Consider the following 144179-nt stretch of genomic DNA (forward strand, 5'->3'; position numbering starts at 1 on the left):
TCACACTCTGACACTCTCTGACACACTCAGAGACTCAATATCACTCTCTGTCACTCTCTGTCACTCTCTGACACTCTCTGACACTCTCTGACACTCTCTATCAATCTCTATTACTCTCTGACACTCTCTATCACTCTCTATCACTCTGACACTCTCTATCTCACTCTATCACTCTCTGTCAATCTCTATCACTCTCTATCACTCTCTATCTCTCTCTGACACTCTCTGACACTCTCTTTCACTCTGTATCACTCTCTGATACTCTCAGACACTCACTATCACTCTCTGACACTCTCTAACACTCTCTGACACTCTCTATCTCTCTCTGACACTCTCTATCTCTCTCTGACACTCACTATCAAACTCTGATACTCTCTGACACTCTCTATCACTCTCTGACACACTCTATCACTCTCTAACACGCTCTGACACTCTCAGACACTCACTATCACTCTCTGACACTCTCTGACACTCACTATCACTCTCTGACACTGTCATACAATCTCTGACACTCTCTGACACTCTCTATCGCTCTCTGACACTCTCTATCACTCTCTATCACTCTCCGACACTCTCGGAGACTCTCTGAAACTCTCAGAGACTCACTATCACTCTCTGACACTCACTATCACTCTCTGACACTCTCCATCACTCTCTGTCACTCCCTATCTCTCTCTGACACTCTCTGACAATCTCGATCACTCTGTATCACTCTCTGACACTCTCAGACACTCACTATCACTCTCTGATACTCTCTAACATTCTCTGACACTCTCTATCTCTCTCTGACACTCTCTGACACTCTCTGACCCTCTCTTTCACTCTGTATCACTCTCTGACACTCTCAGACACTCACTATCACTCTCTGACACTCTCCATCACTCTCTGACACTCTCTGACCCACTCTTTCGCTCTGTATCACTCTCTGACACTCTCAGACACTCACTATCACTCTCTGACACTCTCCATCACTCTCTGACACTCTCTGACACTCTCTATCACTCTCTGACACTCTCTATCACTCTCTATCACTCTCTGACACTCACTGACACTCTCAGACACTCACTATCACTCTCTGACACTCACTATCACTCTCTGACGCTCTCTATCACTCTCTGACACTCTCTATCACTCTCTATCACTCTCTGACACTCTCTATCACTCTCTATCACTCTCTGACACTTACTGACACTCTCAGACACTCACTATCACTCTCTGACACTCACAATCACACTCTGACACTCACTATCACTCTCTGACGCTCTCTATCACACTCTGAAACTCTCTGACACTCTCTATCACTCTCAGACACTCTCAGAGACTCACTTTCACTCTCTGACACTCTCTATCACTCTCTGACACAGTCTGACACACTCTATCACTCTCTGACACTCTCAGACACTCACTATCACTCTCTGACACTCTCTGACACTCTCGGACACTCTCTGAAACTCTCAGAGACTCACTATCACTCTCTGACACTCTCGATCACACGCTGACTCTCTCTGACACTCTCTGACACTCTCTAGCACACTCTGACACTCTCTGACACACTCAGAGACTCAATATCACTCTCTGACACTCTCTGTCACTCTCTGACACTCTCTGACACTCTCTGACACTCTCTATCACTCTCTATTACTCTATGACACTCTCTGACACTCTCTGACACTCTCAGACACTCTCAGATACTCACTATCACTCTCTGACACACTCTATCACTCTCTGACACTGTCTGACACACTCTGACACTCTCAGGCACTCACTATCAATCTCTGACACTCACTATCACTCTCTGACAATGTCTGACACTCTCTGGCACTCACTATCACTCTGACACTCTCTGACTTTCTCAGACTCTCACTATCACTCTCTGACATTCTCTGTCACTCACTATCACTCTCTGACACTTTCTGAAACTCTCTGACACTCTCTGACATTCTCTATCACTCTCTGACACTATCGGACACTCTCTGACACTCTCTGACACTCTCTGACCCTCTCTTTCACTCTGTATCAGTCTCTGACACTCTCAGACACTCACTATCACTCTCTGACACTCTCCATCACTCTCTGATATTCTGTGACACTCTCTATCACTCTCTGACACTCACTTTCACTCTCTGACACTGTCTTACACTCTCTGACACTCTCTGACTCTCTCTATCACTCTCTGACACTCTCTATCACTCTCTATCACTCTCTGACACTCACTGACACTCTCAGACACTCACTATCACTCTCTGACACTCACGATCACTCTCTGACGCTCTCTATCACTCTCTGACACTCTCTATCACTCTCTATCACTCTCTGACACGCTCTATCACTCTCTATCACTCTCTGACACTCACAATCACTCTCTGACACTCACTATCACTCTCTGACACACTCTATCACTCTCTGACACTGTCTGACACACTCTGACACTCTCAGGCACTCACTATCAATCTCTGACACTCACTATCACTCTCTGACAATGTCTGACACTCTCTGGCACTCACTATCACTCTGACACTCTCTGACTTTCTCAGACTCTCACTATCACTCTCTGACATTCTCTGTCACTCACTATCACTCTCTGACACTTTCTGAAACTCTCTGACACTCTCTGACATTCTCTATCACTCTCTGACACTATCGGACACTCTCTGACACTCTCTGACACTCTCTGACCCTCTCTTTCACTCTGTATCAGTCTCTGACACTCTCAGACACTCACTATCACTCTCTGACACTCTCCATCACTCTCTGATATTCTGTGACACTCTCTATCACTCTCTGACACTCACTTTCACTCTCTGACACTGTCTTACACTCTCTGACACTCTCTGACTCTCTCTATCACTCTCTGACACTCTCTATCACTCTCTATCACTCTCTGACACTCACTGACACTCTCAGACACTCACTATCACTCTCTGACACTCACGATCACTCTCTGACGCTCTCTATCACTCTCTGACACTCTCTATCACTCTCTATCACTCTCTGACACGCTCTATCACTCTCTATCACTCTCTGACACTCACAATCACTCTCTGACACTCACTATCACTCTCTGACGCTCTCTATCACACTCTGAAACTCTCTGACACTCTCTATCACTCTCAGACACTCTCAGAGACACACTTTCACTCTCTGACACTCTCTATCACTCTCTGACACAGTCTGACACACTCTATCACTCTCTGACACTCTCAGACACTCACTATCACTCTCTGACACTCTCTGACACTCTCGGACACTCTCTGAAACTCTCAGAGACTCACTATCACTATCTGACACTCTCTATCACACTCTGACACTCTCTGACACTCTCTGACACTCTCAGGCACTCACTATCACTCTCTGACACTCACTATCACTCTCTGACAATGTCTGACACTCTCTGGCACTCACTATCACTCTGACACTCTCTGACACTCTCAGACTCTCACTATCACTCTCTGACATTCTCTGTCACTCACTATCACTCTCTGACACTTTCTGAAACTCTCTGACACTCTCTGACATTCTCTATCACTCTCTGACACTATCGGACACTCTCTGACACTCTCTGACACTGTCTGACACTCTCTGGCACTCACTATCACTCTGACACTCTCTGACACTCTCAGACTCTCACTATCACTCTCTGACATTCTCTGACACTCACTATCACTCTCTGACACTGTCTGAAACTCTCTGACACTCTCTGACATTCTCTGTCACTCTCTGACACTCACTGACACTCTATCACTCTCTGACACTCTCTGACTCTCTCTGACACTCTCAGACACTCACTATCACTCTCTGACACTCTCTGACACTCTATATCACTCTCTGACACTCTCTGACACTCTCTGAAACTCAGTATCACTCTCTGACACTCTTTGACAGTCTCTGACAATCCCAGACACTCACTATCACTCTCTGACACTCACTATCACTCTCTGACATTCTGTATCACTCTCTGACACTCTCTGACACCCTCTATCACTCTCTGACAATCTCTGGCAATCTCAGACACTCACTATCACTCTCTGACAATCACTATCACTCTCTGACACTCGCTATCACTCTCTGACACTCTCTCCCACTCTCTATCACTCTCAGACACACTCAGAGACTCACTATCACTCTCTGAGACTCTCTATCACTCTCTGTCACTCTCTGACACTCTCTGACACTCTCTGACAATCTCAGACACACACTATCACTCTCTGACACTCACTATCACTCTCTGACATTCTGTATCACTCTCTGACACTCTCTGACACCCTCTATCACTCTCTGACAATCTCTGGCAATCTCAGACACTCACTATCACTCTCTGACAATCACTATCACTCTCTGATACTCACTATCACTCTCTGACACTCTCTCCCACTCCCTATCACTCTCAGACACACTCAGAGACTCACTATCACTCTCTGAGACTCTCTATCACTCTCTGTCACTCTCTGACACTCTCTGACAATCTCAGAATCACACTATCACTCTCTGATACTCTCTGACACTCTCTATCACTCATGACACTCTCTGGCAATCTCAGACACTCACTATCACTCTCTGACAATCACTATCACTCTCTGACAATCACTATCACTCTCTGACACTCGCTATCACTCTCTGACACTCTCTCCCACTCTCTATCACTCTCAGACATACTCAGAGACTCACTATCACTCTCTGAAAGACTCTATCACTCTCTATCACTCTCTGACACTCTCTGACACTCTCTGACACTCTCTGACACCCTCTATCACTCATGACACTCTCTGACAATCTCAGACACACATTATCACTCTCTGATACTCTCTGACACTCTCAGACACTCACTATCACTCTCTGACACTGTCATACACTCTCTGACACTCTCTGACACTCTCTATCACTCTCTGACACACACTATCACTCTTTGATACTCTCTGACACTCTCAGACACTCACTATCACTCTCTGACACTGTCATACACTCTCCGACACTCTCCGACACTCTCAGACACTCACTAAATCTCTCTGACACTCACTATCACTCTCTGACACTCAATAGCACTCTCTGACACTCTCTATCACTCTCTGACACAGTCTGACACACTCCATCACTCTCTGACACTCTCAGACACTCACTATCACTCTCTGACACTCTCTGACACTCTCTGACACACTCAGACACTCACGATCATTCTCTGACACTCACTCTCACTCTCTGACACTCTCTATCACTCTCGATCAATCTCTGACACTCTCGGACACTCTCTGAAACTCTCAGACACTCACTATCACTCTCTGACACTCTCTATCACTCTCTATCACTCTCCGACACTCTCGTACACTCTCTGAAACTCTCAGACATTCACTATCACTCTCTGACACTCTCTATCACTCTCTATCTCTCTCTGACACACACTGACACTCTCTGACACCCTCTGACACTCTCTAACACTCTGTATCGCTCTCTGTCACTCTCAGAGACTCACTATCACTCTCTGACACTCTCTATCACTCTCTGAAACTGTCTGACACACTCTGACACTCTCAGACACTCACTATCACTCTCTGACACTCTGTGACACTCACTGTCACTCTCTGACACTGTCTGACACTCTCTAACACTCTCTATCACTCTCTGACACTGTCTGACACTCTCTGACACTCTAGACACTGACTATCACTCTCTGACACTCTCTGACACTCACTATCACTCTCTGACACTCTCTATCACTCTCTATCTCTCTCTGACACTCTCTGACACTCTCTGACACTCTCTATCACTCTGTATCACTCTCTGACACTCTCAGAGACTCACTATCACTCTCTGTCACTCTCTATCTCTCTCTATCTCTCTCTGACACTCTCTGACACTCTCTGACACTCTCAGAGACTCACTATCACTCTCTGACACTCTCTATCACTCTCTGACACTGTCAGACATTCTCTGACACTCTCAGACACTCACTAACACTCTCTGACAATCTGTGACACTCACTGTCACGCTCTGACACTGTCTGACACTGTCTGACACTCTCTATCACTCTATGACACTGTCTGACACTCTCTGACACTCTCAGACACTCACTATCAATCTCTGACACTCTGTGACACTCACTGTCACTCTCTGACACTGTCTGACAGTCTCTGACCCTCTCTATCACTCTCTGACACTCTCTGACACTCTCAGACACTGACTATCACTCTCTGACACTCTCTGACACTCACTATCACTCTCTGTCACTGTCTGAAACTCTCTGACAGTCTCTGACATTCTCTATCACTCTCTGACACTCTCGGACACTCTCTGACACTCTCAGACACTCACTTACACTCTCTGACACTCAATATCACTCTCTGACAACCTCTATCACTCTCTGATACTCTCTGACAATCTAAGATACTCACTATCACTCTCTGTCACTCACTATCACTCTCTGTCACTCACTATCACTCTCTGACACTCTCTATCACTCTCTGACACTCTCTGACACTCTCTGACACCCTCTATCACTCTCTGAAACACTCTGACACACTCTGACACTCTCAGACACACCCTGAGACTCACTATCACTCTCTGACACTCTCTATCACTCTCCATCACTCTCTGACACTCTATATCACTCTCTATCACTCTCTGACACTCTCTATCACTCTCTATCACTCTCTATCTCTCTCTGACACTCTCTGACACTCTCTATCACTCTGTATCACTCTCTGACACTATCAGACACTCTCTATCAGTCTCTGACACTCTCTAACACTCTCTGACACTCTCTATCACTCTCTGACACTCTCTGACAATCTCAGACCCTCACTATCACTCTCTGATACTCTCTGACACTCTCTATCACTCTCTGACACTCTCTATCACTCTCTGACACGCTCTGACACTCTCAGACACTCACTATCACTCTCTGACACTCTCCGACACTCACTATCACTCTCTGACACTGTCATACAATCTCTGACACTCTCTGACACTCTCTATCACTCTCTGACACTCTCTATCACTCTCTATCTCTCTCCGACACTCTCGGACACTCTCTGAAACTCTCAGACACTCACTATCACTCTCTGACACTCACTATCACTCTCTGACACTCACTATCACTCTCTATCTCTCTCTGACACTCTCTGAAACTCTCTGACACTCTCTATCACTCTGTATCACTCTCTGATATTCTCTGACACTCTCTATCACTCTCTGACAATCTCTGACACTCACTATCACTCTCTGACACTGTCCTACACTCTCTGACACTCTCTGACACTCTCTATCACTCTCTGACACTCTCCATCACTCTCTATCACACTCTGACACTCACTGACACTCTCAGACACTCACTATCACTCTCTGACACTCACTATCACTCTCTGACGCTCTCTATCACTCTCTGACACTCTCTATCACTCTCTCCCACGCTCTGCCTCTCTCTGTCACTCTCCATCACTCTCTGACACTCACTGACACTCTCAGACACTCACTATCACACTCTTGATACTCAATATCACTCTCTGACACTAACTATCACTCTCTGACGCTCTCTATCACTCTCTGACACTCTCTGACACACTCTATCACTCTCAGACACTCTCAGAGACTCACTATCCCTCTCTGACACTCTCTATCACTCTCTGACACTCTCAGACACTCACTATCACTCTCTGACACTCTCTATCAAACGCTGACTCTCTCTGACACTCTCTGACACTCTCTATCACTCTCTGACACTCTCTGACACTCTCAGACACTCTCAGAGACTCACTATCACTCTCTGACACTCACTGTCACTCTCTGACACTCTCTGACACTCTCTATCACTCTCTATCACTCTCTGTCACTCTCTGACACTCTCTGACACTCTCTGACACTCTCAGACACTCTCAGAGACTCACGATCTCTCTCTGACACTCTCTATCACTCTCTGACACTGTCTGACACTCTCTGACACTCTCAGACACTCACTATCACTCTCTGACACTCTCTGACACTCACTATCACTCTCTGACACTCTCTGACACTCTCTGGCACTCACTATCACTCTCTAACACTCTCAGACTCTCACTATCACTCTCTGACACTCTCTGACACTCACTATCACTCTCTGACACTGTCTGAAACTCTCCGACACTCTCTGACATTCTCTATCACTCTCTGACACTCTCGCACTCTCTCTGACACTCTCAGACACTCTATCACTCTCTGACACACTCTGACTCTCTCTGACACTCTCAGACACTCCCTATCACTCTCTGACACTCTCTGACACTCTATCACTCTCTGACACACTCTGACTCTCTCTGACACTCTCAGACACTCACTATCACTCTCTGACACTCTATGTCACTCTCTGACACTCACTGACACTCTCTGACACTCTCTGACTCTCTCTGACACTCTCAGACACTCTCTGACACTCACTATAACTCTCTGACACTCTCTGACGCTCTCAGACATTCATTATCACCCTCTGACACTCTCTATCGCTCTCTGACACTCTCTGACACTCTCTGACACTCTGTATCACTCTCTGTCACTCTCTGTCACACTCTGACACTCACTATCACTCCCTGACACTCTCAGACACTCACTATCACTCCCTGACACTCTCTGAATCTTACTATCACTCTCTGACACACTCTTTCACTCTCTGACACTCTCTGACACTCTCTGATAATATCTAGCACTCTCTATCACTCTCTATCACTCTCTGACACAATCTGACAATCTCAGTCACTCTCTGACACTCACTATCACTCTCTGACACTCTCTGACACTCTCTATCACTCTCTATCACTCTCTGACACACTCTGACACTCTCAGACACACTCAGAGACTCACTATCACTCTCTGACACTCTCTATCTCTCTCTATCCCTCTCTGAAACTCTCTGACACTCTCTGACACTCTCTATCACTCTCTATCACCCTCTGACACTCATTATCGCTCTCTGACACTCTCTATCACTCTCTGACACGCTCTGACACTCTCAGACACTCACTATCACTCTCTGACACTCTCTGACACTCACTATCACTCTCTGACACTGTCATACAATCTCTGACACTCTCTGACACTCTCTATCACTCTCTGACACTCTCTATCACTCTCTCTCACCATCCAACACTCTCGGACACTCTCTGAAACACTCATTCACTCTCTGACACTCACAGACACTCACTATCACTCTCTGACACTCACTATCACTCTCTATCTCTCTCTGACACTCTCTGACACTCTCTATCACTCTGTATCACTCTCTGACACTCTCAGACACTCACTATCACTCTCTGACACTCTCTATCAATCTCTGATATTCTCTGACACTCTCTATCACTCTCTGACAATCTCTGACACTCACTATCACTCTCTGACACTCTCTATCAATCTCTGATATTCTCTGACACTCTCTATCACTCTCTGACACTCTCTATCACTCTCTATCACTCTCTGACACTCACTGACACTCTCAGACACTCACTATCACTCTCTGTCCCTCTTTATCACTCTCTGACGCTCTCTACCACTCTCTGACGCTCTCTGACACTCTCTATCACTCTCTATCACGCTCTGACACTCTCTATCACTCTCCATCACTCTCTGACACTCACTGACACTCTCAGACACTCACTATCACTCTCTGACACTCACTATCACTCTCTGACACTCACTATCACTCTCTGACGCTCTCTATCGCTCTCTGACACTCTCTGACACTCTCTATCACTCTCAGACACTCTCAGAGACTCGCTATCACTCTCTGACACTCTCTATCACTCTCTGACACAGTCTGAAGCACTCATTCACTCTCTGACACTCTCAGACACTCACTATCACTCTCTGACACTCTCGATCACACGCTGACTCTCTCTGACTCTCTCTGACACTCTCTGACACTCTCTATCACTCTCTCACACACTCTGACACTCTCAGACACTCTCTGACACTCCCAGACACTCTCAGAGACTTACTATCACTCTCGGACACTCACTATCACTCTCTGACACTCTCTGACACTCAATATCACTCTCTGACAAAATGTCTGACACGCTCTGGCCCTCACTATCACTCTCTGACACTCTCTATCTCTCTCTGACACTCTCTGACACTCTCTGACAATTTCAGACACTCACTATCAAACTCTGATACTCTCTGACACTCTCTATCACTCTCTGACACGCTCTATCACTCTCTAACACGCTCTGACACTCTCTGACACTCTCTATCACTCTCTATCTCTCTCTGACACTCTGACACTCTCTGACACTCTCTGACACTCTCTTTCACTCTGTATCACTCTCTGACACTCTCAGACACTCACTATCACTCTCTGACACTCTCTATCACTCTCTGACACAGTCTGACACACTCTATCACTCTCTGACACTCTCAGACACTCACTATCACTCTCTGACACTCTGTGACACTCTCGGACACTCTCTGAAACTCTCAGAGACTCACTATCACTCTCTGACACTCTCTATCACACGCTGACTCTCTCTGACACACTCAGAGACTCAATATCACTCTCTGACACTCTCTGTCACTCTCTGACACTCTCTGACACTCTCTGACACTCTCTATCACTCTCTATCACTCTCTGACACTCTCTGACACTCTCTGACACTCTCAGACATTCATTATCACCCTCTGACACTCTCTATCGCTCTCTGACACTCTCTGACACTCTCTGACACTCTGTATCACTCTCTGTCACTCTCTGTCACACTCTGACACTCACTATCACTCCCTGACACTCTCAGACACTCACTATCACTCCCTGACACTCTCTGAATCTCACTATCACTCTCTGACACACTCTTTCACTCTCTGACACTCTCTGACACTCTCTGATAATATCTAGCACTCTCTATCACTCTCTATCACTCTCTGACACAATCTGACAATCTCAGTCACTCTCTGACACTCACTATCACTCTCTGACACTCTCTGACACTCTCTATCACTCTCTATCACTCTCTGACACACTCTGACACTCTCAGACACACTCAGAGACTCACTATCACTCTCTGACACTCTCTATCTCTCTCTATCCCTCTCTGAAACTCTCTGACACTCTCTGACACTCTCTATCACTCTCTATCACCCTCTGACACTCATTATCGCTCTCTGACACTCTCTATCACTCTCTGACACGCTCTGACACTCTCAGACACTCACTATCACTCTCTGACACTCTCTGACACTCACTATCACTCTCTGACACTGTCATACAATCTCTGACACTCTCTGACACTCTCTATCACTCTCTGACACTCTCTATCACTCTCTCTCACCATCCAACACTCTCGGACACTCTCTGAAACACTCATTCACTCTCTGACACTCTCAGACACTCACTATCACTCTCTGACACTCACTATCACTCTCTATCTCTCTCTGACACTCTCTGACACTCTCTGACACTCTCTATCACTCTGTATCACTCTCTGACACTCTCAGACACTCACTATCACTCTCTGACACTCTCTATCAATCTCTGATATTCTCTGACACTCTCTATCACTCTCTGACAATCTCTGACACTCACTATCACTCTCTGACACTCTCTATCAATCTCTGATATTCTCTGACACTCTCTATCACTCTCTGACACTCTCTATCACTCTCTATCACTCTCTGACACTCACTGACACTCTCAGACACTCACTATCACTCTCTGTCCCTCTTTATCACTCTCTGACGCTCTCTACCACTCTCTGACGCTCTCTGACACTCTCTATCACTCTCTATCACACTCTGACACTCTCTATCACTCTCCATCACTCTCTGACACTCACTGACACTCTCAGACACTCACTATCACTCTCTGACACTCACTATCACTCTCTGACACTCACTATCACTCTCTGACGCTCTCTATCACTCTCTGACACTCTCTGACACTCTCTATCACTCTCAGACACTCTCAGAGACTCGCTATCACTCTCTGACACTCTCTATCACTCTCTGACACAGTCTGAAGCACTCATTCACTCTCTGACACTCTCAGACACTCGCTATCACTCTCTGACACTCTCGATCACACGCTGACTCTCTCTGACTCTCTCTGACACTCTCTGACACTCTCTATCACTCTCTCACACACTCTGACACTCTCAGACACTCTCTGACACTCCCAGACACTCTCAGAGACTTACTATCACTCTCGGACACTCACTATCACTCTCTGACACTCTCTGACACTCAATATCACTCTCTGACAAAATGTCTGACACGCTCTGGCCCTCACTATCACTCTCTGACACTCTCTATCTCTCTCTGACACTCTCTGACACTCTCTGACAATTTCAGACACTCACTATCAAACTCTGATACTCTCTGACACTCTCTATCACTCTCTGACACTCTCTATCACTCTCTAACACGCTCTGACACTCTCTGACACTCTCTATCACTCTCTATCTCTCTCTGACACTCTGACACTCTCTGACACTCTCTGACACTCTCTTTCACTCTGTATCACTCTCTGACACTCTCAGACACTCACTATCACTCTCTGACACTCTCTATCACTCTCTGACACAGTCTGACACACTCTATCACTCTCTGACACTCTCAGACACTCACTATCACTCTCTGACACTCTGTGACACTCTCGGACACTCTCTGAAACTCTCAGAGACTCACTATCACTCTCTGACACTCTCTATCACACGCTGACTCTCTCTGACACACTCAGAGACTCAATATCACTCTCTGACACTCTCTGTCACTCTCTGACACTCTCTGACACTCTCTGACACTCTCTATCACTCTCTATCACTCTCTGACACTCTCTGACACTCTCTGACACTCTCAGACACTCTCAGATACTCACTATCACTCTCTGACACACTCTATCACTCTCTGACACTGTCTGACACACTCTGACACTCTCAGGCACTCACTATCTCTCTCTGACACTCACTATCACTCTCTGACACTGTCTGACACTCTCTGGCACTCACTATCACTCTGACACTCTCTGACACTCTCAGACTCTCACTATCACTCTCTGACATTCTCTGTCACTCACTATCACTCTCTGACACTTTCTGAAACTCTCTGACACTCTCTGACATTCTCTATCACTCTCTGACACTATCGGACACTCTCTGACACTGTCTGACACTCTCTGGCACTCACTATCACTCTGACACTCTCTGACACTCTCAGACTCTCACTATCACTTTCTGACATTCTCTGTCACTCACTATCACTCTCTGACACTTTCTGAAACTCTCTGACACTCTCTGACATTCTCTATCACTCTCTGACACTATCGGACACTCTCTGACACTCTCAGACACTATCTGTCACTCTCTGACACTCACTGACACTCTATCACTCTCTGACACTCTCTGACTCTCTCTGACACTCTCAGACACTCACTATCACTCTCTGACACTCTCTGACACTCTATATCACTCTCTGACACTCTCTGACACTCTCTGACACTCTCTGACACTCTCTGAAACTCAGTATCACTCACTGACACTCTCTGACAGTCTCTGACAATCTCAGACACTCACTATCACTCTCTGACACTCACTATCACTCTCTGACATTCTGTATCACTCTCTGACAGTCTCTGACACCCTCTATCACTCTCTGACAATCTCTGGCAATCTCAGACACTCACTATCACTCTCTGACAATCACTATCACTCTCTGACACTCGCTATCACTCTCTGACACTCTCTACCACTCTCTATCACTCTCAGACACACTCAGAGACTCACTATCACTCTCTGAGACTCTCTATCACTCTCTGTCACTCTCTGACACTCTCTGACACTCTCTATCACTCTCTGACACGCTCTATCACTCTCAGACACTCACGATCACTCTCTGTCACTGTCATACACTCTCTGACACTCTCTGACACTCTCCATCACTCTCTGACACTCTCTATCACTCTCTATCACTCTCTGACACTCTCGGACACTCTCTGACTCTCTCAGACACTCACTATCTCTCTCTGACACACACTATCACTCTCTGACACTCACTGTCACTCTCTGACACTCTCTATCACTCTTGATCACTCTCTATCCATCTGAGACACTCTCAGAGACTCACTATCACTCTCTGACACTCTCTATCACTCTCTGACACAGTCTGACACACTCCATCACTCTCTGACACTCTCAGACACTCACTATCAGTCTCTGACACTCTCTATCACACTCTGACTCTCTCTGACACTCTCTACCACTCTCTGACACTCTCTGACACACGCTGACACTCTCAGAGTCTCACTATCACTCTCTGACACCCTCTGTCACTCTCTGACACTCTCTGACACACTCTATCACTCTCTGACACTCTCTGACACTCTCTGACACTCACTATCACTCTCTGACACTGTCATACAATCTCTGACACTCTCTGACACGTCTATCACTCTCTATCACTCTCCGACACTCTCTGACACTCTCTGAAACTCTCAGACACTCACTATCATTCTCTGACACTCACTATCACTCTCTGACACTCTCTATCACTCTCTATCACTCTACGACACTCTCGGACACTCTCTGAAACTCTCAGACACTCGCTATCACTCTCGGACATTCTCTATCACTCTCTGACACTGTCTGACAGTCTCTGACACTCTCAGACACTCACTATCACTCTCTGACACTCTGTGACACTCACTGTCACTCTCTGACATTGTCTGACACTCTCTGACACTCTCTAACACTCTCTGACACTGTCTGACACTCTCTCTCACTCTCTGACACGCTCTGACACTCTTAGACACTCACGATCACTCTCTGTCACTGTCATACACTCTCTGACACTCTCTGACACTCTCCATCACTCTCTGACACTCTCTATCACTCTCTATCACTCTCTGACACTCTCGGACACTCTCTGACTCTCTCAGACACTCACTATCTCTCTCTGACACACACTATCACTCTCTGACACACACTATCACTCTCTGACACTCACTGTCACTCTCTGACACTCTCTATCACTCTCGATCACTCTCTATCCATCTGAGTCACTCACAGAGACTCACTATCACTCTCGGACATTCTCTATCACTCTCTGACACTGTCTGACAGTCTCTGACACTCTCAGACACTCACTATCACTCTCTGACACTCTGTGACACTCACTGTCACTCTCTGACACTGTCTGACACTCTCTGACACTCTCTAACACTCTCTGACACTGTCTGACACTCTCTGACACTCTCAGACACTGACTATCACTCTCTGACACTCTCTGACACACACTATCACTCTCTGACACTCTCTCTCACTCTCTGACACGCTCTGACACTCTCAGACACTCACGATCACTCTCTGTCACTGTCATACACTCTCTGACACTCTCTGACACTCTCCATCACTCTCTGACACTCTCTATCACTCTCTATCACTCTCTGACACTCTCGGACACTCTCTGACTCTCTCAGACACTCACTATCTCTCTCTGACACACACTATCACTCTCTGACACTCACTGTCACTCTCTGACACTCTCTATCACTCTCGATCACTCTCTATCCATCTGAGACACTCACAGAGACTCACTATCACTCTCTGACACTCTCTATCACTCTCTGACACAGTCTGACACACTCCATCACTCTCTGACACTCTCAGACACTCACTATCAGTCTCTGACACTCTCTATCACACTCTGACTCTCTCTGACACTCTCTCTCACTCTCTACCACTCTCTGACACTCTCTGACACACGCTGACACTCTCAGAGACTCACTATCACTCTCTGACACCCTCTGTCACTCTCTGACACTCTCTGACACACTCTATCACTCTCTGACACTCTCTGACACTCACTATCACTCTCTGACACTGTCATACAATCTCTGACACTCTCTGACACGTCTATCACTCTCTATCACTCTCCGACACTCTCTGACACTCTCTGAAACTCTCAGACACTCACTATCATTCTCAGACACTCACTATCACTCTCTGACACTCTCTATCACTCTCTATCACTCTCCGACACTCTCGGACACTCTCTGAAACTCTCAGACACTCACTATCACTCTCGGACATTCTCTATCACTCTCTGACACTGTCTGACAGTCTCTGACACTCTCAGACACTCACTATCACTCTCTGACACTCTGTGACACTCACTGTCACTCTCTGACACTGTCTGACACTCTCTGACACTCTCTAACACTCTCTGACACTGTCTGACACTCTCTGACACTCTCAGACACTGACTATCACTCTCTGACACTCTCTGACACACACTATCACTCTCTGACACTCTCTATCACTCTCTATCTCTCTCTGACACTCTCTGACACTCTCTGACACTCTCTATCACTCTGTATCACTCTGTATCACTCTCTGACACTCTCAGAGACTCACTATCACTCTCTGATACTCTCTATCACTCTCTATCTCTCTCTGACACTCTCTGACACTCTCTGACAATCTCTGACACTCTCTATCACTCTGTATCACTCTCTGACACTCTCAGAGACTCACTATCACTCTCTGACACTCTCTATCACTCTCTGACACTGTCTGACATTCTCTGACACTCTCAGACACTCACTATCACTCTCTGACACTCTGTGACACTCACTGTCACTCTCTGAAACTGTCTGACACTCTCTGACACTCTCTATCACTCTCTGACACTGTCTGACACTCTCTGACACTCTCAGACACTGACTATCAATCTCTGACACTCTGTGACACTCACTGTCACTCTCTGACACTGTCTGACACTCTCTGACACTGTCTGACACTCTCGGACACTCTCTATCACTCTCTGACACTGTCTGACACTCTCTGACACTGTCTGACACTCTCTGACCCTCTCTATCACTCTCTGACACTGTCTGACACTCTCTGACACTCACTATCACTCTCTGACACTCACTATCACTCTCTGACGCTCTCTATCACTCTCTGACATTCTCTATCACTCTCTATCACTCTCTGACACTCTCTATCACTCTCTATCACTCTCTGACACTTACTGACACTCTCAGACACTCACTATCACTCTCTATCACTCTCTGACACTCTATATCAATCTCTATCATTCTCTGACACTCTCCATCACTCTCTGTCACTCCCTATCTCTCTCTGACACTCTCTGACACTCTCGATCACTCTGTATCTCTCTCTGACACTCTCAGACACTCACTATCACTCTCTGATACTCTCTAACATTCTCTGACACTCTCTATCTCTCTCTGACACTCTCTGACACTCTCTGACCCTCTCTTTCACTCTGTATCACTCTCTGACACTCTCAGACACTCACTATCACTCTCTGACACTCTCCATCACTCTCTGATATTCTGTGACACTCTCTATCACTCTCTGACACTCTCTGACACTCACTTTCAATCTCTGACACTGTCTTACACTCTCTGACACTCTCTGACACTCTCTATCACTCTCTGACACTCTCTATCACTATCTATCACTCTCTGACACTCACTGACACTCTCAGACACTCACTATCACTCTCTGACACTCACTATCACTCTCTGACGCTCTCTATCACTCTCTGACACTCTCTATCACTCTCTATCACTCTCTGACACACTCTATCACTCTCTATCACTCTCTGACACTTACTGACACTCTCAGACACTAACTATCACTATCTGACACTCACAATCACTCTCTGACACTCACTATCACTCTCTGACGCTCTCTATCACACTCTGAAACTCTCTGACACTCTCTATCACTCTCAGACACTCTCAGAGACTCACTATCACTCTCTGACACTCTCTATCACTCTCTCACACAGTCTGACACACTCTATCACTCTCTGACACTCTCAGACACTCACTATCACTCTCTGACACTCTGTGACACTCTCGGACACTCTCGGACACTCTCTGAAACTCTCAGAGACTCACTATCACTCTCTGACACTCTCTATCACACGCTGACACTCTCTGACACTCTCTGACACTCTCTATCACACTCTGACACTCTCTGACACACTCAGAGACTCAATATCACTCTCTGACACTCTCTGTCACTCTCTGACACTCTCTGACACGCTCTGACACTCTCTATCACTCTCGATCACTCTCTGACACTCTCTGAAACTCTCTGACACTCTCAGACACTCTCAGATACTCACTATCACTCTCTGACACACTCTATCACTCTCTGACACTGTCTGACACACTCTGACACTCTCAGGCACTCACTATCAATCTCTGACACTCACTATCACTCTCTGACACTGTCTGACACTCTCTGGCACTCACTATCACTCTGACACTCTCTGACACTCTCAGACTCTCACTATCACTCTCTGACATTCTCTGTCACTCACTATCACTCTCTGACACTTTCTGAAACTCTCTGACACTCTCTGACATTCTCTATCACTCTCTGACACTATCGGACACTCTCTGACACTCTCTGACACTGTCTGACACTCTCTGGCACTCACTATCACTCTGAAACTCTCTGACACTCTCAGACTCTCACTATCACTCTCTGACATTCTCTGACACTCACTATCACTCTCTGACACTGTCTGAAACTCTCTGACACTCTCTCACATTCTCTATCACTCTCTGACACTATCGGACTCTCTCTGACACTCTCAGACACTCTCTGTCACTCTCTGACACTCACTGACACTCTATCACTCTCTGACACTCTCTGACTCTCTCTGACACTCTCAGACACTCACTATCACTCTCTGACACTCTCTGACACTCTATATCACTCTCTGACACTCTCTGACACTCTCTGACACTCTCTGAAACTCAGTATCACTCGCTGACACTCTCTGACAGTCTCTGACAATCTCAGACACTCACTATCACTCTCTGACACTCACTATCACTCTCTGACATTCTGTATCACTCTCTGACAGTCTCTGACACCCTCTATCAGTCTCTGACAATTTCTGGCAATCTCAGACACTCACTATCACTCTCTGACAATCACTATCACTCTCTGACACTCGCTATCACTCTCTGACACTCTCTACCACTCTCTATCACTCTCAGACACACTCAGAGACTCACTATCATTCTCTGAGACTCTCTATCACTCTCTGTCACTCTCTGACACTCTCTGACACTCTCTGACACTCTCGATCACTCTCTGACACTCTCTATCACTCTCTGACACTCTCTGACAATCTCAGACACACACTATCACTCTCTGATACTTTCTGATACTCTCTATCACTCTCTGACACTCTCTCTCACTCTCTGACACGCTCTGACACTCTCAGACACTCACGATCACTCTCTGTCACTGTCATACACTCTCTGACACTCTCTGACACTCTCTATCACTCTCTGACACTCTCTATCACTCTCTATCACTCTCTGACACTCTCGGACACTCTCTGACTCTCTCAGACACTCACTATCTCTCTCTGACACACACTATCACTCTCTGACACTCACTGTCACTCTCTGACACTCTCTATCCATCTGAGACACTCTCAGAGACTCACTATCACTCTCTGACACTCTCTATCACTCTCTGACACAGTCTGACACACTCCATCACTCTCTGACACTCTCAGAGACTCACTATCACTCTCTGATACTCTCTATCACTCTCTATCTCTCTCTGACACTCTCTGACAATCTCTGACACTCTCTATCACTCTGTATCACTCTCTGACACTCTCAGAGACTCACTATCACTCTCTGACACTCTCTATCACTCTCTGACACTGTCTGACATTCTCTGACACTCTCAGACACTCACTATCACTCTCTGACACTCTGTGACACTCACTGTCACTCTCTGAAACTGTCTGACACTCTCTGACACTCTCTATCACTCTCTGACACTGTCTGACACTCTCTGACACTCTCAGACACTGACTATCAATCTCTGACACTCTGTGACACTCACTGTCACTCTCTGACACTGTCTGACACTCTCTGACACTGTCTGACACTCTCGGACACTCTCTATCTCTCTCTGACACTGTCTGACACTCTCTGACACTGTCTGACACTCTCTGACCCTCTCTATCACTCTCTGACACTGTCTGACACTCTCTGACACTCACTATCACTCTCTGACACTCACTATCACTCTCTGACGCTCTCTATCACTCTCTGACACTCTCTATCACTCTCTATCACTCTCTGACACTCTCTATCACTCTCTATCACTCTCTGACACTTACTGACACTCTCAGACACTCACTATCACTCTCTATCACTCTCTGACACTCTCTATCAATCTCTATCATTCTCTGACACTCTCCATCACTCTCTGTCACTCCCTATCTCTCTCTGACACTCTCTGACACTCTCGATCACTCTGTATCTCTCTCTGACACTCTCAGACACTCACTATCACTCTCTGATACTCTCTAACATTCTCTGACACTCTCTATCTCTCTCTGACACTCTCTGACACTCTCTGACCCTCTCTTTCACTCTGTATCACTCTCTGACACTCTCAGACACTCACTATCACTCTCTGACACTCTCCATCACTCTCTGATATTCTGTGACACTCTCTATCACTCTCTGACACTCTCTGACACTCACTTTCAATCTCTGACACTGTCTTACACTCTCTGACACTCTCTGACACTCTCTATCACTCTCTGACACTCTCTATCACTATCTATCACTCTCTGACACTCACTGACACTCTCAGACACTCACTATCACTCTCTGACACTCACTATCACTCTCTGACGCTCTCTATCACTCTCTGACACTCATTATCACTCTCTATCACTCTCTGTCACACTCTATCACTCTCTGACACTTACTGACACTCTCAGACACTAACTATCACTATCTGACACTCACAATCACTCTCTGACACTCACTATCACTCTCTGACGCTCTCTATCACACTCTGAAACTCTCTGACACTCTCTATCACTCTCAGACACTCTCAGAGACTCACTATCACTCTCTGACACTCTCTATCACTCTCTCACACAGTCTGACACACTCTATCACTCTCTGACACTCTCAGACACTCACTATCACTCTCTGACACTCTGTGACACTCTCGGACACTCTCGGACACTCTCTGAAACTCTCAGAGACTCACTATCACTCTCTGACACTCTCTATCACACGCTGACACTCTCTGACACTCTCTGACACTCTCTATCACACTCTGACACTCTCTGACACACTCAGAGACTCAATATCACTCTCTGACACTCTCTGTCACTCTCTGACACTCTCTGACACTCTCTGACACTCTCTATCACTCTCGATCACTCTCTGACACTCTCTGAAACTCTCTGACACTCTCAGACACTCTCAGATACTCACTATCACTCTCTGACACACTCTATCACTCTCTGACACTGTCTGACACACTCTGACACTCTCAGGCACTCACTATCAATCTCTGACACTCACTATCACTCTCTGACACTGTCTGACACTCTCTGGCACTCACTATCACTCTGACACTCTCTGACACTCTCAGACTCTCACTATCACTCTCTGACATTCTCTGTCACTCACTATCACTCTCTGACACTTTCTGAAACTCTCTGACACTCTCTGACATTCTCTATCACTCTCTGACACTATCGGACACTCTCTGACACTCTCTGACACTGTCTGACACTCTCTGGCACTCACTATCACTCTGAAACTCTCTGACACTCTCAGACTCTCACTATCACTCTCTGACATTCTCTGACACTCACTATCACTCTCTGACACTGTCTGAAACTCTCTGACACTCTCTCACATTCTCTATCACTCTCTGACACTATCGGACTCTCTCTGACACTCTCAGACACTCTCTGTCACCCTCTGACACTCACTGACACTCTATCACTCTCTGACACTCTCTGACTCTCTCTGACACTCTCAGACACTCACTATCACTCTCTGACACTCTCTGACACTCTATATCACTCTCTGACACTCTCTGACACTCTCTGACACTCTCTGAAACTCAGTATCACTCGCTGACACTCTCTGACAGTCTCTGACAATCTCAGACACTCACTATCACTCTCTGACACTCACTATCACTCTCTGACATTCTGTATCACTCTCTGACAGTCTCTGACACCCTCTATCAGTCTCTGACAATCTCTGGCAATCTCAGACACTCACTATCACTCTCTGACAATCACTATCACTCTCTGACACTCGCTATCACTCTCTGACACTCTCTACCACTCTCTATCACTCTCAGACACACTCAGAGACTCACTATCATTCTCTGAGACTCTCTATCACTCTCTGTCACTCTCTGACACTCTCTGACACTCTCTGACACTCTCGATCACTCTCTGACACTCTCTATCACTCTCTGACACTCTCTGACAATCTCAGACACACACTATCACTCTCTGATACTTTCTGATACTCTCTATCACTCTCTGACACTCTCTCTCACTCTCTGACACGCTCTGACACTCTCAGACACTCACGATCACTCTCTGTCACTGTCATACACTCTCTGACACTCTCTGACACTCTCTATCACTCTCTGACACTCTCTATCACTCTCTATCACTCTCTGACACTCTCGGACACTCTCTGACTCTCTCAGACACTCACTATCTCTCTCTGACACACACTATCACTCTCTGACACTCACTGTCACTCTCTGACACTCTCTATCCATCTGAGACACTCTCAGAGACTCACTATCACTCTCTGACACTCTCTATCACTCTCTGACACAGTCTGACACACTCCATCACTCTCTGACACTCTCAGACACTCACTATCAGTCTCTGACACTCTCTATCACACTCTGACTCTCTCTGACACTCTCTACCACTCTCTGACACTCTCTGACACACTCTGACACTCTCAGAGACTCACTATCACTCTCTGACACTCTGTGACACTCTCGGACACTCTCGGACACTCTCTGAAACTCTCAGAGACTCACTATCACTCTCTGACACTCTCTATCACACGCTGACACTCTCTGACACTCTCTGACACTCTCTATCACACTCTGACACTCTCTGACACACTCAGAGACTCAATATCACTCTCTGACACTCTCTGTCACTCTCTGACACTCTCTGACACTCTCTGACACTCTCTATCACTCTCGATCACTCTCTGACACTCTCTGAAACTCTCTGACACTCTCAGACACTCTCAGATACTCACTATCACTCTCTGACACACTCTATCACTCTCTGACACTGTCTGACACACTCTGACACTCTCAGGCACTCACTATCAATCTCTGACACTCACTATCACTCTCTGACACTGTCTGACACTCTCTGGCACTCACTATCACTCTGACACTCTCTGACACTCTCAGACTCTCACTATCACTCTCTGACATTCTCTGTCACTCACTATCACTCTCTGACACTTTCTGAAACTCTCTGACACTCTCTGACATTCTCTATCACTCTCTGACACTATCGGACACTCTCTGACACTCTCTGACACTGTCTGACACTCTCTGGCACTCACTATCACTCTGAAACTCTCTGACACTCTCAGACTCTCACTATCACTCTCTGACATTCTCTGACACTCACTATCACTCTCTGACACTGTCTGAAACTCTCTGACACTCTCTCACATTCTCTATCACTCTCTGACACTATCGGACTCTCTCTGACACTCTCAGACACTCTCTGTCACCCTCTGACACTCACTGACACTCTATCACTCTCTGACACTCTCTGACTCTCTCTGACACTCTCAGACACTCACTATCACTCTCTGACACTCTCTGACACTCTATATCACTCTCTGACACTCTCTGACACTCTCTGACACTCTCTGAAACTCAGTATCACTCGCTGACACTCTCTGACAGTCTCTGACAATCTCAGACACTCACTATCACTCTCTGACACTCACTATCACTCTCTGACATTCTGTATCACTCTCTGACAGTCTCTGACACCCTCTATCAGTCTCTGACAATCTCTGGCAATCTCAGACACTCACTATCACTCTCTGACAATCACTATCACTCTCTGACACTCGCTATCACTCTCTGACACTCTCTACCACTCTCTATCACTCTCAGACACACTCAGAGACTCACTATCATTCTCTGAGACTCTCTATCACTCTCTGTCACTCTCTGACACTCTCTGACACTCTCTGACACTCTCGATCACTCTCTGACACTCTCTATCACTCTCTGACACTCTCTGACAATCTCAGACACACACTATCACTCTCTGATACTTTCTGATACTCTCTATCACTCTCTGACACTCTCTCTCACTCTCTGACACGCTCTGACACTCTCAGACACTCACGATCACTCTCTGTCACTGTCATACACTCTCTGACACTCTCTGACACTCTCTATCACTCTCTGACACTCTCTATCACTCTCTATCACTCTCTGACACTCTCGGACACTCTCTGACTCTCTCAGACACTCACTATCTCTCTCTGACACACACTATCACTCTCTGACACTCACTGTCACTCTCTGACACTCTCTATCCATCTGAGACACTCTCAGAGACTCACTATCACTCTCTGACACTCTCTATCACTCTCTGACACAGTCTGACACACTCCATCACTCTCTGACACTCTCAGACACTCACTATCAGTCTCTGACACTCTCTATCACACTCTGACTCTCTCTGACACTCTCTACCACTCTCTGACACTCTCTGACACACTCTGACACTCTCAGAGACTCACTATCACTCTCTGACACTCTCTGTCACACTCTGACACTCTCTGACACACTCTATCACTCTCTGACACTCTCTGACACTCTCTGACACTCACTATCACTCTCTGACACTGTCATACAATCTCTGACACTCTCTGACACGTCTATCACTCTCTATCACTCTCCGACACTCTCTGACACTCTCTGAAACTCTCAGACACTCACTATCATTCTCTGACACTCACTATCACTCTCTGACACTCTCTATCACTCTCTATCAGTCTCCGACACTCTCGGACACTCTCTGAAACTCTCAGACACTCACTATCACTCTCTGACATTCTCTATCACTCTCTGACACTGTCTGACAGTCTCTGACACTCTCAGACACTCACTATCACTCTCTGACACTCTGTGACACTCACTGTCACTCTCTGACACTGTCTGACACTCTCTGACACTCTCTATCACTCTCTGACACTGTCTGACACTCTCTGACACTCTCAGACACTGACTATCACTCTCTGACACTCTCTGACACACACTATCACTCTCTGACACTCTCTATCACTCTCTATCTCTCTCTGACACTCTCTGACATTCTCTGACACTCTCTATCACTCTGTATCACTCTCTGACACTCTCAGAGACTCACTATCACTCTCTGATACTCTCTATCACTCTCTATCTCTCTCTGACACTCTCTGACTCTCTCTGACACTCTCTGACACTCTCTATCACTCTGTATCACTCTCTGACACTCTCAGAGACTCACTATCACTCTCTGACACTCTCTATCACTCACTGACACTGTCTGACATTCTCTGACACTCTCAGACACTCACTATCACTCTCTGACACTCTGTGACACTCACTGTCACTCTCTGAAACTGTCTGACACTCTCTGACACTCTCTATCACTCTCTGACACTGTCTGACACTCTCTGACACTCTCAGACACTGACTATCAATCTCTGACACTCTGTGACACTCACTGTCACTCTCTGACACTGTCTGACACTCTCTGACCCTCTCTATCACTTTCTGACACTGTCTGACACTCTCTGACACTCTCTATCACTCTCTGACACTGTCTGACACTCTCTGACACTGTTTGACACTCTCTGACCATCTCTATCACTCTCTGACACTGTCTGACACTCTCTGACACTCACTATCACTCTCTGACACTCACTATCACTCTCTGACGCTCTCTATCACTCTCTGACACTCTCTATCACTCTCTATCACTCTCTGACACTCTCTATCACTCTCTATCACTCTCTGACACTTACTGACACTCTCAGACACTCACTATCACTCTCTATCACTCTCTGACACTCTCGGACACTCTCTGACTCTCTCAGACACTAACTATCTCTCTCTGACACACACTATCACTCTCTGACACTCACTGTCACTCTCTGACACTCTCTATCACTCTCGATCACTCTCTATCCATCTGAGACACTCACAGAGACTCACTATCACTCTCTGACACTCTCTATCACTCTCTGACACAGTCTGACACACTCCATCACTCTCTGACACTCTCAGACACTCACTATCAGTCTCTGACACTCTCTATCACACTCTGACTCTCTCTGACACTCTCTACCACTCTCTGACACTCTCTGACACACGCTGACACTCTCAGAGACTCACTATCACTCTCTGACACCCTCTGTCACTCTCTGACACTCTCTGACACACTCTATCACTCTCTGACACTCTCTGACACTCACTATCACTCTCTGACACTGTCATACAATCTCTGACACTCTCTGACACGTCTATCACTCTCTATCACTCTCCGACACTCTCTGACACTCTCTGAAACTCTCAGACACTCACTATCATTCTCAGACACTCACTATCACTCTCTGACACTCTCTATCACTCTCTATCACTCTCCGACACTCTCGGACACTCTCTGAAACTCTCAGACACTCACTATCACTCTCGGACATTCTCTATCACTCTCTGACACTGTCTGACAGTCTCTGACACTCTCAGACACTCACTATCACTCTCTGACACTCTGTGACACTCACTGTCACTCTCTGACACTGTCTGACACTCTCTGACACTCTCTAACACTCTCTGACACTGTCTGACACTCTCTGACACTCTCAGACACTGACTATCACTCTCTGACACTCTCTGACACACACTATCACTCTCTGACACTCTCTATCACTCTCTATCTCTCTCTGACACTCTCTGACACTCTCTGACACTCTCTATCACTCTGTATCACTCTGTATCACTCTCTGACACTCTCAGAGACTCACTATCACTCTCTGATACTCTCTATCACTCTCTATCTCTCTCTGACACTCTCTGACACTCTCTGACACTCTCTGACACTCTCTATCACTCTGTATCACTCTCTGACACTCTCAGAGACTCACTATCACTCTCTGACACTCTCTATCACTCTCTGACACTGTCTGACATTCTCTGACACTCTCAGACACTCACTATCACTCTCTGACACTCTGTGACACTCACTGTCACTCTCTGAAACTGTCTGACACTCTCTGACACTCTCTATCACTCTCTGACACTGTCTGACACTCTCTGACACTCTCAGACACTGACTATCAATCTCTGACACTCTGTGACACTCACTGTCACTCTCTGACACTGTCTGACACTCTCTGACACTGTCTGACACTCTCGGACACTCTCTATCACTCTCTGACACTGTCTGACACTCTCTGACACTGTCTGACACTCTCTGACCCTCTCTATCACTCTCTGACACTGTCTGACACTCTCTGACACTCACTATCACTCTCTGACACTCACTATCACTCTCTGACGCTCTCTATCACTCTCTGACACTCTCTATCACTCTCTATCACTCTCTGACACTCTCTATCACTCTCTATCACTCTCTGACACTTACTGACACTCTCAGACACTCACTATCACTCTCTATCACTCTCTGACACTCTCTATCAATCTCTATCATTCTCTGACACTCTCCATCACTCTCTGTCACTCCCTATCTCTCTCTGACACTCTCTGACACTCTCGATCACTCTGTATCTCTCTCTGACACTCTCAGACACTCACTATCACTCTCTGATACTCTCTAACATTCTCTGACACTCTCTATCTCTCTCTGACACTCTCTGACACTCTCTGACCCTCTCTTTCACTCTGTATCACTCTCTGACACTCTCAGACACTCACTATCACTCTCTGACACTATCCATCACTCTCTGATATTCTGTGACACTCTCTATCACTCTCTGACACTCTCTGACACTCACTTTCAATCTCTGACACTGTCTTACACTCTCTGACACTCTCTGACACTCTCTATCACTCTCTGACACTCTCTATCACTATCTATCACTCTCTGACACTCACTGACACTCTCAGACACTCACTATCACTCTCTGACACTCACTATCACTCTCTGACGCTCTCTATCACTCTCTGACACTCTCTATCACTCTCTATCACTCTCTGACACACTCTATCACTCTCTATCACTCTCTGACACTTACTGACACTCTCAGACACTAACTATCACTATCTGACACTCACAATCACTCTCTGACACTCACTATCACTCTCTGACGCTCTCTATCACACTCTGAAACTCTCTGACACTCTCTATCACTCTCAGACACTCTCAGAGACTCACTATCACTCTCTGACACTCTCTATCACTCTCTCACACAGTCTGACACACTCTATCACTCTCTGACACTCTCAGACACTCACTATCACTCTCTGACACTCTGTGACACTCTCGGACACTCTCGGACACTCTCTGAAACTCTCAGAGACTCACTATCACTCTCTGACACTCTCTATCACACGCTGACACTCTCTGACACTCTCTGACACTCTCTATCACACTCTGACACTCTCTGACACACTCAGAGACTCAATATCACTCTCTGACACTCTCTGTCACTCTCTGACACTCTCTGACACTCTCTGACACTCTCTATCACTCTCGATCACTCTCTGACACACTCTGAAACTCTCTGACACTCTCAGACACTCTCAGATACTCACTATCACTCTCTGACACACTCTATCACTCTCTGACACTGTCTGACACACTCTGACACTCTCAGGCACTCACTATCAATCTCTGACACTCACTATCACTCTCTGACACTGTCTGACACTCTCTGGCACTCACTATCACTCTGACACTCTCTGACACTCTCAGACTCTCACTATCACTCTCTGACATTCTCTGTCACTCACTATCACTCTCTGACACTTTCTGAAACTCTCTGACACTCTCTGACATTCTCTATCACTCTCTGACACTATCGGACACTCTCTGACACTCTCTGACACTGTCTGACACTCTCTGGCACTCACTATCACTCTGAAACTCTCTGACACTCTCAGACTCTCACTATCACTCTCTGACATTCTCTGACACTCACTATCACTCTCTGACACTGTCTGAAACTCTCTGACACTCTCTCACATTCTCTATCACTCTCTGACACTATCGGACTCTCTCTGACACTCTCAGACACTCTCTGTCACTCTCTGACACTCACTGACACTCTATCACTCTCTGACACTCTCTGACTCTCTCTGACACTCTCAGACACTCACTATCACTCTCTGACACTCTCTGACACTCTATATCACTCTCTGACACTCTCTGACACTCTCTGACACTCTCTGAAACTCAGTATCACTCGCTGACACTCTCTGACAGTCTCTGACAATCTCAGACACTCACTATCACTCTCTGACACTCACTATCACTCTCTGACATTCTGTATCACTCTCTGACAGTCTCTGACACCCTCTATCAGTCTCTGACAATCTCTGGCAATCTCAGACACTCACTATCACTCTCTGACAATCACTATCACTCTCTGACACTCGCTATCACTCTCTGACACTCTCTACCACTCTCTATCACTCTCAGACACACTCAGAGACTCACTATCATTCTCTGAGACTCTCTATCACTCTCTGTCACTCTCTGACACTCTCTGACACTCTCTGACACTCTCGATCACTCTCTGACACTCTCTATCACTCTCTGACACTCTCTGACAATCTCAGACACACACTATCACTCTCTGATACTTTCTGATACTCTCTATCACTCTCTGACACTCTCTCTCACTCTCTGACACGCTCTGACACTCTCAGACACTCACGATCACTCTCTGTCACTGTCATACACTCTCTGACACTCTCTGACACTCTCTATCACTCTCTGACACTCTCTATCACTCTCTATCACTCTCTGACACTCTCGGACACTCTCTGACTCTCTCAGACACTCACTATCTCTCTCTGACACACACTATCACTCTCTGACACTCACTGTCACTCTCTGACACTCTCTATCCATCTGAGACACTCTCAGAGACTCACTATCACTCTCTGACACTCTCTATCACTCTCTGACACAGTCTGACACACTCCATCACTCTCTGACACTCTCAGACACTCACTATCAGTCTCTGACACTCTCTATCACACTCTGACTCTCTCTGACACTCTCTACCACTCTCTGACACTCTCTGACACACTCTGACACTCTCAGAGACTCACTATCACTCTCTGACACTCTCTGTCACACTCTGACACTCTCTGACACACTCTATCACTCTCTGACACTCTCTGACACTCTCTGACACTCACTATCACTCTCTGACACTGTCATACAATCTCTGACACTCTCTGACACGTCTATCACTCTCTATCACTCTCCGACACTCTCTGACACTCTCTGAAACTCTCAGACACTCACTATCATTCTCTGACACTCACTATCACTCTCTGACACTCTCTATCACTCTCTATCAGTCTCCGACACTCTCGGACACTCTCTGAAACTCTCAGACACTCACTATCACTCTCTGACATTCTCTATCACTCTCTGACACTGTCTGACAGTCTCTGACACTCTCAGACACTCACTATCACTCTCTGACACTCTGTGACACTCACTGTCACTCTCTGACACTGTCTGACACTCTCTGACACTCTCTATCACTCTCTGACACTGTCTGACACTCTCTGACACTCTCAGACACTGACTATCACTCTCTGACACTCTCTGACACACACTATCACTCTCTGACACTCTCTATCACTCTCTATCTCTCTCTGACACTCTCTGACATTCTCTGACACTCTCTATCACTCTGTATCACTCTCTGACACTCTCAGAGACTCACTATCACTCTCTGATACTCTCTATCACTCTCTATCTCTCTCTGACACTCTCTGACTCTCTCTGACACTCTCTGACACTCTCTATCACTCTGTAACACTCTCTGACACTCTCAGAGACTCACTATCACTCTCTGACACTCTCTATCACTCACTGACACTGTCTGACATTCTCTGACACTCTCAGACACTCACTATCACTCTCTGACACTCTGTGACACTCACTGTCACTCTCTGAAACTGTCTGACACTCTCTGACACTCTCTATCACTCTCTGACACTGTCTGACACTCTCTGACACTCTCAGACACTGACTATCAATCTCTGACACTCTGTGACACTCACTGTCACTCTCTGACACTGTCTGACACTCTCTGACCCTCTCTATCACTCTCTGACACTGTCTGACACTCTCTGACACTCTCTATCACTCTCTGACACTGTCTGACACTCTCTGACACTGTTTGACACTCTCTGACCATCTCTATCACTCTCTGACACTGTCTGACACTCTCTGACACTCACTATCACTCTCTGACACTCACTATCACTCTCTGACGCTCTCTATCACTCTCTGACACTCTCTATCACTCTCTATCACTCTCTGACACTCTCTATCACTCTCTATCACTCTCTGACACTTACTGACACTCTCAGACACTCACTATCACTCTCTATCACTCTCTGACACTCTCGGACACTCTCTGACTCTCTCAGACACTCACTATCTCTCTCTGACACACACTATCACTCTCTGACACTCACTGTCACTCTCTGACACTCTCTATCCATCTGAGACACTCTCAGAGACTCACTATCAGTCTCTGACACTCTCTATCACACTCTGACTCTCTCTGACACTCTCTACCACTCTCTGACACTCTCTGACACACTCTGACACTCTCAGAGACTCACTATCACTCTCTGACACTCTCTGACACTCTCTGACACTCTCTGACACACTCTATCACTCTCTGACACTCTCTGACACTCTCTGACACTCACTATCACTCTCTGACACTTTCATACAATCTCTGACACTCTGTGACACGTCTATCACTCTCTATCACTCTCCGACACTCTCTGACACTCTCTGAAACTCTCAGACACTCACTATCATTCTCTGACACTCACTATCACTCTCTGACACTCTCTATCACTCTCTATCACTCTCCGACACTCTCTGACACTCTCAGAGACTCATTATCAGTCTCTGACACTCTCTATCACTCTCTGACACAGTCTGACACACTCTATCACTCTCTGACTCTTTCAGACACTCACTATCACTCTCTGACACTCTCTATCACACGCTGACACTCTCTGACACTCTCTGACACTCTCTATCACTCTCTGACACTCTCTGACACACTCAGAGACTCACTATCACACTCTGACACTCTCTGTCACTCTCTGACACTCACTGACACTCTCTGACACTCTCTATCACTCTCTATCAGTCTCTGACACTCTCTGACACTCTCTGACACTCTCAGACACTCTCAGAGACTCACTATCACTCTCTGACACTCTCTATCACTCTCTTACACTGTCTGACACACTCTGACAATCTGAGACACTCACTATTACTCTCTGACACTCTCTGACACTCACTATCACTCTCAGACTCTGTCTGACACTCTCTGGCACTCACAATCACTCTGACACTCTCTGACACTCTCAGACTCTCACTATCACTCTCTGACATTCTCTGACACTCACTATCACTCTCTGACACTGTCTGAAACTCTCTGACACTCTCTGACATTCTCTATCACTCTCTGACACTATCGGACACTCTCTGACACTCTCAGACACTCTCTGTCACTCTCTGACACTCTCTGACACTCTATCACTCTCTGACACTCTCTGACTCTCTCTGACACACTCAGACATTCACTATCACTCTCTGACACTCTCTGACACTCTCTGACAGTCTCTGACAATCTCAGACACTCACTATCACTCTCTGACATTCTCTACCACTCTCTGACACTCTCTGACACTCTCTGACACCCTCTATCACTCTCTGACAATCTCTGACAATCTCAGACACTCACTATCACTCTCTGACAATCTCTGTCACTCTGTGACACTCTCGATCACTCTCTGACACTCTCTACCACTCTCTATCACTCTCAGACACACTCAGAGACTCACTATCACTCTCTGAGACACTCTATCACTCTCTATCACTCTCTGACACTCTCTGACACTCTCTGACACTCTCTATCACTCATGACACTCTCTGACAATCTCAGACACACATTATCACTCTCTGATACTCTCTGACACTCTCAGACACTCACTATCACTCTCTGACACTGTCATACACTCTCTGACACTCTCTGACACTCTCTATCACTCTCTGACACACACTATCACTCTCTGATACTCTCTGACACTCTCAGACACTCACTATCACTCTCTGACACTGTCATACACTCTCTGACACTCTCTGACACTCTCAGACACTCACTATATCACTCTGACACTCACTATCACTCTCTGACACTCAATAGCACTCTCTGACACTCTCTATCACTCTCTATCCATCTGAGACACTCTCAGAGACTCACTACAACTCTCTGACAATCTCTATCACTCTCTGACACAGTCTGACACACTCCATCACTCTCTGACACTCTCAGACACTCACTATCACTCTCTGACACTCTCTGACACTCTCGGACACTCTCTGACACTCTCAGAGACTCACTATCACTCTCTGACACTCTCTGTCACTCTCTGACACTCTCTGACACACTCTATCACTCTCTGACACTCTCTGACACTCTCTGACACTCACTATCACTCTCTGACACTGTCATCCAATCTCTGACACTCTCTGACACTCACTATCACTCTCTGACACTCTCCGACACTCTCGTACACTCTCTGAAACTCTCAGACACTCACTATCACTCTCTGACACTCTCTATCACTCTCTATCTCTCTCTGACACACTCTGACACTCTCTGACACTCTCTGAAACTCTCTATCACTCTGTATCGCTCTCTGTCACTCTCAGAGATTCACTATCACTCTCTGACACTCTCTATGACTCTCTGAAACTGTCTGACACTCTCTGACACTCTCAGACACTCACTATCACTCTCTGACACTCTGTGACACTCACTGCCACTCTCTGACACTGTCTGACACTCTCTAACACTCTCTATCACTCTCTGACACTGTCTGACACTCTCTGACACTCTAGACACTGACTATCACTCTCTGACACTCTCTGACACTCACTATCACTCTCTGACACTCTCTATCACTCTCTATCTCTCTCTGACACTCTCTGACACGCTCTGACACTCTCTATCACTCTGTATCACTCTCTGACACTCTCAGAGACTCACTATCACTCTCTATCACTCTCTATCTCTCTCTATCTCTCTCTGACACTCTCTGACACTCTCTGACACTCTCAGAGACTCACTATCACTCTCTGACACTCTCTATCACTCTCTGACACTGTCAGACATTCTCTGACACTCTCAGACACTCTCTATCACTCTCTGACACTGTCTGACACTCTCTGACACTCTCAGACACTCACTATCAATCTCTGACACTCTGTGACACTCACTGTCACTCTCTGACACTGTCTGACACTCTCTGACACTCTCTATCACTCTCTGACACTCTCTGACACTCTCAGACACTGACTATCACTCTCTGACACTCTCTGACACGTCTATCACTCTCTATCACTGTCCGACACTCTCTGACACTCTCTGAAACTCTCAGACACTCACTATCATTCTCTGACACTCACTATCACTCTCTGACACTCTCTATCACTCTCTATCAGTCTCCGACACTCTCGGACACTCTCTGAAACTCTCAGACACTCACTATCACTCTCTGACATTCTCTATCACTCTCTGACACTGTCTGACAGTCTCTGACACTCTCAGACACTCACTATCACTCTCTGACACTCTGTGACACTCACTGTCACTCTCTGACACTGTCTGACACTCTCTGACACTCTCTATCACTCTCTGACACTGTCTGACACTCTCTGACACTCTCAGACACTGACTATCACTCTCTGACACTCTCTGACACACACTATCACTCTCTGACACTCTCTATCACTCTCTATCTCTCTCTGACACTCTCTGACATTCTCTGACACTCTCTATCACTCTGTATCACTCTCTGACACTCTCAGAGACTCACTATCACTCTCTGATACTCTCTATCACTCTCTATCTCTCTCTGACACTCTCTGACTCTCTCTGACACTCTCTGACACTCTCTATCACTCTGTATCACTCTCTAACACTCTCAGAAACTCACTATCACTCTCTGACACTCTCTATCACTCACTGACACTGTCTGACATTCTCTGACACTCTCAGACACTCACTATCACTCTCTGACACTCTGTGACACTCACTGTCACTCTCTGAAACTGTCTGACACTCTCTGACACTCTCTATCACTCTCTGACGCTGTCTGACACTCTCTGACACTCTCAGACACTGACTATCAATCTCTGACACTCTGTGACACTCACTGTCACTCTCTGACACTGTCTGACACTCTCTGACCCTCTCTATCACTCTCTGACACTGTCTGACACTCTCTGACAGTCTCTATCACTCTCTGACACTGTCTGACACTCTCTGACACTGGCTGACACTCTCTGACCCTCTCTATCACTCTCTGACACTGTCTGACACTCTCTGACACTCACTATCACTCTCTGACACTCACTATCACTCTCTGACGCTCTCTATCACTCTCTGACACTCTCTATCACTCTCTATCACTCTCTGACACTCTCTATCACTCTCTATCACTCTCTGACACTTACTGACACTCTCAGACACTCACTATCACTCTCTATCACTCTCTGACACTCTCGGACACTCTCTGACTCTCTCAGACACTCACTATCTCTCTCTGACACAGTCTGACATGCTCCATCACTCTCTGACACTCTCAGACACTCACTATCATTCTCTGACACTCACTATCACTCTCTGACACTCTCTATCACTCTCTATCACTCTCCGACACTCTCTGACACTCTCAGAGACTCATTATCAGTCTCTGACACTCTCTATCACTCTCTGACACAGTCTGACATGCTCCATCACTCTCTGACACTCTCAGACACTCACTATCATTCTCTGACACTCACTATCACTCTCTGACACTCTCTATCACTCTCTATCACTCTCCGACACTCTCTGACACTCTCAGAGACTCATTATCAGTCTCTGACACTCTCTATCACTCTCTGACACAGTCTGACACACTCTATCACTCTCTGACTCTTTCAGACACTCACTATCACTCTCTGACACTCTCTATCACACGCTGACACTCTCTGACACTCTCTGCCACTCTCTATCACTCTCTGACACTCTCTGACACACTCAGAGACTCACTATCACACTCTGACACTCTCTGTCACTCTCTGACACTCACTGACACTCTCTGACACTCTCTATCACTCTCTATCAGTCTCTGACACTCTCTGACACTCTCTGACACTCTCAGACACTCTCAGAGACTCACTATCACTCTCTGACACTCTCTATCACTCTCTTACACTGTCTGACACACTCTGACAATCTGAGACACTCACTATTACTCTCTGACACTCTCTGACACTCACTATCACTCTCAGACTCTGTCTGACACTCTCTGGCACTCACAATCACTCTGACACTCTCTGACACTCTCAGACTCTCACTATCACTCTCTGACATTCTCTGACACTCACTATCACTCTCTGACACTGTCTGAAACTCTCTGACACTCTCTGACATTCTCTATCACTCTCTGACACTATCGGACACTCTCTGACACTCTCAGACACTCTCTGTCACTCTCTGAAACTCTCTGACACTCTATCACTCTCTGACACTCTCTGACTCTCTCTGACACACTCAGACATTCACTATCACTCTCTGACACTCTCTGACACTCTCTGACACTCTCTGACAGTCTCTGACAATCTCAGACACTCACTATCACTCTCTGACAATCTCTGTCACTCTGTGACACTCTCGATCACTCTCTGACACTCTCTACCACTCTCTATCACTCTCAGACACACTCAGAGACTCACTATCACTCTCTGACACTCTCTGTCACTCTCTGACACTCTCTGACACACTCTATCACTCTCTGACACTCTCTGACACTCTCTGACACTCACTATCACTCTCTGACACTGTCATCCAATCTCTGACACTCTCTGACACTCTCTATCACTCTCTGACATTCTCGGACACTCTCGGACACTCTCTGAAACTCTCAGACACTCACGATCATTCTCTGACACTCACTATCACTCTCTGACACTCTCCGACACTCTCGTACACTCTCTGAAACTCTCAGACACTCACTATCACTCTCTGACACTCTCTATCACTCTCTATCTCCCTCTGACACACTCTGACACTCTCTGACACTCTCTGAAACTCTCTATCACTCTGTATCGCTCTCTGTCACTCTCAGAGACTCACTATCACTCTCTGACACTCTCTATGACTCTCTGAAAATATCTGACACTCTCTGACACTCTCAGACACTCACTATCACTCTCTGACACTCTGTGATACTCACTGCCACTCTCTGACACTGTCTGACACTCTCTAACACTCTCTATCACTCTCTGACACTGTCTGACACTCTCTGACACTCTAGACACTGACTATCACTCTCTGACACTCTCTGACACTCACTATCACTATCTGACACTCTCTATCACACTCTGACTCTCTCTGACACTCTCTACCACTCTCTGACACTCTCTGACACACTCTGACACTCTCAGAGACTCACTATCACTCTCTGACACTCTCTGACACTCTCTGACACTCTCTGACACACTCTATCACTCTCTGACACTCTCTGACACTCTCTGACACTCACTATCACTCTCTGACACTGTCATACAATCTCTGACACTCTCTGACACGTCTATCACTCTCTATCACTCTCCGACACTCTCTGACACTCTCTGAAACTCTCAGACACTCACTATCATTCTCTGACACTCACTATCACTCTCTGACACTCTCTATCACTCTCTATCACTCTCCGACACTCTCTGACACTCTCAGAGACTCATTATCAGTCTCTGACACTCTCTATCACTCTCTGACACAGTCTGACACACTCTATCACTCTCTGACTCTTTCAGACACTCACTATCACTCTCTGACACTCTCTATCACACGCTGACACTCTCTGACTGTCTCTGACACTCTCTATCACTCTCTGACACTCTCTGACACACTCAGAGACTCACTATCACACTCTGACACTCTCTGTCACTCTCTGACACTCACTGACACTCTCTGACACTCTCTATCACTCTCTATCAGTCTCTGACACTCTCTGACACTCTCAGACACTCTCAGAGACTCACTATCACTCTCTGACACTCTCTATCACTCTCTTACACTGTCTGACACACTCTGACAATCTGAGACACTCACTATTACTCTCTGACACTCTCTGACACTCACTATCACTCTCAGACTCTGTCTGACACTCTCTGGCACTCACAATCACTCTGACACTCTCTGACACTCTCAGACTCTCACTATCACTCTCTGACATTCTCTGACACTCACTATCACTCTCTGACACTGTCTGAAGCTCTCTGACACTATCTGACATTCTCTATCACTCTCTGACACTATCGGACACTCTCTGACACTCTCAGACACTCTCTGTCACTCTCTGACACTCTCTGACACTCTATCACTCTCTGACACTCTCTGACTCTCTCTGACACACTCAGACATTCACTATCACTCTCTGACACTCTCTGACACTCTCTGACAGTCTCTGACAATCTCAGACACTCACTATCACTCTCTGACATTCTCTACCACTCTCTGACACTCTCTGACACTCTCTGACACCCTCTATCACTCTCTGACAATCTCTGACAATCTCAGACACTCACTATCACTCTCTGACAATCTCTGTCACTCTGTGACACTCTCGATCACTCTCTGACACTCTCTACCACTCTCTATCACTCTCAGACACACTCAGAGACTCACTATCACTCTCTGAGACACTCTATCACTCTCTATCACTCTCTGACACTCTCTGACACTCTCTGACACTCTCTATCACTCATGACACTCTCTGACAATCTCAGACACACATTATCACTCTCTGATACTCTCTGACACTCTCAGACACTCACTATCACTCTCTGACACTGTCATACACTCTCTGACACTCTCTGACACTCTCTATCACTCTCTGACACACACTATCACTCTCTGATACTCTCTGACACTCTCAGACACTCACTATCACTCTCTGACACTGTCATACACTCTCTGACACTCTCTGACACTCTCAGACACTCACTATCTCACTCTGACACTCACTATCACTCTCTGACACTCAATAGCACTCTCTGACACTCTCTATCACTCTCTATCCATCTGAGACACTCTCAGAGACTCACTACAACTCTCTGACACTCTCTATCACTCTCTGACACAGTCTGACACACTCCATCACTCTCTGACACTCTCAGACACTCACTATCACTCTCTGACACTCTCTGACACTCTCGGACACTCTCTGACACTCTCAGAGACTCACTATCACTCTCTGACACTCTCTGTCACTCTCTGACACTCTCTGACACACTCTATCACTCTCTGACACTCTCTGACACTCACTATCACTCTCTGACATTCTCGGACACTCTCGGACACTCTCTGAAACTCTCAGACACGCACGATCATTCTCTGACACTCACTATCACTCTCTGACACTCTCCGACACTCTCGTACACTCTCTGAAACTCTCAGACACTCACTATCACTCTCTGACACTCTCTATCACTCTCTATCTCTCTCTGACACACTCTGACACTCTCTGACACTCTCTGAAACTCTCTATCACTCTGTATCGCTCTCTGTCACTCTCAGAGACTCACTATCACTCTCTGACACTCTCTATGACTCTCTGAAACTGTCTGACACTCTCTGACACTCTCAGACACTCACTATCACTCTCTGACACTCTGTGACACTCACTGCCACTCTCTGACACTGTCTGACACTCTCTAACACTCTCTATCACTCTCTATCACTCTCTGACACTGTCTGACACTCTCTGACACTCTAGACACTGACTATCACTCTCTGACACTCTCTGACACTCACTATCACTCTCTGACACTCTCTATCACTCTCTATCTCTCTCTGACACTCTCTGACACGCTCTGACACTCTCTATCACTCTGTATCACTCTCTGACACTCTCAGAGACTCACTATCACTCTCTATCACTCTCTATCTCTCTCTATCTCTCTCTGACACTCTCTGACACTCTCTGACACTCTCAGAGACTCACTATCACTCTCTGACACTCTCTATCACTCTCTGACACTGTCAGACATTCTCTGACACTCTCAGACACTCTCTATCACTCTCTGACACTGTCTGACACTCTCTGACACTCTCAGACACTCACTATCAATCTCTGACACTCTGTGACACTCACTGTCACTCTCTGACACTGTCTGACACTCTCTGACACTCTCTATCACTCTCTGACACTCTCTGACACTCTCAGACACTGACTATCACTCTCTGACACTCTCTGACACTCACTATCACTCTCTGACACTGTCTGAAACTCTCTGACAGTCTCTGACATTCTCGATCACTCTCTGACACTCTCGGACACTCTCTGACACTCTCAGACACTCACTTACACTCTCTGACACTCACTATCACTCTCTGACACCCTCTCTCACTCTCTGACACTCTCTGACAATCTCAGATACTCATTATCACTCTCTGTCACTCACTATCACTCTCTGACACTCTCTATCACTCTCTGACACTCTCTGACACTCTCTGACACCCTCTATCACTCTCTGACACACTCTGACACACTCTGACAATCTCAGACACACTCAGAGACTCACTATCACTCTCTGACACTCTCTATCACTCTCTATCACTCTCTGACACTCTCTGACACTCTATATCACTCTCTATCACTCTCTGACACTCTCTATCACTCTGCATCACTCTCTGACACTCTCAGACACTCTCTATCAGTCTCTGACACTCTCTAACACTCTCTGACACTCTCTATCACTCTCTGACACTCTCTGACACTCTCTGACAATCTCAGACACTCACTATCACTCTCTGATACTCTCTGACACTCTCTATCACTCTCTGACACTCTCTATCACTCTCTGACACGCTCTGACACTCTCAGACACTCACTATCACTCTCAGACACTCTCTGACACTCACTATCACTCTCTGACACTGTCATACAATCTCTGACACTCTCTGACACTCTCTATCACTCTCTGACACTCTCTATCACTCTCTATCTCTCTCCGACACTCTCGGACACTCTCTGAAACTCTCAGACACTCACTATCACTTTCTGACACTCACTATCACTCTCTGACACTCACTATCACTCTCTATCTCTCTCTGACACTCTCTGAAACTCTCTGACACTCTCTATGACTCTGTATCACTCTCTGATATTCTCTGACACTCTCTATCACTCTCTGACACTCTCTGACACTCACTATCACTCTCTGACACTGTCATACAATCTCTGACACTCTCTGACACTCTCTATCACTCTCTGACACTCTCTATCACTCTCTATCTCTCTCCGACACTCTCGGACACTCTCTGAAACTCTCAGACACTCACTACACTTTCTGACACTCACTATCACTCTCTGACACTCTCTATCACTCTCTGACACTCTCCATCACTCTCTATCACACTCTGACACTCACTGACACTCTCAGACACTCACTATCACTCTCTGACACTCACTATCACTCTCTGACGCTCTCTATCACTCTCTGACACTCTCTATCACTCTCTAGCACGCTCTGCCTCTCTCTGTCACTCTCCATCACTCTCTGACACTCACTGACACTCTCAGACACTCACTATCACTCTCTTGACTCTCAATATCACTCTCTGACACTCACTATCACTCTCTGTCGCTCTCTATCACTCTCTGACACTCTCTGACACTCTCTATCCCTCTCAGACACTCTCAGAGACTCACTATCCCTCTCTGACACTCTCTATCACTCTCTGACACTCTCAGACACTCACTATCACTCTCTGACACTCTCTATCAAACGCTGACTCTCTCTGACACTCTCTGACACTCTCTATCACTCTCTGACACTCTCAGACACTCTCAGAGACTCACTATCACTCTCTGTCACTCTCTGACACTCTCTGACACTCTCTGACACTCTCTATCACTCTCTATTACTCTCTGTCACTCTCTGACACTCTCTGACAAACTCTGACACTCTCAGACACTCTCAGAGACTCACGATCACTCTCTGACACTCTCTATCATTTTCTGACACTGTCTGACACTCTCTGACACTCTCAGACACTCACTATCACTCTCTGACACTCTCTGACACTCACTATCACTCTCTGACAATGTCTGACACTCTCTGGCACTCACTATCACTCTCTAACACTCTCAGACTCTCACTATCACTCTCTGACATTCTCTGTCACTCACTATCACTCTCTGACACTTTCTGAAACTCTCTGACACTCTCTGACATTCTCTATCACTCTCTGACACTATCGGACACTCTCTGACACTCTCTGACACTGTCTGACACTCTCTGGCACTCACTATCACTCTGAAACTCTCTGACACTCTCAGACTCTCACTATCACTCTCTGACATTCTCTGACACTCACTATCACTCTCTGACACTGTCTGAAACTCTCTGACACTCTCTCACATTCTCTATCACTCTCTGACACTCTCGGACACTCTCTGACACTCTCAGACACTCCCTATCACTCTCTGACACTCTCTGACACTCTATCACTCTCTGACACACTCTGACTCTCTCTGAAACTCTCAGACACTCACTATCACTCTCTGACACTCTCTGACACTCTATATCACTCTCTGACACTCTCTGACACTCTCTGACTCTCTCTGACACTCTCAGACACTCTCTGACACTCACTATCACTCTCTGACACTCTCTGACGCTCTCAGACATTCACTATCACCCTCTGACACTCTCTATCGCTCTCTGACACTCTCTGACACTCTCTGACACTCTGTATCACTGTCTGTCACTCTCTTTCACACTCTGACACTCACTATCACTCCCTGACACTCTCAGACACTCACTATCACTCTCTGACACTCTCTGAATCTCACTATCACTCTCTGACACACTCTTTCACTCTCTGACACTCTCTGACACTCTCTGACACTCTCTGATAATCTCTATCACTCTCTATCACTCTCTATCACTCTCTGACACAATCTGACAATCTCAGTCACTCTCTGACACTCACTATCACTCTCTGACACTCTCTATCACTCTCTGACACTCTCTGACACTCTCTATCACTCTCTGACACACTCTGACACTCTCAGACACACTCAGAGACTCACTATCACTCTGTGACACTCTCTATCTCTCTCTATCCCTCTCTGAAACTCTCTGACACTCTCTGACACTCACTATCACTTTCTGACACTCACTATCACACTCTGACTCTCTCTGACACTCTCTATCACTCTCTGACACTGTCTGACACTCTCTGACACTCTCAGACACGCACTATCAATCTCTGACACTCTGTGACACTCACTGTCACTCTCTGACACTGTTTGACACTCTCTGACACTCTCTATCACTCTCTGACACTCTCTGACACTCTCAGACACTGACTATCACTCTCTGACACTCTCTGACACTCACTATCACTCTCTGACACTGTCTGAAACTCTCTGACAGTCTCTGACATTCTCTATCACTCTCTGACACTCTCGGACACTCTCTGACACTCTCAGACACTCACTTACACTCTCTGACACTCACTATCACTCTCTGACACCCTCTCTCACTCTCTGACACTCTCTGACAATGTCAGATACTCAATATCACTCTCTGTCACTCACTATCACTCTCTGACACTCTCTATCACTCTCTGACACTCTCTGACACTCTCTGACACCCTCTATCACTCTCTGACACACTCTGACAATCTCAGACACACTCAGAGACTCACTATCACTCTCTGACACTCTCTATCACTCTCTATCACTCTCTGACACTCTATATCACTCTCTATCACTCTCTGACACTCTCTATCACTCTGCATCACTCTCTGACACTCTCAGACACTCTCTATCAGTCTCTGACACTCTCTAACACTCTCTGACACTCTCTATCACTCTCTGACACTCTCTGACACTCTCTGACAATCTCAGACACTCACTATCACTCTCTGATACTCTCTGACACTCTCTATCACTCTCTGACACTCTCTATCACTCTCTGACACGCTCTGACACTCTCAGACACTCACTATCACTCTCTGACACTCTCTGACACTCACTATCACTCTCTGACACTGTCATACAATCTCTGACACTCTCTGACACACTCTATCACTCTCTGACACTCTCTATCACTCTCTATCTCTCTCCGACACTCTCGGACACTCTCTGAAACTCTCAGACACTCACTATCACTTTCTGGCACTCACTATCACTCTCTGACACTCACTATCACTCTCTATCTCTCTCTGACACTCTCTGAAACTCTCTGACACTCTCTATGACTCTGTATCACTCTCTGATATTCTCTGACACTCTCTATCACTCTCTGACACTCTCTGACACTCACTATCACTCTCTGACACTGTCATACAATCTCTGACACTCTCTGACACTCTCTATCACTCTCTGACACTCTCTATCACTCTCTATCTCTCTCCGACACTCTCGGACTCTCTCTGAAACTCTCAGACACTCACTATCACTTTCTGACACTCACTATCACTCTCTGACACTCTCTATCACTCTCTGACACTCTCCATCACTCTCTATCACACTCTGACACTCACTGACACTCTCAGACACTCACTATCACTCTCTGACACTCACTATCACTCTCTGACGCTCTCTATCACTCTCTGACACTCTCTATCACTCTCTAGCACGCTCTGCCTCTCTCTGTCACTCTCCATCACTCTCTGACACTCACTGACACTCTCAGACACTCACTATCACTCTCTTGACTCTCAATATCACTCTCTGACACTCACTATCACTCTCTGTCGCTCTCTATCACTCTCTGACAATCTCTGACACTCTCTATCCCTCTCAGACACTCTCAGAGACTCACTATCCCTCTCTGACACTCTCTATCACTCTCTGACACTCTCAGACACTCACTATCACTCTCTGACACTCTCTATCAAACGCTGACTCTCTCTGACACTCTCTGACACTCTCTATCACTCTCTGACACTCTCAGACACTCTCAGAGACTCACTATCACTCTGTGACACTCTCTATCTCTCTCTATCCCTCTCTGAAACTCTCTGACACTCTCTGTCACTCTCCATCACTCTCTATCACTCTCTGACACTCTCAGACACTCACTATCACTCTCTGACACTCTCTATCAAACGCTGACTCTCTCTGACACTCTCTGACACTCTCTATCACTCTCTGACACTCTCAGACACTCTCAGAGACTCACTATCACTCTCTGTCACTCTCTGACACTCTCTGACACTCTCTACACTCTCTATCACTCTCTATTACTCCCTGTCACTCTCTGACACTCTCTGACACTCTCTATCACTCTCTGACACTGTCTGACACTCTCTGACACTCTCAGACACTCACTATCACTCTCTGACACTCTCTGACACTCACTATCACTCTCTGACAATGTCTGACACTCTCTGGCACTCACTATCACTCTCTAACACTCTCAGACTCTCACTATCACTCTCTGAAACTCTCTGACACTCACTATCACTCTCTGACACTGTCTGAAACTCTCTGACACTCTCTGACATTCTCTATCACTCTCTGACACTCTCGGACACTCTCTGACACTCTCAGACACTCCCTATCACTCTCTGACACTCTCTGACACTCTATCACTCTCTGACACACTCTGACTCTCTCTGAAACTCTCAGACACTCACTATCACTCTCTGACACTCTCTGACACTCTATATCACTCTCTGACACTCTCTGACACTCTCTGACTCTCTCTGACACTCTCAGACACTCTCTGACACTCACTATCACTCTATGACACTCTCTGACGCTCTCAGACATTCACTATCACCCTCTGACACTCTCTATCGCTCTCTGACACTCTCTGACACTCTCTGACACTCTGTATCACTGTCTGTCACTCTCTTTCACACTCTGACACTCACTATCACTCCCTGACACTCTCAGACACTCACTATCACTCTCTGACACTCTCTGAATCTCACTATCACTCTCTGACACACTCTTTCACTCTCTGACACTCTCTGACACTCTCTGACACTCTCTGATAATCTCTATCACTCTCTATCACTCTCTATCACTCTCTGACACAATCTGACAATCTCAGTCACTCTCTGACACTCACTATCACTCTCTGACACTCTCTATCACTCTCTGACACTCTCTGACACTCTCTATCACTCTCTATCACTCTCTGACACACTCTGACACACTCAGACACACTCAGAGACTCACTATCACTCTGTGACACTCTCTATCTCTCTCTATCCCTCTCTGAAACTCTCTGACACTCTCTGACACTCTCTATCACTCTCTATCACCCTCTGACACTCATTATCACTCTCTGACACTCTCTATCACTCTCTGACACGCTCTGACACTCTCAGACACTCACTATCACTCTCTGACACTCTCTGACACTCACTATCACTCTCTGACACTGTCATACAATCTCTGACACTCTCTGACACTCTCTATCTCTCTCTGACACTCTCTATCACTCTCTCTCACTCTCCGACAATCTTGGACACTCTCTGAAACACTCAGACACTCACTATCACTCTCTGACACACACTATCACTCTCTGACACTCACTATCACTCTCTATCTCTCTCTGACACTCTCTGTCACTCTCAGACACTCTCTATCACTCTGTATCACTCTCTGACACTCTCAGACACTCACTATCACTCTCTGACACTCTCTATCAATCGCTGATATTGTCTGACACTCTCTATCACTCTCTGACAATCTCTGACACTCACTATCACTCTCTGACACTCTCTATCAATCTCTGATATTCTCTGACACTCTCTATCACTCTCTATCACGCTCTGACACTCTCTATCACTCTCTATCACTCTCAGACACTCACAGAGACTCGCTATCACTCTCTGACACTCTCTATCACTCTCTGACACAGTCTGAAGCACTCATTCACTCTCTGACACTCTCAGGCACTCACGATCACTCTCTCACACTCTCTCACACTGTCAGACACTCTCTGACAATCTCAGACACTCTCAGAGACTTACTATCACTCTCTGACACTCTCTATCACTCTCTGTCACTGTCTGACACTCTCTGACACTCTCGGACACTCACTATCACTCTCTGACACTCTCTGACACTCAATATCACTCTCTGACACTGTCTGAAACTCTCTGACACTCTCTGACATTCTCTATCACTCTCTGACACTCTCCATCACTCTCTATCACACTCTGACACTCACTGACACTCACTATCACTCTCTGACACTCACTATCACTCTCTGACGCTCTCTATCACTCTCTGACACTCTCTATCACTCTCTAGCACGCTCTGCCTCTCTCTGTCACTCTCCATCACTCTCTGACACTCACTGACACTCTCAGACACTCACTATCACTCTCTTGACTCTCAATATCACTCTCTGACACTCACTATCACTCTCTGTCGCTCTCTATCACTCTCTGACACTCTCTGACACTCTCTATCCCTCTCAGACACTCTCAGAGACTCACTATCCCTCTCTGACACTCTCTATCACTCTCTGACACTCTCAGACACTCACTATCACTCTCTGACACTCTCTATCAAACGCTGACTCTCTCTGACACTCTCTGACACTCTCTATCACTCTCTGACACTCTCAGACACTCTCAGAGACTCACTATCACTCTCTGTCACTCTCTGACACTCTCTGACACTCTCTGACACTCTCTATCACTCTCTATTACTCTCTGTCACTCTCTGACACTCTCTGACACTCTCAGACACTCTCAGAGACTCACGATCACTCTCTGACACTCTCTATCACTCTCTGACACTGTCTGACACTCTCTGACACTCTCAGACACTCACTATCACTCTCTGACACTCTCTGACACTCACTATCACTCTCTGACAATGTCTGACACTCTCTGGCACTCACTATCACTCTCTAACACTCTCAGACTCTCACTATCACTCTCTGACACTCTCTGACACTCACTATCACTCTCTGACACTGTCTGAAACTCTCTGACACTCTCTGACATTCTCTATCACTCTCTGACACTCTCGGACACTCTCTGACACTCTCAGACACTCCCTATCACTCTCTGACACTCTCTGACACTCTATCACTCTCTGACACACTCTGACTCTCTCTGAAACTCTCAGACACTCACTATCACTCTCTGACACTCTCTGACACTCTATATCACTCTCTGACACTCTCTGACACTCTCTGACTCTCTCTGACACTCTCAGACACTCTCTGACACTCACTATCACTCTCTGACACTCTCTGACGCTCTCAGACATTCACTATCACCCTCTGACACTCTCTATAGCTCTCTGACACTCTCTGACACTCTCTGACTCTCTGTATCACTCTCTGTCACTCTCTTTCACACTCTGACACTCACTATCACTCCCTGACACTCTCAGACACTAACTATCACTCTCTGACACTCTCTGAATCTCACTATCACTCTCTATCACTCTCTATCACTCTCTGACACAATCTGACAATCTCAGTCACTCTCTGACACTCACTATCACTCTCTGACACTCTCTATCACTCTCTGACACTCTCTGACACTCTCTATCACTCTCTATCACTCTCTGACACACTCTGACACTCTCAGACACACTCAGAGACTCACTACCACTCTGTGACACTCTCTATCTCTCTCTATCCCTCTCTGAAACTCTCTGACACTCTCTGATACTCTCTGACACTCTCAGACACTCACTATCACTCTCTGACACTGTCATACACTCTCTGACACTCTCTGACACTCTCTATCACTCTCTGACACACACTATCACTCTCTGATACTCTCTGACACTCTCAGACACTCACTATCACTCTCTGACACTGTCATACACTCTCTGACACTCTCTGACACTCTCAGACACTCACTATATCACTCTGACACTCACTATCACTCTCTGACACTCAATAGCACTCTCTGACACTCTCTATCACTCTCTATCCATCTGAGACACTCTCAGAGACTCACTACAACTCTCTGACAATCTCTATCACTCTCTGACACAGTCTGACACACTCCATCACTCTCTGACACTCTCAGACACTCACTATCACTCTCTGACACTCTCTGACACTCTCGGACACTCTCTGACACTCTCAGAGACTCACTATCACTCTCTGACACTCTCTGTCACTCTCTGACACTCTCTGACACACTCTATCACTCTCTGACACTCTCTGACACTCTCTGACACTCACTATCACTCTCTGACACTGTCATCCAATCTCTGACACTCTCTGACACTCACTATCACTCTCTGACACTCTCCGACACTCTCGTACACTCTCTGAAACTCTCAGACACTCACTATCACTCTCTGACACTCTCTATCACTCTCTATCTCTCTCTGACACACTCTGACACTCTCTGACACTCTCTGAAACTCTCTATCACTCTGTATCGCTCTCTGTCACTCTCAGAGATTCACTATCACTCTCTGACACTCTCTATGACTCTCTGAAACTGTCTGACACTCTCTGACACTCTCAGACACTCACTATCACTCTCTGACACTCTGTGACACTCACTGCCACTCTCTGACACTGTCTGACACTCTCTAACACTCTCTATCACTCTCTGACACTGTCTGACACTCTCTGACACTCTAGACACTGACTATCACTCTCTGACACTCTCTGACACTCACTATCACTCTCTGACACTCTCTATCACTCTCTATCTCTCTCTGACACTCTCTGACACGCTCTGACACTCTCTATCACTCTGTATCACTCTCTGACACTCTCAGAGACTCACTATCACTCTCTATCACTCTCTATCTCTCTCTATCTCTCTCTGACACTCTCTGACACTCTCTGACACTCTCAGAGACTCACTATCACTCTCTGACACTCTCTATCACTCTCTGACACTGTCAGACATTCTCTGACACTCTCAGACACTCTCTATCACTCTCTGACACTGTCTGACACTCTCTGACACTCTCAGACACTCACTATCAATCTCTGACACTCTGTGACACTCACTGTCACTCTCTGACACTGTCTGACACTCTCTGACACTCTCTATCACTCTCTGACACTCTCTGACACTCTCAGACACTGACTATCACTCTCTGACACTCTCTGACACGTCTATCACTCTCTATCACTGTCCGACACTCTCTGACACTCTCTGAAACTCTCAGACACTCACTATCATTCTCTGACACTCACTATCACTCTCTGACACTCTCTATCACTCTCTATCAGTCTCCGACACTCTCGGACACTCTCTGAAACTCTCAGACACTCACTATCACTCTCTGACATTCTCTATCACTCTCTGACACTGTCTGACAGTCTCTGACACTCTCAGACACTCACTATCACTCTCTGACACTCTGTGACACTCACTGTCACTCTCTGACACTGTCTGACACTCTCTGACACTCTCTATCACTCTCTGACACTGTCTGACACTCTCTGACACTCTCAGACACTGACTATCACTCTCTGACACTCTCTGACACACACTATCACTCTCTGACACTCTCTATCACTCTCTATCTCTCTCTGACACTCTCTGACATTCTCTGACACTCTCTATCACTCTGTATCACTCTCTGACACTCTCAGAGACTCACTATCACTCTCTGATACTCTCTATCACTCTCTATCTCTCTCTGACACTCTCTGACTCTCTCTGACACTCTCTGACACTCTCTATCACTCTGTATCACTCTCTAACACTCTCAGAAACTCACTATCACTCTCTGACACTCTCTATCACTCACTGACACTGTCTGACATTCTCTGACACTCTCAGACACTCACTATCACTCTCTGACACTCTGTGACACTCACTGTCACTCTCTGAAACTGTCTGACACTCTCTGACACTCTCTATCACTCTCTGACGCTGTCTGACACTCTCTGACACTCTCAGACACTGACTATCAATCTCTGACACTCTGTGACACTCACTGTCACTCTCTGACACTGTCTGACACTCTCTGACCCTCTCTATCACTCTCTGACACTGTCTGACACTCTCTGACAGTCTCTATCACTCTCTGACACTGTCTGACACTCTCTGACACTGGCTGACACTCTCTGACCCTCTCTATCACTCTCTGACACTGTCTGACACTCTCTGACACTCACTATCACTCTCTGACACTCACTATCACTCTCTGACGCTCTCTATCACTCTCTGACACTCTCTATCACTCTCTATCACTCTCTGACACTCTCTATCACTCTCTATCACTCTCTGACACTTACTGACACTCTCAGACACTCACTATCACTCTCTATCACTCTCTGACACTCTCGGACACTCTCTGACTCTCTCAGACACTCACTATCTCTCTCTGACACAGTCTGACATGCTCCATCACTCTCTGACACTCTCAGACACTCACTATCATTCTCTGACACTCACTATCACTCTCTGACACTCTCTATCACTCTCTATCACTCTCCGACACTCTCTGACACTCTCAGAGACTCATTATCAGTCTCTGACACTCTCTATCACTCTCTGACACAGTCTGACATGCTCCATCACTCTCTGACACTCTCAGACACTCACTATCATTCTCTGACACTCACTATCACTCTCTGACACTCTCTATCACTCTCTATCACTCTCCGACACTCTCTGACACTCTCAGAGACTCATTATCAGTCTCTGACACTCTCTATCACTCTCTGACACAGTCTGACACACTCTATCACTCTCTGACTCTTTCAGACACTCACTATCACTCTCTGACACTCTCTATCACACGCTGACACTCTCTGACACTCTCTGCCACTCTCTATCACTCTCTGACACTCTCTGACACACTCAGAGACTCACTATCACACTCTGACACTCTCTGTCACTCTCTGACACTCACTGACACTCTCTGACACTCTCTATCACTCTCTATCAGTCTCTGACACTCTCTGACACTCTCTGACACTCTCAGACACTCTCAGAGACTCACTATCACTCTCTGACACTCTCTATCACTCTCTTACACTGTCTGACACACTCTGACAATCTGAGACACTCACTATTACTCTCTGACACTCTCTGACACTCACTATCACTCTCAGACTCTGTCTGACACTCTCTGGCACTCACAATCACTCTGACACTCTCTGACACTCTCAGACTCTCACTATCACTCTCTGACATTCTCTGACACTCACTATCACTCTCTGACACTGTCTGAAACTCTCTGACACTCTCTGACATTCTCTATCACTCTCTGACACTATCGGACACTCTCTGACACTCTCAGACACTCTCTGTCACTCTCTGAAACTCTCTGACACTCTATCACTCTCTGACACTCTCTGACTCTCTCTGACACACTCAGACATTCACTATCACTCTCTGACACTCTCTGACACTCTCTGACACTCTCTGACAGTCTCTGACAATCTCAGACACTCACTATCACTCTCTGACAATCTCTGTCACTCTGTGACACTCTCGATCACTCTCTGACACTCTCTACCACTCTCTATCACTCTCAGACACACTCAGAGACTCACTATCACTCTCTGACACTCTCTGTCACTCTCTGACACTCTCTGACACACTCTATCACTCTCTGACACTCTCTGACACTCTCTGACACTCACTATCACTCTCTGACACTGTCATCCAATCTCTGACACTCTCTGACACTCTCTATCACTCTCTGACATTCTCGGACACTCTCGGACACTCTCTGAAACTCTCAGACACTCACGATCATTCTCTGACACTCACTATCACTCTCTGACACTCTCCGACACTCTCGTACACTCTCTGAAACTCTCAGACACTCACTATCACTCTCTGACACTCTCTATCACTCTCTATCTCCCTCTGACACACTCTGACACTCTCTGACACTCTCTGAAACTCTCTATCACTCTGTATCGCTCTCTGTCACTCTCAGAGACTCACTATCACTCTCTGACACTCTCTATGACTCTCTGAAAATATCTGACACTCTCTGACACTCTCAGACACTCACTATCACTCTCTGACACTCTGTGATACTCACTGCCACTCTCTGACACTGTCTGACACTCTCTAACACTCTCTATCACTCTCTGACACTGTCTGACACTCTCTGACACTCTAGACACTGACTATCACTCTCTGACACTCTCTGACACTCACTATCACTATCTGACACTCTCTATCACACTCTGACTCTCTCTGACACTCTCTACCACTCTCTGACACTCTCTGACACACTCTGACACTCTCAGAGACTCACTATCACTCTCTGACACTCTCTGACACTCTCTGACACTCTCTGACACACTCTATCACTCTCTGACACTCTCTGACACTCTCTGACACTCACTATCACTCTCTGACACTGTCATACAATCTCTGACACTCTCTGACACGTCTATCACTCTCTATCACTCTCCGACACTCTCTGACACTCTCTGAAACTCTCAGACACTCACTATCATTCTCTGACACTCACTATCACTCTCTGACACTCTCTATCACTCTCTATCACTCTCCGACACTCTCTGACACTCTCAGAGACTCATTATCAGTCTCTGACACTCTCTATCACTCTCTGACACAGTCTGACACACTCTATCACTCTCTGACTCTTTCAGACACTCACTATCACTCTCTGACACTCTCTATCACACGCTGACACTCTCTGACTGTCTCTGACACTCTCTATCACTCTCTGACACTCTCTGACACACTCAGAGACTCACTATCACACTCTGACACTCTCTGTCACTCTCTGACACTCACTGACACTCTCTGACACTCTCTATCACTCTCTATCAGTCTCTGACACTCTCTGACACTCTCAGACACTCTCAGAGACTCACTATCACTCTCTGACACTCTCTATCACTCTCTTACACTGTCTGACACACTCTGACAATCTGAGACACTCACTATTACTCTCTGACACTCTCTGACACTCACTATCACTCTCAGACTCTGTCTGACACTCTCTGGCACTCACAATCACTCTGACACTCTCTGACACTCTCAGACTCTCACTATCACTCTCTGACATTCTCTGACACTCACTATCACTCTCTGACACTGTCTGAAGCTCTCTGACACTATCTGACATTCTCTATCACTCTCTGACACTATCGGACACTCTCTGACACTCTCAGACACTCTCTGTCACTCTCTGACACTCTCTGACACTCTATCACTCTCTGACACTCTCTGACTCTCTCTGACACACTCAGACATTCACTATCACTCTCTGACACTCTCTGACACTCTCTGACAGTCTCTGACAATCTCAGACACTCACTATCACTCTCTGACATTCTCTACCACTCTCTGACACTCTCTGACACTCTCTGACACCCTCTATCACTCTCTGACAATCTCTGACAATCTCAGACACTCACTATCACTCTCTGACAATCTCTGTCACTCTGTGACACTCTCGATCACTCTCTGACACTCTCTACCACTCTCTATCACTCTCAGACACACTCAGAGACTCACTATCACTCTCTGAGACACTCTATCACTCTCTATCACTCTCTGACACTCTCTGACACTCTCTGACACTCTCTATCACTCATGACACTCTCTGACAATCTCAGACACACATTATCACTCTCTGATACTCTCTGACACTCTCAGACACTCACTATCACTCTCTGACACTGTCATACACTCTCTGACACTCTCTGACACTCTCTATCACTCTCTGACACACACTATCACTCTCTGATACTCTCTGACACTCTCAGACACTCACTATCACTCTCTGACACTGTCATACACTCTCTGACACTCTCTGACACTCTCAGACACTCACTATCTCACTCTGACACTCACTATCACTCTCTGACACTCAATAGCACTCTCTGACACTCTCTATCACTCTCTATCCATCTGAGACACTCTCAGAGACTCACTACAACTCTCTGACACTCTCTATCACTCTCTGACACAGTCTGACACACTCCATCACTCTCTGACACTCTCAGACACTCACTATCACTCTCTGACACTCTCTGACACTCTCGGACACTCTCTGACACTCTCAGAGACTCACTATCACTCTCTGACACTCTCTGTCACTCTCTGACACTCTCTGACACACTCTATCACTCTCTGACACTCTCTGACACTCACTATCACTCTCTGACATTCTCGGACACTCTCGGACACTCTCTGAAACTCTCAGACACGCACGATCATTCTCTGACACTCACTATCACTCTCTGACACTCTCCGACACTCTCGTACACTCTCTGAAACTCTCAGACACTCACTATCACTCTCTGACACTCTCTATCACTCTCTATCTCTCTCTGACACACTCTGACACTCTCTGACACTCTCTGAAACTCTCTATCACTCTGTATCGCTCTCTGTCACTCTCAGAGACTCACTATCACTCTCTGACACTCTCTATGACTCTCTGAAACTGTCTGACACTCTCTGACACTCTCAGACACTCACTATCACTCTCTGACACTCTGTGACACTCACTGCCACTCTCTGACACTGTCTGACACTCTCTAACACTCTCTATCACTCTCTATCACTCTCTGACACTGTCTGACACTCTCTGACACTCTAGACACTGACTATCACTCTCTGACACTCTCTGACACTCACTATCACTCTCTGACACTCTCTATCACTCTCTATCTCTCTCTGACACTCTCTGACACGCTCTGACACTCTCTATCACTCTGTATCACTCTCTGACACTCTCAGAGACTCACTATCACTCTCTATCACTCTCTATCTCTCTCTATCTCTCTCTGACACTCTCTGACACTCTCTGACACTCTCAGAGACTCACTATCACTCTCTGACACTCTCTATCACTCTCTGACACTGTCAGACATTCTCTGACACTCTCAGACACTCTCTATCACTCTCTGACACTGTCTGACACTCTCTGACACTCTCAGACACTCACTATCAATCTCTGACACTCTGTGACACTCACTGTCACTCTCTGACACTGTCTGACACTCTCTGACACTCTCTATCACTCTCTGACACTCTCTGACACTCTCAGACACTGACTATCACTCTCTGACACTCTCTGACACTCACTATCACTCTCTGACACTGTCTGAAACTCTCTGACAGTCTCTGACATTCTCGATCACTCTCTGACACTCTCGGACACTCTCTGACACTCTCAGACACTCACTTACACTCTCTGACACTCACTATCACTCTCTGACACCCTCTCTCACTCTCTGACACTCTCTGACAATCTCAGATACTCATTATCACTCTCTGTCACTCACTATCACTCTCTGACACTCTCTATCACTCTCTGACACTCTCTGACACTCTCTGACACCCTCTATCACTCTCTGACACACTCTGACACACTCTGACAATCTCAGACACACTCAGAGACTCACTATCACTCTCTGACACTCTCTATCACTCTCTATCACTCTCTGACACTCTCTGACACTCTATATCACTCTCTATCACTCTCTGACACTCTCTATCACTCTGCATCACTCTCTGACACTCTCAGACACTCTCTATCAGTCTCTGACACTCTCTAACACTCTCTGACACTCTCTATCACTCTCTGACACTCTCTGACACTCTCTGACAATCTCAGACACTCACTATCACTCTCTGATACTCTCTGACACTCTCTATCACTCTCTGACACTCTCTATCACTCTCTGACACGCTCTGACACTCTCAGACACTCACTATCACTCTCAGACACTCTCTGACACTCACTATCACTCTCTGACACTGTCATACAATCTCTGACACTCTCTGACACTCTCTATCACTCTCTGACACTCTCTATCACTCTCTATCTCTCTCCGACACTCTCGGACACTCTCTGAAACTCTCAGACACTCACTATCACTTTCTGACACTCACTATCACTCTCTGACACTCACTATCACTCTCTATCTCTCTCTGACACTCTCTGAAACTCTCTGACACTCTCTATGACTCTGTATCACTCTCTGATATTCTCTGACACTCTCTATCACTCTCTGACACTCTCTGACACTCACTATCACTCTCTGACACTGTCATACAATCTCTGACACTCTCTGACACTCTCTATCACTCTCTGACACTCTCTATCACTCTCTATCTCTCTCCGACACTCTCGGACACTCTCTGAAACTCTCAGACACTCACTACACTTTCTGACACTCACTATCACTCTCTGACACTCTCTATCACTCTCTGACACTCTCCATCACTCTCTATCACACTCTGACACTCACTGACACTCTCAGACACTCACTATCACTCTCTGACACTCACTATCACTCTCTGACGCTCTCTATCACTCTCTGACACTCTCTATCACTCTCTAGCACGCTCTGCCTCTCTCTGTCACTCTCCATCACTCTCTGACACTCACTGACACTCTCAGACACTCACTATCACTCTCTTGACTCTCAATATCACTCTCTGACACTCACTATCACTCTCTGTCGCTCTCTATCACTCTCTGACACTCTCTGACACTCTCTATCCCTCTCAGACACTCTCAGAGACTCACTATCCCTCTCTGACACTCTCTATCACTCTCTGACACTCTCAGACACTCACTATCACTCTCTGACACTCTCTATCAAACGCTGACTCTCTCTGACACTCTCTGACACTCTCTATCACTCTCTGACACTCTCAGACACTCTCAGAGACTCACTATCACTCTCTGTCACTCTCTGACACTCTCTGACACTCTCTGACACTCTCTATCACTCTCTATTACTCTCTGTCACTCTCTGACACTCTCTGACAAACTCTGACACTCTCAGACACTCTCAGAGACTCACGATCACTCTCTGACACTCTCTATCATTTTCTGACACTGTCTGACACTCTCTGACACTCTCAGACACTCACTATCACTCTCTGACACTCTCTGACACTCACTATCACTCTCTGACAATGTCTGACACTCTCTGGCACTCACTATCACTCTCTAACACTCTCAGACTCTCACTATCACTCTCTGACATTCTCTGTCACTCACTATCACTCTCTGACACTTTCTGAAACTCTCTGACACTCTCTGACATTCTCTATCACTCTCTGACACTATCGGACACTCTCTGACACTCTCTGACACTGTCTGACACTCTCTGGCACTCACTATCACTCTGAAACTCTCTGACACTCTCAGACTCTCACTATCACTCTCTGACATTCTCTGACACTCACTATCACTCTCTGACACTGTCTGAAACTCTCTGACACTCTCTCACATTCTCTATCACTCTCTGACACTCTCGGACACTCTCTGACACTCTCAGACACTCCCTATCACTCTCTGACACTCTCTGACACTCTATCACTCTCTGACACACTCTGACTCTCTCTGAAACTCTCAGACACTCACTATCACTCTCTGACACTCTCTGACACTCTATATCACTCTCTGACACTCTCTGACACTCTCTGACTCTCTCTGACACTCTCAGACACTCTCTGACACTCACTATCACTCTCTGACACTCTCTGACGCTCTCAGACATTCACTATCACCCTCTGACACTCTCTATCGCTCTCTGACACTCTCTGACACTCTCTGACACTCTGTATCACTGTCTGTCACTCTCTTTCACACTCTGACACTCACTATCACTCCCTGACACTCTCAGACACTCACTATCACTCTCTGACACTCTCTGAATCTCACTATCACTCTCTGACACACTCTTTCACTCTCTGACACTCTCTGACACTCTCTGACACTCTCTGATAATCTCTATCACTCTCTATCACTCTCTATCACTCTCTGACACAATCTGACAATCTCAGTCACTCTCTGACACTCACTATCACTCTCTGACACTCTCTATCACTCTCTGACACTCTCTGACACTCTCTATCACTCTCTGACACACTCTGACACTCTCAGACACACTCAGAGACTCACTATCACTCTGTGACACTCTCTATCTCTCTCTATCCCTCTCTGAAACTCTCTGACACTCTCTGACACTCACTATCACTTTCTGACACTCACTATCACACTCTGACTCTCTCTGACACTCTCTATCACTCTCTGACACTGTCTGACACTCTCTGACACTCTCAGACACGCACTATCAATCTCTGACACTCTGTGACACTCACTGTCACTCTCTGACACTGTTTGACACTCTCTGACACTCTCTATCACTCTCTGACACTCTCTGACACTCTCAGACACTGACTATCACTCTCTGACACTCTCTGACACTCACTATCACTCTCTGACACTGTCTGAAACTCTCTGACAGTCTCTGACATTCTCTATCACTCTCTGACACTCTCGGACACTCTCTGACACTCTCAGACACTCACTTACACTCTCTGACACTCACTATCACTCTCTGACACCCTCTCTCACTCTCTGACACTCTCTGACAATGTCAGATACTCAATATCACTCTCTGTCACTCACTATCACTCTCTGACACTCTCTATCACTCTCTGACACTCTCTGACACTCTCTGACACCCTCTATCACTCTCTGACACACTCTGACAATCTCAGACACACTCAGAGACTCACTATCACTCTCTGACACTCTCTATCACTCTCTATCACTCTCTGACACTCTATATCACTCTCTATCACTCTCTGACACTCTCTATCACTCTGCATCACTCTCTGACACTCTCAGACACTCTCTATCGGTCTCTGACACTCTCTAACACTCTCTGACACTCTCTATCACTCTCTGACACTCTCTGACACTCTCTGACAATCTCAGACACTCACTATCACTCTCTGATACTCTCTGACACTCTCTATCACTCTCTGACACTCTCTATCACTCTCTGACACGCTCTGACACTCTCAGACACTCACTATCACTCTCTGACACTCTCTGACACTCACTATCACTCTCTGACACTGTCATACAATCTCTGACACTCTCTGACACACTCTATCACTCTCTGACACTCTCTATCACTCTCTATCTCTCTCCGACACTCTCGGACACTCTCTGAAACTCTCAGACACTCACTATCACTTTCTGGCACTCACTATCACTCTCTGACACTCACTATCACTCTCTATCTCTCTCTGACACTCTCTGAAACTCTCTGACACTCTCTATGACTCTGTATCACTCTCTGATATTCTCTGACACTCTCTATCACTCTCTGACACTCTCTGACACTCACTATCACTCTCTGACACTGTCATACAATCTCTGACACTCTCTGACACTCTCTATCACTCTCTGACACTCTCTATCACTCTCTATCTCTCTCCGACACTCTCGGACTCTCTCTGAAACTCTCAGACACTCACTATCACTTTCTGACACTCACTATCACTCTCTGACACTCTCTATCACTCTCTGACACTCTCCATCACTCTCTATCACACTCTGACACTCACTGACACTCTCAGACACTCACTATCACTCTCTGACACTCACTATCACTCTCTGACGCTCTCTATCACTCTCTGACACTCTCTATCACTCTCTAGCACGCTCTGCCTCTCTCTGTCACTCTCCATCACTCTCTGACACTCACTGACACTCTCAGACACTCACTATCACTCTCTTGACTCTCAATATCACTCTCTGACACTCACTATCACTCTCTGTCGCTCTCTATCACTCTCTGACAATCTCTGACACTCTCTATCCCTCTCAGACACTCTCAGAGACTCACTATCCCTCTCTGACACTCTCTATCACTCTCTGACACTCTCAGACACTCACTATCACTCTCTGACACTCTCTATCAAACGCTGACTCTCTCTGACACTCTCTGACACTCTCTATCACTCTCTGACACTCTCAGACACTCTCAGAGACTCACTATCACTCTGTGACACTCTCTATCTCTCTCTATCCCTCTCTGAAACTCTCTGACACTCTCTGTCACTCTCCATCACTCTCTATCACTCTCTGACACTCTCAGACACTCACTATCACTCTCTGACACTCTCTATCAAACGCTGACTCTCTCTGACACTCTCTGACACTCTCTATCACTCTCTGACACTCTCAGACACTCTCAGAGACTCACTATCACTCTCTGTCACTCTCTGACACTCTCTGACACTCTCTACACTCTCTATCACTCTCTATTACTCCCTGTCACTCTCTGACACTCTCTGACACTCTCTATCACTCTCTGACACTGTCTGACACTCTCTGACACTCTCAGACACTCACTATCACTCTCTGACACTCTCTGACACTCACTATCACTCTCTGACAATGTCTGACACTCTCTGGCACTCACTATCACTCTCTAACACTCTCAGACTCTCACTATCACTCTCTGAAACTCTCTGACACTCACTATCACTCTCTGACACTGTCTGAAACTCTCTGACACTCTCTGACATTCTCTATCACTCTCTGACACTCTCGGACACTCTCTGACACTCTCAGACACTCCCTATCACTCTCTGACACTCTCTGACACTCTATCACTCTCTGACACACTCTGACTCTCTCTGAAACTCTCAGACACTCACTATCACTCTCTGACACTCTCTGACACTCTATATCACTCTCTGACACTCTCTGACACTCTCTGACTCTCTCTGACACTCTCAGACACTCTCTGACACTCACTATCACTCTCTGACACTCTCTGACGCTCTCAGACATTCACTATCACCCTCTGACACTCTCTATCGCTCTCTGACACTCTCTGACACTCTCTGACACTCTGTATCACTGTCTGTCACTCTCTTTCACACTCTGACACTCACTATCACTCCCTGACACTCTCAGACACTCACTATCACTCTCTGACACTCTCTGAATCTCACTATCACTCTCTGACACACTCTTTCACTCTCTGACACTCTCTGACACTCTCTGACACTCTCTGATAATCTCTATCACTCTCTATCACTCTCTATCACTCTCTGACACAATCTGACAATCTCAGTCACTCTCTGACACTCACTATCACTCTCTGACACTCTCTATCACTCTCTGACACTCTCTGACACTCTCTATCACTCTCTATCACTCTCTGACACACTCTGACACACTCAGACACACTCAGAGACTCACTATCACTCTGTGACACTCTCTATCTCTCTCTATCCCTCTCTGAAACTCTCTGACACTCTCTGACACTCTCTATCACTCTCTATCACCCTCTGACACTCATTATCAGTCTCTGACACTCTCTATCACTCTCTGACACGCTCTGACACTCTCAGACACTCACTATCACTCTCTGACACTCTCTGACACTCACTATCACTCTCTGACACTGTCATACAATCTCTGACACTCTCTGACACTCTCTATCTCTCTCTGACACTCTCTATCACTCTCTCTCACTCTCCGACAATCTTGGACACTCTCTGAAACACTCAGACACTCACTATCACTCTCTGACACACACTATCACTCTCTGACACTCACTATCACTCTCTATCTCTCTCTGACACTCTCTGTCACTCTCAGACACTCTCTATCACTCTGTATCACTCTCTGACACTCTCAGACACTCACTATCACTCTCTGACACTCTCTATCAATCGCTGATATTGTCTGACACTCTCTATCACTCTCTGACAATCTCTGACACTCACTATCACTCTCTGACACTCTCTATCAATCTCTGATATTCTCTGACACTCTCTATCACTCTCTATCACGCTCTGACACTCTCTATCACTCTCTATCACTCTCAGACACTCACAGAGACTCGCTATCACTCTCTGACACTCTCTATCACTCTCTGACACAGTCTGAAGCACTCATTCACTCTCTGACACTCTCAGGCACTCACGATCACTCTCTCACACTCTCTCACACTGTCAGACACTCTCTGACAATCTCAGACACTCTCAGAGACTTACTATCACTCTCTGACACTCTCTATCACTCTCTGTCACTGTCTGACACTCTCTGACACTCTCGGACACTCACTATCACTCTCTGACACTCTCTGACACTCAATATCACTCTCTGACACTGTCTGAAACTCTCTGACACTCTCTGACATTCTCTATCACTCTCTGACACTCTCCATCACTCTCTATCACACTCTGACACTCACTGACACTCACTATCACTCTCTGACACTCACTATCACTCTCTGACGCTCTCTATCACTCTCTGACACTCTCTATCACTCTCTAGCACGCTCTGCCTCTCTCTGTCACTCTCCATCACTCTCTGACACTCACTGACACTCTCAGACACTCACTATCACTCTCTTGACTCTCAATATCACTCTCTGACACTCACTATCACTCTCTGTCGCTCTCTATCACTCTCTGACACTCTCTGACACTCTCTATCCCTCTCAGACACTCTCAGAGACTCACTATCCCTCTCTGACACTCTCTATCACTCTCTGACACTCTCAGACACTCACTATCACTCTCTGACACTCTCTATCAAACGCTGACTCTCTCTGACACTCTCTGACACTCTCTATCACTCTCTGACACTCTCAGACACTCTCAGAGACTCACTATCACTCTCTGTCACTCTCTGACACTCTCTGACACTCTCTGACACTCTCTATCACTCTCTATTACTCTCTGTCACTCTCTGACACTCTCTGACACTCTCAGACACTCTCAGAGACTCACGATCACTCTCTGACACTCTCTATCACTCTCTGACACTGTCTGACACTCTCTGACACTCTCAGACACTCACTATCACTCTCTGACACTCTCTGACACTCACTATCACTCTCTGACAATGTCTGACACTCTCTGGCACTCACTATCACTCTCTAACACTCTCAGACTCTCACTATCACTCTCTGACACTCTCTGACACTCACTATCACTCTCTGACACTGTCTGAAACTCTCTGACACTCTCTGACATTCTCTATCACTCTCTGACACTCTCGGACACTCTCTGACACTCTCAGACACTCCCTATCACTCTCTGACACTCTCTGACACTCTATCACTCTCTGACACACTCTGACTCTCTCTGAAACTCTCAGACACTCACTATCACTCTCTGACACTCTCTGACACTCTATATCACTCTCTGACACTCTCTGACACTCTCTGACTCTCTCTGACACTCTCAGACACTCTCTGACACTCACTATCACTCTCTGACACTCTCTGACGCTCTCAGACATTCACTATCACCCTCTGACACTCTCTATAGCTCTCTGACACTCTCTGACACTCTCTGACTCTCTGTATCACTCTCTGTCACTCTCTTTCACACTCTGACACTCACTATCACTCCCTGACACTCTCAGACACTAACTATCACTCTCTGACACTCTCTGAATCTCACTATCACTCTCTATCACTCTCTATCACTCTCTGACACAATCTGACAATCTCAGTCACTCTCTGACACTCACTATCACTCTCTGACACTCTCTATCACTCTCTGACACTCTCTGACACTCTCTATCACTCTCTATCACTCTCTGACACACTCTGACACTCTCAGACACACTCAGAGACTCACTACCACTCTGTGACACTCTCTATCTCTCTCTATCCCTCTCTGAAACTCTCTGACACTCTCTGACACTCTCTATCACTCTCTATCACCCTCTGACACTCATTATCAGTCTCTGACACTCTCTATCACTCTCTGACACGCTCTGACACTCTCAGACACTCACTATCACTCTCTGACACTCTCTGACACTCACTATCACTCTCTGACACTGTCATACAATCTCTGACACTCTCTGACACTCTCTATCTCTCTCTGACACTCTCTATCACTCTCTCTCACTCTCCGACACTCTCGGACACTCTCTGAAACACTCAGACACTCACTATCACTCTCTGACACACACTATCACTCTCTGACACACACTATCACTCTCTATCTCTCTCTGACACTCTCTGACACTCTCTGACACTCTCTATCTCTCTGTATTACTCTCTGACAATCTCTGACACTCACTATCACTCTCTGACACTCTCTATCAATCTCTGATATTCTCTGACACTCTCTATCACTCTCTATCACGCTCTGACACTCTCTATCACTCTCTATCACTCTCAGACACTCTCAGAGACTCGCTATCACTCTCTGACACTCTCTATCACTCTCTGACACAGTCTGAAGCACTCATTCACTCTCTGACACTCTCAGGCACTCACGATCACTCTCTCACACTCTCTCACACTGTCAGACACTCTCTGACAATCTCACACACTCTCAGAGACTTACTATCACTCTCTGACACTCTCTATCACTCTCTGTCACTGTCTGACACTCTCTGACACTCTCGGACACTCACTATCACTCTCTGACACTCTCTGACACTCAATATCACTCTCTGACACTGTCTGACACTCTCTGGCCCTCACTATCACTCTCTGACACTCTCTGACACTCACTATCACTCTCTGACACTGTCTGAAACTCTCTGACACTCTCTGACATTCTCTATCACTCTCTGAAACTCTCGGACACTCTCTGACACTCTCAGACACTCTCTATCACTCTCTGACACTCTCTGACACTCTCTGACACTCTCTGACTCTCTCTGACACTCTCAGACATTCTCTGACACTCACTATCACTCTCTACACTCTCTGACGCTCTCAGACACTCACTATCACCCTCTGACACTCTCTATCACTCTCCAACACTCTCTGACACTCTCTGACACTCTGTATCACTCTCTGTCACTCTCTGTCACTCTCTGGCACTCACTATCACTCTCTGACACTCTCAGACACTCACTATCACTCTCTGACACTCTCTGAATCTCACTATCACTCTCTGACACACTCTTTCACTCTCTGACACTCTCTTTCACTCTCTGACACTCTCTGACACTCTGACAATCTCTATCACTCTCTATTACTCTCTATCACTCTCTGACACACTCTGACACACTCTGACAATCTCAGTCACTCTCTGACACTCACTGACACTCTCTGACACTCTCTGACAATCTCTGACACTCTCTATCACTCTCTATCACTCTCTGACACTCTCTGACGCTCTCTGACACTCTCTATCACACTCTATCACTCTCTGACACACTCTGACACTCTCAGACACACTGAGAGACTCAATATCACTCTCTGACACTCTCTTTCTCTCTCTGAAACTCTCTGACACTCTCTGACACTCCCTATCACTCTCTGACATTCTCTATCACTCTCTGACACTCTCAGACACTCATTATCACTCTCTGACACTCTCTATCACTCTCTGACACTCTCAGAGACTCACTATCACTCTCTGATATTCTCTGACACTCTCTATCACTCTCTGACACTCTCCATCACTCTATGACATTCTCTGACACACTCTGACACTCTCAGACTCTCACAATCACTCCCTGACACTCACTATCACTCTCTGACACTCTCTGAAACTCTCTATCACTCTCTGGCACTCACTATCACTCTCTGACTCTCGCTAACACTCTCTGACACTCTCTATCACTCTCTGACACTCTCTAACACTCTCAGACACTCTCTGACACTGTCTATCACTCTCTATCACTCTCTGACACTCTACCACTCTCTATCACTCTCTGACACTCTCTATCACTCTCTATCTCTCTCTGACACTCTCTGACACTCTCTATCACTCTGTATCACTCTCTGACACTCTCAGACACTCACTATCACTCGCTGACACTCTCTAACACTCTCTGACACTCTCTATCACTCTCTGACAATCTCAGACACTCACTATCACTCTCTGATACTCTCTGACACTCTTTATAACTCTCTGACACTCTCTATCACTCTCTGACACGCTTTGACACTCTCTATCAGTCTCTGACACTCTCTAACACTCTCTGACACTCTCCATCACTCTCTGACACTCTCTGACACTCTCTGACAATCTCAGACAGTCACTATCACTCTCTGATACTCTCTGACACTCTCTATCACTCTCTGACACTCTCTATCACTCTCTGACACGCTCTGACACTCTCAGACACTCACTATCACTCTCTGACACTCTCTGACACTCACTATCACTCTCTGACACTGTCATACAATCTCTGACACTCTCTGACACTCTCTATCACTCTCTGACACTCTCTATCACTCTCTATCTCTCTCCGACACTCTCGGACACTCTCTGAAACTCTCAGACACTCACTATCACTCTCTGATACTCAATATCACTCTCTGACACTCACTATCACTCTCTATCTCTCTCTGACACTCTCTGACACTCTCTATCACTCTGTATCACTCTCTGATATTCTCTGACCTTCTCTATCACTCTCTGACAATCTCTGACACTCACTATCACTCTCTGACACTGTCCTACATTCTCTGACACTCTCTGACACTCGCTATCACTCTCTGACACTCTCCATCACTCTCTATCACACTCGGACACTCACTGATACTCTCAGACACTCACTATCACTCTCTGACACTCACTATCACTCTCTGACGCTCTCTATCACTCTCTGACACTCTCTGACACTCTCTATCACTTTCTAGCACGCTCTGACACTCTCTGTCACTCTCCATCACTCTCTGACACTCACTGACACTCTCAGACATTCACTATCACTCTCTGACACTCAATATCACTCTCTGACACTCACTATCACTCTCTGATGCTCTCTATCGCTCTCTGACACTCTCTATCACTCTCAGACACTCTCAGAGACTCACTATCACTCTCTGACACTCTCTATCACTCTCTGACACTCTCAGACACTCACGATCACTCTCTGACACTCTCTATCAAACGCTGACTCTCTCTGACACTCTCTGACATTCTCTATCACTCTCTGACACTCTCTGACACTCTCAGACACTCTCAGAGACTCACTATCACTCTCTGACACTCTCTGTCACTCTCAGACACTCTCAGAGACTCACTATCCCTCTCTGACACTCTCTATCTCTCTCTGACACTCTCTGACACTCTCTGACACTCTCTATCACTCTCTATCAATCGCTGATATTCTCTGACACTCTCTATCACTCTCTGACAATCTCTGACACTCACTATCACTCTCTGACACTCTCTATCAATCTCTGATATTCTCTGACACTCTCTATCACTCTCTATCACGCTCTGACACTCTCTATCACTCTCTATCACTCTCAGACACTCTCAGAGACTCACTATCACTCTCTGACACTCTCTATCACTCTCTGATACAGTCTGAAGCACTCATTCACTCTCTGACACTCTCAGGCACTCACGATCACTCTCTCACACTCTCTCACACTGTCAGACACTCTCTGACAATCTCAGACACTCTCAGAGACTTACTATCACTCTCTGACACTCTCTATCCCTCTCTGTCACTGTCTGACACTCTGTGACACTCTCGGAAACTCACTATCACTCTCTGACACTCTCTGACACTCAATATCACTCTCTGACACTGTCTGACACTCTCTGGCCCTCACTATCACTCTCTGACACTCTCTGACACTCACTATCACTCTCTGACACTGTCTGAAACTCTCTGACACTCTCTGACATTCTCTATCACTCTCTGAAACTCTCGGACACTCTCTGACACTCTCAGACACTCTCTATCACTCTCTGACACTCTCTGACACTCTCTGACTCTCTCTGACACTCTCAGACATTCTCTGACACTCACTATCACTCTCTACACTCTCTGACGCTCTCAGACACTCACTATCACCCTCTGACACTCTCTATCACTCTCCAACACTCTCTGACACTCTCTGACACTCTGTATCACTCTCTGTCACTCTCTGTCACACTCTGGCACTCACTATCACTCTCTGACACTCTCAGACACTCACTATCACTCTCTGACACTCTCTGAATCTCACTATCACTCTCTGACACACTCTTTCACTCTCTGACACTCTCTTTCACTCTCTGACACTCTCTGACACTCTGACAATCTCTATCACTCTCTATTACTCTCTATCACTCTCTGACACACTCTGACACACTCTATCACACTCTATCACACTCTATCACTCTCTGACACACTCTGACACTCTCAGACACACTCAGAGACTCAATATCACTCTCTGACACTCTCTTTCTCTCTCTGAAACTCTCTGACACTCTCTGACACTCCCTATCAGTCTCTGACACTCTCTATCACTCTCTGACACTCTCAGACACTCATTATCACTCTCTGACACTCTCTATCACTCTCTGACACTCTCAGAGACTCACTATCACTCTCTGATATTCTCTGACACTCTCTATCACTCTCTGACACTCTCCATCACTCTATGACATTCTCTGACACACTCTGACACTCTCAGACTCTCACAATCACTCCCTGACACTCACTATCACTCTCTGACACTGTCTTACACTCTCTGACACTCTCTGAAACTCTCTATCACTCTCTGGCACTCACTATCACTCTCTGACTCTCGCTAACACTCTCTGACACTCTCTATCACTCTCTGACACTCTCTAACACTCTCAGACACTCTCTGACACTGTCTGTCACTCTCTATCACTCTCTGACACTCTACCACTCTCTATCACTCTCTGACACTCTCTATCACTCTCTATCTCTCTCTGACACTCTCTGACACTCTCTATCACTCTGTATCACTCTCTGACACTCTCAGACACTCACTATCACTCGCTGACACTCTCTAACACTCTCTGACACTCTCTATCACTCTCTGACAATCTCAGACACTCACTATCACTCTCTGATACTCTCTGACACTCTCTATCACTCTCTGACACTCTCTATCACTCTCTGACACGCTTTGACACTCTCTATCAGTCTCTGACACTCTCTAACACTCTCTGACACTCTCCATCACTCTCTGACACTCTCTGACTCTCTCTGACAATCTCAGACAGTCACTATCACTCTCTGATACTCTCTGACACTCTCTATCACTCTCTGACACTCTCTATCACTCTCTGACAAGCTCTGACACTTTCAGACACTCACTATCACTCTCTGACAATCTCTGACACTCACTATCACTCTCTGACACTGTCATACAATCTCTGACACTCTCTGACACTCTCTATCACTCTCTGACACTCTCTATCACTCTCTATCTCTCTCCGACACTCTCGGACACTCTCTGAAACTCTCAGACACTCACTATCACTCTCTGACACTCAATATCACTCTCTGACACTCACTATCACTCTCTATCTCTCTCTGACACTCTCTGACACTCTCTGACACTCTCTATCACTCTGTATCACTCTCTGATATTCTCTGACCTTCTCTATCACTCTCTGACAATCTCTGACACTCACTATCACTCTCTGACACTGTCCTACATTCTCTGACACTCTCTGACACTCTCTATCACTCTCTGACATTCTCCATCACTCTCTATCACACTCGGACACTCACTGATACTCTCAGACACTCACTATCACTCTCTGACACTCACTATCACTCTCTGACGCTCTCTATCACTCTCTGACACTCTCTGACACTCTCTATCACTCTCTAGCACGCTCTGACACTCTCTGTCACTCTCCATCACTCTCTGACACTCACTGACACTCTCAGACACTCACTATCACTCTCTGACACTCAATATCACTCTCTGACACTCACTATCACTCTCTGATGCTCTCTATCGCTCTCTGACACTCTCTATCACTCTCAGACACTCTCAGAGACTCACTATCCCTTTCTGACACTCTCTATCACTCTCTGACACTCTCAGACACTCACGATCACTCTCTGACACTCTCTATCAAGCGCTGACTCTCTCTGACACTCTCTGACATTCTCTATCACTCTCTGACACTCTCTGACACTCTCAGACACTCTCAGAGACTCACTATCACTCTCTGACACTCTCTGTCACTCTCAGACACTCTCAGAGACTCACTATCCCTCTCTGACACTCTCTATAACTCTCTGACACTCTCAGACACTCACGATCACTCTCTGACACTCTCTATCAAACGCTGACTCTCTCTGACACTCTCTGACACTCTCTATCACTCTCTGACACTCTCTGACACTCTCAGACACTCTCAGAGACTCACTATCACTCTCTGACACTCTCTGTCACTCTCTGACACTCTCTGACACTCTCTGACACTCTCTATCACTCTCTGTCACTCTCTGACACTCTCTGACACTCTCTGACACTCTCAGACACTCTCAGAGACTCATGATCACTCTCTGACACACTCTGACACTGTCTGACACTCTCTGACACTCTCAGACACTCACTATCACTCTCTGACACTCTCTGACACTCACTATCACTCTCTGACACTGTCTGACACTCTCTGGCACTCACTATCACTCTCTAACACTCTCAGACTCTCACTATCACTCTCTGACACTCTCTGACACTCACTATCTCTCTTTGACACTGTCTGAAACTCTCTGACACTCTCTGACATTCTCTATCACTCTCTAACACTCTCGGACACTCCCTCTCACTCTCTGACACTCTTTGACACTCACTATCACTCTCTGACACACTCTGACTCTCTCTGACACTCTCAGACACTCACTATCACTCTCTGACACTCTCTGAAACTCTCTGACACTCTATATCACTCTCTGACACTCTCTGACACTCTCTGACTTTCTCTGACACTCTCAGACACTCTCTGACACTCACTATCACTCTCTGACGCTCTCCGACGCTCTCAGACACTCACTATCACCCTCTGACACTCTCTATCGCTCTCTGACACTCTCTGACACTCTCTGACACTCTGTATCACTCTCTGTCACTCTCTGTCACACTCTGACACTCACTATCACTCCCTGACACTCTCAGACACTCACTATCACTCTCTGACACTCTCTGAATCTCACTATCACTCTCTGACACACTCTTTCACTCTCTGACACTCTCTACACTCTCTGATAATCTCTATCACTCTATATCACTCTCTATCACTCTCTGACACACTCTGACACACTCTCACAATCTCAGTCACTCTCTGACACTCACTATCACTCTCTGACACTCTCTATCACTCTCTGACACTCTCTGACACTCTCAGACACACTCAGAGGCTCACTATCACTCTCTGACACTCTCTATCACTCTCTATCCCTCTCTGAAACTCTCTGACACTCTCTGACACTCACTATCACTCTCTATCACCCTCTGACACTCATTATCACTCTCTGACACTCTCTGGCACTCACTATCACTCTCTAACACTCTCAGACTCTCACTATCACTCTCTGACACTCTCTGACTCTCACTATCACTCTCTGACACTCTCTGAAACTCTCTGACACTCTCTGACATTCTCTATCACTCTCTAACACTCTCGGACACTCCCTATCACTCTCTGACACTCTCTGACACTCTATCACTCTCTGACACACTCTGACTCTCTCTGACACTCTCAGACACTCACTATCACTCTCTGACACTCTATATCACTCTCTGACACTCTCTGACACTCTCTGACTTTCTCTGACACTCTCAGACACTCTCTGACACTCACTATCACTCTCTGACGCTCTCCGACGCTCTCAGACACTCACTATCACCCTCTGACACTCTCTATCGCTCTCTGACACTCTCTGACACTCTGTATCACTCTCTGTCACTCTCTGTCACACTCTGACACTCACTATCACTCCCTGACACTCTCAGACACTCACTATCACTCTCTGACACTCTCTGAATCTCACTATCACTCTCTGACACACTCTTTCACTCTCTGACACTCTCTACACTCTCTGATAATCTCTATCACTCTATATCACTCTCTATCACTCTCTGACACACTCTGACACACTCTGACAATCTCAGTCACTCTCTGACACTCACTATCACTCTCTGACACTCTCTATCACTCTCTGACACTCTCTGACACTCACTATCACTCTCTGACACACTCTGACACTCTCAGACACACTCAGAGGCTCACTATCACTCTCTGACACTCTCTATCACTCTCTATCCCTCTCTGAAACTCTCTGACACTCTCTGACACTCACTATCACTCTCTATCACCCTCTGACACTCATTATCACTCTCTGACACTCTCTATCACTCACTGACACTCTCTGACAATCTCAGACACTCACTATCACTCTCTGACACTCTCTGACACTCACTATCACTCTCTGACACTGTCATACAATCTCTGACAATCTCTGACACTCTCTATCACTCTCTGACACTCTCTATCACTCTCTCTCACTCTCCGACACTCTCGGACACTCTCTGAAACACTCAGACACTCACTATCACTCTCTGACACACACTATCACTCTCTGACACTCACTATCACTCTCTATCTCTCTCTGACACTCTCTGGCACTCTCTGACACTCTCTATCACTCTGTATCACTCTCTGACACTCTCAGACACTCACTATCACTCTCTGACACTCTCTATCAATCTCTGATATTCTCTGACACTCTCTATCACTCTCTGACAATCTCTGACACTCACTATCACTCTCTGACACTCTCTATCAATCTCTGATATTCTCTGACACTCTCTAGCACTCTCTGACACTCTCTATCACTCTCTATCACTCTCTGACACTCACTGACACTCTCAGACACTCACTATCACTCTCTGACCCTCTTTATCACTCTCTGACGCTCTCTATCACTCTCTGACACACACTATCACTCTCTGACACTCACTATCACTCTCTATCTCTCTCTGACACTCTCTGACACTCTCTGACACTCTCTGTCACTCTGTATCACTCTCTGAAACTCTCAGACACTCACTATCACTCTCTGACACTCTCTATCAATCTCTGATATTCTCTGACACTCTCGATCACTCTCTGACAATCTCTGACACTCACTATCACTCTCTGACACTCTCTATCAATGTCTGATATTCTCTGACACTCTATATCACGCTCTGACACTCTCTATCACTCTCCATCACTCTCTGACACTCACTGAAACGCTCAGACACTCACTATCACTCTCTGACACTCACTATCACTCTCTGACACTCACTATCACTCTCTGACGCTCTCTATCACTCTCTGACACTCTCTGTCACTCTCTATCACTCTCTGACACACTCTGACACTCTCAGACACACTCAGAGGCTCACTATCACTCTCTGACACTCTCTATCACTCTCTATCCCTCTCTGAAACTCTCTGACACTCTCTGACACTCACTATCACTCTCTATCACCCTCTGACACTCATTATCACTCTCTGACACTCTCTATCACTCTCTGACACTCTCTGACAATCTCAGACACTCACTATCACTCTCTGACACTCTCTGACACTCACTATCACTCTCTGACACTGTCATACAATCTCTGACAATCTCTGACACTCTCTATCACTCTCTGACACTCTCTATCACTCTCTATCACTCTCCGACACTCTCGGACACTCTCTGAAACACTCAGACACTCACTATCACTCTCTGACACACACTATCACTCTCTGACACTCACTATCACTCTCTATCTCTCTCTGACACTCTCTGGCACTCTCTGACACTCTCTATCACTCTGTATCACTCTCTGACACTCACTGAAACTCTCAGACACTCACTATCACTCTCTGACACTCACTATCACTCTCTGACACTCACTATCACTCTCTGACGCTCTCTATCACTCTCTGACACTCTCTGTCACTCTCAGACACTCTCAGAGACTCGCTATTACTCTCTGACGCGCTCTATCACTCTCTGACACAGTCTGACACACTCATTCACTCTCTGACACTCTCAGACTCTCACTATCACTCTCTGACACACTCTATCACACGCTGACTCTCTCTGACACTCTCTGACACTCTCTATCACTCTCTCACACTCTCTGACACTCTCAGACACTCTCTGACACTCTCAGACACTCTCAGAGACTTACTATCACTCTCTGACGCTCTCTATCACTCTCTGACACTGTCTGACACTCTCTGACACTCTCGGACACTCACCATCACTCTCTGACACTCTCTAACACTCACTATCACTCTCTGACAGTGTCTGACACGCTCTGGCCCTCACTACCACTCTCTGACACTCTCAGACTCTCACTATCACTCTCTGACACTCTCTGACACTCACTATCACTCTCTGACACTGTCTGAAACTCTCTGACACTCTCTGACATTCTCTATCACTCTCTGAAATTCTCGGACACTCTCTGACACTCTCAGACACTCTCTATCACTCTCTGACACTCTCTGACACTCTCTGACTCTCTCTGACACTCTCAGACACTCTATGACACTCTCTGACACTCACTATCACTCTCTACACTCTCTGACGCTCTCAGACCCTCACTATCACCCTCTGACACTCTCTATCACTCTCTAACACTCTCTGACACTCTGTATCACTCTCTGTCACTCTCTGTCACACTCTGGCACTCACTATCACTCTCTGACACTCTCAGACACTCACTATCACTCTCTGACACTCTCTGAATCTCACTATCACTCTCTGACACACTCTTTCACTCTCTGACACTCTCTGACACTCTCTGACAATCTCTATCACTCTCTATCACTCTCTATCACTCTCTGACACACTCTGACACACTCTGACAATCTCAGTCACTCTCTGACACTCACTATCACTCTCTGACACTCTCTGACACTCTCTGACACTCTCTGACAATCTCTGACACTCTCTATCACTCTCTGACACTCTCTGACACTCTCTGACACTCTCTATCACACTCTATCACTCTCTGACACACTCTGACACTCTCAGACACACTCAGAGACTCACTATCACTCTCTGACACTCTCTTTCTCTCTCTGAAACTCTCTGACACTCTCTGACACTCTCTATCACTCCCTGACACTCTCTATCACTCTCTGACACTCTCAGAGACTCACTATCACTCTCTGATATTCTCTGACACTCTCTATCACTCTCTGACAATCTCTGACACTCACTATCACTCTCTGACACTGTCTTACACTCTCTGACACTCTCTGACACTCTCTATCACTCTCTGACACTCTCTATCACTCTCTATCACACTCTGACACTCACTGACACTCTCAGACACTCACTATCACACTCTGACACTCACTATCACTCTCTGACGCTCTCTATCACTCTCTGACAATCTCTGACACTCTCTGACACTCTCTATCACTCTCTATCACTCTCTGACACACTCTGACACTCTCAGACACACTCAGAGACTCACTATCACTCTCTGGCACTCTCTATCACTCTCTATCTCTCTCTGAAACTCTCTGACACTCTCTGACATTCTCTATCACTCTCTGTCACTCTCTGACACTCTCAGACTCTCACTATCACTCTCTGACACTCTCTATCACTCTCTGACACTCACTATCACTCTCTATCACTCTCTGACAATCTATTTCACTCTCTAACTCTCTCTGAAACTCTCTGACAATTGCAGACACTCACTATCACTCTCTGATATTCTCTGACACTCTCTATCACTCTCTGACATTCTCTGACACACTCTGACACTCAGACTCTCACTATCACTCTCTGACACTCTCTGACACTCACTATCACTCTCTGACAGTGTCTTACACTCTCTGACACTCTCAGACACTCTCTATCACTCTCTGGCACTCACTATCACTCTCTGACACCCTCGATCACTCTTTGACACTCTCTATCACTCTCTGACACTCTCTGACACTCTCTATCACTCTCTATCACTCTCTATCACTCTCAGACACTCTCAGAGACTCACTATCACTCTCTCACACTCTCGATCAATCTCTGACACAGTCTGACACACTCTATCACTCTCTGACACTCTCAGACACTCTCAGAGACTCACTATCACTCTCTGACACTCTCTGTCACTCTCTGACACTCTCTGACACACTCTATCACTCTCTGACACTCTCTGACACTCTCTGACACTCACTATCACTCTCTGACACTATCATACAATCTCTGACACTCTCTGACACTCTCTATCACTCTCTGACACTCTCTATCACTCTCTATCACTATCCGACACTCTCGGACTCTCTCTGAAACTGACTATCACTCTCTGACGCTCTCTGGCACTCTCTATCATTCTCTGACACTCTCTGACACTCTCAGACACTCACTATCACTCTCTGATACACTCTGACACTCTCTATCACTCTCTGACACTCTCTATCTTTCTCTGACACTCTCTATCTCTCTCAGACACTCTCTGACACTCTCAGACACTCTCAGAGACTTACTTTCACTCTCTGACGCTCTCTATCACTCTCTGACACTGTCTGACACTCTCTGACACTCTCGGACACTCACCATCACTCTCTGACACTCTCTGACACTCACTATCACTCTCTGACACCGTCTGACACGCTCTGGCCCTCACTACCACTCTCTGACACTCTCAGACTCTCACTATCACTCTCTGACACTCTCTGACACTCACTATCACTCTCTGACACTGTCTGAAACTCTCTGACACTCTCTGACATTCTCTATCACTCTCTGAAATTCTAGGACACTCTCTGACACTCTCAGACACTCTCTATCACTCTCTGACACTCTCTGACACTCTCTGACTCTCTCTCACACTCTCAGACACTCTCTGACACTCTCTGACACTCACTATCACTCTCTACACTCTCTGACGCTCTCAGACCCTCACTATCACCCTCTGACACTCTCTATCACTCTCTAACACTCTCTGACACTCTGTATCACTCTCTGTCACTCTCTGTCACACTCTGGCACTCACTATCACTCTCTGACACTCTCAGACACTCACTATCACTCTCTGACACTCTCTGAATCTCACTATCACTCTCTGACACACTCTTTCACTCTCTGACACTCTCTGACACTCTCTGACAATCTCTATCACTCTCTATCACTCTCTATCACTCTCTGACACACTCTGACACACTCTGACAATCTCAGTCACTCTCTGACACTCACTATCACTCTCTGACACTCTCTGACACTCTCTGACACTCTCTGACAATCTCTGACACTCTCTATCACTCTCTATCACTCTCTGACACTCTCTGACACTCTCTGACACTCTCTATCATACTCTATCACTCTCTGACACACTCTGACACTCTCAGACACACTCAGAGACTCACTATCACTCTCTGACACTCTCTTTCTCTCTCTGAAACTCTCTGACACTCTCTGACACTCTCTATCACTCCCTGACACTCTCTATCACTCTCTGACACTCTCAGAGACTCACTATCACTCTCTGATATTCTCTGACACTCTCTATCACTCTCTGACAATCTCTGACACTCACTATCACTCTCTGACACTGTCTTACACTCTCTGACACTCTCTGACACTCTCTATCACTCTCTGACACTCTCTATCACTCTCTATCACACTCTGACACTCACTGACACTCTCAGACACTCACTATCACACTCTGACACTCACTATCACTCTCTGACGCTCTCTATCACTCTCTGACAATCTCTGACACTCTCTGACACTCTCTATCACTCTCTATCACTCTCTGACACACTCTGACACTCTCAGACACACTCAGAGACTCACTATCACTCTCTGGCACTCTCTATCACTCTCTATCTCTCTCTGAAACTCTCTGACACTCTCTGACATTCTCTATCACTCTCTGTCACTCTCTGACACTCTCAGACTCTCACTATCACTCTCTGACACTCTCTATCACTCTCTGACACTCTCTATCACTCTCTATCACTCTCTGACAATCTATTTCACTCTCTAACTCTCTCTGAAACTCTCTGACAATTGCAGACACTCACTATCACTCTCTGATATTCTCTGACACTCTCTATCACTCTCTGACACTCTCTATCACTCTCTGACATTCTCTGACACACTCTGACACTCAGACTCTCACTATCACTCTCTGATATTCTCTGACACTCACTATCACTCTCTGACAGTGTCTTACACTCTCTGACACTCTCTGACACTCTCTATCACTCTCTGGCACTCACTATCACTCTCTGACACCCTCGATCACTCTTTGACACTCTCTATCACTCTCTGACACTCTCTGACACTCTCTATCACTCTCTATCACTCTCTATCACTCTCAGACACTCTCAGAGACTCACTATCACTCTCTCACACTCTCGATCAATCTCTGACACAGTCTGACACACTCTATCACTCTCTGACACTCTCAGACACTCTCAGAGACTTACTATCACTCTCTGACACTCTCTGTCACTCTCTGACACTCTCTGACACACTCTATCACTCTCTGACACTCTCTGACACTCTCTGACACTCACTATCACTCTCTGACACTATCATACAATCTCTGACACTCTCTGACACTCTCTATCACTCTCTGACACTCTCTATCACTCTCTATCACTATCCGACACTCTCGGACTCTCTCTGAAACTCTCAGACACTCACTATCACTCTCTGAAACTCTCTATCACTCTCTATCACTCTCCGACACTCTCGGAAACTCTCTGAAACTCTCCGACACTCTCTATCACTCTGTATCACTCACTGACACTCTCAGAGACACTCTGACACTCTATATCACTCTCTGACACTCACTATCACTCTCTGACGCTCTCTATCACTCTCTGACACTCTCTGACACTCTCTGTCACTCTCAGACACTCTCAGAGACTCGCTATCACTCTCTGACACTTTCTATCACTCTCTGACACAGTCTGACACACTCATTCACTCTCTGACACTCTCAGACTCTCACTATCACTCTCTGACACTCTCTATCACACGCTGACACTCTCTGACACTCTCTGACACTCTTTATCAATCTCTCACACACTCTGACACTCTCAGACACTCTCTGACACACTCAGACACTCTCAGAGACTACTATCACTCTCTGACACTCTCTATCACTCTCTGACACTGTCTGACACTCTCTGACACTCTCGGACACTCACTATCACTCTCTGACACTCTCTGGCACTCACTATCACTCTCTGACACTGTCTGACACTCTCTGGCCCTCACTATCACTCTCTGACACTCTCAGACACTCACTATCACTCTCTGACACTCACTATCACTCTCTGACGCTCTCTATCACGCTCTGACACTCTCTGTCACTCTCAGACACTCTCAGAGACTCGCTATCACTCTCTGACACTCTCTATCACTCTCTGACACAGTCTGACACACTCATTCACTCTCTGACACTCTCAGACTCTCACTATCACTCTCTGACACTCTCCATCACACGCTGACTCTCTCTGACACTCTCTGACATTCTCTATCACTCTCTCACACTCTCTGACACTCTCAGGCACTCTCTGACACTCTCAGACACTCTCAGAGACTTACTATCAGTCTCTGACACTCTCTATCACTCTCTGACACTGTCTGACACTCTCTGACACTCTCAGAGACTCACTATCACTCTCTGACACTCTCTGTCACTCTCAGACACTCTCAGAGACTCACTATCCCTCTCTGACACTCTCTATCACTCTCTGACACTCTCAGACACTCACGATCACTCTCTGACACTCTCTATCAAACGCTGACTCTCTCTGACACTCTCTGACACTCTCTATCACTCTCTGACACTCTCTGACACTCTCTGACACTCTCAGACTCTCTCAGAGACTCACTATCACTCTCTGACACTCTCTGTCACTCTCTGACACTCTCTGACACTCTCTGACACTCTCTATCACTCTCTGTCACTCTCTGACACTCTCTGACACTCTCTGACACTCTCAGACACTCTCAGAGACTCATGATCACTCTCTGACACACTCTGACACTGTCTGACACTCTCTGACACTCTCAGACACTCACTATCACTCTCTGACACTCTCTGACACTCACTATCACTCTCTGACACTGTCTGACACTCACTATCTCTCTTTGACACTGTCTGAAACTCTCTGACACTCTCTGACATTCTCTATCACTCTCTAACACTCTCGGACACTCCCTATCACTCTCTGACACTCTCTGACACTCACTATCACTCTCTGACACACTCTAACACTCTCAGACTCTCACTATCACTCTCTGACACTCTCTATCGCTCTCTGACACTCTCTGACACTCTCTGACACTCTGTATCACTCTCTGTCACTCTCTGTCACACTCTGACACTCACTATCACTCCCTGACACTCTCAGACACTCACTATCACTCTCTGACACTCTCTGAATCTCACTATCACTCTCTGACACACTCTTTCACTCTCTGACACTCTCTACACTCTCTGATAATCTCTATCACTCTATATCACTCTCTATCACTCTCTGACACACTCTGACACACTCTGACAATCTCAGTCACTCTCTGACACTCACTATCACTCTCTGACACTCTCTATCACTCTCTGACACTCTCTGACAATCTCTATCACTCTCTGACACACTCTGACACTCTCAGACACACTCAGAGGCTCACTATCACTCTCTGACACTCTCTATCACTCTCTATCCCTCTCTGAAACTCTCTGACACTCTCTGACACTCACTATCACTCTCTATCACCCTCTGACACTCATTATCACTCTCTGACACTCTCTGGCACTCACTATCACTCTCTAACACTCTCAGACTCTCACTATCACTCTCTGACACTCTCTGACTCTCACTATCACTCTCTGACACTCTCTGAAACTCTCTGACACTCTCTGACATTCTCTATCACTCTCTAACACTCTCGGACACTCCCTATCACTCTCTGACACTCTCTGACACTCTATCACTCTCTGACACACTCTGACTCTCTCTGACACTCTCAGACACTCACTATCACTCTCTGACACTCTCTGACACTCTATATCACTCTCTGACACTCTCTGACACTCTCTGACTTTCTCTGACACTCTCAGACACTCTCTGACACTCACTATCACTCTCTGACGCTCTCCGACGCTCTCAGACACTCACTATCACCCTCTGACACTCTCTATCGCTCTCTGACACTCTCTGACACTCTGTATCACTCTCTGTCACTCTCTGTCACACTCTGACACTCACTATCACTCCCTGACACTCTCAGACACTCACTATCACTCTCTGACACTCTCTGAATCTCACTATCACTCTCTGACACACTCTTTCACTCTCTGACACTCTCTACACTCTCTGATAATCTCTATCACTCTATATCACTCTCTATCACTCTCTGACACACTCTGACACACTCTGACAATCTCAGTCACTCTCTGACACTCACTATGACTCTCTGACACTCTCTATCACTCTCTGACACTCTCTGACACTCTCTATCACTCTCTGACACACTCTGACACTCTCAGACACACTCAGAGGCTCACTATCACTCTCTGACACTCTCTATCACTCTCTATCCCTCTCTGAAACTCTCTGACACTCTCTGACACTCACTATCACTCTCTATCACCCTCTGACACTCATTATCACTCTCTGACACTCTCTATCACTCACTGACACTCTCTGACAATCTCAGACACTCACTATCACTCTCTGACACTCTCTGACACTCACTATCACTCTCTGACACTGTCATACAATCTCTGACAATCTCTGACACTCTCTATCACTCTCTGACACTCTCTATCACTCTCTCTCACTCTCCGACACTCTCGGACACTCTCTGAAACACTCAGACACTCACTATCACTCTCTGACACACACTATCACTCTCTGACACTCACTATCACTCTCTATCTCTCTCTGACACTCTCTGGCACTCTCTGACACTCTCTATCACTCTGTATCACTCTCTGACACTCTCAGACACTCACTATCACTCTCTGACACTCTCTATCAATCTCTGATATTCTCTGACACTCTCTATCACTCTCTGACAATCTCTGACACTCACTATCACTCTCTGACACTCTCTATCAATCTCTGATATTCTCTGACACTCTCTAGCACTCTCTGACACTCTCTATCACTCTCTATCACTCTCTGACACTCACTGACACTCTCAGACACTCACTATCACTCTCTGACCCTCTTTATCACTCTCTGACGCTCTCTATCACTCTCTGACACACACTATCACTCTCTGACACTCACTATCACTCTCTATCTCTCTCTGACACTCTCTGACACTCTCTGACACTCTCTGTCACTCTGTATCACTCTCTGAAACTCTCAGACACTCACTATCACTCTCTGACACTCTCTATCAATCTCTGATATTCTCTGACACTCTCGATCACTCTCTGACAATCTCTGACACTCACTATCACTCTCTGACACTCTCTATCAATCTCTGATATTCTCTGACACTCTATATCACGCTCTGACACTCTCTATCACTCTCCATCACTCTCTGACACTCACTGAAACGCTCAGACACTCACTATCACTCTCTGACACTCACTATCACTCTCTGACACTCACTATCACTCTCTGACGCTCTCTATCACTCTCTGACACTCTCTGTCACTCTCTATCACTCTCTGACACACTCTGACACTCTCAGACACACTCAGAGGCTCACTATCACTCTCTGACACTCTCTATCACTCTCTATCCCTCTCTGAAACTCTCTGACACTCTCTGTCACTCACTATCACTCTCTATCACCCTCTGACACTCATTATCACTCTCTGACACTCTCTATCACTCTCTGACACTCTCTGACAATCTCAGACACTCACTATCACTCTCTGACACTCTCTGACACTCACTATCACTCTCTGACACTGTCATACAATCTCTGACAATCTCTGACACTCTCTATCACTCTCTGACACTCTCTATCACTCTCTATCACTCTCCGACACTCTCGGACACTCTCTGAAACACTCAGACACTCACTATCACTCTCTGACACACACTATCACTCTCTGACACTCACTATCACTCTCTATCTCTCTCTGACACTCTCTGGCACTCTCTGACACTCTCTATCACTCTGCATCACTCTCTGACACTCACTGAAACTCTCAGACACTCACTATCACTCTCTGACACTCACTATCACTCTCTGACACTCACTATCACTCTCTGACGCTCTCTATCACTCTCTGACACTCTCTGTCACTCTCAGACACTCTCAGAGACTCGCTATTACTCTCTGACGCGCTCTATCACTCTCTGACACAGTCTGACACACTCATTCACTCTCTGACACTCTCAGACTCTCACTATCACTCTCTGACACACTCTATCACACGCTGACTCTCTCTGACACTCTCTGACACTCTCTATCACTCTCTCACACTCTCTGACACTCTCAGACACTCTCTGACACTCTCAGACACTCTCAGAGACTTACTATCACTCTCTGACGCTCTCTATCACTCTCTGACACTGTCTGACACTCTCTGACAATCTCGGACACTCACCATCACTCTCTGACACTCTCTGACACTCACTATCATTCTCTGACACTGTCTGACACGCTCTGGCCCTCACTACCACTCTCTGACACTCTCAGACTCTCACTATCACTCTCTGACACTCTCTGACACTCACTATCACTCTCTGACACTGTCTGAAACTCTCTGACACTCTCTGACATTCTCTATCACTCTCTGAAATTCTCGGACACTCTCTGACACTCTCAGACACTCTCTATCACTCTCTGACATTCTCTGACACTCTCTGACTCTCTCTGACACTCTCAGACACTCTCTGACACTCTCTGACACTCACTATCACTCTCTACACTCTCTGATGCTCTCAGACCCTCACTATCACCCTCTGACACTCTCTATCACTCTCTAACACTCTCTGACACTCTGTATCACTCTCTGTCACTCTCTGTCACACTCTGGCACTCACTATCACTCTCTGACACTCTCAGACACTCACTATCACTCTCTGACACTCTCTGAATCTCACTATCACTCTCTGACACACTCTTTCACTCTCTGACACTCTCTGACACTCTCTGACAATCTCTATCACTCTCTATCACTCTCTATCACTCTCTGACACACTCTGACACACTCTGACAATCTCAGTCACTCTCTGACACTCACTATCACTCTCTGACACTCTCTGACACTCTCTGACACTCTCTGACAATCTCTGACACTCTCTATCACTCTCTGACACTCTCTGACACTCTCTGACACTCTCTATCACACTCTATCACTCTCTGACACACTCTGACACTCTCAGACACACTCAGAGACTCACTATCACTCTCTGACACTCTCTTTCTCTCTCTGAAACTCTCTGACACTCTCTGACACTCTCTATCACTCCCTGACACTCTCTATCACTCTCTGACACTCTCAGAGACTCACTATCACTCTCTGATATTCTCTGACACTCTCTATCACTCTCTGACAATCTCTGACACTCACTATCACTCTCTGACACTGTCTTACACTCTCTGACACTCTCTGACACTCTCTATCACTCTCTGACACTCTCTATCACTCTCTATCACACTCTGACACTCACTGACACTCTCAGACACTCACTATCACACTCTGACACTCACTATCACTCTCTGACGCTCTCTATCACTCTCTGACAATCTCTGACACTCTCTGACACTCTCTATCACTCTCTATCACTCTCTGACACACTCTGACACTCTCAGACACACTCAGAGACTCACTATCACTCTCTGGCACTCTCTATCACTCTCTATCTCTCTCTGAAACTCTCTGACACTCTCTGACATTCTCTATCACTCTCTGTCACTCTCTGACACTCTCAGACTCTCACTATCACTCTCTGACACTCTCTATCACTCTCTGACACTCACTATCACTCTCTATCACTCTCTGACAATCTATTTCACTCTCTAACTCTCTCTGAAACTCTCTGACAATTGCAGACACTCACTATCACTCTCTGATATTCTCTGACACTCTCTATCACTCTCTGACATTCTCTGACACACTCTGACACTCAGACTCTCACTATCACTCTCTGACACTCTCTGACACTCACTATCACTCTCTGACAGTGTCTTACACTCTCTGACACTCTCAGACACTCTCTATCACTCTCTGGCACTCACTATCACTCTCTGACACCCTCGATCACTCTTTGACACTCTCTATCACTCTCTGACACTCTCTGACACTCTCTATCACTCTCTATAACTCTCTATCACTCTCAGACACTCTCAGAGACTCACTATCACTCTCTCACACTCTCGATCAATCTCTGACACAGTCTGACACACTCTATCACTCTCTGACACTCTCAGACACTCTCAGAGACTCACTATCACTCTCTGACACTCTCTGTCACTCTCTGACACTCTCTGACACACTCTATCAATCTCTGACACTCTCTGACACTCTCTGACACTCTCTGACACTCACTATCACTCTCTGACACTATCATACAATCTCTGACACTCTCTGACACTCTCTATCACTCTCTGACACTCTCTATCACTCTCTATCACTATCCGACACTCTCGGACTCTCTCTGAAACTGACTATCACTCTCTGACGCTCTCTGGCACTCTCTATCATTCTCTGACACTCTCTGACACTCTCAGACACTCACTATCACTCTCTGATACACTCTGACACTCTCTATCACTCTCTGACACTCTCTATCTTTCTCTGACACTCTCTATCTCTCTCAGACACTCTCTGACACTCTCAGACACTCTCAGAGACTTACTATCACTCTCTGACGCTCTCTATCACTCTCTGACACTGTCTGACACTCTCTGACACTCTCGGACACTCACCATCACTCTCTGACACTCTCTGACACTCACTATCACTCTCTGACACTGTCTGACACGCTCTGGCCCTCACTACCACTCTCTGACACTCTCAGACTCTCACTATCACTCTCTGACACTCTCTGACACTCACTATCACTCTCTGACACTGTCTGAAACTCTCTGACACTCTCTGACATTCTCTATCACTCTCTGAAATTCTCGGACACTCTCTGACACTCTCAGACACTCTCTATCACTCTCTGACACTCTCTGACACTCTCTGACTCTCTCTCACACTCTCAGACACTCTCTGACACTCTCTGACACTCACTATCACTCTCTACACTCTCTGACGCTCTCAGACCCTCACTATCACCCTCTGACACTCTCTATCACTCTCTAACACTCTCTGACACTCTGTATCACTCTCTGTCACTCTCTGTCACACTCTGGCACTCACTATCACTCTCTGACACTCTCAGACACTCACTATCACTCTCTGACACTCTCTGAATCTCACTATCACTCTCTGACACACTCTTTCACTCTCTGACACTCTCTGACACTCTCTGACAATCTCTATCACTCTCTATCACTCTCTATCACTCTCTGACACACTCTGACACACTCTGACAATCTCAGTCACTCTCTGACACTCACTATCACTCTCTGACACTCTCTGACACTCTCTGACACTCTCTGACAATCTCTGACACTCTCTATCACTCTCTATCACTCTCTGACACTCTCTGACACTCTCTGACACTCTCTATCACACTCTATCACTCTCTGACACACTCTGACACTCTCAGACACACTCAGAGACTCACTATCACTCTCTGACACTCTCTTTCTCTCTCTGAAACTCTCTGACACTCTCTGACACTCTCTATCACTCCCTGACACTCTCTATCACTCTCTGACACTCTCAGAGACTCACTATCACTCTCTGATATTCTCTGACACTCTCTATCACTCTCTGACAATCTCTGACACTCACTATCACTCTCTGACACTGTCTTACACTCTCTGACACTCTCTGACACTCTCTATCACTCTCTGACACTCTCTATCACTCTCTATCACACTCTGACACTCACTGACACTCTCAGACACTCACTATCACACTCTGACACTCACTATCACTCTCTGACGCTCTCTATCACTCTCTGACAATCTCTGACACTCTCTGACACTCTCTATCACTCTCTATCACTCTCTGACACACTCTGACACTCTCAGACACACTCAGAGACTCACTATCACTCTCTGGCACTCTCTATCACTCTCTATCTCTCTCTGAAACTCTCTGACACTCTCTGACATTCTCTATCACTCTCTGTCACTCTCTGACACTCTCAGACTCTCACTATCACTCTCTGACACTCTCTATCACTCTCTGACACTCACTATCACTCTCTATCACTCTCTGACAATCTATTTCACTCTCTAACTCTCTCTGAAACTCTCTGACAATTGCAGACACTCACTATCACTCTCTGATATTCTCTGACACTCTCTATCACTCTCTGACACTCTCTATCACTCTCTGACATTCTCTGACACACTCTGACACTCAGACTCTCACTATCACTCTCTGACACTCTCTGACACTCACTATCACTCTCTGACAGTGTCTTACACTCTCTGACACTCTCTGACACTCTCTATCACTCTCTGGCACTCACTATCACTCTCTGACACCCTCGATCACTCTTTGACACTCTCTATCACTCTCTGACACTCTCTGACACTCTCTATCACTCTCTATCACTCTCTATCACTCTCAGACACTCTCAGAGACTCACTATCACTCTCTCACACTCTCGATCAATCTCTGACACAGTCTGACACACTCTATCACTCTCTGACACTCTCAGACACTCTCAGAGACTCACTATCACTCTCTGACACTCTCTGTCACTCTCTGACACTCTCTGACACACTCTATCACTCTCTGACACTCTCTGACACTCTCTGACACTCACTATCACTCTCTGACACTATCATACAATCTCTGACACTCTCTGACACTCTCTATCACTCTCTGACACTCTCTATCACTCTCTATCACTATCCGACACTCTCGGACTCTCTCTGAAACTCTCAGACACTCACTATCACTATCTGAAACTCTCTATCACTCTCTATCACTCTCCGACACTCTCGGAAACTCTCTGAAACTCTCCGACACTCTCTATCACTCTGTATCACTCACTGAAACTCTCAGAGACACTCTGACACTCTATATCACTCTCTGACACTCACTATCACTCTCTGACGCTCTCTATCACTCTCTGACACTCTCTGACACTCTCTGTCACTCTCAGACACTCTCAGAGACTCGCTATCACTCTCTGACACTTTCTATCACTCTCTGACACAGTCTGACACACTCATTCACTCTCTGACACTCTCAGACTCTCACTATCACTCTCTGACACTCTCTATCACACGCTGACACTCTCTGACACTCTCTGACACTCTTTATCAATCTCTCACACACTCTGACACTCTCAGACACTCTCTGACACACTCAGACACTCTCAGAGACTACTATCACTCTCTGACACTCTCTATCACTCTCTGACACTGTCTGACACTCTCTGACACTCTCGGACACTCACTATCACTCTCTGACACTCTCTGGCACTCACTATCACTCTCTGACACTGTCTGACACTCTCTGGCCCTCACTATCACTCTCTGACACTCTCAGACACTCACTATCACTCTCTGACACTCACTATCACTCTCTGACGCTCTCTATCACGCTCTGACACTCTCTGTCACTCTCAGACACTCTCAGAGACTCGCTATCGCTCTCTGACACTCTCTATCACTCTCTGACACAGTCTGACACACTCATTCACTCTCTGACACTCTCAGACTCTCACTATCACTCTCTGACACTCTCCATCACACGCTGACTCTCTCTGACACTCTCTGACATTCTCTATCACTCTCTCACACTCTCTGACACTCTCAGGCACTCTCTGACACTCTCAGACACTCTCAGAGACTTACTATCAGTCTCTGACACTCTCTATCACTCTCTGACACTGTCTGACACTCTCTGACACTCTCAGAGACTCACTATCACTCTCTGACACTCTCTGTCACTCTCAGACACTCTCAGAGACTCACTATCCCTCTCTGACACTCTCTATCACTCTCTGACACTCTCAGACACTCACGATCACTCTCTGACACTCTCTATCAAACGCTGACTCTCTCTGACACTCTCTGACACTCTCTATCACTCTCTGACACTCTCTGACACTCTCTGACACTCTCAGACACTCTCAGAGACTCACTATCACTCTCTGACACTCTCTGTCACTCTCTGACACTCTCTGACACTCTTTGACACTCTCTATCACTCTCTGTCACTCTCTGACACTCTCTGACACTCTCTGACACTCTCAGACACTCTCAGAGACTCATGATCACTCTCTGACACACTCTGACACTGTCTGACACTCTCTGACACTCTCAGACACTCACTATCACTCTCTGACACTCTCTCACACTCACTATCACTCTCTGACACTGTCTGACACTCACTATCTCTCTTTGACACTGTCTGAAACTCTCTGACACTCTCTGACATTCTCTATCACTCTCTAACACTCTCGGACACTCCCTATCACTCTCTGACATTCTCTGACACTCACTATCACTCTCTGACACACTCTAACACTCTCAGACTCTCACTATCACTCTCTGACACTCTCTGACACTCACTATCTCTCTTTGACACTGTCTGAAACTCTCTGACACTCTCTGACATTCTCTATCACTCTCTAACACTCTCGGACACTCCCTATCACTCTCTGACACTCTCTGACACTCACTATCACTCTCTGACACACTCTGACTCTCTCTGACACTCTCAGACACTCACTATCACTCTCTGACACTCTCAGACACTCACTATCACTCTCTGACACTCTCTGACACTCTATATCACTCTCTGACACTCTCTGACACTCTCTGACTTTCTCTGACACTCTCAGACACTCTCAGACACTCACTATCACTCTCTGACACTCTCTGACACTCTATATCACTCTCTGACACTCTCTGACACTCTCTGACTTTCTCTGACACTCTCAGACACTCTCTGACACTCACTATCACTCTCTGACGCTCTCCGACGCTCTCAGACACTCACTATCACCCTCTGACACTCTCTATCGCTCTCTGACACTCTCTGACACTCTCTGACACTCTGTATCACTCTCTGTCACTCTCTGTCACACTCTGACACTCACTATCACTCCCTGACACTCTCAGACACTCACTATCACTCTCTGACACTCTCTGAATCTCACTATCACTCTCTGACACACTCTTTCACTCTCTGACACTCTCTACACTCTCTGATAATCTCTATCACTCTATATCACTCTCTATCACTCTCTGACACACTCTGACACACTCTGACAATCTCAGTCACTCTCTGACACTCACTATCACTCTCTGACACTCTCTATCACTCTCTGACACTCTCTGACAATCTCTATCACTCTCTGACACACTCTGACACTCTCAGACACACTCAGAGGCTCACTATCACTCTCTGACACTCTCTATCACTCTCTATCCCTCTCTGAAACTCTCTGACACTCTCTGACACTCACTATCACTCTCTATCACCCTCTGACACTCATTATCACTCTCTGACACTCTCTGGCACTCACTATCACTCTCTAACACTCTCAGACTCTCACTATCACTCTCTGACACTCTCTGACTCTCACTATCACTCTCTGACACTCTCTGAAACTCTCTGACACTCTCTGACATTCTCTATCACTCTCTAACACTCTCGGACACTCCCTATCACTCTCTGACACTCTCTGACACTCTATCACTCTCTGACACACTTTGACTCTCTCTGACACTCTCAGACACTCACTATCACTCTCTGACACTCTCTGACACTCTATATCACTCTCTGACACTCTCTGACACTCTCTGACTTTCTCTGACACTCTCAGACACTCTCTGACACTCACTATCACTCTCTGACGCTCTCCGACGCTCTCAGACACTCACTATCACCCTCTGACACTCTCTATCGCTCTCTGACACTCTCTGACACTCTCTGACACTCTGTATCACTCTCTGTCACTCTCTGTCACACTCTGACACTCACTATCACTCCCTGACACTCTCAGACACTCACTATCACTCTCTGACACTCTCTGAATCTCACTATCACTCTCTGACACACTCTTTCACTCTCTGACACTCTCTACACTCTCTGATAATCTCTATCACTCTATATCACTCTCTATCACTCTCTGACACACTCTGACACACTCTGACAATCTCAGTCACTCTCTGACACTCACTATCACTCTCTGACACTCTCTATCACTCTCTGACACTCTCTGACAATCTCTATCACTCTCTGACACACTCTGACACTCTCAGACACACTCAGAGGCTCACTATCACTCTCTGACACTCTCTATCACTCTCTATCCCTCTCTGAAACTCTCTGACACTCTCTGACACTCACTATCACTCTCTATCACCCTCTGACACTCATTATCACTCTCTGACACTCTCTGGCACTCACTATCACTCTCTAACACTCTCAGACTCTCACTATCACTCTCTGACACTCTCTGACTCTCACTATCACTCTCTGACACTCTCTGAAACTCTCTGACACTCTCTGACATTCTCTATCACTCTCTAACACTCTCGGACACTCCCTATCACTCTCTGACACTCTCTGACACTCTATCACTCTCTGACACACTCTGACTCTCTCTGACACTCTCAGACACTCACTATCACTCTCTGACACTCTCTGACACTCTATATCACTCTCTGACACTCTCTGACACTCTCTGACTTTCTCTGACACTCTCAGACACTCTCTGACACTCACTATCACTCTCTGACGCTCTCCGACGCTCTCAGACACTCACTATCACCCTCTGACACTCTCTATCGCTCTCTGACACTCTCTGACACTCTGTATCACTCTCTGTCACACTCTGACACACTCTGACAATCTCAGTCACTCTCTGACACTCACTATGACTCTCTGACACTCTCTATCACTCTCTGACACTCTCTGACATCTCTATCACTCTCTGACACACTCTGACACTCTCAGACACACTCAGAGGCTCACTATCACTCTCTGACACTCTCTATCACTCTCTATCCCTCTCTGAAACTCTCTGACACTCTCTGACACTCACTATCACTCTCTATCACCCTCTGACACTCATTATCACTCTCTGACACTCTCTATCACTCACTGACACTCTCTGACAATCTCAGACACTCACTATCACTCTCTGACACTCTCTGACACTCACTATCACTCTCTGACACTGTCATACAATCTCTGACAATCTCTGACACTCTCTATCACTCTCTGACACTCTCTATCACTCTCTCTCACTCTCCGACACTCTCGGACACTCTCTGAAACACTCAGACACTCACTATCACTCTCTGACACACACTATCACTCTCTGACACTCACTATCACTCTCTATCTCTCTCTGACACTCTCTGGCACTCTCTGACACTCTCTATCACTCTGTATCACTCTCTGACACTCTCAGACACTCACTATCACTCTCTGACACTCTCTATCAATCTCTGATATTCTCTGACACTCTCTATCACTCTCTGACAATCTCTGACACTCACTATCACTCTCTGACACTCTCTATCAATCTCTGATATTCTCTGACACTCTCTAGCACTCTCTGACACTCTCTATCACTCTCTATCACTCTCTGACACTCACTGACACTCTCAGACACTCACTATCACTCTCTGACCCTCTTTATCACTCTCTGACGCTCTCTATCACTCTCTGACACACACTATCACTCTCTGACACTCACTATCACTCTCTATCTCTCTCTGACACTCTCTGACACTCTCTGACACTCTCTGTCACTCTGTATCACTCTCTGAAACTCTCAGACACTCACTATCACTCTCTGACACTCTCTATCAATCTCTGATATTCTCTGACACTCTCGATCACTCTCTGACAATCTCTGACACTCACTATCACTCTCTGACACTCTCTATCAATCTCTGACATTCTCTGACACTCTATATCACGCTCTGACACTCTCTATCACTCTCCATCACTCTCTGACACTCACTGAAACGCTCAGACACTCACTATCACTCTCTGACACTCACTATCACTCTCTGACACTCACTATCACTCTTTGACGCTCTCTATCACTCTCTGACACTCTCTGTCACTCTCTATCACTCTCTGACACACTCTGACACTCTCAGACACACTCAGAGGCTCACTATCACTCTCTGACACTCTCTATCACTCTCTATCCCTCTCTGAAACTCTCTGACACTCTCTGACACTCACTATCACTCTCTATCACCCTCTGACACTCATTATCACTCTCTGACACTCTCTATCACTCTCTGACACTCTCTGACAATCTCAGACACTCACTATCACTCTCTGACACTCTCTGACACTCAGTATCACTCTCTGACACTGTCATACAATCTCTGACAATCTCTGACACTCTCTATCACTCTCTGACACTCTCTATCACTCTCTATCACTCTCCGACACTCTCGGACACTCTCTGAAACACTCAGACACTCACTATCACTCTCTGACACACACTATCACTCTCTGACACTCACTATCACTCTCTATCTCTCTCTGACACTCTCTGGCACTCTCTGACACTCTCTATCACTCTGTATCACTCTCTGACACTCACTGAAACTCTCAGACACTCACTATCACTCTCTGACACTCACTATCACTCTCTGACACTCACTATCACTCTCTGACGCTCTCTATCACTCTCTGACACTCTCTGTCACTCTCAGACACTCTCAGAGACTCGCTATTACTCTCTGACGCTCTCTATCACTCTCTGACACAGTCTGACACACTCATTCACTCTCTGACACTCTCAGACTCTCACTATCACTCTCTGACACACTCTATCACACGCTGACTCTCTCTGACACTCACTGACACTCTCTATCACTCTCTCACACTCTCTGACACTCTCAGACACTCTCTGACACTCTCAGACACTCTCAGAGACTTACTATCACTCTCTGATGCTCTCTATCACTCTCTGACACTGTCTGACACTCTCTGACACTCTCGGACACTCACCATCACTCTCTGACACTCTCTGACACTCACTATCACTCTCTGACACTGTCTGACACGCTCTGGCCCTCACTACCACTCTCTGACACTCTCAGACTCTCACTATCACTCTCTGACACTCTCTGACACTCACTATCACTCTCTGACACTGTCTGAAACTCTCTGACACTCTCTGACATTCTCTATCACTCTCTGAAATTCTCGGACACTATCTGACACTCTCAGACACTCTCTATCACTCTCTGACACTCTCTGACACTCTCTGACTCTCTCTGACACTCTCAGACACTCTCTGACACTCTCTGACACTCACTATCTCTCTCTACACTCTCTGACGCTCTCAGACCCTCACTATCACCCTCTGACACTCTCTATCACTCTCTAACACTCTCTGACACTCTGTATCACTCTCTGTCACTCTCTGTCACACTCTGGCACTCACTATCACTCTCTGACACTCTCAGACACTCACTATCACTCTCTGACACTCTCTGAATCTCACTATCACTCTCTGACACACTCTTTCACTCTCTGACACTCTCTGACACTCTCTGACAATCTCTATCACTCTCTATCACTCTCTATCACTCTCTGACACACTCTGACACACTCTGACAATCTCAGTCACTCTCTGACACTCACTATCACTCTCTGACACTCTCTGACACTCTCTGACACTCTCTGACAATCTCTGACACTCTCTATCACTCTCTATCACTCTCTGACACTCTCTGACACTCTCTGACACTCTCTATCACACTCTATAACTCTCTGACACACTCTGACACTCTCAGACACACTCAGAGACTCACTATCACTCTCTGACACTCTCTTTCTCTCTCTGAAACTCTCTGACACTCTCTGACACTCTCTATCACTCCCTGACACTCTCTATCACTCTCTGACACTCTCAGAGACTCACTATCACTCTCTGATATTCTCTGACACTCTCTATCACTCTCTGACAATCTCTGACACTCACTATCACTCTCTGACACTGTCTTACACTCTCTGACACTCTCTGACACTCTCTATCACTCTCTGACACTCTCTATCACTCTCTATCACACTCTGACACTCACTGACACTCTCAGACACTCACTATCACACTCTGACACTCACTATCACTCTCTGACGCTCTCTATCACTCTCTGACAATCTCTGACACTCTCTGACACTCTCTATCACTCTCTATCACTCTCTGACACACTCTGACACTCTCAGACACACTCAGAGACTCACTATCACTCTCTGGCACTCTCTATCACTCTCTATCTCTCTCTGAAACTCTCTGACACTCTCTGACATTCTCTATCACTCTCTGTCACTCTCTGACACTCTCTGACTCTCACTATCACTCTCTGACACTCTCTATCACTCTCTGACACTCACTATCACTCTCTATCACTCTCTGACAATCTATTTCACTCTCTAACTCTCTCTGAAACTCTCTGACAATTGCAGACACTCACTATCACTCTCTGATATTCTCTGACACTCTCTATCACTCTCTGACACTCTCTATCACTCTCTGACATTCTCTGACACACTCTGACACTCAGACTCTCACTATCACTCTCTGACACTCTCTGACACTCACTATCACTCTCTGACAGTGTCTTACACTCTCTGACACTCTCTGACACTCTCTATCACTCTCAGACACTCACTATCACTCTCTGACACACACTATCACTCTCTGACACTCACTATCACTCTCTATCTCTCTCTGACACTCTCTGGCACTCTCTGACACTCTCTATCACTCTGTATCACTCTCTGACACTCTCAGACACTCACTATCACTCTCTGACACTCTCTATCAATCTCTGATATTCTCTGACGCTCTCTATCACTCTCTGACAATCTCTGACACTCACTATCACTCTCTGACACTCTCTATCAATCTCTGATATTCTCTGACACTCTCTAGCACTCTCTGACACTCTCTATCACTCTCTATCACTCTCTGACACTCACTGACACTCTCAGACACTCACTATCACTCTCTGACCCTCTTTATCACTCTCTGACGCTCTCTATCACTCTCTGACACACACTATCACTCTCTGACACTCACTATCACTCTCTATCTCTCTCTGACACTCTCTGACACTCTCTGACACTCTCTGTCACTCTGTATCACTCTCTGAAACTCTCAGACACTCACTATCACTCTCTGACACTCTCTATCAATCTCTGATATTCTCTGACACTCTCGATCACTCTCTGACAATCTCTGACACTCACTATCACTCTCTGACACTCTCTATCAATCTCTGACATTCTCTGACACTCTATATCACGCTCTGACACTCTCTATCACTCTCCATCACTCTCTGACACTCACTGAAACGCTCAGACACTCACTATCACTCTCTGACACTCACTATCACTCTCTGACACTCACTATCACTCTCTGACGCTCTCTATCACTCTCTGACACTCTCTGTCACTCTCTATCACTCTCTGACACACTCTGACACTCTCAGACACACTCAGAGGCTCACTATCACTCTCTGACACTCTCTATCACTCTCTATCCCTCTCTGAAACTCTCTGACACTCTCTGACACTCACTATCACTCTCTATCACCCTCTGACACTCATTATCACTCTCTGACACTCTCTATCACTCTCTGACACTCTCTGACAATCTCAGACACTCACTATCACTCTCTGACACTCTCTGACACTCTCTGACTCTCTCTGACACTCTCAGACACTCTCTGACACTCACTATCACTCTCTACACTCTCTGACGCTCTCAGACCCTCACTATCACCCTCTGACACTCTCTATCACTCTCTAACACTCTCTGACACTCTGTATCACTCTCTGTCACTCTCTGTCACACTCTGGCACTCACTATCACTCTCTGACACTCTCAGACACTCACTATCACTCTCTGACACTCTCTGAATCTCACTATCACTCTCTGACACACTCTTTCACTCTCTGACACTCTCTGACACTCTCTGACAATCTCTATCACTCTCTATCACTCTCTATCACTCTCTGACACACTCTGACACACTCTGACAATCTCAGTCACTCTCTGACACTCACTATCACTCTCTGACACTCTCTGACACTCTCTGACACTCTCTGACAATCTCTGACACTCTCTATCACTCTCTATCACTCTCTGACACTCTCTGACACTCTCTGACACTCTCTATCAAACTCTATAACTCTCTGACACACTCTGACACTCTCAGACACACTCAGAGACTCACTATCACTCTCTGACAATCTCTTTCTCTCTCTGAAACTCTCTGACACTCTCTGACACTCGCTATCACTCCCTGACACTCTCTATCACTCTCTGACACTCTCAGAGACTCACTATCACTCTCTGATATTCTCTGACACTCTCTATCACTCTCTGACAATCTCTGACACTCACTATCACTCTCTGACACTGTCTTACACTCTCTGACACTCTCTGACACTCTCTATCACTCTCTGACACTCTCTATCACTCTCTATCACACTCTGACACTCACTGACACTCTCAGACACTCACTATCACACTCTGACACTCACTATCACTCTCTGACGCTCTCTATCACTCTCTGACAATCTCTGACACTCTCTGACACTCTCTATCACTCTCTATCACTCTCTGACACACTCTGACACTCTCAGACACACTCAGAGACTCACTATCACTCTCTGGCACTCTCTATCACTCTCTATCTCTCTCTGAAACTCTCTGACACTCTCTGACATTCTCTATCACTCTCTGTCACTCTCTGACACTCTCAGACTCTCACTATCACTCTCTGACACTCTCTATCACTCTCTGACACTCACTATCACTCTCTATCACTCTCTGACAATCTATTTCACTCTCTAACTCTCTCTGAAACTCTCTGACAATTGCAGACACTCACTATCACTCTCTGATATTCTCTGACACTCTCTATCACTCTCTGACACTCTCTATCACTCTCTGACATTCTCTGACACACTCTGACACTCAGACTCTCACTATCACTCTCTGACACTCTCTGACACTCACTATCACTCTCTGACAGTGTCTTACACTCTCTGACACTCTCTGACACTCTCTATCACTCTCTGGCACTCACTATCACTCTCTGACACCCTCGATCACTCTTTGACACTCTCTATCACTCTCTGACACTCTCTGACACTCTCTATCACTCTCTATCACTCTCAGACACTCTCAGAGACTCACTATCACTCTCTCACACTCTCGATCAATCTCTGACACAGTCTGACACACTCTATCACTCTCTGACACTCTCAGACACTCTCAGAGACTCACTATCACTCTCTGACACACTCTGTCACTCTCTGACACTCTCTGACACACTCTATCACTCTCTGACACTCTCTGACACTCTCTGACACTCTCTGACACTCACTATCACTCTCTGACACTATCATACAATCTCTGACACTCTCTGACACTCTCTATCACTCTCTGACACTCTCTATCACTCTCTATCACTATCCGACACTCTCGGACTCTCTCTGAAACTCTCAGACACTCACTATCACTCTCTGAAACTCTCTATCACTCTCTATCACTCTCCGACACTCTCGGAAACTCTCTGAAACTCTCCGACACTCTCTATCACTCTGTATCACTCACTGACACTCTCAGAGACACTCTGACACTCTATATCACGCTCTGACACTCTCTGTCACTCTCCATCACTCTCTGACACTCACTGACACTCTCAGACACTCACTATCACTCTCTGACACTCACTATCACTCTCTGACACTCACTATCACTCTCTGACGCTCTCTATCACTCTCTGACACTCTCTGACACTCTCTGTCACTCTCAGACACTCTCAGAGACTCGCTATCACTCTCTGACACTTTCTATCACACGCTGACACTCTCTGACACTCTCTGACACTCTCTATCAATCTCTCACACAGTCTGACACTCTCAGACACTCTCTGACACACTCAGACACTCTCAGAGACTACTATCACTCTCTGACACTCTCTATCACTCTCTGACACTGTCTGACACTCTCTGACACTCTCGGACACTCACTATCACTCTCTGACACTCTCTGGCACTCACTATCACTCTCTGACATTGTCTGACACTCTCTGGCCCTCACTATCACTCTCTGACACTCTCAGACACTCACTATCACTCTCTGACACTCACTATCACTCTCTGACACTCACTATCACTCTCTGACGCTCTCTATCACTCTCTGACACTCTCTGTCACTCTCAGACACTCTCAGAGACTCGCTATCACTCTCTGACACTCTCTATCAATCTCTGACACAGTCTGACACACTCATTCACTCTCTGACACTCTCAGACTCTCACTATCACTCTCTGACACTCTCCATCACACGCTGACTCTCTCTGACACTCTCTGACATTCTCTATCACTCTCTCACACTCTCTGACACTCTCAGGCACTCTCTGACACTCTCAGACACTCTCAGAGACTTACTATCAGTCTCTGACACTCTCTATCACTCTCTGACACTGTCTGACACTCTCTGACACTCTCGGACACTCACTATCACTCTCTGACACTCTCTGGCACTCAAAATCACTCTCTGACACTGTCTGACACGCTCTGACACTCTCGGACACTCACTATCACTCTCTGACACTCTCAGACTCTCACTATCACTCTCTGACACTCTCTGACACTCACTATCACTCTCTGACACTGTCTGAATCTCTCTGACACTCTCTGACATTCTCTATCACTCTCTGAAATTCTCGGACACTCTCTGACACACTCAGACACTCTCTATCACTCTCTGACACTCTCTGACTCTCTCTGACACTCTCAGACACTCTCTGACACTCTCTGACACTCACTATCACTCTCTACACTCTCTGACGCTCTCAGACCCTCACTATCACCCTCTGACACTCTCTATCACTCTCTAACACTCTCTGACACTCTCTGACACTCTGTATCACTCTCTGTCACTCTCTGTCACACTCTGGCACTCACTATCACTCTCTGACACTCTCAGACACTCACTATCACTCTCTGACACTCTCTGAATCTCACTATCACTCTCTGACACACTCTTTCACTCTCTGACACTCTCTGACACTCTCTGACAATCTCTATCACTCTCTATCACTCTCTATCACTCTCTGACACTCTCAGACACTCACTATCACTCTCTGACACTCTCTGAATCTCACTATCACTCTCTGACACACTCTTTCACTCTCTGACACTCTCTGACACTCTCTGACAATCTCTATCACTCTCTATCACTCACTATCACTCTCTGACACTCTCTGACACTCTCTGACACTCTCTGACAATCTCTGACACTCTCTATCACTCTCTATCACTCTCTGACACTCTCTGACACTCTCTGACACTCTCTATCACACTCTATCACTCTCTGACACACTCTGACACTCTCAGACACACTCAGAGACTCACTATCACTCTCTGACACTCTCTTTCTCTCTCTGAAACTCTCTGACACTCTCTGACACTCGCTATCACTCCCTGACACTCTCTATCACTCTCTGACACTCTCAGAGACTCACTATCACTTTCTGATATTCTCTGACACTCTCTATCACTCTCTGACACTCTCCATCACTCTCTGACATTCTCTGACACAATCTGACACTCTCAGACTCTCACAATCACTCTCTGACACTCTCTGACACTCACTATCACTCTCTGACACTGTCTTACACTCTCTGACACTCTCTGAAACTCTCTATCACTCTCTGGCACTCACTATCACGCTCTGACTCTCGCTAACACTCTCTGACACTCGCTATCACTCTCTGACACTCTCTGACACTCTCAGACACTCTCTGACACTCTCTATCACTCTCTATCACTCTCTGACACTCTACCACTCTCTATCACACTCTGACACTCTCTTTCACTCTCTATCTCCCTCTGACACTCTCTGACGCTCTCTATCACTCTGTATCACTCTCTGACACTCTCAGACACTCACTATCATTCGCGGAGACTCTCTAACACTCTCTGACACTCTCTATCACTCTCTGACAATCTCAGACACTCACTATCACTCTCTGATACTCTCTGACACTCTCTATCACTCTCTGACACTCTCTATCACTCTCTGACACGCTTTGACACTCTGAGACACTCACTATCACTCTCTGACACTCTCTGACACTCACTATCACTCTCTGACACTGTCATACAATCTCAGACACTCTCTGACACTCTCTATCACTCTCTGATACTCTCTATCACTCTCTATCACTCTCCGACACTCTCGGACTCTCTCTGAAACTCTCAGACACTCACTGTCACTCTCTGACACTCACTATCACTCTCTGACAATCACTATCACTCTCTATCTCTCTCTGACACTCTCTGACACTCTCTGACACTTTCTGACACTCTCTATCACTCTGTATCACTCTCTGACACTCTCAGACACTCACTATCACTCTCTGACACTCTCTATCACTCTCTGATATTCTCTGACACTCTCTATCACTCTCTGACAATCTCTGACACTCACTATCACTCTCTGACACTGTCTTACACTCTCTGATACTCTCTGACACTCTCTATCACTCTCTGACACTCTCTATAACTCTCTATCACACTCTGACACTCACTGACACTCTCAGACACTCACTATCACACTCTGACACACACTATCACTCTCTGACGCTCTCTATCACTCTCTGACAATCTCTGCCACTCTCTGACACTCTCTATCACTCTCTATCACTCTCTGACACTCTCAGACACACTCAGAGACTCACTATCACTCTCTGGCACTCTCTATCACTCTCTATCTCTCTCTGAAACTCTCTGACACTCTCTGACATTCTCTATCACTCTCTGTCACTCTCTGACACTCTCAGACTCTCACTATCACTCTCTGACACTCTCTATCACTCTCTGACACTCACTATCACTCTCTATCACTCTCTGACAATCTATTTCACTCTCTAACTCTCTCTGAAACTCTCTGACAATTGCAGACACTCACTATCACTCTCTGATATTCTCTGACACTCTCTATCACTCTCTGACACTCTCTATCACTCTCTGACATTCTCTGACACACTCTGACACTCAGACTCTCACTATCACTCTCTGACACTCTCTGACACTCACTATCACTCTCTGACAGTGTCTTACACTCTCTGACACTCTCTGACACTCTCTATCACTCTCTGGCACTCACTATCACTCTCTGACACCCTCGATCACTCTTTGACACTCTCTATCACTCTCTGACACTCTCTGACACTCTCTATCACTCTCTATCACTCTCTATCACTCTCTATCACTCTCAGACAGTCTCAGAGACTCACTATCACTCTCTCACACTCTCTATCAATCTCTGACACAGTCTGACACACTCTATCACTCTCTGACACTCTCAGACACTCTCAGAGACTCACTATCACTCTCTGACACTCTCTGTCACTCTCTGACACTCTCTGACACACTCTATCACTCTCTGACACTCTCTGACACTCTCTGACACTCACTATCACTCTCTGACACTATCATACAATTTCTGACACTCCCTGACACTCTCTATCACTCTCTGACCCTCTCTATCACTCTCTATCACTATCCGACACTCTCGGACTCTCTCTGAAACTCTCAGACACTCACTATCACTCTCTGAAACTCTCTATCACTCTCTATCACTCTCCGACACTCTCGGAAACTCTCTGAAACTCTCCGAAACTCTCTATCACTCTGTAACACTCACTGACACTCTCAGAGACACTCTGACACTCTATATCACGCTCTGACACTCTCTATCACTCTCCATCACTCTCTGACACTCACTGACACTCTCAGACACTCACTATCACTCTCTGACACTCACTATCACTCTCTGACACTCACTATCACTCTCTGACGCTCTCTATCACTCTCTGACACTCTCTGACACTCTCTGTCACTCTCAGACACTCTCAGAGACTCGCTATCACTCTCTGACACTCTCTATCACTCTCTGACACAGTCTGACACACTCATTCACTCTCTGACACTCTCAGACTCTCACTATCACTCTCTGACACTCTCTATCACACGCTGACTCTCTCTGACACTCTCTGACACTCTCTATCACTCTCTCACACTCTCTGACACTCTCAGACACTCTCTGACACTCTCAGACACTCTCAGAGACTTACTATCACTCTCTGACACTCTCTATCACTCTCTGACACTGTCTGACACTCTCTGACACTCTCGGACACTCACTATCACTCTCTGACACTCTCTGGCACTCACTATCACTCTCTATCACTCTCTCACACTCTCTGACACTCTCAGACACTCTCTGACACTCTCAGACACTCTCAGAGACTTACTATCACTCTCTGACATTCTCTATCACTCTCTGAAACTCTCGGACACTCTCTGACACTCTCAGACACTCTCTATCACTCTCTGACACTCTCTGACTCTCTCTGACACTCTCTGACACTCTCTGACACTCACTATCACTCTCTACACTCTCTGACGCTCTCAGACCCTCACTATCACCCTCTGACACTCTCTATCACTCTCTAACACTCTCTGACACTCTCTGACACTCTGTATCACTCTCTGTCACTCTCTGTCACACTCTGGCACTCACTATCACTCTCTGACACTCTCAGACACTCACTATCACTCTCTGACACTCTCTGAATCTCACTATCACTCTCTGACACACTCTTTCACTCTCTGACACTCTCTGACACTCTCTGACAATCTCTATCACTCTCTATCACTCTCTATCACACTCTGACACACTCTGACACACTCTGACAATCTCAGTCACTCTCTGACACTCACTATCACTCTCTGACACTCTCTGACACTCTCTGACACTCTCTGACAATCTCTGACACTCTCTATCACTCTTTATCACTCTCTGACACTCTCTGACACTCTCTGACACTCTCTATCACACTCTATCACTCTCTGACACACTCTGACACTCTCACACACACTCAGAGACTCACTATCACTCTCTGACACTCTATTTCTCTCTCTGAAACTCTCTGACACTCTCTATCACTCTCTGACACTCTCTATCACTCTCTGACACTCTCAGAGACTCACTATCACTCTCTGATATTCTCTGAAAATCTCTATCACTCTCTGACACTCTCCATCACTCTCTGACATTCTCTGACACACTCTGACACTCTCAGACTCTCACAATCACTCTCTGACACTCTCTGACACTCACTATCACTCTCTGACACTGTCTTACACTCTCTGACACTCTCTGAAACTCTCTATCACTCTCTGGCACTCACTATCACGCTCTGACTCTCGCTAACACTCTCTGGCACTCTCTATCACTCTCTGACACACTCTGACACTCTCTGACACTCTCAGACACTCTCTGACACTCTCTATCACTCTCTATCACTCTCTGACACTCTACCACTCTCTATCACTCTATGACACTCTCTTTTACTCTCTATCTCTCTCTGACACTCTCTGACACTCTCTATCACTCTGTATCACTCTCTGACACTCTCAGACACTCACTATCACTCGCTGACACTCTCTAACACTCTCTGACACTCTCTATCACTCTCTGACAATCTCAGACACTCACTATCACTCTCTGATACTCTCTGACACTCTCTATCACTCTCTGACACTCTCTATCACTCTCTGACACGCTTTGACACTCTGAGACACTCACTATCACTCTCTGACACTCTCTGACACTCACTATCACTCTCTGACACTGTCATACAATCTCAGACACTCTCTGACACTCTCTATCACTCTCTGACACTCTCTATCACTCTCTATCACTCTCCGACACTCTCGGACTCTCTCTGAAACTCTCAGACACTCACTGTCACTCTCTGACACTCACTATCACTCTCTAACACTCACTATCACTCTCTATCGCTCTTTGACACGCTCTGACACTTTCTGACACTCACTATCACTCTGTATCACTCTCTGACACTCTCAGACACTCACTGTCACTCTCTGACACTCTCTATCACTCTCTGATATTCTCTGACACTCTCTTTCACTCTCTGACAATCTCTGACACTCACTATCACTCTCTGACACTGTCTTACACTCTCTGACACTCTCTATCACTCTCTGACACTCTCTATCACTCTCTATCACACTCTGACACTCACTGACACTCTCAGACACTCACTAGCACACTCTGACACTCACTATCACTCTCTGACGCTCTCTATCACTCTCTGACAATCTCTGACACTCTCTATCACTCTCTATCACTCTCTGACACACTCTGACACTCTCAGACACACTCAGAGACTCACTATCACTCTCTGGCACTCTCTATCACTCTCTATCTCTCTCTGAAACTCTCTGACACTCTCTGACACTCACTATCACTCTCTGTCACTCTCTGACACTCTCAGGCTCTCACTATCACTCTCTGACACTCTCTATCACTCTCTGACACTCACTATCACTCTCTATCACTCTCTGACAATCTATTTCACTCTCTATCTCTCTCTGAAACTCTCTGACAGTTGCAGACACTCACTATCACTCTCTGATATTCTCTGACACTCTCTATCACTCTCTGACACTCTCTATCACTCTCTGACATTCTCTGACACACTCTGACACTCAGACTCTCACTATCACTCTCTGACACTCTCTGACACTCACTAGCACTCTCTGACAGTGTCTTACACTCTCTGACACTCTCTGACACTCTCTATCACTCTCTGGCACTCACTATCACTCTCTGACACACTCGATCACTCTTTGACACTCTCTATCACTCTCTGACACTCTCTGACACTCTCTATCACTCTCTATCACTCTCTATCACTCTCTGACACACTCTGACACTCTCAGACACACTCAGAGACTCACTATCACTCTCTGGCACTCTCTATCACTCTCTATCTCTCTCTGAAACTCTCTGACACTCTCTGACACTCACTATCACTCTCTGTCACTCTCTGACACTCTCAGACTCTCACTATCACTCTCTGACACTCTCTATCACTCTCTGACACTCACTATCACTCTCTATCACTCTCTGACAATCTATTTCACTCTCTATCTCTCTCTGAAACTCTCTGACAATTGCAGACACTCACTATCACTCTCTGATATTCTCTGACACTCTCTATCACTCTCTGACACTCTCTATCACTCTCTGACATTGTCTGACACACTCTGACACTCAGACTCTCACTATCACTCTCTGACACTCTCTGACACTCACTAGCACTCTCTGACAGTGTCTTACACTCTCTGACACTCTCTGACACTCTCTATCACTCTCTGGCACTCACTATCACTCTCTGACACACTCGATCACTCTTTGACACTCTCTATCACTCTCTGACACTCTCTGACACTCTCTATCACTCTCTATCACTCTCTATCACTCTCTATCACTCTCAGACACTCTCAGAGACTCACTATCACTCTCTCACACTCTCTATCAATCTCTGACACAGTCTGACACACTCTATCACTCTCTGACACTCTCTGTCACTCTCTGACACTCTCTGACACACTCTATCACTCTCTGACACTCTCTGACACTCTCTGACACTCACTATCACTCTCTGACACTATCATACAATCTCTGACACTCTCTGATACTCTCTATCACTCTCTGACACTCTCTATCACTCTCTATCACTATCCAACACTCTCGGACTCTCTCTGAAACTCTCAGACACACACTATCACTCTCTGACACTCACTATCACTCTCTGACACTCTCCGACACTCTCGGACACACTCTGAAACTCTCAGACACTCACTATCACTCTCTGAAACTCTCTATCACTCTCTATCACTCTCCAAAACTCTCGGAAAATCTCTGAAACTCTCCGACACTCTCTTACACACTCTATCACTCTCTGACACTCTCTGACACTCTCTGACACTCTGTATCACTCACTGACACTCTCAGAGACACTCTGACACTCTCTATCACTCTGTATCACTCTCTGACACTCTCAGAGACTCACTATAACTCTCTGACACTGTCTGACACTCTCTGACACTCTGAGACACTCACTATCACTCTCTGACACTCTGTGACACTCACTGTCACTCTCTGATACTGTCTGACACTCTCTGACACTCTCTATCACTCTCTGACACTGTCTGACACTCTCTGACACTCTCAGACACTGACTATCACTCTCTGACACTCTCTGACACTCACTATCACTCTCTGACACTCTCTATCACTCTCTATCTCTCTCTGACACTCTCTGACACTCTCTGACACTCTCTATCACTGTATCACTCTCTGACAATCTCAGAGACTCACTATCACTCTCTGATACTCTCCATCACTCTCTAACTCTCTCTGACACTCTCTATCACTCTCTGACACACTCTGACACTCTCAGACACCCAGTGTCACTCTCTGACACTCTCTGACACTCTCAGACAATCACTATCACTCTCTGACACTCTCTGACACTCTCTATCACTCTCTGACACTCTCTGAAACTCTCAGACACTCAACATCACTCTCTGACACGCTCTCACACTCTCTATCACTCTCTGACTCTCTCTAATACTCTCTGACACTCTCTGACACTCTCTATCACTCTCAGACACTCACTATCACTCTCTGACACTCTCTATCTCTCTCTGACACTCTCTCACACTCTCTGAAACTCTCTGAAACTCTCTATCTCTCTCTGACACTCTCTATCACTCTCTGACACTCTCTGACACTCTCTATCACTCTCTGACACTCTCTGACACTCTCAGACACTCTGAGACACTCACTATCACTCTCTGATGCTCTCTGACACTCTCTGTCACTCTCTGACACGCACTTTCACACTCTGACACTCTCTGACACTCACTATCACTCACTATCACTCTCAATCACTCTCTGACACACTCTGACACTCTCAGACACTGAGTGTCACTCTCTGACTTTCTCTGACACTCTCTATTACTCTCTATCACTCTCTGACACACTCTGACACTCTCAGACACTCAGTGACACCCTCTGACACTCTCTGACACTCTCAGACAATCACTATCACTCTCTGACACTCTCTGACACACTCTATCACTCTCTGACACTCTCTATAAATCTCTGACATACTCTGACACTCTGTGACACTCTCGGACACTCACTATCACTCTCTGACACTCACTATCACTCTCTGACACTCTCTGACACTCTCTAACACTCTCTGACAATCTCTGACACACTCTGACACTCTCTCTATCACTCTCTGACACTCTCTGACACTATCTGGCACTCACTATCACTCTCAGACACTCACTACAACTCTCTGATATTCTCTGACACTCACTATCACTCTCTGACACTCTCTGAGACTCTCAGACACTCACTATCTATCTCTGACACTCTCTGACACTCACTATCACTCTCTGACAGTCTATATCACTCTCAGACACTCTCTATCACTCTCAGACACTCTCAGACACTCACTATCACTCTCTGACACTCACTATCACTCTCTGACACTCTCTCACACTCTCTGAAACTCTCTATCTCTTTCTGATACTCTCTATCACTCTCTGACACTCTCTGACACTCTCAGACACTCACTATCACTCTCTGATACTCTCTGACGCTCACTATCAATCTCTGATACTCTCTGACACTCAATATCACTCTCTGACACTCTCGATCACTCTCTGACACTCTCTGAAACTCTCTGACACTCGCTGGCACTCACTATCACTCTCTGACACTCTCTATCACTCTGTGACACTCTCTATCACTCTCTGACACTCACTATCACTCTCTGACAATCTCTGACACTCTCAGACACTCTCTGACACTCGCTGGCACTCACTATCACTCTCTGATTCTCTCTATCACTCTCTGACAATCTCTATCACTCTCTGACACTCTCAGACACTCACTATCACTCTCTGACACTCTCTCACACTGTCTGACACTCTCTATCACTCTGTGACACTCTCTATCACTCTCAGACACTCTCAGACACTCACTATCACTCTCTGACACTCTCTATCTCTCTCTGACACTCTCTCACACTCTCTGACACTCTCTATCACTCTCAGACACTCACTATCACTCTCTGACACTCACTATCACTCTCTGACACTCTCTCACACTCTCTGAGATTCTCTGAAACTCTCTGTCTGTCTCTGAAACTCTCTATCATTCTCTGACACTCTCTGACACTCTCTGACTCTCCCTGACATTCTCTGATACTCTCGGACACTCACTATCACTCTCTGATACTCTCTGACACTCACTATCACTCTCTGATACTCTCTATCAATCTCTGACACTCTCTGACACTCTCTGACACTCGCTATCACATCTGAGATTCTCTGAAACTCTCTGTCTGTCTCTGAAACTCTCTATCACTGTCTGACACTCTCTGACACTCTCTGACTCTCCCTGACACTCTCTGACACTCTCGGACACTCACTATCACTCTCTGATACTCTCTGACACTCACTATCACTCTCTGATACTCTCTATCAATCTCTGATATTCTCTGACACTCTCTGACTCACCATAACTCTCTCTGACACTCTCGGACACTCACTATCACTCTCTGATACTCTCTGAAACTCACTATCACTCTCTGATACTCTCCATCAATCTCTGACACTCTCTGACACTCTCTGTCACTCGCTATCACTCTCTGACATTCTCTATCTCTCTCTAACACTCTCCGTCCCTCTCTAACTCTCTCGGACACTCTCTGACACTCTCAGACACTCTCATACACTCACTATCACTCTCTGACAACCTCTGACAACCTCTGACACTCTCTGACACTCTCAGACACTCTCAGACACTCACTATCACTCTCTGATACTCTCTGACACACACTATTACTCTCTGATACTCTCTATCAATCTCTGACACTCTCTATCACTCTCTATCACTCTCAGACACTCTCAGACACTCACTGTCACTCTCTGACACTCACTATCACTCTCTGACACTCTCGGACACTCACTATCACTCTCTGATACTCTCTGACACTCACTATCACTCTCTGATACTCTCTATCAGTCTCTGACACTCTCTGACACTCCCTGGCACTCTCTGACACTCTCGGACACTCACTATCACTCTCTGATACTCTCTGACTCTCACTATTACTCTCTGATACTCTCTATCAATCTCTGACACTCTCTGACACTCGCTTTCACTCTCTGACACTCTCTATCTCTCTCTAACACTCTCTGTCCCTCTCTAACTCTCTCTGACACTCTCTGACACTCTCAGACATTCTCATACACTCACTATCACTCTCTGACAACCTCTGACAACCTCTGACACTTTCTGACACTCTCAGACACTCTCAGACACTCACTATCACTCTCTGATACTCTCTGAAACACACTATCACTCTCTGATACTCTCTATCAATCTCTGACACTCTCTATCACTCTCTATCACTCTCAGACACTCTCAGACACTCACTGTCACTCTCTGACACTCACTATCACTCTCTGACACTCTCTCACACTGTCTGACACTCTCTCACACTCTCTGACACTCTCTGACACTCTCTATCACTCTCTGACACCCTCTGACACTCTCAGACACTCTCAGACACTCACTATACTCTCTGATAATCTCTGACACTCACTATCATTCTCTGATACTCTCTGAGACTCTCTGTCACTCTCTGACACACACTGACACTCTCAGACACTCAGTGTCACTCTCTGACACTCTCTGACACTCTCAGACAATCACTATCACTCTCTGACACTCTCTGACACACTCTATCACTCTCTATCACTCTCTGACACACTCTGACACTCAGAGACACTCACTGTCACTCTCAGACACTCACTGTCACTCTCAGACACTCTCAGACACTCACTGTCACTCTCTGACACTCTCTATCACTCTCTGACACTCTCTGACACTCTCTATCACTCTCTGACACTCTCTGACACTCTCTGACACTCTCAGACACTCTCTGACACTCACTATCACTCTCTGATACTCTCTGACACTCTCTGTCACTCTCTGACACGCACTTTCACACTCTGACACTCTCTGACACTCACTATCACTCACTATCACTCTCAATCACTCTCTGACACACTCTGACACTCTCAGACACTGAGTGTCACTCTCTGACTTTCTCTGACACTCTCTATTACTCTCTATCACTCTCTGACACACTCTGACACTCTCAGACACTCAGTGTCACCCTCTGACAATCTCTGACACTCTCAGACAATCACTATCACTCTCTGACACTCTCTGACTCACTCTATCACTCTCTATCAATCTCTGACATACTCTGACACTCTCTGACACTCTCGGACACTCACTATCACTCTCTGACACTCCCTATCACTCTCTGACACTCTCTGACACTCTCTCACACTCTCTGACAATCTCTGACACTCTCTGACACTCTCACTATCACTCTCTGACACTCTCTGACACTATCTGGCACTCACTATCACTCTCAGACACTCACTACAACTCTCTGATATTCTCTGACACTCACTATCACTCTCTGACACTCTCTGAGACTCTCAGACACTCACTATCTATCTCTGACACACTCTGACACTCACTATCACTCTCTGACAGTCTCTATCACTCTCAGACACTCTCTATCACTCTCAGACACACTCAGACACTCACTATCACTCTCTGACACTCACTATCACTCTCTGACACTCTCTCACACTCTCTGAAACTCTCTATCTCTTTCTGATACTCTCTATCACTCTCTCACACTGTCTGACACTCTCTATCACTCTCTGACACTCTCTGACACTCTCAGACACTCACTATCACTCTCTGATACTCTCTGACGCTCACTATCACTCACTGATACTCTCTGACACTCAATATCACTCTCTGACACTCTCGATCACTCTCTAACACTCTCTGACACTCGCTGGCACTCACTATCACTCTCTGACACTCTCTATCACTCTGTGACACTCTCCATCACTCTCTGACACTCTCAGACACTCACTATCACTCTCTGACACTCTCTGACACTCTCAGACACTCTCTGACACTCGCTGGCACTCTCTATCACTCTCTGACAATCTCTATCACTCTCTGACACTCTCAGACACTCACTGTCACTCTCAGACACTCACTGTCACTCTCAGACACTCTCAGACACTCACTGTCACTCTCTGACACTCTCTATCACTCTCTGACACTCTCTGACACTCTCTATCACTCTCTGACACTCTCTGACACTCTCTGACACTCTCAGACACTCTCTGACACTCACTATCACTCTCTGATACTCTCTGACACTCTCTGTCACTCTCTGACACGCACTTTCACACTCTGACACTCTCTGACACTCACTATCACTCACTATCACTCTCAATCACTCTCTGACACACTCTGACACTCTCAGACACTGAGTGTCACTCTCTGACTTTCTCTGACACTCTCTATTACTCTCTATCACTCTCTGACACACTCTGACACTCTCAGACACTCAGTGTCACCCTCTGACAATCTCTGACACTCTCAGACAATCACTATCACTCTCTGACACTCTCTGACTCACTCTATCACTCTCTATCAATCTCTGACATACTCTGACACTCTCTGACACTCTCGGACACTCACTATCACTCTCTGACACTCCCTATCACTCTCTGACACTCTCTGACACTCTCTCACACTCTCTGACAATCTCTGACACTCTCTGACACTCTCACTATCACTCTCTGACACTCTCTGACACTATCTGGCACTCACTATCACTCTCAGACACTCACTACAACTCTCTGATATTCTCTGACACTCACTATCACTCTCTGACACTCTCTGAGACTCTCAGACACTCACTATCTATCTCTGACACACTCTGACACTCACTATCACTCTCTGACAGTCTCTATCACTCTCAGACACTCTCTATCACTCTCAGACACACTCAGACACTCACTATCACTCTCTGACACTCACTATCACTCTCTGACACTCTCTCACACTCTCTGAAACTCTCTATCTCTTTCTGATACTCTCTATCACTCTCTCACACTGTCTGACACTCTCTATCACTCTCTGACACTCTCTGACACTCTCAGACACTCACTATCACTCTCTGATACTCTCTGACGCTCACTATCACTCTCTGATACTCTCTGACACTCAATATCACTCTCTGACACTCTCGATCACTCTCTGACACTCTCTGACACTCGCTGGCACTCACTATCACTCTCTGACACTCTCTATCACTCTGTGACACTCTCCATCACTCTCTGACACTCTCAGACACTCACTATCACTCTCTGACACTCTCTGACACTCTCAGACACTCTCTGACACTCGCTGGCACTCTCTATCACTCTCTGACAATCTCTATCACTCTCTGACACTCTCAGACACTCACTATCACTCTCTGACACTCTCTCACACTGTCTGACACTCTCTATCACTCTGTGACACTCTCTATCACTCTCAGACACTCTCAGACACTCACTATCACTCTCTGACACTCTCTATCTCTCTCTGACACTCTCTCACACTCTCTGACACTCTCTATCACTCTCAGACACTCACTATCACTCTCTGACACTCACTATCACTCTCTGACATTCTCTCACACTCTCTGACACTCTCTATCACTCTCAGACACTCACTATCACTCTCAGACACTCACTACAACTCTCTGATATTCTCTGACACTCACTATCACTCTCTGACACTCTCTGAGACTCTCAGACACTCACTATCTATCTCTGACACACTCTGACACTCACTATCACTCTCTGACAGTCTCTATCACTCTCAGACACTCTCTATCACTCTCAGACACTCTCAGACACTCACTATCACTCTCCGACACTCACTATCACTCTCTGACACTCTCTCACACTCTCTGAAACTCTCTATCTCTTTCTGATACTCTCTATCACTCTCTCACACTGTCTGACACTCTCTATCACTCTCTGACACTCTCTGACACTCTCAGACACTCACTATCACTCTCTGATACTCTCTGACGCTCACTATCACTCTCTGATACTCTCTGACACTCAATATCACTCTCTGACACTCTCGATCACTCTCTGACACTCTCTGACACTCGCTGGCACTCACTATCACTCTCTGACACTCTCTATCACTCTGTGACACTCTCCATCACTCTCTGACACTCTCAGACACTCACTATCACTCTCTGACACTCTCTGACACTCTCAGACACTCTCTGACACTCGCTGGCACTCTCTATCACTCTCTGACAATCTCTATCACTCTCTGACACTCTCAGACACTCACTATCACTCTCTGACACTCTCTCACACTGTCTGACACTCTCTATCACTCTGTGACACTCTCTATCACTCTCAGACACTCTCAGACACTCACTATCACTCTCTGACACTCTCTATCTCTCTCTGACACTCTCTCACACTCTCTGACACTCTCTATCACTCTCAGACACTCACTATCACTCTCTGACACTCACTATCACTCTCTGACATTCTCTCACACTCTCTGAGATTCTCTGAAACTCTCTGTCTGTCTCTGAAACTCTCTATCACTCTCTGACACTCTCTGATACTCTCTGACTCTCCCTGACATTCTCTGACACTCTCGGAAACTCACTATCACTCTCTGATACTCTCTGACACTCACTATCACTCTCTGATACTCTCTATCAATCTCTGACACTCTCTGACACTCTCTGACACTCGCTATCACTCTCTGAGATTCTCTGAAACTCTCTGTCTGTCTCTGAAACTCTCTATCACTGTCTGACACTCTCTGACACTCTCTGACTCTCCCTGACACTCTCTGACACTCTCGGACACTCACTATCACTCTCTGATACTCTCTGACACTCACTATCACTCTCTGATACTCTCTATCAATCTCTGACACTCTCTGACTCTCTCTGACTCACCATAACACTCTCTGACACTCTCGGACACTCACTATCACTCTCTGATACTCTCTGACACTCACTATCACTCTCTGATACTCTCTATCAATCTCTGACACTCTCTGACACTCTCTGACACTCGCTATCACTCTCTGACACTCTCTATCTCTCTCTAACACTCTCTGTCCCTCTCTAACTCTCTCTGACACTCTCTGACACTCTCAGACATTCTCATACACTCACTATCACTCTCTGACAACCTCTGACAACCTCTGACACTCTCTGACTCTCTCAGACACTCTCAGACACTCACTATCACTCTCTGATACTCTCTGACACACACTATCACTCTCTGATACTCTCTATCAATCTCTGACACTCTCTATCACTCTCTATCACTCTCAGACACTCTCAGACACTCACTGTCACTCTCTGACACTCTCTGACACTCTCAGACACTCTCTGACACTCACTATCACTCTCTGATACTCTCTGACACTCTCTGTCACTCTCTGACACGCACTTTCACACTCTGACACTCTCTGACACTCACTATCACTCACTATCACTCTCAATCACTCTCTGACACACTCTGACACTCTCAGACACTGAGTGTCACTCTCTGACTTTCCCTGACACTCTCTATTACTCTCTATCACTCTCTGACACACTCTGACACTCTCAGATACTCAGTGTCACCCTCTGACAATCTCTGACACTCTCAGACAATCACTATCACTCTCTGACACTCTCTGACACACTCTATCACTCTCTATCAATCTCTGACATACTCTGACACTCTCTGACACTCTCGGACACTCACTATCACTCTCTGACACTCCCTATCACTCTCTGACACTCTCTGACACTCTCGAACACTCTCTGACAATCTCTGACACTCTCTGACACTCTCACTATCACTCTCTGACACTCTCTGACACTATCTGGCACTCACTATCACTCTCAGACATTCACTACAACTCTCTGATATTCTCTGACACTCACTATCACTCTCTGACACTCTCTGAGACTCTCAGACACTCACTATCTATCTCTGACACACTCTGACACTCACTATCACTCTCTGACAGTCTCTATCACTCTCAGACACTCTCTATCACTCTCAGACACTCTCAGACACTCACTATCACTCTCTGACACTCACTATCACTCTCTGACACTCTCTCACACTCTCTGAAACTCTCTATCTCTTTCTGATACTCTCTATCACTCTCTCACACTGTCTGACACTCTCTATCACTCTCTGACACTCTCTGACACTCTCAGACACTCACTATCACTCTCTGATACTCTCTGACGCTCACTATCACTCTCTGATACTCTCTGACACTCAATATCACTCTCTGACACTCTCGATCACTCTCTGACACTCTCTGACACTCGCTGGCACTCACTATCACTCTCTGACACTCTCTGTCACTCTGTGACACTCTCCATCACTCTCTGACACTCTCAGACACTCACTATCACTCTCTGACACTCTCTGACACTCTCAGACACTCTCTGACACTCGCTGGCACTCTCTATCACTCTCTGACAATCTCTATCACTCTCTGACACTCTCAGACACTCACTATCACTCTCTGACACTCTCAGACACTCACTATCACTCTCTGACACTCTCTGACACTCTCAGACACTCTCTGACACTCGCTGGCACTCTCTATCACTCTCTGACAATCTCTATCACTCTCTGACACTCTCAGACACTCACTATCACTCTCTGACACTCTCTCACACTGTCTGACACTCTCTATCACTCTGTGACACTCTCTATCACTCTCAGACACTCTCAGACACTCACTATCACTCTCTGACACTCTCTATCTCTCTCTGACACTCTCTCACACTCTCTGACACTCTCTATCACTCTCAGACACTCACTATCACTCTCTGACACTCACTATCACTCTCTGACATTCTCTCACACTCTCTGAGATTCTCTGAAACTCTCTGTCTGTCTCTGAAACTCTCTATCACTCTCTGACACTCTCTGATACTCTCTGACTCTCCCTGACATTCTCTGACACTCTCGGAAACTCACTATCACTCTCTGATACTCTCTGACACTCACTATCACTCTCTGATACTCTCTATCAATCTCTGACACTCTCTGACACTCTCTGACACTCGCTATCACTCTCTGAGATTCTCTGAAACTCTCTGTCTGTCTCTGAAACCCTCTATCACTGTCTGACACTCTCTGACACTCTCTGACACTCTCTGACTCTCCCTGACACTCTCTGACACTCTCGGACACTCACTATCACTCTCTGATACTCTCTGACACTCACTATCACTCTCTGATACTCTCTATCAATCTCTGACACTCTCTGACTCTCTCTGACTCACCATAACACTCTCTGACACTCTCGGACACTCACTATCACTCTCTGATACTCTCTGACACTCACTATCACTCTCTGATACTCTCTATCAATCTCTGACACTCTCTGACACTCTCTGACACTCGCTATCACTCTCTGACACTCTCTATCTCTCTCTAACACTCTCTGTCCCTCTCTAACTCTCTCTGACACTCTCTGACACTCTCAGACATTCTCATACACTCACTATCACTCTCTGACAACCTCTGACAACCTCTGACACTCTCTGACACTCTCAGACACTCTCAGACACTCACTATCACTCTCTGATACTCTCTGACACACACTATCACTCTCTGATACTCTCTATCAATCTCTGACACTCTCTATCACTCTCTATCACTCTCAGACACTCTCAGACACTCACTGTCACTCTCAGACACTCACTGTCACTCTCAGACACACTCTGACACTCACTATCACTCTCTGACACTCTCTATCACTCTCTGACACTCTCTATCAATCCCTGACACTCTCTGACACTCTCACTATCAATCTCTGACATTCTCTGACACTCTCCAACACTCTCTGACACTCTCTGACACTCTCTGACACTCTCACTATCACTCTCAGACACTCTCAGACACTCACTGTCACTCTCTGACACTCACTATCACTCTCTGACACTCTCTCACACTGTCTGACACTCTCACACACTCTCTGACACTCTCTGAAACTCTCTATCTCTCTCTCACACTCTCTATCACTCTCTGACACTCTCTGACACTCTCTATCACTCTCTGACACTCTCAGACACTCTCTTACACTCTCAGACACTCTCAGACACTCACTACAACTCTCTGATACTCTCTGACACTCACTATCACTCTCTGACACTCTCTATCTATCTCTGACACTCTCTGACTCTCACTATCACTCTCTGACAGTCTCTATCCCTCTCAGACACTCTCTATCACTCTCAGACACTCTCAGACACTCACTATCACTCTCTGACACTCACTATCACTCTCTGACACTCTCTCACACTCTCTGAAACTCTCTATCTCTCTCTGATACTCTCTATCACTCTCTGACACTGTCTGACACTCTCTATCACTCTCTGACACTCTCTTACACTCTCAGACACTCACTATCACTCTCTGATACTCTCTGACGCTCACTATCACTCTCTGATACTCTCTGACACTCAATATCACCCTCTGACACTCTCTATCACTCTCTGACACTCGCTGACACTCTCTGACATTCGCTGGCAATCACTATCACTCTCTGACACTCTCTATCACTCTCTGACACTCTCAGACACTCACTATCACTCTCTGACACTCTCTCACACTCTCTGACACTCTCTGACACTCGCTGGCACTCACTATCACTCTCTGACTCTCACTATCACTCTCTGACAATCTCTATCACTCTCTGACACTCTCAGACACTCACTATCACTCTCTGCCACTCTCTCACACTGTCTGACACTCTCTATCAAACTGTGACACTCTCTATCACTCTCAGACACTCTCAGACACTCACTATCACTCTCTGACACTCTCTATCTCTCTCTGACACTCTCTCACACTCTCTGACAATCTCTATCACTCTCAAACACTCACTATCACTCTCTGACACTCACTATCACTCTCTGACACTCTCTCACACTCTCTGAGATTCTCTGAAACTCTCTGTCTGTCTCTGAAACTCTCTATCACTCTCTGACACTCTCTGACACTCTCTGACTCTCCCTGACACTCTCTGACACTCTCAGACACTCAATATCACTCTCTGATACTCTCTGACACTCACTATCACTCTCTGATACTCTCTATCAATCTCTGACACTCTCTGACACTCTCTGACACTCGCTATCACTCTCTGAGATTCTCTGAAACTCTCTGTCTGTCTCTGAAACTCTCTATCACTCTCTGACACTCTCTGTCACTCTCTGACTCTCCCTGACACTCTCTGACACTCTCGGACACTCACTATCACTCTCTGATACTCTCTGACACTCACTATCACTCTCTGATACTCTCTATCAATCTCTGACACTCTCTGACACTCCCTGGCACTCTCTGACAATCTCGGACACTTACTATCACTCTCTGATACTCTCTGCCACTCACTATCACTCTCTGATACTCTCTAGCAATCTCTGAGACTCTCTGACACTCTCTGACACTCGCTTTCACTCTCTGACACTCTCTATCTCTCTCTAACACTCTCTGTCCCTCTCTAACTCTCTCTGACACTCTCTGACACTCTCAGACATTCTCATACACTCACTATCACTCTCTGACAACCTCTGACAACCTCTGACACTCTCTGACACTCTCAGACACTCTCAGACACTCACTATCACTCTCTGATACTCTCTGACACACACTATCACTCTCTGATACTCTCTATCAATCTCTGACACTCTCGATCACTCTCTATCACTCTCAGACACTCTCAGACACTCACTGTCACTCTCTGACACTCACTATCACTCTCTGACACTCTCTCACATTGTCTGACACTCTCTGACACTCTCTGACACTCTCTGACACTCTCTATCACTCTCTGACACCCTCTGACACTCTCAGACACTCTCAGACACTCACTATCACTCTCTGATACTCTCTGACACTCACTATCATTCTCTGATACTCTCTGACACTCTCTGTCACTCTCTGACACACTCTGACACTCTCAGACACTCAGTGTCACTCTCTGAAACTCTCTGACACTCTCAGACAATCACTATCACTCTCTGACACTCTCTGACACACTCTATCACTCTCTATCACTCTCTGACACACTCTGACACTCAGAGACACTCACTGTCACTCTCAGACACTCTCTGACACTCACTATCACTCTCTGACACTCTCTATCAATCTCTGACATTCTCTGACACTCTCCAACACTCTCTGACACTCTCTGACACTCTCTGACACTCTCACTATCACTCTCTGACATTCTCTGACACTCTCTGACACTCACTATCACTCTCAGACACTCACTATCACTCCCTGATACTCTCTGACACTCACTATCACTCTCTGATACTCTCGATCTATGTCTGACACTCTCTGACACTCACTATCACTCTCTGACAGTCTCTATCACTCTCAGACACTGACTGTCACTCTCTGACACTCTATATCACTCTCTGACACTCTCTGACACTCTCTGACACTCTCTGACACTCGTTGGCACTCACTATCACTCTCTGACACTCTCTATCACTCTCTGACACTCTCTGACACTCTCAGACACTCACTATCACTCTCAGACACTCACTATCACTCTCTGACACTGTCTGACACTCTCTGACACTCTCTATCACTCTCTGACACTGTCTGACACTCTCTGACACTCTCTATCACTCTCTGACACTGTCTGACACTCTCTGACACTCTCAGACACTGACTATCACTCTCTGACACTCTCTGACAATCTCTAGCTCTCTCTGATACTCTCTGACACTCTCACTATCACACTCTGACACTCTCTGACACTCTCTGACATACTCTGACACTCTCTGACACTCTCGGACACTCACTATCACTCTCTGACACTCCCTATCACTCTCTGACATTCTCTGGCACTCTCCAACACTCTCTAACACTCTCTGACAATCTCTGACACTCTCACTATCACTCTCTGACACTCTCTGACACTCTCTGACATACTCTGACACTCTCTGACACTCTCGGACACTCACTATCACTCTCTGACACTCCCTATCACTCTCTGACATTCTCTGGCACTCTCCAACACTCTCTAACACTCTCTGACAATCTCTGACACTCCCACTATCACTCTCTGACACTCTCTGACACTCTCTGAAACTCACTATCACTCTCAGACACTCACTATCACTCTCTGATACTCTCTGACACTCTCTGACACTCTCTGACACTCGCTATCACTCTCTGAGATTCTCTGAAACTCTCTGTCTGTCTCTGAAACTCTCTATCACTGTCTGACACTCTCTGACACTCTCTGACTCTCCCTGACACTCTCTGACACTCTCGGACACTCACTATCACTCTCTGATACTCTCTGACACTCACTATCACTCTCTGATACTCTCTATCAATCTCTGACACTCTCTGACACTCTCTGACTCACCATAACACTCTCTGACACTCTCGGACACTCACTATCACTCTCTGATACTCTCTGACACTCACTATCACTCTCTGATACTCTCTATCAATCTCTGACACTCTCTGACACTCTCTGACACTCGCTATCACTCTCTGACACTCTCTATCTCTCTCTAACACTCTCTGTCCCTCTCTAACTCTCTCTGACACTCTCTGACACTCTCAGACATTCTCATACACTCACTATCACTCTCTGACAACCTCTGACAACCTCTGACACTCTCTGACACTCTCAGACAATCTCAGACACTCACTATCACTCTCTGATACTCTCTGACACACACTATCACTCTCTGATACTCTCTATCAATCTCTGACACTCTCTATCACTCTCTATCACTCTCAGACACTCTCAGACACTCACTGTCACTCTCAGACACTCACTGTCACTCTCAGACACACTCTGACACTCACTATTACTCTCTGACACTCTCTATCACTCTCTGACACTCTCTATCAATCTCTGACACTCTCTGACACTCTCACTATCAATCTCTGACATTCTCTGACACTCTCCAACACTCTCTGACACTCTCTGACACTCTCTGACACTCTCACTATCACTCTCAGACACTCTCAGACACTCACTGTCACTCTCTGACACTCACTATCACTCTCTGATACTCTCTGACACTCACTATCACTCTCTGATACTCTCTATCAATCTCTGACACTCTCTGACACTCTCTGACACTCGCTATCACTCTCTGACACTCTCTATCTCTCTCTAACACGCTCTGTCCCTCTCTAACTCTCTCTGACACTCTCTGACACTCTCAGACATTCTCATACACTCACTATCACTCTCTGACAACCTCTGACAACCTCTGACACTCTCTGACACTCTCAGACACTCTCAGACACTCACTATCACTCTCTGATACACTCTGACACACACTATCACTCTCTGATACTCTCTATCAATCTCTGACACTCTCTATCACTCTCTATCACTCTCAGACACTCACTGTCACTCTCAGACACTCACTGTCACTCTCAGACACACTCTGACACTCACTATCACTCTCTGACACTCTCTATCACTCTCTGACACTCTCTATCAATCTCTGACACTCTCTGACACTCTCACTATCAATCTCTGACATTCTCTGACACTCTCCAACACTCTCTGACACTCTCTGACACTCTCTGACACTCTCACTATCACTCTCAGACACTCTCAGACACTCACTGTCACTCTTTGACACTCACTATCACTCTCTGACACTCTCTCACACTGTCTGGCACTCTCTCACACTCTCTGACACTCTCTGAAACTCTCTATCTCTCTCTCACACTCTCTATCACTCTCTGACACTCTCTGACACTCTCTATCACTCTCTGACACTCTCAGACACTCTCTGACACTCTCAGACACTCTCAGACACTCACTACAACTCTCTGATACTCTCTGACACTCACTATCACTCTCTGACACTCTCTATCTATCTCTGACACTCTCTGACACTCACTATCACTCTCTGACAGTCTCTATCCCTCTCAGACACTCTCTATCACTCTCAGACACTCTCAGACACTCACTATCACTCTCTGACACTCACTATCACTCTCTGACACTCTCTCACACTCTCTGAAACTCTCTATCTCTCTCTGATACTCTCTATCACTCTCTGACACTGTCTGACACTCTCTATCACTCTCTGACACTCTCTGACACTCTCAGACACTCACTATCACTCTCTGATACTCTCTGACGCTCACTATCACTCTCTGATACTCTCTGACACTCAATATCACCCTCTGACACTCTCTATCACTCTCTGACACTCGCTGACACTCTCTGACATTCGCTGGCAATCACTATCACTCTCTGACACTCTCTATCACTCTCTGACACTCTCAGACACTCACTATCACTCTCTGACACTCTCTCACACTCTCTGACACTCTCTGACACTCGCTGGCACTCACTATCACTCTCTGACTCTCACTATCACTCTCTGACAATCTCTATCACTCTCTGACACTCTCAGACACTCACTATCACTCTCTGCCACTCTCTCACAATGTCTGACACTCTCTATCACTCTGTGACACTCTCTATCACTCTCAGACACTCTCAGACACTCACTATCACTCATTGACACTCTCTATCTCTCTCTGACACTCTCTCACACTCTCTGACAATCTCTATCACTCTCAAACACTCACTATCACTCTCTGACACTCACTATCACTCTCTGACACTCTCTCACACTCTCTGAGATTCTCTGAAACTCTCTGTCTGTCTCTGAAACTCTCTATCACTCTCTGACACTCTCTGACACTCTCTGACTCTCCCTGACACTCTCTGACACTCTCAGACACTCAATATCACTCTCTGATACTCTCTGACACTCACTATCACTCTCTGATACTCTCTATCAATCTCTGACACTCTCTGACACTCTCTGACACTCGCTAGCACTCTCTGAGATTCTCTGAAACTCTCTGTCTGTCTCTGAAACTCTCTATCACTCTCTGACACTCTCTGACACTCTCTGACTCTCCCTGAATCTATCTGACAGTCTCGGACACTCACTATCACTCTCTGATACTCTCTGACACTCACTATCACTCTCTGATACTCTCTATCAATCTCTGACACTCTCTGACACTCCCTGGCACTCTCTGACAATCTCGGACACTCACTATCACTCTCTGATACTCTCTAGCAATCTCTGAGACTCTCTGACACTCTCTGACACTCGCTTTCACTCTCTGACACTCTCTATCTCTCTCTAACACTCTCTGTCCCTCTCTAACTCTCTCTGACACTCTCTGACACTCTCAGACATTCTCATACACTCACTATCACTCTCTGACAACCTCTGACAACCTCTGACACTCTCTGACACTCTCAGACACTCTCAGACACTCACTATCACTCTCTGATACTCTCTGACACACACTATCACTCTCTGATACTCTCTATCAATCTCTGACACTCTCGATCACTCTCTATCACTCTCAGACACTCTCAGACACTCACTGTCACTCTCTGACACTCACTATCACTCTCTGACACTCTCTCACATTGTCTGACACTCTCTCACACTCTCTGACACTCTCTGACACTCTCTATCACTCTCTGACACCCTCTGACACTCTCAGACACTCTCAGACACTCACTATCACTCTCTGATACTCTCTGACACTCACTATCATTCTCTGATACTCTCTGACACTCTCTGTCACTCTCTGACACACTCTGACACTCTGAGACACTCAATGTCACTCTCTGACACTCTCTGACACTCTCAGACAATCACTATCACTCTCTGACACTCTCTGACACTCTCTATCACTCTCTATCACTCTCTGACACACTCTGACACTCAGAGACACTCACTGTCACTCTCAGACACTCTCTGACACTCACTATCACTCTCTGACACTCTCTATCAATCTCTGACACTCTCTGACACTCTCTGACACTCTCACTATCACTCTCTGACATTCTCTGACACTCTCTGACACTCACTATCACTCTCAGACACTCACTATCACTCCCTGATACTCTCTGACACTCACTATCACTCTCTGATACTCTCGATCTATGTCTGACACTCTCTGACACTCACTATCACTCTCTGACAGTCTCTATCACTCACAGACACTGACTGTCACTCTCTGACACTCTATATCACTCTCTGACACTCTCTGACACTCTCTGACACTCTCTGACACTCTCTGACACTCGCTGGCACTCACTATCACTCTCTGACACTCTCTATCACTCTCTGACACTCTCTGACACTCTCAGACACTCACTATCACTCTCAGACACTCACTATCACTCTCTGACACTGTCTGACACTCTCTGACACTCTCTATCACTCTCTGACACTGTCTGACACTCTCTGACACTCTCTATCACTCTCTGACACTGTCTGACACTCTCTGACACTCTCAGACACTGACTATCACTCTCTGACACTCTCTGACACTCTCTAGCTCTCTCTGATACTCTCTGACACTCTCACTATCACTCTCTGACACTCTCTGACACTCTCTGACATACTCTGACACTCTCTGACACTCTCGGACACTCACTATCACTCTCTGACACTCCCTATCACTCTCTGACATTCTCTGGCACTCTCCAACACTCTCTAACACTCTCTGACAATCTCTGACACTCTCACTATCACTCTCTGACACTCTCTGACACTCTCTGACATACTCTGACACTCTCTGACACTCTCGGACACTCACTATCACTCTCTGACACTCCCTATCACTCTCTGACATTCTCTGGCACTCTCCAACACTCTCTAACACTCTCTGACAATCTCTGACACTCCCACTATCACTCTCTGACACTCTCTGACACTCTCTGAAACTCACTATCACTCTCAGACACTCACTATCACTCCCTGATACTCTCTGACACTCACTATCACTCTCTGACACTCTCGATCTATGTCTGACACTCTCTGACACTCACTATCACTCTCTGACAGTCTCTATCACTCTCAGACACTCACTATCACTCTCTGACACTCTCTATCACTCTCTGACACTCTCTGACACTCTCTGACACGCTCTATCACTCTCTGACACTCTCTGACACTCTCAGACACTCACTATCACTCTCTGATACTCTCTGACGCTCAATATCACTCTCTGACACTCTCTGACGCTCACCTTCACTCTCTGATACTCTCTGACACTCAATGTCACTCTCTGACACTCTCTATCACTCTCTGACACTCTCTGACACTCGCTGGCACTCACTATCACTCTCTGACACTCTCTATCACCCTCTGACACTCTCTAATACTCTCTGACACTCTCTATCACTCTCAGACACTCACTATCACTCTCTGATACTCTCTGACGCTCACTATCACTCTCTGATACTCTCTGACACTCAATATCACTCTCTGACACTCTCTATCACTCTCTGACACTCTCTGACGGTCTCTGACACTCTCTGGCACTCTCTGATACTCGCTGGCACTCACTATCACTCTCTGACTCTCTCTATCACTCTCTGACAATCTCTATCACTCTCTGACACTCTCAGACACTCACTATCACTCTCTGACACTCTCTCACACTCTCTGACACTCTCTATCACTCTGTGCCACTCTCTATCACTCTCAGACACTCTCAGACACTCACTATCACTCTCTGACACTCTCTATCTCTCTCTGACACTCTCTCACACTCTCTGACACTCTCTGACACTCTATCACTCTCAGACACTCACTATCACTCTCTGACACTCACTATCACTCTCTGACACTCTCTCACACTCTCTGAGATTCTCTGAAACTCTCTGTCTGTCTCTGAAACTCTCTGTCACTCTCTGACACTCTCTGACACTCCCTGACTCTCCCTGACACTCTCTGACACTTTCGGACACTCACTATCAATCTCTGATACTCTCTGACACTCACTATCACTCTCTGACACTCTCTATCAATCTCTGACACTCTCTGACACTCTCGGACACTCGCTATCTCTCTCTGACACTCTCTAACTCTCTCTGACACTCTCTGTCCCTCTCTAACTCTCTCTGACACTCTCAGACATTCTCATACACTCATTATCACTCGCTGATACTCTCTGACACACACTATCACTCTCTGATACTCTCTATCAATCTCTGACACTCTCTATCACTCTCTATCACTCTCAGACACTCTCAGACACTAACTGTCACTCTCTGACACTCGCTGTCACTCTCTGACACTCTCTCACACTCTCTGACACTCTCTGAAACTCTCTATCTCTCTCTGACACTCTCTGTCACTCTCTGACACTCTCTGACAATATCTGACACTCGCTGGCACTCACTATCACTCTCTGACACTCTGTATCACTCTCTGACACTCTCAGACACTCTCTATCACTCTCAGACACTCTCAGACACTCTCTATCACTCTCAGACACTCACTATCACTCTCTGATACTCTCTGACGCTCACTATCACTCTCTGATACTCTCTGACACTCAATATCACTCTCTGACACTCTCTATCACTCTCTGACACTCTCTGACACTCTCTGACACTCTCTGACACTCGCTGGCACTCACTATCACTCTCTGACGCTCTCTATCACTCTGTGACACTCTCTATCACTCTCAGACACTCTCAGACACTCACTATCACTCTCTGACACTCTCTATCTCTCTCTGACACTCTCTATCACTCTCAGACACTCTCAGACACTCACTATCACTCTCTGACACTCACTATCACTCTCTGACACTCTCTCACACTCTCTGACACTCGCTGAAACTCTCTGTCTCTCTCTGAAATTCTCTATCCCTCTCTGACACTCTCTGACACTCTCAGACACTCTCAGACACACACTATCATTCTCTGATACTCTCTGACACTCACTATCACTCTCTGACACTCTCTGACACTCACTATCACTCTCTGACACTCTCTATCACTCTCTGACACTCTCTGACACTCACTATCACTGTCTGACACACTCTATTACTCTCTGAGATTCTCTATCACTCTCTGACACTCTGAGACAATCACTATCACTCTCTGACACTCTCTGACACTCTCTATTACTCTCTATCACTCTCTGACACTCTCTCATACTCTCAGACACTGACAGACACTCACTATCACTCTCTGACACACTCTGTCACTCTCTGACACTCACTGTCACTCTCTGACACACTCTGACACTCTCTGACACTCTCTATCACTCTCTATCACACTGAGACACTCTCTATCACTCTCTATCACTCTCTGACACTCTCTGACACTATCTGACACTCTCAGACACTCACTATCACTCTGACACTCTGTGACACTCTCTGACACTCTCTGACACTCTCTGATACTCTCTGACACTCACTATCACTCTCTGACACTCCCTATCTCTCTCTGACACTCTCTGACACTCTCTATCACTCTCTGACACTCTCTGACACTCACTATCACTGTATGACACACTCTATCACTCTCTGAGACTCTCTATCACTCTCTGACACTCTGAGACAATCACTATCACTCTCTGACACTCTCTGACACTCTCTATTACTCTCTATCACTCTCTGACACTCTCTCATACTCTCAGACACTGACAGACACTCACTATCACTCTCTGACACACTCTGTCACTCTCTGACACTCACTGTCACTCTCTGACACACTCTGACACTCTCTGACACTCTCTATCACTCTCTATCACACTCTGACACTCTCTGACATTCTCTATCACTCTCTATCACTCTCTGACACTCTCTGACACTCACAGACACTCACTATCACTCTGAAACTCTGTGACACTCTCTGACACTCTCTGATACTCTCTGACAATCACTATCACTCTCTGACACTCTCTGACAATCACTATCACTCTCTGACACTCTCTGACACTCACTATCACTCTCTGACACTCTCTGACACTCACTATCACTCTCTGACACTCACTGTCTCTCTCTGACACTCTCCGACACTCACGATCACGCTCTGACACACTCTGACACTCTCTGACACTCTCTGAAACTCTCTATCAGTCTCTGTCACTCTCTGACACTCTCTGACACTCTCAGACACTCACTTTCACTCTCTGACACTCTCTGACACTCTCTGTCACTCTCTGAAACTCTCTGACACTCACTATCACTCTCTGACACTCTCTGACATTCTCTATCACTCTCTGACACTCTCTGACATTCTCAGACACTCTCGGACACTCACTATTACTCTCTGACACTCTCGGACGCTGAATAAAACTCTCTGACATTCTCTATCACTCTCTGACACTCTCCGACATTCTCCGACACACTCCGACACTCTCTGACACTCTCTGACACTATCACTCTCTGATACTCTCTGACTCTCACTATCACTCTCTGACAGTCTCTGTCACTCGCTGACACTCTCTGTCACTCATTATCACTCTCTGACAGTCTCGATAACTCTCTGACACTCTATATCACTCTCTGAAACTCTCTATCACTCTCTGACTCTCCCTGACACTCTCCGACACTCTCAGACATTCTCATACACTCACTATCACTCTCTGACAACCTCTGACAACCTCTGACACTCTCTGACACTCTCTGACACTCTCAGACACTCACTATCACTCTCTGATACTCTCTGACACACACTATCACTCTCTGATACTCTCTATCAATCTCTGACACTCACTATCACTCTCTGACACTCTCTCACACTGTCTGACACTCTCTCACACTCTCTGACACTCTCTGACACTCTCGATCACTCTCTGACACTCTCTGACACTCTCAGACACTCTCAGACACTCACTATCACTCTCTGACACTCTCTGACACTCTCAGACACTCTCAGACACTCACTATCACTCTCTGATACTCTCTGACACTCACTATCACACTCTGGTACTCTCTGTCACTCATTATCACTCTCTGACAGTCTCGATAACGCTCTGACACTCTATATCACTCTCTGAAACTCACTATCACTCTCTGACTCTCTCTATCACTCTCTGACAATCTCTATCACTCTCTGACACTCTCAGACACTCACTATCACTCTCTGACACTCTCTCACACTCTCTGACACTCTCTATCACTCTGTGCCACTCTCTATCACTCTCAGACACTCTCAGACACTCACTATCACTCTCTGACACTCTCTATCTCTCTCTGACACTCTCTCACACTCTCTGACACTCTCTGACACTCTATCACACTCAGACACTCACTATCACTCTCTGACACTCACTATCACTCTCTGACACTCTCTCACACTCTCTGAGATTCTCTGAAACTCTCTGTCTGTCTCTGAAACTCTCTGTCACTCTCTGACACTCTCTGACACTCCCTGACTCTCCCTGACACTCTCTGACACTTTCGGACACTCACTATCAATCTCTGATACTCTCTGACACTCACTATCACTCTCTGACACTCTCTATCAATCTCTGACACTCTCTGACACTCTCGGACACTCGCTATCTCTCTCTGACACTCTCTAACTCTCTCTGACACTCTCTGTCCCTCTCTAACTCTCTCTGACACTCTCAGACATTCTCATACACTCATTATCACTCGCTGATACTCTCTGACACACACTATCACTCTCTGATACTCTCTATCAATCTCTGACACTCTCTATCACTCTCTATCACTCTCAGACACTCTCAGACACTAACTGTCACTCTCTGACACTCGCTGTCACTCTCTGACACTCTCTCACACTCTCTGACACTCTCTGAAACTCTCTATCTCTCTCTGACACTCTCTGTCACTCTCTGACACTCTCTGACAATATCTGACACTCGCTGGCACTCACTATCACTCTCTGACACTCTGTATCACTCTCTGACACTCTCAGGCACTCTCTATCACTCTCAGACACTCTCAGACACTCTCTATCACTCTCAGACACTCACTATCACTCTCTGATACTCTCTGACGCTCACTATCACTCTCTGATACTCTCTGACACTCAATATCACTCTCTGACACTCTCTATCACTCTCTGACACTCTCTGACACTCTCTGACACTCTCTGACACTCGCTGGCACTCACTATCACTCTCTGACGCTCTCTATCACTCTGTGACACTCTCTATCACTCTCAGACACTCTCAGACACTCACTATCACTCTCTGACACTCTCTATCTCTCTCTGACACTCTCTATCACTCTCAGACACTCTCAGACACTCACTATCACTCTCTGACACTCACTATCACTCTCTGACACTCTCTCACACTCTCTGACACTCGCTGAAACTCTCTGTCTCTCTCTGAAATTCTCTATCCCTCTCTGACACTCTCTGACACTCTCAGACACTCTCAGACACTCACTATCATTCTCTGATACTCTCTGACACTCACTATCACTCTCTGATACTCTCTGACACTCACTATCACTCTCTGACACTCTCTATCACTCTCTGACACTCTCTGACACTCACTATCACTGTCTGACACACTCTATTACTCTCTGAGACTCTCTATCACTCTCTGACACTCTGAGACAATCACTATCACTCTCTGACACTCTCTGACACTCTCTATCTCTCTCTGACACTCTCTGACACTCTCTATCACTCTCTGACACTCTCTGACACTCACTATCACTGTATGACACACTCTATCACTCTCTGAGACTCTCTATCACTCTCTGACACTCTGAGACAATCACTATCACTCTCTGACACTCTCTGACACTCTCTATTACTCTCTATCACTCTCTGACACTCTCTCATACTCTCAGACACTGACAGACACTCACTATCACTCTCTGACACACTCTGTCACTCTCTGACACTCACTGTCACTCTCTGACACACTCTGACACTCTCTGACACTCTCTATCACTCTCTATCACACTCTGACACTCTCTGACACTCTCTATCACTCTCTATCACTCTCTGACACTCTCTGACACTCTCAGACACTCACTATCACTCTGAAACTCTGTGACACTCTCTGACACTCTCTGATACTCTCAGACAATCACTATCACTCTCTGACACTCTCTGACAATCACTATCACTCTCTGACACTCTCTGACACTCACTATCACTCTCTGACACTCTCTGACACTCTCTGACACTCACTGTCACTCTCTGACACTCACTGTCTCTCTCTGACACTCTCCGACACTCACGATCACGCTCTGACACACTCTGACACTCTCTGACACTCTCTGAAACTCTCTATCAGTCTCTGTCACTCTCTGACACTCTCTGACACTCTCAGACACTCACTTTCACTCTCTGACACTCTCTGACACTCTCTGTCACTCTCTGAAACTCTCTGACACTCACTATCACTCTCTGACACTCTCTGACATTCTCTATCACTCTCTGACACTCTCTGACATTCTCAGACACTCTCGGACACTCACTATTACTCTCTGACACTCTCGGACGCTGAATAAAACTCTCTGACATTCTCTATCACTCTCTGACACTCTCCGACATTCTCCGACACTCTCCGACACTCTCTGACACTCTCTGACACTATCACTTGCTGACACTCTCTGTCACTCATTATCACTCTCTGACAGTCTCGATAACTTTCTGACACTCTATATCTCTCTCTGAAACTCTCTATCACTCTCTGACTCTCCCTGACACTCTCCGACACTCTCAGACATTCTCATACACTCACTATCACTCTCTGACAACCTCTGACAACCTCTGACACTCTCTGACACTCTCTGACACTCTCAGACACTCACTATCACTCTCTGATACTCTCTGACACACACTATCACTCTCTGATACTCTCTATCAATCTCTGACACTCACTATCACTCTCTGACACTCTCTCACAATGTCTGACACTCTCTCACACTCTCTGACACTCTCTGACACTCTCGATCACTCTCTGACACTCTCGGACACTCTCAGACACTCTCAGACACTCACTATCACTCTCTGACACTCTCTGACACTCTCAGACACTCTCAGACACTCACTATCACTCTCTGATACTCTCTGACACTCACTATCACACTCTGGTACTCTCTGTCACTCATTATCACTCTCTGACAGTCTCGATAACGCTCTGACACTCTATATCACTCTCTGAAACTCTCTATCACTCTCTGACACTCTCTGACACTCTCTGACTCTCCCTGACACTCTCTGACACTCTCTGACACTCAAGGACACTCACTATCACTCTCTGATACTCTCTGACACTCGCTATCACTCTCTGACACTCACTATCACTCTCTGACACTCTCTATCACTCTCTGACACTCTCAGACACTTACTATCACTCTCTGACACTCTCAATCACTCTCTGACACTCTCAGACAATCACTATCACTCTCTGACACTCTCTGACACTCTCTGACACTCTCTGATACTCTCTGACACTCACTATCACTTTCTGACACTCTCTGACACTCACTATCACTCTCTGACACTCTCTGACACTCTCTATCACTCTCGGACACTCTCTATCACTCTCTGACACTCTCAGACACTTACCATCACTCTCTGACACTCTCAATCACTCTCTGACACTCTCAGACAATCACTATCACTCTCTGACACTCTCTGACACTCTCTGACACCCTCAGACAATCACTATCACTCTCTGACACTCTCTGACACTCACTATCACTCTCTGACACTCTCTGACACTCTCAGACACTCTCTGACACTCACTATCACTCTCTGACACTCTCTATCACTCTCTGACACTGTCTGACAGTCTCTGACACTCTCAGACACTCACTATCACTCTCTGACACTCTGTGACACTCACTGTCACTCTCTGACACTGTCTGACACTCTCTGACACTCTCTATCACTCTCTGACACTGTCTGACACTCTCTGACACTCTCTATCACTCTCTGACACTTTCTGACACTCTCTGACACTCTCAGACACTGACTATCACTCTCTGACACTCTCTGACACTCACTATAACTCTCTGACACTCTCAATCACTCTCTAGCTCTCTCTGACACTCTCTGACACTCTCACTATCACTCTCTGACACTCTCTGACACTCTCTGACATACTCTGACACTCTCTGACACTCTCGGACACTCACTATCACTCTCTGACACTCCCTATCACTCTCTGACATTCTCTGGCACTCTCCAACACTCTCTAACACTCTCTGACACTCTCACTATCACTCTCTGACACCCTCTGACACTGTCTGACACTCACTATCACTCTCAGACACTCACTATCACTCCCTGATACTCTCTGACACTCACTATCACTCTCTGACACTCTCGATCTATGTCTGACACTCTCTGACACTCACTATCACTCTCTGACAGTCTCTATCACTCTCAGACACTCACTATCACTCCCTGATACTCTCTGACACTCACTATCACTCTCTGACACTCTCGATCTATGTCTGACATTCTCTGACACTCACTATCACTCTCTGACAGTCTCTATCACTCTCAGACACTCACTGTCACTCTCTGACACTCTCTATCACTCTCTGACACTCTCTGACACTCTCTATCACTCTCTGACACTCTCTGACACTCTCAGACTCTCACTATCACTCTCTGATACTCTCTGACGCTCAATATCACTCTCTGACACTCTCTGACACTCAATATCGCTCTCTGACACTCTCTATCACTCTCTGACACTCTCTGACACTCTCTGACACTCGCTGGCACTCACTATCACTCTGTGACACTCTCTATCACTCTCTGACACTCTCAGACACCCACTATCACTCTCTGACACTCTCTCACACTCTCTGACACTCTCTAATACTCTCTGACACTCTCTATCACTCTCAGACACTCACTATCACTCTCTGATACTCTCTGACGCTCGCTATCACTCTCTGATACTCTCTGACACTCAATATCACTCTCTGACACTCTCTATCGCTCTCTGACACTCTCTGACACTCTCTGACACTCTCTGATACTCGCTGGCACTCACTATCACTCTCTGACTCTCTCTATCACTCGCTGACAATCTCTATCACTCTCTGACACTCTCAGACACTCACTATCACTCTCTGACACTCTCTCACACTCTCTGACACTCTCTATCACTCTGTGCCACTCTCTATCACTCTCAGACACTCTCAGACACTCACTATCACTCTCTGACACTCACTATCACTCTCTGACACTCTCTCACACTCTCTGAGATTCTCTGAAACTCTCTGTCTGTCTCTGAAACTCTCTGTCACTCTCTGACACTCACTGTCACTCTCTGACACTCACTGTCTCTCTCTGACACTCTCCGACACTCACGATCACGCTCTGACACACTCTGACACTCTCTGACACTCTCTGAAACTCTCTATCAGTCTCTGTCACTCTCTGACACTCTCTGACACTCTCAGACACTCACTTTCACTCTCTGACACTCTCTGACACTCTCTGTCACTCTCTGAAACTCTCTGACACTCACTATCACTCTCTGACACTCTCTGACATTCTCTATCACTCTCTGACACTCTCTGACATTCTCAGACACTCTCGGACACTCACTATTACTCTCTGACACTCTCGGACGCTGAATAAAACTCTCTGACATTCTCTATCACTCTCTGACACTCTCCGACATTCTCCGACACTCTCCGACACTCTCTGACACTCTCTGACACTATCACTCGCTGACACTCTCTGTCACTCATTATCTCTCTCTGACAGTCTCGATAACTTTCTGACACTCTATATCTCTCTCTGAAACTCTCTATCACTCTCTGACTCTCCCTGACACTCTCCGACACTCTCAGACATTCTCATACACTCACTATCACTCTCTGACAACCTCTGACAACCTCTGACACTCTCTGACACTCTCTGACACTCTCAGACACTCACTATCACTCTCTGATACTCTCTGACACACACTATCACTCTCTGATACTCTCTATCAATCTCTGACACTCACTATCACTCTCTGACACTCTCTCACAATGTCTGACACTCTCTCACACTCTCTGACACTCTCTGACACTCTCGATCACTCTCTGACACTCTCGGACACTCTCAGACACTCTCAGACACTCACTATCACTCTCTGACACTCTCTGACACTCTCAGACACTCTCAGACACTCACTATCACTCTCTGATACTCTCTGACACTCACTATCACACTCTGGTACTCTCTGTCACTCATTATCACTCTCTGACAGTCTCGATAACGCTCTGACACTCTATATCACTCTCTGAAACTCTCTATCACTCTCTGACACTCTCTGACACTCTCTGACTCTCCCTGACACTCTCTGACACTCTCTGACACTCAAGGACACTCACTATCACTCTCTGATACTCTCTGACACTCGCTATCACTCTCTGACACTCACTATCACTCTCTGACACTCTCTATCACTCTCTGACACTCTCAGACACTTACTATCACTCTCTGACACTCTCAATCACTCTCTGACACTCTCAGACAATCACTATCACTCTCTGACACTCTCTGACACTCTCTGACACTCTCTGATACTCTCTGACACTCACTATCACTTTCTGACACTCTCTGACACTCACTATCACTCTCTGACACTCTCTGACACTCTCTATCACTCTCGGACACTCTCTATCACTCTCTGACACTCTCAGACACTTACCATCACTCTCTGACACTCTCAATCACTCTCTGACACTCTCAGACAATCACTATCACTCTCTGACACTCTCTGACACTCTCTGACACCCTCAGACAATCACTATCACTCTCTGACACTCTCTGACACTCACTATCACTCTCTGACACTCTCTGACACTCTCAGACACTCTCTGACACTCACTATCACTCTCTGACACTCTCTATCACTCTCTGACACTGTCTGACAGTCTCTGACACTCTCAGACACTCACTATCACTCTCTGACACTCTGTGACACTCACTGTCACTCTCTGACACTGTCTGACACTCTCTGACACTCTCTATCACTCTCTGACACTGTCTGACACTCTCTGACACTCTCTATCACTCTCTGACACTTTCTGACACTCTCTGACACTCTCAGACACTGACTATCACTCTCTGACACTCTCTGACACTCACTATAACTCTCTGACACTCTCAATCAATCTCTAGCTCTCTCTGACACTCTCTGACACTCTCACTATCACTCTCTGACACTCTCTGACACTCTCTGACATACTCTGACACTCTCTGACACTCTCGGACACTCACTATCACTCTCTGACACTCCCTATCACTCTCTGACATTCTCTGGCACTCTCCAACACTCTCTAACACTCTCTGACACTCTCACTATCACTCTCTGACACCCTCTGACACTGTCTGACACTCACTATCACTCTCAGACACTCACTATCACTCCCTGATACTCTCTGACACTCACTATCACTCTCTGACACTCTCGATCTATGTCTGACACTCTCTGACACTCACTATCACTCTCTGACAGTCTCTATCACTCTCAGACACTCACTATCACTCCCTGATACTCTCTGACACTCACTATCACTCTCTGACACTCTCGATCTATGTCTGACATTCTCTGACACTCACTATCACTCTCTGACAGTCTCTATCACTCTCAGACACTCACTGTCACTCTCTGACACTCTCTATCACTCTCTGACACTCTCTGACACTCTCTATCACTCTCTGACACTCTCTGACACTCTCAGACTCTCACTATCACTCTCTGATACTCTCTGACGCTCAATATCACTCTCTGACACTCTCTGACACTCAATATCGCTCTCTGACACTCTCTATCACTCTCTGACACTCTCTGACACTCTCTGACACTCGCTGGCACTCACTATCACTCTGTGACACTCTCTATCACTCTCTGACACTCTCAGACACCCACTATCGCTCTCTGACACTCTCTCACACTCTCTGACACTCTCTAATACTCTCTGACACTCTCTATCACTCTCAGACACTCACTATCACTCTCTGATACTCTCTGACGCTCGCTATCACTCTCTGATACTCTCTGACACTCAATATCACTCTCTGACACTCTCTATCGCTCTCTGACACTCTCTGACACTCTCTGACACTCTCTGATACTCGCTGGCACTCACTATCACTCTCTGACTCTCTCTATCACTCGCTGACAATCTCTATCACTCTCTGACACTCTCAGACACTCACTATCACTCTCTGACACTCTCTCACACTCTCTGACACTCTCTATCACTCTGTGCCACTCTCTATCACTCTCAGACACTCTCAGACACTCACTATCACTCTCTGACACTCACTATCACTCTCTGACACTCTCTCACACTCTCTGAGATTCTCTGAAACTCTCTGTCTGTCTCTGAAACTCTCTGTCACTCTCTGACACTCTCTGACACTCCCTGACTCTCCCTGACACTCTCTGACACTTTCGGACACTCACTATCAATCTCTGATACTCTCTGACACTCACTATCACTCTCTGATACTCTCTATCAATCTCTGACACTCTCTGACACTCTCTGACACTCGCTATCTCTCTCTGACACTCTCTATCTCTCTCTGACACTCTCTGTCCCTCTCTAACTCTCTCTGACACTCTCAGACATTCTCATACACTCATTATCACTCTCTGATACTCTCTGACACACACTGTCACTCTCTGATACTCTCTATCAATCTCTGACACTCTCTATCACTCTCTATCACTCTCAGACACTCTCAGGCACTCACTGTCACTCTCTGACACTCACTGTCACTCTCTGACACTCTCTCACACTCTCTGACACTCTCTGAAACTCGCTATCTCTCTCTGACACTCTCTATCACTCTCTGACACTCTCTGACAATCTCTGACACTCGCTGGCACTCACTATCACTCTCTGACACTCTGTATCACTCTCTGACACTCTCAGACACTCTCTATCACTCTCAGACACTCACTATCACTCTCTGATACTCTCTGACGCTCACTATCACTCTCTGATACTCTCTGACACTCAATATCACTCTCTGACACTCTCTATCACTCTCTGACACTCTCTGACACTCTCTGACACTCTCTGACACTCGCTGGCACTCACTATCACTCTCTGACACTCTCTATCACTCTCTGACACTCTCTAACACTCTCTGACACTCTCAGACACTCACTATCACTCGCTGACACTCTCTCACACTCTCTGAGACTCTCTATCACTCTGTGACACTCTCTATCACTCTCAGACTCTCTCAGACACTCACTATCACTCTCTGATACTCTCTGACGCTCACTATCACTCTCTGATACTCTCTGACACTCAATATCACTCTCTGACACTCTCTATCACTCTCAGACACTCTCAGACACTCACTATCACTCTCTGACACTCACTATCTCTCTCTGACACTCTCTCACACTCTCTGACACTCGCTGAAACTCTCTGTCTCTCTCTGAAATTCTCTATCCCTCTCTGACACTCTCTGACACTCTCAGACACTCTCAGACACTCACTATCACTCTCTGACACTCTCTATCACTCTCTGACACTCTCTGACACTCACTATCACTCTCTGATACTCTCTGACACTCACTATCACTCTCTGACACTCTCTATCACTCTCTGACACTCTCTGACACTCACTATCACTGTCTGACACACTCTATCACTCTCTGAGACTCTCTATCAGTCTCTGACACTCTGAGACAATCACTATCACTCTCTGACACTCTCTGACACTCTCTATTACTCTCTATCACTCTCTGACACTCTCTCATACTCTCAGACACTGACAGACACTCACTATCACTCTCTGACACACTCTGTCACTCTCTGACACTCACTGTCACTCTCTGACACATTCTGACACTCTCTGACACTCTCCATCACTGTCTATCACACTCTGACAGTCTCTATCACTCTCTATCACTCTCTGACACTCTCTGACACTCTCTGACACTCTCAGACACTCACTATCACTCTGACACTCTGTGACACTCTCTGACACTCTCTGATACTCTCTGACACTCACTATCACTCTCTGACACTCCCTATCTCTCTCTGACACTCTCTGACACTCTCTATCACTCTCTGACACTCTCTGACACTCACTATCACTGTCTGACACACTCTATCACTCTCTGAGACTCTCTATCACTCTCTGACACTCTGAGACAATCACTATCACTCTCTGACACTCTCTATTACTCGCTATCACTCTCTGACACTCTCTCATACTCTCAGACACTGACAGACACTCACTATCACTCTCTGACACACTCTGTCACTCTCTGACACTCTCTGACACACTCTGACACTCTCTGACACTCTCTATCACTCTCTATCACACTCTGACACTCTCTGACACTCTCTATCACTCTCTATCACTCTCTGACACTCTCTGACACTCTCAGACACTCACTATCACTCTGACACTCTGTGACACTTTCTGACACTCTCTATCACTCTCTGACACTCTCTGACACTCTCTGACACTCTCAGACAATCACTATCACTCTCTGACACTCTCTGACACTCACTATCACTCTCTGACACTCTCTGACACTCTCTGACATTCACTGTCACTCTCTGACATTCACTGTCACTCTCTGACACTCTCCAACACTCACGATCACGCTCTGACACACTCTGACACTCTCTGACACTGTCTGAAACTCTCTATCAGTCTCTGTCACTCTCTGACACTCTCTGACACTCTCAGACACTCACTTTCACTCTCTGACACTCTCTGACACTCTCTGTCACTCTCTGAAACTCTCTGACACTCACTATCACTCTCTGACACTCTCTGACACTCTCTATCACTCTCTGACACTCTCTGACATTCTCAGACACTCTCGGACACTCACTATTACTCTCTGACACTCTCGGACGCTCAATGAAACTCTCTGACATTCTCTATCACTCTCTGACACTCTCCGACATTCTCCGACACTCTCCGACACTCTCTGACACTCTCTGACACTATCACTCTCTGATACTCTCTGACTCTCACTATCACTCTCTGACAGTCTCTGTCACTCGCTGACACTCTCTGTCACTCATTATCACTCTCTGACAGTCTCGATAACTCTCTGACACTCTAAATCACTCTCTGAAACTCTCTATCACTCTCTGACACTCTCTGACACTCTCTGACTCTCCCTGACACTCTCCGACACTCTCCGACACTCTCAGACATTCTCATACACTCACTATCACTCTCTGACAACCTCTGACAACCTCTGACACTCTCTGACACTCTCAGACACTCTCAGATACTCACTATCACTCTCTGATACTCTCTGACACACACTATCACTCTCTGATACTCTCTATCAATCTCTGACACTCACTATCACTCTCTGACACTCTCTCACACTGTCTGACACTCTCTCACACACTCTGACACACTCTGAAACTCTCTATCTCTCTCTGACACTCTCTATCACTCTCTGACAATCTCTGACACTCTCGATCACTCTCTGACACACTCTGACACTCTCAGACACTCTCAGACACTCACTATCACTCTCTGATACTCTCTGACACTCACTATCACTCTCTGATACTCTCTGACACTCTCTGTCACTCTCTGACACACTCTGACACTCTCAGACACTCAGTGTCACTCTCTGACTATCTCTGACACCCTCTATCACTCTCTATCACTCTCTGACACTCTTTCAGACACTCAGTGTCACTCTCTGACACTCTCTGACACTCTCAGACAATCACTATCACTCTCTGACACTCTCTGACACACTCTATCACTCTCTATCACTCTCTGACACACTCTGACACTCAGAGACACTCACTGTCACTCTCAGAGACTCTCTGACACTCACTATCACTCTCTGACACTCTCTATCACTCTCTGACACTCACTATCACTCTCTGACACTCTCTATCACTCTCTGACACTCTCTGACACTCACTATCACTGTCTGACACACTCTATCACTCTCTGAGACTCTCTATCACTCTCTGACACTCTCTATTACTCTCTATAACTCTCTGACACTCTCTCATACTCTCAGACACTGACAGGCACTCACTATCACTCTCTGACACACTCTGTCACTCTCTGACACTCACTGTCACTCTCTGACACACTCTGACACTCTCTGACACTCTCTATCACTCTCTATCACACTCTGACACTCTCTGACACTCTCTATCACTCTCTATCACTCTCTGACACTCTGTGACACTCTCTGACACTCTCTGATACTCTCTGACACTCACTATCACTTTCTGTCACTCTCTGACACTCACTATCACTCTCTGACACTCTCTGACACTCTCTATCACTCTCTGACACTCTCCATCTCTCTCTGACACTCTCAGACAATCACTATCACTCTCTGACACTCTCTGACACTCTCTATCACTCTCTGACACTCTCTGACACTCTCTGACACTCTCAGACAATCACTATCACTCTCTGACACTCACTATCACTCTCTGACACTCTCTGACACTCACTGTCACTCTCTGACACTCGCTGACACTCTCTATCACTCTCTGACACTCTCTGACATTCTCAGACACTCTCTGACAATCACTATCACTCTCTGACACTCTGTGACACTCTCTGACACTCTCTGATACTCTCTGACAATCACTATCACTCTCTGACACTCTCTGACACTCTCAGACTATCACTATCACTCTCTGACACTCTCTGACACTCTCTATCACTCTCTGACACTCACTGTCACTCTCTGACACTCTCTGACAATCACTATCACTCTCTGACACTCTGTGACACTCTCTGACACTCTCTGATACTCTCTGACAATCACTATCACTCTCTGACACTCTCTGACACTCTCTGACACTCTCAGACAATCACTATCACTCTCTGACACTCTCTGACACTCACTATCACTCTCTGACACTCTCTGACACTCTCAGACAATCACTATCACTCTCTGACACTCTCTGACACTCACTATCACTCTCTGACACTCTCTGACACTCTCAGACACACTCTGACACTCACTATCACTCTCTGACACTCTCTATCACTCTCTGACACTGTCTGACAGTCTCTGACACTCTCAGACAATCACTATCACTCTCTGACACTCTGTGACACTCACTGTCACTCTCTGACACTGTCTGACACTCTCTGACACTCTCTATCACTCTCTGACACTTTCTGACACTCTCTGACACTCTCTGACACTCTCAGACACTGACTATCACTCTCTGATACTCTCTGACACTCACTATCACTCTCTGACACTCTCTATCACTCTCTAGCTCTCTCTGACACTCTCTGACACTCTCACTATCACTCTATGAAACTCTCTGACACTCTCTGACATACTCTGACACTCTCTGACACTCTCGGACACTCACTACCACTCTCTGACACTCCCTATCACTCTCTGACATTCTCTGGCACTCTCCAACACTCTCTAACACTCTCTGACACTCTCTGACACTCTCACTATCACTCTCTGACACTCTCTGACACTCACTATCACTCTCTGACACTCACTGTCACTCTCTGACACTCTCTGACACTCTCTATCACTCTCTGACACTCTCTGACATTCTGAGACACTCTCGGACACTCACTATTACTCTCTGACACTCTCGGACGCTCAATAAAAATCTCTGACATTCTCTATCACTCTCTGACACTCTCTATCACTCTCTATCACTCTCTGACACTCTCTGACACTCTCTGACACTCTCAGACACTCACTATCACTCTGACACTCTGTGACACTCACTATCACTCTGACACTCTGTGACACTCACTATCACTCTGACACTCTGTGACACTCACTATCACTCTGACACTCTGTGACACTCTCTGACACTCTCTG

Source organism: Heterodontus francisci, chromosome 9 (genome assembly GCF_036365525.1).
Source record: "Heterodontus francisci isolate sHetFra1 chromosome 9, sHetFra1.hap1, whole genome shotgun sequence".
NCBI classification, from domain to species: domain Eukaryota; kingdom Metazoa; phylum Chordata; class Chondrichthyes; order Heterodontiformes; family Heterodontidae; genus Heterodontus; species Heterodontus francisci.